General features: G+C 55.1%; 9 protein-coding genes and 1 long non-coding RNA gene across 33 annotated transcripts; 5 read left to right on the top strand and 5 right to left on the bottom strand.

Annotated features, from left to right (window-relative positions):
* Nucleotides 1–1,419: 1,419 nt before the first annotated feature.
* On the bottom strand, nucleotides 1,420–11,082 carry CALY (calcyon neuron specific vesicular protein). 3 transcript variants are annotated; one of them, XM_032490588.1, is made up of 6 exons: nucleotides 10,974–11,082; nucleotides 5,262–5,416; nucleotides 4,135–4,248; nucleotides 3,416–3,529; nucleotides 1,908–2,279; nucleotides 1,420–1,568 (listed from the first exon to the last, which is right to left on the bottom strand). In XM_032490588.1, exons 2-5 carry the CDS (start codon nucleotides 5,394–5,396, stop codon nucleotides 1,935–1,937), a joined length of 708 nt encoding a protein of 235 aa, XP_032346479.1. In that variant the 5' UTR covers nucleotides 5,397–5,416; nucleotides 10,974–11,082; the 3' UTR covers nucleotides 1,420–1,568; nucleotides 1,908–1,934. The 3 variants fall into 3 exon arrangements, with proteins under 3 accessions (XP_032346479.1, XP_032346480.1, XP_032346478.1); XM_032490589.1 differs by lacking the exon at nucleotides 10,974–11,082 and adding an exon at nucleotides 10,610–10,953; XM_032490587.1 differs by lacking the exon at nucleotides 10,974–11,082 and adding an exon at nucleotides 7,413–8,752.
* A 3,834-nt stretch (nucleotides 11,083–14,916) lies between these two features.
* FUOM (fucose mutarotase) lies at nucleotides 14,917–33,631 on the bottom strand. Of its 13 annotated transcripts, none has more exons than XM_032490581.1 (8): nucleotides 33,512–33,631; nucleotides 32,902–33,034; nucleotides 32,121–32,189; nucleotides 30,581–30,651; nucleotides 30,281–30,379; nucleotides 28,971–29,048; nucleotides 28,130–28,259; nucleotides 14,917–14,948 (listed from the first exon to the last, which is right to left on the bottom strand). In XM_032490581.1, exons 2-8 carry the CDS (start codon nucleotides 32,984–32,986, stop codon nucleotides 14,932–14,934), a joined length of 549 nt encoding a protein of 182 aa, XP_032346472.1. In that variant the 5' UTR covers nucleotides 32,987–33,034; nucleotides 33,512–33,631; the 3' UTR covers nucleotides 14,917–14,931. The 13 variants fall into 13 exon arrangements, 12 of the variants coding, with proteins under 12 accessions (XP_032346472.1, XP_032346471.1, XP_032346470.1 ...); XM_032490580.1 differs by lacking the exon at nucleotides 14,917–14,948 and adding an exon at nucleotides 16,308–16,360; XM_032490579.1 differs by lacking the exon at nucleotides 14,917–14,948 and adding an exon at nucleotides 19,603–19,668.
* On the top strand, nucleotides 19,417–25,242 carry PRAP1 (proline rich acidic protein 1). 2 transcript variants are annotated; one of them, XM_032490586.1, is made up of 5 exons: nucleotides 19,417–19,567; nucleotides 23,367–23,433; nucleotides 24,216–24,265; nucleotides 24,832–24,935; nucleotides 25,026–25,242. In XM_032490586.1, the coding sequence occupies exons 1-5, from the start codon at nucleotides 19,452–19,454 to the stop codon at nucleotides 25,193–25,195; spliced, it is 507 nt and encodes a 168-aa protein (XP_032346477.1). In that variant the 5' UTR covers nucleotides 19,417–19,451; the 3' UTR covers nucleotides 25,196–25,242. The 2 variants fall into 2 exon arrangements, with proteins under 2 accessions (XP_032346477.1, XP_014409784.1); XM_014554298.2 differs by lacking the exon at nucleotides 19,417–19,567 and adding an exon at nucleotides 20,856–21,027.
* On the top strand, nucleotides 32,365–34,486 carry LOC116666885. Of its 4 annotated transcripts, none has more exons than XR_004323693.1 (2): nucleotides 32,365–32,489; nucleotides 33,539–34,486. It is a non-coding gene; the product is annotated as an uncharacterized LOC116666885 (long non-coding RNA). The 4 variants fall into 4 exon arrangements; XR_004323690.1 differs by lacking the exon at nucleotides 32,365–32,489 and adding an exon at nucleotides 33,086–33,331; XR_004323692.1 differs by lacking the exon at nucleotides 32,365–32,489 and adding an exon at nucleotides 33,086–33,363.
* A 4,748-nt stretch (nucleotides 34,487–39,234) lies between these two features.
* Nucleotides 39,235–45,893, bottom strand: ECHS1 (enoyl-CoA hydratase, short chain 1). The gene is made up of 8 exons (XM_032490572.1): nucleotides 45,732–45,893; nucleotides 44,353–44,550; nucleotides 43,788–43,915; nucleotides 42,918–43,017; nucleotides 41,565–41,669; nucleotides 40,994–41,113; nucleotides 40,374–40,441; nucleotides 39,235–39,395 (listed from the first exon to the last, which is right to left on the bottom strand). Exons 1-8 carry the CDS (start codon nucleotides 45,817–45,819, stop codon nucleotides 39,330–39,332), a joined length of 873 nt encoding a protein of 290 aa, XP_032346463.1. The 5' UTR covers nucleotides 45,820–45,893; the 3' UTR covers nucleotides 39,235–39,329.
* A 5,958-nt stretch (nucleotides 45,894–51,851) lies between these two features.
* PAOX (polyamine oxidase) lies at nucleotides 51,852–62,497 on the top strand. Of its 5 annotated transcripts, none has more exons than XM_006178828.3 (7): nucleotides 51,852–51,870; nucleotides 54,909–55,395; nucleotides 56,126–56,325; nucleotides 57,674–57,926; nucleotides 59,724–59,836; nucleotides 60,313–60,470; nucleotides 62,210–62,497. In XM_006178828.3, the coding sequence occupies exons 2-7, from the start codon at nucleotides 55,115–55,117 to the stop codon at nucleotides 62,351–62,353; spliced, it is 1,149 nt and encodes a 382-aa protein (XP_006178890.1). In that variant the 5' UTR covers nucleotides 51,852–51,870; nucleotides 54,909–55,114; the 3' UTR covers nucleotides 62,354–62,497. The 5 variants fall into 5 exon arrangements, 3 of the variants coding, with proteins under 3 accessions (XP_006178890.1, XP_032346462.1, XP_032346461.1); XM_032490570.1 differs by lacking the exon at nucleotides 51,852–51,870 and adding an exon at nucleotides 53,638–54,350; XM_032490571.1 differs by lacking the exons at nucleotides 51,852–51,870; nucleotides 60,313–60,470 and adding an exon at nucleotides 53,630–54,350 and having other exon boundaries at nucleotides 62,210–62,439.
* A 1,171-nt stretch (nucleotides 62,498–63,668) lies between these two features.
* MTG1 (mitochondrial ribosome associated GTPase 1) lies at nucleotides 63,669–76,650 on the top strand. 2 transcript variants are annotated; one of them, XM_032490567.1, is made up of 11 exons: nucleotides 63,669–63,889; nucleotides 65,602–65,666; nucleotides 68,091–68,195; nucleotides 69,983–70,063; nucleotides 70,496–70,552; nucleotides 70,835–70,925; nucleotides 72,081–72,142; nucleotides 72,434–72,530; nucleotides 72,661–72,742; nucleotides 75,979–76,091; nucleotides 76,181–76,650. In XM_032490567.1, exons 1-11 carry the CDS (start codon nucleotides 63,778–63,780, stop codon nucleotides 76,288–76,290), a joined length of 975 nt encoding a protein of 324 aa, XP_032346458.1. In that variant the 5' UTR covers nucleotides 63,669–63,777; the 3' UTR covers nucleotides 76,291–76,650. The 2 variants fall into 2 exon arrangements, with proteins under 2 accessions (XP_032346458.1, XP_032346459.1); XM_032490568.1 differs by lacking the exon at nucleotides 70,496–70,552.
* Nucleotides 76,651–76,791: 141 nt separating this feature from the next.
* Nucleotides 76,792–81,183, bottom strand: SPRN (shadow of prion protein). The gene is made up of 3 exons (XM_032490569.1): nucleotides 80,681–81,183; nucleotides 77,297–79,845; nucleotides 76,792–77,112 (listed from the first exon to the last, which is right to left on the bottom strand). Exon 2 carries the CDS (start codon nucleotides 79,827–79,829, stop codon nucleotides 79,383–79,385), a length of 447 nt encoding a protein of 148 aa, XP_032346460.1. The 5' UTR covers nucleotides 79,830–79,845; nucleotides 80,681–81,183; the 3' UTR covers nucleotides 76,792–77,112; nucleotides 77,297–79,382.
* LOC116667345 (olfactory receptor 287-like) lies at nucleotides 76,868–109,753 on the top strand. Its single transcript, XM_032492046.1, is given in 7 exon segments — nucleotides 76,868–76,969; nucleotides 77,458–77,522; nucleotides 106,596–107,040; nucleotides 107,042–107,266; nucleotides 107,269–107,346; nucleotides 107,348–107,581; nucleotides 109,457–109,753. Coding segments are annotated over 7 exon segments (1,446 nt in total).
* A 17,224-nt stretch (nucleotides 109,754–126,977) lies between these two features.
* LOC102514201 (olfactory receptor 226) lies at nucleotides 126,978–128,580 on the bottom strand. Its single transcript, XM_032492045.1, is given in 2 exon segments — nucleotides 126,978–127,791; nucleotides 127,793–128,580. Coding segments are annotated over 2 exon segments (957 nt in total). The 5' UTR covers nucleotides 127,936–128,580.
* Nucleotides 128,581–129,989: the final 1,409 nt, after the last annotated feature.

Here is a 129,989-nt window from a genome sequence, read left to right as displayed (position 1 = left end):
TTTGGACAAAAATCTTCCCTGGATGCTATTACTAGGTGAGGGGTGTTTATGTAAATATTATTACTCACCAGTCTCAAAGCATCTTCCACAAAATGTGTATTAATTTAGAAAGGGAAAAATGGTGGTTTTATAGGGAAAAACCTTGTCAGAAGCCACCTTAGGCACATTATGGAGTTAACCTCACCTCCCTCCACCTTGCCTCCAGTGTGGGTCTCACTCATCTTCTGGACACCACCCGCTGTTCCAAGGCTGCCCAGACCCCCCACATTGCCAGGCTGGAGGCCTAGCAGTCAGATTCCCACCCTTCTTCTGAGCACCTTGGGAATCACCCAGCCCCAGTGCTCAGCTGCAGGGCAGATTGCTGACGCTGGCTCTAGACAGGTCACCTGACACCGCAGAGATGCTCCAGGCTCTCATTCAAGGCAGGCACTCTGCACTGGGGCTGAGGGGAGCTCCTCAGGAACTCCCACCCATGTAAGGCTGCAGTCTCCAGCTGTTTCCTCCAGCTGCCTGGGCTTCCCAGGCCCTGTCATTCCTGTCTGCCAAGCCCAGCTCTTAGTCCCCAGGCCTGAGCTCACCTCCAACCAGTGGGGTATCTGGGCCTGGGGGTCAGTCATCAGAGGAGGACAAGTGCTTCAGGGGAGGGGCACAGTCTGATCCACCCAGGTTGGGGCAGAGCTGGGACCTTTCAGAGTTGTGGTAGGGGGAGGTAGGGCAGGCTGTGCTTCCCAAAGTGAGCTGCCAGGGTGAATGAGAAGACTCTTGGTGGCTCAGGGCACCCATGGGCCCTCAGACCTCCCGCCCCACCTCTAGCTTCCAGAAAACAGAAGATTGAGTGTTCTATGGGGCCCTCTGGGGCCCCAAGGGCCAGCTTACACCCCTCCCCCGGATGCCCTACGTGCCCTCAGATGAGCATCTGCTTGATGCTTTATCCAGTCACTCATCTCGTGGGCAGTGCAGCTTGTGGGCAGGAACCGTATGTGGGTGCTGCCCAGAGCCCAGGGATTCAGACGCTCCCACCAGATGGGGGAGTGGCTTAGGGACCAGGCCCAGCACCTGTAGACTGTGATGGACATGGCTGGGCTTGGGGCTAGGTGGCGGTCAGTTGGGAGGCTTCCCTGGGTGGAAGCGAGCTTATTCCGTTGTAGCCAGCCGAGCGATGGACCAAACCAGGGCCTGTCCACTTGGGGCTTTGGCCCCCAGGCCGGCTTGCATAATGGCCCTTGCCTCCTCCCCTGTACGCATGAGCTGCGTGAGCCTCGTGTCCAGCTCACTGCCCTCCGTGGCTATCACCGCTCCCCGAGGTCCCTCAGGGGTCCCTGTAGGCAGTGGGGGACAAGATGCGGGTGCTCGCCCAGATTGGGGTTGAGGGGCAGGAAAAAGGCCGGAGGAACCGAGGATGCTCAGGAAACACGAGAGCCAGGTGGATGTGAATCTTTACTTAGAGAAAAGCGACAGAGCTAGAAGCTCACGGGGCGGGGGCGTCAGCGAGGGGTCCTGGGAGCAGGGCCACGACCACAGCGGGGAGAGCCTCTGGCGAGGGCCGGCGCAGGTAGCGGCGTAGGGTGCTGCGAAGACAGAGGGGAAGAGGGGTGAGAGCGGGCGAGGCGAGGCCGGCACACGGCCCCCTACCGCGCGCCTGCAGGGGAAGAACGGCGAGACTGAACTCCGCCCGCCCGCCTCCGGTTCACCTGACACCGCCCCCTCCGGTCCCGCGGGTCCCCACCCGCCCAAGCCCCTCCCAGGAGCTCAGACGCGGTCACAGGGGTCGCGTGGGCTGACAGCACCCCTGGGTAAGCCTCGGGCAGATGGGGTAGGCGCTCCCGGGGTGGGGGGGATAGGGAAGATGCTCGAAAGAGTGGCTGGGGTCGACATCCACGCCCCCGGGGCCCCCGGGGCACACCTACCCGGACGGGCTGCGGGCGCAGGGGCTGTCACTGGGGAGCTGGGGGCAGCGCGCTCCCCGCCACCTGCGCCGCCTCTTTCTCTCCCTGCGCGGAGGGCTTCTCCGAGGGCTTCAGGGAGGGCTTGGCGGAGGGCTTCGCAGAGGGCTTGGCGGAGGGCTTCCCGGAGGGCTCCGAAGCGGCGGCCGCCGCGCCCGCCCGGTTGGGTGCCTTGGGCGTCTCCTTGAAGGCGCGGTAGCCCCCAACCCACGGAGTCTCCGTGCCGTGCTTGCGGCCCATTGGGTAGGCCCCGATGGCCGCCAGGATGCTGCGGTGACGCTCGGGGTCCAGCTCAGTGTAGTACATCTCCAGAGTCAGCGGGGTGCAGATCTTGTGCTGCGGGAGTGAGCCGGTCAGGGGCGGGGGCGGGGCGCAGGGAAGAGGGGCCGAGAGGAGCGGGGGAGAGGGGAACTGGGGAGGGAGGCGCGCGGGGGGGGGGGATGGGGGAGGCGGCCGCGCCCATGGGCCCGGGTGTGCAAAGCGGGGTGTTGTCCTCAGTGACATCGGACACTACGCAGGAGCCATGTGCGAGGGCCACACGCGGGAGAGCGGTCACCTCCGGGCCTTCCTGTCCCTTCTGCTTTTGAGCAGTTCAGTAGTACTGTAGACAGTGCCCTTAAATCCATTTGTTTCTGCCATAATTTCAAGCCACCAGAGGTCAGCCTCCAATTCAGAACTCAAAGCCCCAGGAAGAGCCAGCCCTTGTCAGACACGGGTGGTCGTGGCCTCTTCCAGAGTGAAGGGGAGGGGGCTCGGCGAATGCAGGCAGCCCGCCCCCAGCCCGCGGACTTCCGAGGGATCCTAGTGAGTGCGCGCGGTTAACAGCCCGAAGGGACCCTGGGAAATACAGCCGAGGGCCTACGGGCCTCTGGGCACGTGTGGTCAAGCGCTTCCACCTCGGAAACCACGGGAAAGGCGGGGGTTTATCTACTGGGAACTTAGAAGCTTAAAAAAATTACACTGAAAGTGATTTTTTAAAAGTCATCATAAGCAAAGTCGAGAAAAAAAAAAAGAATGGGGAAATACCTGTCACACATATAGAAAATTATATCCTGCGGCCTAGAAGCCCGCTGCGTGCCAGGCAGGGAGGAAAAGGCCGGCCCCGCGGGGAGAACCGTGCGGCCTGCAGCGGGGCCCGCACCTTCACCCCCGCGGCACCTCCTTCCTTAGGCTCCACTTTTTAAATCACAGGAAGACAAAACCTCCAGCTAAAACACCTTTTCTTTTCATTTTTCTAAAGATAGGACTCGAATATACCTGGGAGGTCACAGTCCCACAGACGGGAAACGCCTGTCCCCCCCACCCCGAGGAGGGGTTGGCGGTGCGGGGGAGGGGAACGGAGGCACCTGTCACCCAGGCTTCCTCAGGACACCTGCTCGAGACCCTCCCTGGCACTCTGCCTGGAGGCCATCAGAGAGCAGGGAGGCCCGACTGCCCCTTCCCAGTCCCAGCGCCCAGGCTGCCGTCCTTACCCGAAGCAGGAAGCCGTCGGGGCAGCTGAACTGGTCGTACCAGACAGCCTTGTACATGATCACGACGCAGGCCAGGAGCGCCAGGGTAAAGGCCAGCATCCTCCCCGTGGACACCTGGTGGGTGTGGAGGTGTGGAGGGGAGAGCCCAGGTAGGGGGATGTGAGGCTGCAGCAGGGCCCTGCAAGGACCACACAGCCCCGTGCTCGCTGGCCTCTCGGAAGTGATGGAGAAAGGGGGAAAGGGCAGATTAACTACTGAAAAATGAAGATTTCAGAAATAGTACACTAAAAATGATAAAAAGCCGTCATTAGTAAGGTTAAGAGCTGGAAAAGGAAGGGGAAAAACGTTTGCCTGACACCTAACAGAAAAAGTGCCTATTGTGTGTAGGAAACCCAGGAGTCACCAAGGAAGAGACAATGACCCACCTGGGAGAGGGTACAGGGCACGAGCCAGCACCACCCAGACAGCAATCCTCCGAGGGCAGCTGCTGCTTTCACCCCACTTTACAGCGACAGGGAGGCTGGGGCTTAGCCTGGCGCTGCCCAGCCCTGCACCCCACCCCTGAATGGGGTGATTCCCTGTGACACTCTCCCCCTGAGAGCAGGGCCCTGACCAAGGGCCCAGCTGACCCAGCCCAGAGCCTGGGTGCCCAGGACCTGTAGGTGCCTCTCCACTGCCCTGCCCTAACTCCCCACAGAACTGACAGGAGGGTTGGGTACCCTGCGCCCATGGCCCGAGTGGCTGCCGCTCAGTTTCTGGGCCTCCAGATCAGAGAACTTCTTCGACTGGTCCGGAGAGGACAGCTGGTATTCCGTCTGTGTCTTAATGACCACCTGTGGAAAGAGATGACCCCAGAGGCCCTGAACTGGGAGGGCTGGGAGAGAAGGGGACAAGGGGTCTGCTGCCCACAGTGGTGTGGGTGCTGGCCATCTGCCAGGACTGGTGAGTGGCAGGGTTCCAGGGGCTACTGGCTGAGGCCAAGGGAAGGTGGACACTGGAAGTCTGCTGGAGCCATGGCAGCCCACGTCCTGGCCAGACCATGCAAACAGCCCCTCAGTCTGCTGGCTGCCTTTGACTCTGAGGGTGCTAGCTCTCCCTGCCAGGAGCTTCCCCTTCAGTGGCTCTGTAGCTTGGGTTTCTTAGAAAGCCCACCCCGATCTCTCCTCTGACTCCCAGAGTCTGAGGCCCCACCACAAAGGCCACAGGCAGGTGCAGTCCTGTGCCTCATGTCTCCCACTGAGGGGCAAGGACTGAGCCTTCCCACAGTGTCCTTTGAGAACTAGGTCCAGAACCATAGCAGGCTCAGCTGAAGCCCACACAGATTGCTAGAGAACTGCCCTTAGCCACAGGAGCAATGCCTGGAAAGTATTCCCATGGTCCCCAGTCATAGCTGACCGATGGGGCCTCCAGCTGGGACAACTCTTGGTACCATTCACTCTACAGGCTCAAGTGGGATCAGGCTGGGCTGTGTCAGAGCTGAGCTCTGCTTCTTACAGATTTCGTCTGAGAGCTCCCCCTCCACCAATCACTTGCCCAAGGACCCCATCTCAGTCCCCAACCCACCACAGAGCGCACCCAGCAGAGGAAGGGTGGAGAGTTTTGCTTGCTGAGCCCCTGCTGGACAGCAGACAGGCTGGGCGCTGTCTGTGTGATAGTGTGTGAACTCTCACTGTCACCCTGAGGCTGGTTTACCCCAGTTTACAGGTGAAAAGGGTGGTTCTGGGTGGCAGGAGAGCTGACCGGTCACATGGATGGCCAGCCTCTCCTGCACCTTGCAAGAGGCCACACCTAAACCAACCTCTCCTGTACCCCTTTGTTTCCGCCTCGTCCTTTCTTGCTCACCTACCTGGTCAGCAAAGGATGGCTGCAGCTGGCTGACATCCAGGGGGCTGATCAGGGGGACGCTGTCCATGATAGCCCCATCCTGGTCCCCAGGGTCTTTGCCTGACTTCCCCGAGAAGCTGCAGCTCAGCTTCACCATGGTGGATGGTAGTCCTTGTCCTGTCCAGAGGTAGACACAGAGTCACTGCCCACTGGCCACCTAGCAGATGTTCACACCAGCTGGCTCTGGAGTGAGAGGACCCCAGGTTGACCCTGATGCTCCTCGCACCAGAGCCAGGATGGGCTGTGGGCAGCAGGCCAATCTCCCTAGGACAGACCAGGCGAGACCAGCCACGGGGTTCTAGTCCCTTCCTGCCCACTGGGCTCCCTCGAGTCCCCACAGCCCTGCAGGGGATGGCGCCTCTAGAGGACATTCCAAGGGCAGCTATTCCAACCAAGAGAAAACAATCCCAGAGAGAAGGCTGGAGAATCAGGAGGCCAAACTTAACAAATAAAAATACAGGACACCAGGTGAAGTCTGAACTACAGACAAGCAAGGGGTGCTTTTGCTTTTTGTAATATATCCATGTAATATGCAATACAGGACATACTTATACTAAAAAGTTATTGTCTATCTGAAATTCAAACTTAATTGAGTGTCCTGTGTTTTATCTGGCAACCCTGCGGGAGATGGGGAAGTAACAAAGGGCTATAGGAAGAGAATGCTGGTGGGTAAATCCAAGCACTACCTGCACAGAGCATGGTGGTAAAGGTGGACCTGGGGCTGGGCCATCAGGGACCTGGAATGACCTGACAAGAGCAGAAGTGGGGGCAGGGTGGATGCTGGAGGGGCCTTCGTGGCCTGGAAGAGGTCAAAGCCTCCCCCAACACTGGAGAGGTCAAGATGGTCTCACTTTTGGGCTGACCACTAAGAGTCACAGCAAATGACTTCTAACTGAAAAAGTAAAAACATAAAACATAGTCAAAAGAAGAAAAGGTCCTTTGTCCACTAAGAAAACTGAATTTGTCATTAAAACTTTCTGACAACTCCAGGCCATAAAGCATCACCCCTAAATTCTACCAATCACTTAAGGAGGAAATAATGCAAATTCCACACATAACTCATCCAGAAGAAAGTCTTGGAAAAGCCAAAGGAAGGATTCGTCTGCCAGGCGTCCAGCTTGTTACACAGCAGTGGAGTCTAAGCTGTGTGGGGTTGGTGCATGGTGTGCCCATGTGACACACTCTACACTCACGGACCACGGGTTTATGATGAAGATGTCGCTGCAAAGCAGAGGGGTGGCCACCTTTCTATAAATAGATGTCCACATGGCAAACAATGGACCCAATCTCCACCTCACACCTCACACAAAAACTGCTCCAGCTGGATAAACCAAGATGGAAAAGCATCTTGAAGATAATACAGGAGAATACTTTCCTGGTCTCAGGGAAGGAAAGAGTTCTTCAGTAAGACAAATAAGCACTAACCACAAAAAGAAACATCGGTAAAAGAACTACATTAAAGTTAAGAACTTCTGCCCATCAAAACATAGCCTTCAAAGAATGGAAATAGAAACCAAGACTGGGAGAAGATACTTGCAACCTGCAAATGAGAAAGGGCTTGTTGTGGGTTCAACAAAAGATGTGCCCAAGTCCTAACCCTGGGAACCCCTCCCTGAATGTGATCTTATTTGGAAACAGCATCTTTGCAGATCTAACTGAATTAAGATGAGATCATACTGGATTAGGGTGGACCCTGATCCAATGACTGGTGTCCTTGTAAGAAGGGGGAAATTTGGACACAGACGCACACAGGAGGAGACCATGTGACCCTGAAGGCGGCTATTGAAGGGATGCAGCCGCAAGCCAAGGGACTCCTGGGGCCATCAGGAGCGGGAAGAGACAGGAAGGAGCCTCCCCTACCGCCTCGGAGGGAGCATGGACCTTTCAACATCTGGATTTCTCACTTCTTGCCTCCAGAGATGTGGAAGAATAAGTGCCTGTTGTTTTGAGCCACCAGTTGTGCTAATTTGTTACAGCCGCTCAAGGAAGCCAATCCAAAGCGGCTATCTAAAATACATAGAATGCCTCGAGTTGGTAAAGAAAGACAGCTAACCCAAGAGAAAAACAGACAAAAGCAGGCCTCAAATGGCCATGAATTCTGAAGAGTGCTTACCTTCTTCTCCTTGAGGAGACACATTCGAGCCAGGTGGGGACCTGCCCACCAGAACCCCTGAGGGTGCGGGAGCAGACACTGTGCACGGTGGGGGTCGATGTGTTTTATCTAGGATGTTGAACCTGTGACTGGCCTCACTCTTGGGTGGACACCGGCAGGAAGGCGGGTGTGCCGCAGGTGGACAGCCGCACCCTCCCACAGAACTGCGCACCAGCATGCATCTCCAGGGTAGAACGAGTACATAAAGAAGGCATTCCTGGGACTGAGTTCCTTAGAGCAGTGGAAGTGAAGAGACTACTGGATACATGCAAGAACAGCTCTGAGTCACAGAAACAGAGCTGCCAAAAGAAGCCAGCAAAAGGAAGTTTCAAGAATAAGCAAACACAGCCTGCTTTAAGAGCTGGGGGGGGGGGGCGGTCTGGGCAATGCGCCTGTGTATGCAGAGTCCCGGTGGTGCCCTCGGGGGAGAGGAGCGGCTTTGGGGCAGGGTTTCCAGTCTTCACCTGATAGTAGATGCCTGGGGTTCACTTATGACAAATGATTAGGCTGCATGTTTGCTTTATGTCCTCTTCTGAGTTAGTTATATTCACAACAAAAAAAGTAACAAGCAAAGGAAACCAACAAAAGGACAGTGGGCAGGTAGCAGAGGCACAGCCGCACCACACCCCTTCCCCCCAGGACTGGACCCCGAAGTTCAGCTGAACAGACAGCTGTGCCCTGCCTGTCCCCTTCTTCGTGAGGACCCTCTGAGGTGAAGGGTAGAACCCAAGGGCAGCGTCTTCTGCCTTGGCCTCCAAATGCGGTCCTTCCCTCACCACTGCCTGCACCCACCCTGCATAGACTGCTCTGCCTCTGAGCCCCCAGACTTCTGTCCTGGGTGACCTCTCCTGGTAACAGCCCCACCAGCACCGGTGCCCACCGGTCCCACAGGCGATCGCTCTCTCACACCCCAGTGGCCAGGCGCTGCGGTGGGTCCCAGTGCGGGCAGGCCAGGTAGGAACGCTGAGGGAGAGCCCCTGCCCAGCGTGGAGACAGATGCACAGGATGGAGTGTGGGAGGCACTGGGGGATCCCCTTGGGTCTGCCACTGTGGGACAGGCGGGAAGCAGCCGGCCTGGGCTGAGAAAGGGGTCGCCGGCATCGTGGACTCCCTGGTGGCCCGCGGAGGAAGGTGCTCTTAGGGTCTTGAGCTGGGGCCCTTCCCTGGATGTGCACGCCTCTCTCGTGGCCCTTAGAGACCAGCGAAGCGGCCCCACTCCCACCCGCCAAGCTGGTGGGCTCTTCCTGAGGTAGGTCCGAGCCTGGCCTGGGCTCAGCCTGTGGATGACGCGGTCACCTGGGCACCTGCCCCAGGCGGGCGGGCGATCAGTCAGTCATTATCCACGCGGACAGCGCTTATATGACGTCCACGCTCCATGAGGCAGAGATGGATTTGGAGCCATCAGCACATTAAAAAAAAAAAAAAAAAAAAAAAAGGTCCGGCAATCCAGTGCAAGGAAAAGAAACAGAGACCAAAAGCGCCGAGAGGGGGCCACGGAGAGGGTATGATGGTGACAGGGGGCTGCGGGGGAGGGCGGTTCGAGGTGGGGACAGCAAGTGCCCGGGCCTTGGGGCGGGAATGGTGCCGCGCAGGGAGAGAGGGGACCTTTACGCAGCGGACGCCCCCGAGGCTAGCAAACCAAGCCTGCAGTTTACAGGAGCGTAGACCCGTCAATCCAGGTTGGTGGCCACTCCCTCTGGAAGGCCGAAGGAGGAAGTCTCCCCCTCCTCCCGACGGAGGCCCCTCCGCATATGGAGCTCCGCCTCTGGGTTCCGTCTGACCCAAACGTAAGCTCCAGCTCTTCTGACTCTGCGTGACGTTCATGTTACATCATCCCGGGTTTCCATGGCAACAGAGACAGGCAGGCAATGACACGTCTTCTTGAAGAAAAGAAGCCCTTTGGGGCCCAGTCAGAATGACGGGGAGAGGCTGGGCTGCATGTGGGAAGCGCCCCCCAACATTCCCTTCCTTAGCTGAGTCATGAGGACCCCCTGGGAAGGCTGGCTGGGCCCATTCACACGACAGACACAGAGCTCCGTGGAATTGGAAGGGTCTTCTCTACTCCTCCCACCGGCCCTCTCCACCCACCCTGCGCTGTAATTATGCCTTCTGCAGCGGCTCAGCTGCTCTCCACCAGCTGTGGGCTCCTGGGCTGGAGGGAGGTGCACGTCTCCTCTAAGAGGATTGGGACGGGCGCACCGGATGAGCAGTGAGGCTGTGCTGATGGACAGAATGGATGGATGGATGGGAGGGTACGGACCCTTAGATGAAAGCCCGCAGGAAGCTCGGCTGCAGGTCACGTCACAGACTCGCTTTCACACACGCGCGCGCGCGCGCACACACACACACACACACTACCCTGGATGCTGCGTCACTCATAGGTGCGCGTCAGTGCGCACCGGCACGGGCATGTGCAGGGCCGGGCACGAGCCTCCTGTGCGCTTTGGGCAGGCATGTGACTGCGGAGCGCAGGGGGCCTGCAGGCTTTGCTGAAGCCCCCGCAGAGTCCCTGTTCCCGAGCCCTGTCTCCTAGCCCAGCCTCAGCCCCCACCTAGGTGCCCTCCCACCCTTTGCCCTGCTGGCAGGTAGTGGGTTTGGCTGCTGGTTCAAGGGCAGGTGGACCACTGGCGCCAGCCCAGCCCTGAGCGGCCCAAGCGAGGGGGAAGGTGGTGGGAGGTGCAGGTCTGCACCGGTTTCAGCTCCCACCTACCAGCCACCTGTGGCCTTGGATCTAGAGCCTGGGGCAGGTAGTTCTGGAGAAATGCCCTCTTCCTGCCTCTGGGCCACCTCCCGCCTGCCGCGCAACCTCCCTAACCCTCCCCCACCCCGCCCGCCCGCCACCCCCCACTCCCGCTGCCGGCAGCGCTTTTCCCTGCTCTGATCCATCCGATGCCCCCTTCTGTTTTCCCCACCCCACTCAGGCAGAACTGAACCGGTCCTGGAACTGGCACCCCCTCCCCACCTCGGGGACGTCCAGCTCCCACTGGCTCTCTCAGACCTGCAGAGGTGGAGCTGGCTCACGGGAGAGGGGCTGCAGTCACCATGGGTGGGGGGGCGCTGCTTTCCATCAGTCAGTCCTACTCCGACCCGAGCTGTGCGCTCTACTGAGGACCGGGAGCCGGGCAGCACCTTTGGTCTGTGCAAAGCTGGACACTCACCGCCCTTCTTGGACGTCCAGGCAGAGACTCGCCCCGCGGAGGCCCCGATCCTCCGGGAGGCCTGAGGGCAGCACCCCGCGTGGGTCAGCAGAGACCCCCAAGGGAGGACCCCAGCTCCGCCGGCCACCAATGGGTCAGTCGCAGGGCCCTCCCACCCCCGCTCTCCTACCGCTGCACACGCACCTGCATACACGCATCCTGCACATCTGCGCACTCGCACCTCTCACATCTGTGCACACACACCGGCATAGCTGCAGCCCCCGCACACGCACCATGCACACTCGCGCAACGCATTTGCACACCTCTGCACACACTTGGCCCCCCTCGACCCCGCTCCACAAGGAAAAATGTGGAAATGGCTCACAGGTGGCTCCAATGGGCAGCTGCGGCAGGATGCGGTCGCAGGACAAGGATGCGGAGGAAGGATGCGGTTCCAGACGCTTCGCAGCTGGGGCGGGGCGGGGGAGGGGCCGAGCCCCAGACCGAGGCTGCCGTTGCCGTGGAGACGCAGGCTGGGGGAGCGGAGCCTTGCGTCTGCCGCCGCCGCACCCCTCCCACGCGCGCCCCGTCCGGGGGGCCCCACCGTCTGTCACTCGCTTAGACACACGCGCCACATCCACATACGGCTCACACCTCACAGAAACACACGCATCTCACACACACCATTCACACTTACAGCACCGAGCTCCAGCGGGGCAGACCCCCGGCCGGCTGAGCCCCCGCTGCTCCTCCTGCGGGGGTATCTGGGCGCAGACTCTCCCTCTGGCCCCTTGGAGCAGCTTGGTTCAGGCACAGCTGGGTTGGGTTACCCACCCACCCACCCAGAGGGGCTCCTCCTCACGTGTCAGGGCCTAAAGCTCCTGGGCTGTCTGCCTTCCGAGGGCAAGCCTGACACTCTTGGTGGCCGCTGTGGCCCAGGGCCCGCCCAGCCTGGCCGGGAGAAGGCTCACAGTCGCCTTGGCTGAGTGAGCGGCCAAGTGGGGGCTCGGCCCCGCGGGGTCAGGGCTCCCCACCCGGGCTCACAGCCGTGGAGGAGAAGCGGGGCGGCTGTGTCGGGCCTTTTTGCTGTTGAACAGCGTGCCGTGGTGTGGACGCCCCGTTTTAGCTCCTCAGCTGAGGGCTCTGGGCTGTTCCCAGTTTTGTTTGCTGTCGGTGAATGTTCTCGCCTTCGTACCGGGGCTTGCTTTTCTCTCTGCAGGTACCTAGGAGTGGGGTGGTAGTTTACATTTAGCTTTTTAAGTTAAACTTTTTTTCCAAAGTGTTAGTACCATTTCTCACTCCCTCCAGCCACTTCGGGGGCACCGGCTTCTCCCATGTCCTCACCAGCACGTGTCACTGTCTGTCTTTTTTATTACAGCCATCTGTATTTGTTCGCAGGGCTGCCAGGACGAAGTGCTTCGGACCAGGGGGTGTAAACAACAGGGATTTACTTCCGCCCAAGTCTGGAGGCTGGGAGCCTGTCTTGGGAGCCGGCAGGTTGGCTTCCTCTGAGGCCTCCCTCCTGGGCTTGTACACACCATCTTCTTCCTGGTCTCAGTGGTCTTTCCTCTGTGTGTCTGTGTCCTGATTGCCTCTTCTTATAAGGACACTAGTCAGAATGGATCAGGGCCCACCCATATGACCTCATTTTAACTTAATTATCTCTTTAAAGACCACATCTCCAAACACAGTCACATTCTGAGCTACTGGGCGTTAGGGCTTCAACACGTGAATCTGGGGAGGAAACAGTTCTGCTCCCAACACTGACCCAGTGTCCCCTAGTAGGCCAGGTGATATCTCACTGTGGTTTGCATCTGTTCCCCTGATAACTAACTAACTAATGTCAACGAAAATTAACCAATGGTTGGTCTACAGGAGAAACAGAGAATTTTATTCCAGCCAACCTGAAGATTATAACTCAGAAAACTCTGAGGACTGTTCCATTTGTTAGAAGTTGAAGGCACAGTTATATATATTTTCACGCAAAGGGTCACTCATCAAGCCAACACTGACATTTTATATAAAGTTCACCAAAGACACACAGTCCAGATGTACACGTCTGAAAGGAACTGCAGGTCACCATGGCCCTTACAGAATTAGGAAAAGAATGAAGAGGGGAACATTGATCTTTGTGGGAACATTGAGACAGACAATCTTGCTTTAGAGGAGGTCTGGGTGACGCACACAGCATGTCAGGGAGGGCTGAATACAGACAGGGAGTGTGTTATGCTTAAATTTTCTTGTCCTGTCTTAAAACCGTAAATTTTACTCCACCAATAACTAAATGTCTCTTCATGGATTTATTAGTCACTTGTATGTCTTTGGTGAAATGTTTGTTCATATGTTCCAAACATTTTTCAGTTGGGTTGTTTGTCTTATGACTGAGCTGTAAAACCTGTATATTCTGGATACAAACCCTCTATCAGACATACAATTTGCAAATAGTCTCTCCCAATCTGTGACTTATCTTTTCACTTTCTTGATAGTATCTTTTGAAATGCAAAAGTTTCTAATTAAAAAAAAAAGTTGGGGGAGAGTTAACTAGGTATATTTATCTATTTACTTTTAGAGGCAGTACTGGGGATTGAACCCAGGACCTTGTACATGCTAAACATTTACTCTATCCCTTGAGCTATACCTTCTCCCAGAAGTTTTAGTTTTGATGAAGTCCAGTGAATCGATTTTCTTTTTTATGTGTCATGCTTTTGGTGTTGTGTTTAAGAACTATTTACCTAAACCAAGGATTTGAAAATTTTCTCGTTTTTTCTTCCAGAGGGTTTATAATTTTAACTTCTATATTTAAGCCTGTGGTGCATTTTGAGATAATTTTTCTGTGTGTGGTCTAAGTTTTTTTTTTCTTTTCACATATGAATATCCAATTGTCTCAGCATCTTTTGTTAAAATCACTGCCCTTGTCTTGTCATCTTTGTCAAAAGCCAGTTGTCCATACATGGGTGGCCTTATTTCTGGACCCTTAATTCCATTTCCCTGATCTGTGTCTCAGTCTTTATGTCTACAGCATGTCTTTTATCACTGCGGCTTTGTAGTAAGTTTTGAAATGGTGTAGTGTATGGGTTCCAATTTTGTCCTTTTGGAAATTGTATTGGCCTTTCTGTGTCATTTGCATTTTCATATATATGTCAGGATCAACTTGTCCATTTTTACAAAGAGTTCTGCTAGGAATTTGATAGGCATTGCATCAAACTGATAGATCAGTTTTGGGAGAATCACCATCTTAGCAAAGACTTGAGTCTTCTAATCCATGAAGAAGGAAATTCTCTCCCTTTACTTAGATCTGTGATTTTTTTCAGCACTATTCTTGTGCTTCTTTTGTTGAATTTATTCCAAAGTATTTCATTATTCTAGGTAAGCAAACCAAGACTATGAAAGGTCCTTTTGTATATAAATATCAAATCATTCATCTGTTGTTTACATCCCAGAAGATATGGGTTACAGATGAGAAGATAGTTATTTTATCTGATGAATAATGTATTGCTAGGTATAACCCTGTTAAGATGTGTAAAATTAGATGGACCTGGAGTTGGTCATACTGAGAGAGGTAATTCAGGCCGAGAAAGGCAAACACTACGTGATGTCACATATATGTGGAATCTAATAAATGACACAAGTGAACTTGTTTACAAAACAGAGATTCACAGACATAGAAAACAAACTTATGGTTACCAAAGGGAAAAGGGGGAGGAGGGATAAATTAGGAGTTTGGGATTGGCAGACACAAACTGCTACACATAAAATAGATAAACAACAAGGTCCTACTGTATAGCACAGGGAACTATATTCAATATCTTATAATAACCTATTTTTACAGCAAAATGTGTTACAGCTCAGTGTTACAGCAACCTGGACCCTGGTGAGAGACCAAGCAGCACTCAGAGGGTTGGAGAACTCAGGTTTATTATGCCGGTAGGCCTAGAGGTGTTAACACTCCAAGCTCTGGACCCCGTTTGTAGGTTTACACAGGCTTTTATAGGCTACCAGTCAAGACTTTGCAACATTTTGCAACATCATATGCAGAGTAGGTGTTAGAAATGAACCAATCAGGAGTGACAGAAATGGACCAATCAGAAGTGATAGAAATGGACCAATCAGGAGTAAGCTAGGTTCGTGCCATATGTAGAGTAGGTGTTACAAATGGGCCAATCAGGAGTGAGCTTTGGGAACCAATAGAATCTTAAGGGTAAGTTCTGCTTTTTTAGAAGCAAGCTGTTTTACAGAAGCACAAAAGCGAGATAATGCCGCTGGGTCAGGGAACCGGAGCTGGTGGGAAACTAGTGGCCCTGCCTGGGGGTCCTGCCGGTCTTCTCATGGGGCTTCCCACCTCACTATAATAGAAAAGAATCTGAAAAAGAATATATATACATATATATGTATAACTGAATCACTGTGCTGTGTACTGGAAACTAATACAACATTGTAAATCAACTATACTTCAATAGGAAAAAAAAGGTTCATAAAATTAAACAGATAGCAAGCAGGGAATGGAAATTTTATCCTGATGAGATATTTGATGGGGCTAGTAGATCAATAAATGTCCTGTAATAATTTTGATTAATGGGTGGGATTTTTCAGTGTTGGTCATTAGTGTTCCTATAGTGGAAATATGATGATGATTTTTCAAGTAATTAACCCTGCTTACATTCCAAGTAAGAATAAGAATGACATAGTTTGTATTTATTTAAAGTTTTGTAGGTTTTTCTGGAAAACTTTCACCTGCTATGGTGGCCTTGGGTTGATTGTGAGTGTGGAACTGGTTGTGGTATTGTAATACATTTTGGTGGATCGTTTTTGGGCTTAATGGTTTTTAAAATTTATTTGGGGGAATGTTGGTGGTTTCTGATTCTACAACAGCTGTGGCTACTGAGCAGTATCCTGAGGTTTGAGTTCCTAACAAAACTGTCTTGTGTATGTTTCCTTTTGGGTTAATAATGGAGCATGCCGTGATCCTTTCTGTTTTAAAGGATGAGGAAGTAGAGATTGCGTTTAAGTTTAGTGGGACAGGAACTGAGTGATTCATGACACTGGTGGTTTTTAGTGAGGAAGCTGCAGGCATTGCTGCGTTGTGCAGCTCTGGTCCTTGACTGGTGACTGTCATTGGTTGGCCACTACTAATTAGTGTTCTGGTTATTCTGGAGGTTACTCGTGGAAGTTAAATAGGATTACAGTTAAGTGTCACAACGTAGGAGAGGAAATACGACATAATTAAGCCTTTTGAGTCTGACACTAGTGCAGGGATTTTTATTTGGAAGAGAGAGATGCTTTGGTCGAACATTTTCTAGTCAAATTATATCCTGCAGGGATGTTGCTGGTAAATTTAGATGTGACAGATAGTGTGTGGTGGTTGGAGAGTATCGAGAAGGTTAGAGGATTTGAGTAGGTTTGAAGAAGAATCAGATGTTAGATGTTGTGTTGTAAGGCTGATTCTGAGTGCCAGAATAGAACCTGAAGTAGTCACGGCAAAGACTATTTGTTTCAAGTAGCAAGGCTGTCATTTGTGGGGTAGTTGTTGGAGCGATGTTGCTGGAGGTGCAGAATGTGGAGGGGACCCTGCCAGTTCACAGCTGGTTACTAGGATTGACTGGGGTGGGTTATTTAGCATTAGCGTGGAGACGCGTGGCTGTCCCCGAAGTGCGGTGGGCTGCTGTTGCGGACGTGGCAATGACAGCGACCAACAGGCCTCCGGTGCTGGCAGACGATGGGTTAGTGGTTCCCACTATTAGGTCTTTGGAGTAAAGCCTGTACGAGATGGTATTCCTGCGAATGCAAGCCCTCCGATGATAAGGGACGTTGTGGTAAAAGGCACTGCTTTACACAGAACTCCTATTTTTTGAGTATCTTGTTCACTGTATGCCGAATAACAGACTCGGAGCGTATCAATGGCACGGCTTTGAAGCATGCATGTGTGCAGGTGTGGAGATGCTCCAGGTGGGGTTGGTTAATCCCCGGAGTTAGTACTAGGAGGCCCAGCTGATTTGAGGTGGAAAAGGCAACAATATTTTGGATATCATTTTGGGTGAGAGCACAGATTGCTGTGACAGCCCCTAGGCACAGTGCTATTGTTTGGGTGGTTTTACTGTTTTCTATTAGTGCATAAAAACGGACAAGTAAGAAGACTCCTGTTACAAGAGTGGAGTGGGGCTGGGGCTGGGGCTGCAATGGGGCGCTGCACTGGAGTAGGGGTCGTGGGTGGAGCCAAAATCAGGCTAGAAGTCCAGTGAGGGTTAAATTAGAGTGATTTAAGGTTAAGGATGAAAATTTGTTGTAAATCCTATGCGTTTAAGTAGAGCAAGAGCCATGCTGTTAAGCTAATGATCCAATGTCGCCAACGCAGTTTGTGAGATTGCTTGGAGGGCAGTGGGGTTTGTTTCTGTTTGACTGTGTCATCGTCCAGTTAATGAAAAAGACATGATTCCAACTCCCTCTCATCTGATAAAAAGTTGGAGAAGGTTGTTGGCAGCAACTAAAACTAGTATGGTGATAATAAATGTGAGTAGGTGCTTGGAAATTGATTATTTGGGTCTGGGTGTCTGTATGATATTGAGAATTCTATAATTGACCATGTAACAAAAAGTGCTACTTCTATGAATATCATTGAGAAATGGTCTAATTTAAAGCCAATTGATACACCAAAGGAAACCATAAGCAAAATGAAAGACACTCTGGGAGAAAATATTTGCAAACGATGCAACTGACAAAGGCTTAACTTCCAGAATATATAAATAACTCCTACAACTCAATAACAACAAAAAAAAAACCCAATCAAAAAAATGGGCAGAAGACCTAAACAGATATTTCCCCAGTGAAGACATACAGATGGCCAATAAGCACATGAAAAAATGCTCAGTGTCACTAATTATCAGAGAAATGCAAATCAAAACTACAATGAGGTATCGCCTCACATGAGCCAGAATGGTCATTGTTAAAAAATCCACAAATGATAAGTGTCGGAAAAGGTGTGGAAAAAAGTAAACCCTCCTACACTGTTTGTGAGAATGTAGTTTGGTGCTGCCACTATGGAAAACAGTATGGATATTCCTTAAAAAACTAAAAATAGAGTTACCATATGATCCAGCAATCCTAATCTCGGGCATGTATCCAGAGAAAATTCTAATTCAGAAAGATACATGCAGCCTAATGTTCATAGAAGCTCTATTTATAATAACCAAGACATGGAAGCAACCTAAATGCCCATTGAAAGATAATTGGATAAAGAAGATATATTACACACACACACACACACACACACACACACACACACACACACACACACACACAGTGGAATACTACTCAGCCATAAAAAAGAATGAAATAATGCCATTTGTAGCAACATGGATGGACCTAGAGATTATCATACCAAGTGAAGTAAGTCTGACAGAGAAATATCATATGATATTACTTATAAGTGGAATCTAAAAAAAATAATACAAATGAACTTATTTACAAAACAGAAACAAACTCACAGACATAGGAAATGAATTTAGGGTTACCAAAGGGGAAAAGTGTTGGGGGCTGGGGGAGGGATACATTAGGAGTTTGGGATTAGCAGATACAGACTACTATATATAAAATAGATAAGCAACAAGGTCCTACTGTACAGCACAGGGAACTATATTCAATATCTTATAGTAACCTATAATGAAAAAGAATATGAAAAATAATATATATGTGTATAAGTTAATCACTATGCTGTAAACCAGAAACGCAACATTGTAAATCAACTAAACTTCAATAAAAAAAGAGAAATTAAAAAAAATAAAGCCAATTAATAGTTTAGGGTTTGAATAATAATTCAATGTCAGTTGGAAATTATTATTTTCTGGTTTGAGGAAATAAATATTGTTGTGGGAATTAAGCTGGTAACAAAGGCATATGAGATCATGGTTTTACATAAAATGGACATAGGTTTCTTTTGAGATGTTGGAGGTGGTTATTATAGTTGGCAAAGTTAGTATAAATAGCGTGATTTGTGTAGAAGAGGCAAGTTAATGTATTACTTTTATTTGGCGTTGCACCAGTGTTTTGGTTCCTAAGACCAAGGAATTACTTCCAGCCTTTAAAAGTTTGAAAAAGCCATATTGTTAAATCTGGAGGCGTGAATTAGGCATTTGCATACTTTTGTGGGAAATAACAAAGTTTGAGCTTCTGTTGTGAGATTCACAATCTAATGTTTTTGTTAAACTATATCTACCACATATAGGCCCCCAAATAACTTTGGGATTGAGTGATGGGAGTAGACAGGGTAATGAGGGGAGAGTTATGAGGGTTTCTCTCATGTAAATGGTGGTTTAATATTGTTTATATGATGTGTATGTTTCCCTCACCGTGTTACTGAGACAGGAGCGAAGGGGGCAGGGCAAGGCCACTGAAGGAATGACACAGCAGTTAGCACCAAGACGGCGGAAGACTCAACCCCCAGTAGACCTTGAGGCCCAAGACGGCAGGATACTTAACTTCCAGTGGACCTTGAGCTTCATGATACACGTTGTAGTGCATTAGTCTGATAAATGACACTCCCACGGGCGCCAGGACACCTGAGGCTGACCACAGAAGGTCAAAAGCGGGAGGTGCCCCAGCTCCTGGGAATACCCTTGCCCCTTCACCTTCCAAGGCAGCCCGAACTCTGTCTACAGAGGGTATTACCTTTAATTTAACCAGCTCCCCCCACTCCCGTGTACATCTCCCTCAATAAATCTACCTTTATTCATCTGTGGCTTGCTCCTGAACTCTTTCCAAGGACTCTCACTTGAGGGCGGTGCATCCCAGGGACTCAACCGAGACCTGCCTGCACCCTCCTCCTTTCTCTTGTATCATCTTGACGAATGACTGGAGAGAGTGTAAGGCGGTGATGACTGTATTGACCACTATTTGGATGACACTGGTGTTGGGTCACGAGGAAGATGGCAGTGCCTTAACCCAGCCAGGGCTCTTGTGCCGGCGGAGCAGAAAGCAAACTGACAGCAGGTGTGTGCAGCAAAGTGAGGGTTTATCCCAGGGCACTGAGCAAGGGCGGGAGAGACAGTCTCAGACCCACTCCTCCTCGGTCTGTGACTTAGGGGATTTTGCTAAAGGGGAAGAGCGGAGAACTGGGATTAGTCACAGCTTTGTGACACATCTGTAACATTTCCGTGACATTTCTTAATCTAGTTTCAGGAGTCCGCCAGGTGGTCTGTGGCTCTGGGGTCTGTTGGCTCACCCTGCCCTGGGGGGAGAGCCTGGGTTTTAATGATGATGTCTACACCAGCAATTCTAGTGCCTTAACTGTGTTATCAACAGCCGTGTTCTTAGTCATCTGACTCTGGGTGACTAGTGTTCAGTCAGCACAGGATTGAGGTCAGAGGGGACAAGAAAGGGAATAAAGTTTTGGGTGCAGAGGTTAAAGTCAGTAAGGCAACTCAGTTCTAGGGGGACTCAGCTTCATTAGTACGAATGATTCCCATTATGCAGATTGCTGGGGGCAGGGCTAGGTTTGTAAGAATTGCTGGTGTCACCACGTTGCTGTTTGTGGAAGAGATGTTGGTAGCCTGCGGGCTAGAGTTACGGTTTGTCCGTGAGCACGTTCGTCTTTTGAATTTTCTAAGCAAAACAATACAGATGATGCGAGGACCACGAGCAATTATTAGGGCGGTAGCCTGTCCACTGCTTCAAGGTGCCTGGATGAGAACAGGTCCGATGACAAGGCCTCGTGGCTAACGGAGGAGCGTGTAATGAGTGACTTTGAGTCTGTTCAGTGCAAGCAGGGTGAGCTGTTATGATTACTCCTCACAAGGATGATTTGAGTGCTGGACGTGCTACGTGGCGTGTTGGGGGTTTAGGACTACGTGCCGTGCTGTGCCCCGAAGCCGCCCAGCCCATCGGGAGTGGTGTGGCTGGTCTCTCTGTGCCTCCCACGTCCTGGGTTTCACCGTTGGGGGCGGGTTTTCACTAGAAAAGCTATTATGCATGCTAACCATATGGAAATGTTGGATCAAGAGTCAGACATTGCTTGCGTTCAGTACTAGATTATCAGAACTTTCAGTGAACCGGCATAGTTTGGAGGAGTCCTGGTGCAGAGCTCCACCCCACGGGCAGGGCGGGCTGGCAGGTCTTCCTGGAGCAGTCAGCCCCCTGGGGGCCCGATGCCCCCAGGGGACAAAGCCCAGGGCCTGCAGCATCAGGACACCTGTGGGCGGGGTGGAGGCGGTGCAGATTCCAGGGTGGCAGGTAGGTAGGTGGGGTCGGGCTGGGTGGACCTGGGAGATACAGGTTCCACTGCCTGGACTTCTGTCCAGACACGCCCACATGGGGGCCATAAAACCTCCAGAAGCTGGGTGGGGAGGAGCGAGGCCTGGCATCTGGATCCCTGGGTCACTGGCTACCCGGGTCTGAGCTACAGGTCCCCCAGAGCACCCTCTACGCTGAGAACAGGACCCTGAAATGAAGAGGTAATGCCCAGCACCTGTGAGCCCATGTCCCCACCCAGACCCTGCACCTCTGTTGCTCAGTCACTTGGTTCAGGGACCAGCCCCTGGGCACCTGTGTCCCCAGCCCGGCCTGGATCCAGGGGCAGGGGTGAGGGCTCTCTGTCTGCAAACCAGTGTTTGGCTGTGGCTGCCCAGAGCGCCAGCTCCTCCCGGGTGTTTGGGGCTTTGGGGCAGACCTCCCCTCCCGAGTCTCCCAGAGTAACTGTTGCCCATCTGTCTGCGTCTGGGCTCCAGCTCCAAAGGCAGCCCCTGTGGCCCCTCTGAGAGAGTACACTTGCCCCTTGGGGGTCCCTTGACCCAGTGGAGAATCACCCACTGGAGCAGGAGGTGCGGAGCACAAGGCTGGAAGGAGGCAGGTCTGACTGGGGGGTAGTCAAGACCAAGGGGCTGGAGGCTGGCAGGGGCTGGGGGAGGGGCAGGCAGAGCCCAAAGGGACGTCACCCTGGGAGCTGGAGGCTCAGGGAGCATGGGGGCTCCTGCTGGACCCTGAAGTCAGAGGCCGTCCTCCCTCAGGGGTCTCCCCTCTCCTCCCCTACCCTCTTGTAGGGTGTCCCTCCCCTGGGCCGGAGCTCTCTCTGGCCCTCCTGTCCTGGGGATTCTCCTAGGGACTCCATCTTGTTCAAGAGGCCATGCGGCCTTTATAGAGAGGTGGGCAGTCTTGGTGTTCAGAGCTGTCTGCCTGGAGAGGGGCCTTCAGGGGGCCCACAGCCAGGCTGCCCCGTGCTCACCACTGCCACCCCTGCTCCCCGGTCCAGCAGCCTTCTGTCCTGCAAAGTGGCTTCCTGATGTGGCTGAGCAGTGTGGAGCTGGGTGTGAAGTCCAGACACGTAGGCCCAGGCCCCCATTTCAATCCTCACCAAGTAGCAGAACCGGCCTCTGTCCGGGGGTCGGTACCCAGGGGAGGCAGGGCAGTTGAACTAGACCAGGCCAGTGCCCTGCAGTCCAGGGCATGCTCCCACCCTTTGGCCCCTCAGTGTGCATGGGAACCCTCACCCCAATGTGCTGAGTCACCCGGAGAAGGAGCGAAGGTCTTTGTGGGGCTGGAATCTGGGGCCAGCGGGACGTCATGTAGGAAGCCTTGGCTGGCCATCCCTGCTGACCCTGCGTTCCCCGGCCCTCCCCAGCCCTGGCCCAGCCCACTGCACACGCGGACTGCTGAAGATACCCAGGGCATATGAAGCGTTCTGAGTTTATTTAAGCAAAAATCTACTCGAAAATCTACTCGAATCTGGTAGCATCCATCCAGCAGGAGCTTTCATTACAAAGTGAGACTTACAGGCAGAGGGAGCAGGAACAAGGAGGGGATGTGAAGCAGAGCCTCTGGGTGACTGCAAGGTCACTTCCCTCAGGGGGTGGCGGGGTCTCTGGCCACCCACCTCACCAGTGTTGACCCAGCGATTCCGGACTGACTGGTTTAAGAGTCTGCTACTGGGAGAGCCCAGACTGTAATTCAGTCTCAGTTGGGTGATATGGGGCTTAGCATAAGTAACTCCACCTGGGGCCTGTTGTGTTGGTTTTTAACGACTTGAAAGTCACACATGCTCATGGACACACATGCACCAGGCACGTGCCCCACAGTGTCTCCTGTCCGTCCTCTGCTCTCCCGACACTGCCGTCTTGGGTAAGGCCTCCTCACTGCTGAGTCCCCAACACCTTCCGCCCTGTGCACATCTCTGGACATCTACCTTCGGCCGCTGCTCCTCAGACCCCTGCTCAGGCTGGGTCCTTGACCTCCTCTCCCTGTGGGCGCTCCCGGCCTCCCCCATGTCCAGGCAGAGACTTCGCCTTTCCCGCCTCCTGGGCTTCCTGCCCAGGTACTGGACCTGCTGTCTGTCCACGGCTCTGGGACCTGCCTCTGAGGAGCCACAGGGCAAGACTGCAGGGGTGCTGAGGGCTTAGAGCGCCCTAACAGCTGAGCCCTGAGCCCGAGCCCCACCAGCGCCTGAACGTGGGGCGCTGGGGGCCGCACTGACCCAGGCCAGGCCCTGGAGCTGGAGGTGGGGCTCAAATCATCAGGTCCAAGCGGGTGGCCCATGCCTGCAGGGTGGGGTCTGCCCCTAGTGAGGGATGCAGGGCAGCTGGCAGGAGAGTGGCCTCTGGTCCTGGGGGTTGGGGGCTGGGAGTAGGTGGGGGTCTGTCAAGGTCCCACCTCTCAATGCCTGAGTGTCCTGGTCTGTGACAAGGGGGACAGTAAACTACCCGTGGACCTGGCCAGGACCTGGCCCCAGGCGTCCTGTCTGGAGATGGAAGGGCTGGAGCAGCCCCTCGCCCACCTCTCACTCTCCTCTCTGGTCCTCCAGACTCCTCCTGGTCATTGGCCTGGTGGCTGTGTTGCCGTGGGAGGCAGGCTCAGTCTTGATACCCCAGGTAAGTGTGGGTTCCTCCCCAGCCTCCCCTCTGCTCCCCCATTAGCCAGCAGGCAGGTGGAGAAGGGCACCTGGCCGGCCCTGGACCTGAAGACTGCAGGCCCTGTGTACTGGGTGGTACTGTGGGCACTGGGGGGACACAGGATGACTCAGAGCAGCCCCTCTTCGGGGTCTGATGGACAAGCCTCCATGACCCTAGGTGACCAGGTGGGGGAGGGGGCCTCCATGTCCCCAGGTGACCAGGTTGGGGGGGGGCCTCCATGACCCCAGGTGACCAGGTCGGGGAGGGGGCCTGCTGACACTTGCCTGTGCTGTGAAGCCCAGGGCACCTCCATAGGCAAGGACTGCTCAGCTGTGCTGGGTGTCAATAACTGTCTGGGGCCAGGACTGTGCTGGGGCTGTCACCTCCTCGCCCTGGCTCAAGGCCACTCAGCCCTGCTCACCTGGGAGCGACCAGTTGAAGAGGGAGACACAGGAGGACCCATAGTTGCTGGGAAGCACTCACTCCACTGGGTCCCTTGTTTCATTTGCTTTCTTGTCCCTGCTGGCCCCTCCTCCTCAGGCCACCAGTCAGGCACAGGTGGTGCGGGTGTGACCCGTCTGCTTTCCTCAAGTCTTCCCAGAAACCACAGGGCCCCCAGCCAGTCCCCAGAGGGCCCAGGAGGGGCAGGCAGGGGTGGAATGGAGTCGGCAAGTGTGATCCAGGGGGCTTTGGAGCTGTTCTCTGACCTTAGACGCTTTGAGGACTGTGCTGAGCCTACATCTGTGGCCTCTCTCTCTCAGGTCCTTCTCAAGACCAAAGGCAAAGTCGGCATGGAGCAGGACACAAAGGAGTGAGTGCCCCCAGCAGCCCCTCCTGAACTCCTCTGCTGCACCCTCTTTGGGGCCTCCCTGAGCTGGGGGCCTTGGTGGATGGAGGAGAGGTCCTGTCCAGCAGATTTGGGGAGGGGTGATGCGAGAGTCTCTGGGTCTGTCAACAACCAAGCAGATCACAGAGCCTGGGGACTCCAGGCTGCAGTCCCTGCCAGGGCTCCCGCTCAAGGCCAAGGCAGAGACAGAGAAGCCTCTGAACTGTGCCCTATTCCTGCACCCATGTGAGGACAGCCTGACCAGGCCTGGGGCCTGCTGACATCCGGACAGGACAGAACCTCGGACAAGCCCCAGGGGTCTTCATGGCCCAGAGCAACCCCGTCCCCATGGATCCCCCCAGGCAACACAGCCTTGGTCTTGGGCCAGGATGTCTTCCCATGCCCCTCACCCTCGGGGATTTCCTGGGCTCTGCACATGAGGGGTATGGTGGGGGCACCTGGCCCGAGGGTCTGGGTTGGGAGTGGCAGCGTGCTGGCCCTGGGGCCTCCTGCTGTGCACGTGGACCTGACCCAGGGGCTTTTGTTCACAGGGCCTGGGGTGTCCGAGCAATGGAGCCTCTGGAGAAGGACAACCAGCTCATGGGGCTGCTTGTGGCACCAAAAGTCGCAGCCGCCCCCTGGGAGGGGGAGCAAGGTCAGGGCAGGGGAGCCCTCCAGGGGTCGACTTGGATGATGAGGCCTTGAGAGGGAAGCTGAGGCCACACCTCTATCTGTCTGTTCGTAGGTGCCAAGGACATCCTGGGCCCTGAACCCGACCGTGACAGCCTGTATCACAGCTGGCTGGAGGAGCCCCAGGAGGAGGCGGGGGTCAGGGCTCTGGTGCTGCCATCTCACCAGGTGCTCGAAGGGCCAGAGGAGGACCGAGACCACATCTACCATCCCAGGGAGTCCTAACCCCTTCCTAGCTGGAAAAAATAAAACTTGCAAAGAGGTGGAGGCCACATGTGTCTTCAAGATCAGTGATTGTGAGCCCCGGCCTGTTGTCTGGGAGAAGGGGGGCCATGGGTTTGCCCCCCAGTTCGAGAGCCCCCAGGAGCACAAGGCTGAGCCCTGCTGCCCACGCCCAGAGCCCATGCTCTTGGGAGGGGGCTGGGGTGTGGCAAAGGCCAGTGGTCAGGGTGGAATTACCCTGGGCTCCATCAGACAGGTCCTGAGAATGGAAAGGTCTTGGGAGGAGGGAGCCCAGTCTGACTCCTCAGATGGACAGGTGGACAGGTGCTCAGGTGCACCGGTGAATGAGAGTGGACTTGGGTCCAGACTTTCTGTCCTCATTTTCTGGGCAGTTGCTGGCACTGGCTGAGGTGCCCAGCTCTGGCCTGGCCTGGCTCAGCAGGTCTGAAGTCACAGCTGCAGGTATGGGGTCACTGGAATTACTCCACACATAGTGTTTGTGCCGGGGTGCATGCAATTCAGATGGGGTTTCTGGGTAGCATTCGGCCCCTGCATCGAGAGGGAAGCATTTGGTGCCTGAGCCCTCCCCATGGCCCAGACAGAGTCGGCTCTGTGGCCAAGACAGAATGCCACACCTCACTGCTCCGGAGACTGTGGGTCTGTCCAGATGACCCCATGTGCCCTGGAGCTCCTGTTGCCCAGCAAGTCCCAAGCCCCCTAGAACTCAAACATGCCTCCCAGCACCCACAACGCAGAAGCTCTGCCAGCCCCGTGCTACCCATGAGGAGCCTGAGACCCTGCCCCGACACAGGCAGAGCAGGTCCCAGCCTTGCCGCCATGCGCCTCACCACCATGCACCTTGCCTGCTAAGTCGGGGGCCCCTGCTCCCACCCAGACCCGAGGAGCAGTGTCTGCGAGTCCCCAGAGTTGCACCCAGGTCTCAGGCTGCCCTGAACTCAGCATGCGTGAGGCTCATGGCTTCTCCAGGTCACTCCTCTGTCTGGTTAGGGGGCCACCCCTGAGTGATTTGGGTACAGGTATTCGGGGACCAGATCCCAGTGAGCTCGGACCCAAGGTCGTTGGTGGCCACGGCCCTGGGGAGCCCATGGTGGTGTTTGTGGCCAAGTCTCCTTCCAGCCCTCCCCCGAGGACACTTCCTCCACCCAGGGCACAGCTGGAGAGGCAGAGTGAGCTGGGGACCTGGACGTGAGCTTCAGTGCATGCAAGCCTCAGGAGCAGGAGACATTGGCAGAGGCGACAGACCACGGGTCTGTCACCAACGATAGGTGTGGCTCCTTCTAGCCTTTCTTGGAATCAGGAGTGGAGGAGAGGGGAGGGGAGGCCCCCTGGCTGGCTAGTCCCCCGCAAGCCCCTTCCCCTAGCTCTCCCAGGCGCACTCCCACCCCTCACCCCACCTACAGAGGCAAACAGACCCATTGAGCTTGCAGTCACCTCTCTCTGTCCCGGTGTCATTAGGCAGCACTGCTTATGCAGAGTGATTGCTGGTGGGTGGGAAGTCAGTCCTCCCGCCTGGGAGCCACAGCCTTGGCTCCCCGAGGCAGCAGCCCTGGCGGGAACTTGGACGCTGCACCTGCAGAGCGGTGGCCAGAGACACTGGCTCTGGGGGCCGTGGGCTCTTAGTGAGGCGGTACCCACTGACCCTCACCCCAAACACCTGAGCTGGCTGCGACCCACTGCACCCCGTGGGACGTCCTTCCTGAGTAGATGGCCAGCAAGGGTGCTCTATGCTCTTCTCCCAAGTCTGAGCATTTGGTTGAGCCCAAGATGCTTCTTGTGGCCCCGGCGCTCCCTGACAAGAGCTTGGACTGAGTGAAAAAGACTGCGACACGATTTATAATCAGAAATATGCATCTGGTCTTCGTCCTTGATCCTGGCACGAAGCTCCCAAAACCCTGATGAGCATGATAAAGGTGTCCTTTGCTGTAGGAATGAAGGGACCCTGGGACGGTCCCTAAGAATGGGGGCCAACTGCCAGGGAACCTCCCAGGACCAGAGGGTTGGAACTGCAGCCCCACCCCCAGACCTCGGGAAGGGGAGAGGACCACTCACCAATGGCCAAAGATTTCACCAACCACGCCTCTGTAATGAAACCTCTATAAAAATCCAAAGGTCTGAGCTTGGAGCGCTTCTGGGCTGGTGAACCGAGGAGATTCGGGGAGAGTGGCACCTGGAGAGGTGGGGGACCCGTCCCCACATCTCTTCCACCTGGCTGTCCCGGAGTCACATCCAAAGATAGCAGTGATCTCGTGAGTGAATGTTCCTCTGAGTTCTGTGAGCAGCTGTAGGAAATCAGTCCAGCCCAGGGAGGGGTCGTGGGAGCCCCCGATCTACAGCCAGTTGGTCAGAAGCCCAGGTGACAACTTGGACTTGGGACTGGCATCTGGAGGAGGGGCGGTGCTGGGGGCAGTCTTGCGAGACTGAGCCGTGAACCTGAGGGATCTGACGCATCCTCAGGCAGGTGGTGTCAGAACCTGGCTGAGCTGCAGGACACCCAGCAGGGCTGCCTGGTGATGGGGTGGGAGCCCCCATGACATTGATCCTGGTAACCAAAATCATTAAAGGCCCTGGTGCCAAAATGGGCAAGAGATTGAACATTCATGTCAGCAAAGAAAGTAGCTAGAAGGCACGTCCACCCATGAGGAAATGCTCAACGGCCTTGATCAACAGGGAAACAAATGAAAACTGGAGGCGACACCACCACAGTCCTGTCAGAGCAGCTCTCAGGAGCCCAGCACACGGGACGAGGAGCTGGGACGGCAGGCCTGGGGCTGGCGCGTAAACTAGCTCAGCTGCTTTGGAAACGGTTTGGGAGCTTCTCAGGAAGTTACACACACATCTGCCCTCCGACCCAGCCTGGACCCTGAGGTGTGAGCCCAGAGAAACAGACTTGTGCACGCACGTTCACAGGAAGTTTACCTGCAGTCAAAAAGAACTGGAAACAACCCCGCACCACGCACCAGTGCGCGGCTGCAACACGGTGGAGTCCTGCCCAGCAGCAGAAGCGTCCTCGACGCACACAACACGCACAGCATCCCACCGAGGCACCCTGAGGGAGAAGCCAGACAAAAGGGTGCGCTGCAGTCCATTCGGGAAGTTCTGCAAAGTGCAGGCTGATGTGCCGTGAGGAGGCAGACCAGTGGGCGCGGGGCAGGAGGCGGCCTGCTGATGGAGGTGCTGGTTCTCCCCACCCCGTGAGACTCAGTTCAAGAACCTGCAGCCTCTCAGGCCTCCTTTAGGAAGGCCCTTTGCCTGAGCCCCGGGCATCCTCCTGTCCTTTACCCACCCCCCCCACCCCCGTCCACAGAACTGCTCAGGCTTGTGCGTATTCAGTAGGCGCTCAACCACTAGAGCGAGGGAACACAGGCCTGGGCGCCCCAGGTAGCTCAAGCCTGTGCTTCAGCTCCAGGGTTCCCAGACCAGCCCCGTCACCTGCCCTCCTCCTCTGGGGATGCAGGAACAGCCCATGTCCCCTCTTCAAGGGCCACCTTAGTGTCTGCAGCCCTGGGGGCTGATGCAGAAGTCCCTGCCCCCTCAGGGTGGCCTAGGCAGCTGAAGTACCCATCTCCAGGCCCCCTGCAGTGTGCTGCATCACCACTGCCCCCATCCAGGCCTCCAGTCCCCCAGTCCCCTTCCCAGGTCCTCTGTGGGGTCTCCCCACATGAGGGTATCTACATGTGTGAGCTCTGGTCCCAAACCCAGGGACTTGCCAAGTCAGGTGGCCCAAACCTATAGGGAGGAGGGAGGCAATACTTCCCACCTGAGGGCTCATCGTGGGCAGGGAAGGGTCTGCTCTCTGGGGACCCAATAGCCTCCACTGTGCTCGGCGCCAGACAGGCTGTTGTGAGTAAGGACAGAGTTGTTTAAATCTCTGGATTGAACGTTGGCCAGTCACTACAATTTCCATCAGTTTCACAAATTGGGATCATTTGAGCACCGGACCCAGAGCCCCTGACCGGACAGGGCAAGGCCGTTCATCTTGCTGCTGGACGTGCCTGCCAGTGGCACTGTTGGGCTCAGGGGTCCAGATTCCTCTCTGGGCAGGGGCGTCTTCAACAGGCCTGGAACAGGGCGTCGGGGGCTAGCACCCCCTTCTTGAGGATGAGGTTTCCGTAAAGGGCCGTCTCCCTGCGTAAGGAGCTGAGCTGAGCGCTAGCTGGGACAGAGAGAGCTGGGTGCCCATACCCCTGCTCTACCAGCCACCCCACCCACTCTTATCACCCACTGGGCAGGGCCAGGCACACCCCTTGGGATGTCCCAATCCCTGTGGGACATCTTGTCTCAGCCAGGGCAGGGGCTGAGACGAGGGTGGGGGGGAGCTCTTGAGTGGGAAGGGGTCGGGCCCCATGCTTGACCCAGATCCAGCTGGACCCAGTAGAACCCAGTGGACTCAGTAGGATCCAACCAGAACTCACCCAGTTGCCACAATAGCAAAAGCCTTTTTGGCTCGCTCATAGAACTCAAACCTCTCTATCTTCGCCAGGGGGCTCTGGAAGGCAAAGGGTGGCATGGTTGAGGGACCCAGGCCCCATTGGACAAGGGGGCTTCTGACCTGCAAGGACTAGGTGGGCAGGAACACAGTGGGCTGTGGTGGGTGAGGCGTTTGCCATGTTTGGTGGCTGCCTGCCTGGGGCCCTTAATCATCTGAGGAGCTCTGGGTTGTGGGGGAGGGCTGCTGTCCAGGACGGGAGCCCCAGGTCCTCTCTCAGGAATATCCTGCTCAAGACCTGCCAGTGGGTGGTCCCTGGACGACAAGCCCAGCCCCGTGCAGGGCTGGGGGTGACCTGCAGCACTGGGCGAGGCCTCTGACCACATATGGGGACCAGGGGTTACTCCACTTCCCCCTGTCCCCACTGGGACAGGCTGGGGTGGGTGAGGGCCCCCAGGCAGAGACAGGTAGGTCAGGATCCTGGAAGGGAGGAAGGAGGCTGGGGGCAGGGGCGGCCGTCCCCAGGGCAGGAGCTTGCACAACCATGGTGTGGGGGTTGGGGCACCTGTCTTTCACTTCTCCTGGGCTCCAAGGAGTCACAGAGTCCCCGACCCCTTTCCCAATGGGGGCCTCAGACTCACCGCACAGCCGGCCCCTAAGAGGATGGACTGATAGCTCCTCCACACGGGGGTCTGCAGGCCCCTCTCCCTGTCGCTGGGCACCAGCTCCATGACCACAGCCTGAAGATGGAGGGGGTCAGCTTTGCAGCCCACCCACCCCTGCTCTGGGTGCCTCCAGGACCCCCTTGTTGGGTGACAGTTCAGGGCTCTGCTGATCAGGGCCTTCAGGGACACATGTCCTCCCCACCATCCAAGGCAAGTGGGCCCCCTGAGCTCTGGCAAAGGGTAAACTGAGACCCAGGGCCGCAATGCAGGCCTCACCGGTTTCTCCACGTAGGTGTCCAGTGGTAGCAGTTTCAGCATGGCTTCCAGGAGCTGAGGGATGCCCAGGCCTGAAGGCAGAGTGTTGGCCTCAGACTCCGGCCCTCTCCCTCGGGCCACCAACAGTGCCACCTGCCCACCTGCCTGTCTACTCCTTCCACACTGGATCTCACTAACTCGGACAGCAAGGATAAACTTGCGCCCAGGACAGATGAGGAGCTCAGGCATCTGCGGCCTGACCGGTGACACTTATCGAGGTCATGTTGGTGTCATTGTCCCGGCCCTGCCCACCCCACTCCACTCTGTGCCACACAGGTTGTTGTTGGTGATCCCAAACACCCATCTGCCAGGAGAGGCACCTGGGCCTCCTCCTTGACCCTAGAAGGCCTTGGAGATGACCTCCCTGTGATGAGGACAGTGGGGCCTGGAAAGAGGCCCCTTTGCCCAAGGCTGCCTCCAAACCTGTCCCACTTGGCTCCAAGGTCCCCCGCTCTCCCGAAAGTTGGTTTCTGATTGCTAAACTAATGCATGCTTCTTGTATAAAATTGGGAAACACAGATCTGATCAAAAGAAAGAATTGGCTGTAATCTTAACCCCATAAAGGAAATCTTGCTGCCATCTGCTGCTTTTCCCCTGCGTATCTACAAGGTGAGACTTTCCTGTCTATTCGATGTGAATCCTAACCACTTGTTTTGCGGGGTGTGTGTCACCTCCGGGGGCTGCACCATGATTTACTGAGACACCCCTTCTCTTTCAGCATCCTGGCCTTTCCACTGGCCCACCTTGTCCCACCCTCATAGGCAGGACAGCACTCGGGTCTCCTGGCCCAGGGTGTAAACTCAGGCACAGCTGGCTCAGCTCCCTGAGCAGGGGTGGAAGCCAAGGCCCGTGGGTCAGGACCGCTCTGTCTGGGGGGTTGGGTTTACCCCACACTTTACATCTCTGTGCCTTTAGTGGCCTGAACCTTGCAGGGAGAGTTGTGTTCCTGACTCACAGCTTTGCTGGGGGTTGAGGGGAGCATCCAAGTCTTGCCTGAGCCCAGTCCCAGCCCATACCCTCTACCACCCACAGTACCACTAACTGCTCCTACCATCACCTCCCAGACCTGGCTCCAGGCCCCTCCCAGCCTCACCTCCCACTAGCTCCTGGGAGGTCAGAGGGTCTTAGAGATGGAGTGTGTGGACACCTGGAGCCTTCAGGACCAGGTCACCAGTGTGGGGGTTTCCATAGCAAAGGCTGAACATCTGACCAGGGGTGAGGTGGCAGGGGGACCACTGCTCAGCCAGCCAACAAGGTGCAGGCCTCAGTTTCCTCATTTGTAAGAAGTTACTAAGTTGTGTGCAAAATGGAGCAGGAGGCCCCAAGGCTCACTTTTGGGGACTGGAGGCTGCAGGGACGGTCTTGAGGGTCCTGGCACTGGGATTTCCTGGGTCACTAATGGGTGCTTGAGTAATTGGTGGGGGTGGGAGCAGAGCTGCAGTTCCTGGGGAGCCCAGAGCCCACCCTCCCCAACCCATCTCAGAAGAAGGGAGCAGCTCACCATCGGCACGGATCTCCTCTGGGCCACACCTGCAGATGGAGGAGGTGGGGAAGTTCACGTCTGCAAGAACTGAACAGCCAGAGGGATTAGACATCCCAGATGGGTCCGTGCAGCCCACCCTCCCACCGCGTGGGCAGGCGCACACCAACAGTCAGCGGCCAGACCCGTTAGGCCACGCCGGTTGCGCCTCCCATCCCGTTAGAGTGGAGGCGGAAGGAGAGGCAGCACCAGGTGCAGGAGGAACTGCAGGTGTAGGAGGAACTGCAGGTGTTACCAGAATGCTGCCTGGAGTCTCGCTCAGCGTCCGGCCAGCAGCCCCCGCCCAAGGCCCACAATCCCAGGAAAAGAGAAACCACTGCAAACGTCAGGGTACAGCCCAGGCGCAGGCGGTTGTGGCCCCTCGGGGCCGCGTCGGGAAGGGGTTGGAGTATGAGCCGCACAGAGGGCCTGGGGTCAGAGCGTGGACTTGGCCGCTGGGGCCCCGGACCCTCGGGCTGGGGGAGGAACTGGACTAGCCCTGACACAATCCCTCCCAGGCCGAGGGCCATCGTCCTCGTGATCGCCCAGCCCTCAGTTTCCTAAAGAAAGAGGGGACGGCCAAACCAGTGGCCTCACCCAGGACCCGGCTCTTCCTGGACGCCAGGAGTCCGTCGCCTCCTGGCCGGGACATCACGTGGGCCAGGACCCGTGCGGGGCCGGGGGAGGCGAGGGAACCGGGAGCCTCGCCCGACTTTTGCCCGATGCAGCGGTCTCCCCGAGGCCCTGCCTCTGCCGCGCTCACCGATCTCGTCTCCGTGCCCCATCCGCGCCAGGGCGTAGAGCAGCTCGGGGGACAGCAGCGCGGGGACGCCCTTCAGCACCACCATGGTCCCGGGGCCTGCGGGGGCCGGGCCGCGGGCGGGGCGGGGCGGGGCCTGGAGGGAGAGGGGCGGGGCTGGACGGACGGGCGGGGCCTGGAGGGAGGGAGGGCCGCAGGAGAGGGGCGGGGCCCGGGTGAGAAGGCGGGGCCGGAGGGAGGGGGGCCAGAATGGAGGGCGGGCTTGTAGAGGGGCGGGGGCTGGATGGAGGGAGGGAGGGCCGCGGAAGCCCCGCGAGCCGCGCGGGGAGGGTCCATCGCGGCGCCCCGAGAACGTGGGGTCACGCGGGCCTAGCCAGGGCGGGGTCGACACCCGCCCGGCTTCGCAGGTGGCATTCCTCGCATCCCTCGCCAGGTCCGAGAGCCGGACGCCAGCGTGTGTTTGTGGTCCGAGGCCCCCCAGCTTCCTCCCTGAGTGAGAGTGTTCTCCCCCGCGCCCCCATTCCGCCCCCAGGCCTCGCCCCCCACCCTCTCCCTCAGGGTCCCTGGTGCCGCGAGGTGGGGAGGAGTGGCTGGCCCCACAGGGCGGACTTACTCCTTCCACCAACACTGTTCCCTCCAGAAGGACCCCTGAGGGCCGGCGGCTGTGCTGAGAGCGCCCCAACCGTGTCTTCCAGGCGGCAGCCTGCTGAGACCCCTCAGATACCTGGCCAGTGCGCAGCACCCCCGCCCAGGACAGCAGTGCTCTGACGTCGCCTCCCGCCTTCACCTTGGGCCCCTGGAGGTTTGGAATCTGGGATGCCCGGCTCTGGGTTAATCCCCCTTCAGAGCTGGGACCGCCTACCACACTGTGCTTCTCTGTCCAGGCTGCTGCCAGTCTCCCACGCGCTCCTCACTGGGAGAAGTCGCCCACCACCCCAAGGGGGAGGCCACAGCCTCTCAGCCTCCGGAGCTGAATCGTGATAGTGATTCTTGGGTCTGATCATGGTTGGGGTGGATAGCAGATTGTTTTCCGTAACACTACTGGCGGCACTACTGACTTTCCCTTTCTGGCAAGCACCAGTGAGTGGACCTTCCGGGGTGGACCTTTGTAGCTGCCTCCGAAAGACTATGCGGGACACGGTGCTGCCTGGCTTCTGAGGTTCTGAGGGTGGCTCCTCCTGATTCTTGTTTCAGAACACTTGCCCTGGTGTTAAAATCAAACACAACCAGAAAAAATTCCCTGAGCAGACAAAACCAGCCATATAAGCAAAGCTTAATTTAGCTTATTTTGCAGCACAAGAAGGTCAACTTGACCTGAAACAGTTCTTGCTTATGCCTCTGAAAATCGTAAGCAAAACTTACATAGTTCCCTAAAACTGATGTGAAGTGACCACTAACCAATTCCCTTTCATTTAAGAAAATTCCGATATTATAACCAATCATAATAAAGGACACATAGTCACTGTGCTCACACTGTGTAAGCTGCTTCATAACATCCTCTGAGCCTCATTCCCTGTTTTGGTTTGAGTGGTGTGGGTTGGCAAACTGTCTTTCTGGTGTGTGCACATAAACTTATACTAATTTCTAATGTGTTGGTCTTACTTCTGTTTTTTTTTTTTGAACTTTTGACACCAGGCACCCAGACACAGCACTGACGGGAAACTCAGGGGATGTGGAGACCCCCCGTGGGCATTCAGCCTAGGGCCCCAGCTGCCACAGCATCAGCCACCAGACCAGTGAGCAATGAGTCAGGGGTTCCAGCTGAGGCACCAGACATCATGGAGCAGAGACAAACTGACCCACAGTGGCCTGTCTGGATTCCTGATCCATACAGACTGTGAGAAAGGATAATGATGATCACAGCCACTAAGTTCAGGGATGATTTTTTGCACAGCAATAGCTGACTAATGCAGGTAGCTCCTGTGCCCTGCCAAGATGCCACCAAAAGCCCTGATGACACTGCCCTTGGCCTTCAACCCTGTGTCTGCTCTCTGCCTGTCCCACTGTCTACACTCAGGCTGGAAGGAAGACCTCAGTGCAGCTGCCCATTCCTGCACTGGCCTGGTCATACCCCTACTTAAGAACCCAGCACCAAACCTCACTGCCCAGCCCGCAGACAGGCTTTTGCTCAGTCCAGCTGGCTCTTAGCCCTCCATGCCCTGGCCCCTCAGGCCTCACCTTACAGGGCTGCCCTGCTCGTCTGCCCAGCCAACTGAATACTCACTGCTGCCTACCTGGCAGGAAACAGCCCAACCCAGAGCCCTGCCAGGCCAGCACATGCCTGGCTCTCTCCCCTGGGAGCCTTCCTCTTCCACCTTGTTTCCAGATGGACAGTCAGCCCTTCAGGGACATGGCTGGAGGCCTGGCAGCTCCTGGGTTTCTGTACGTGAAAGAGACCACAGCAGAAAACCAGCCAACAGACACCCCACATCCATGGCTTGGCCCTGGGAAGCTTAGCTGCTGGAGGAGGCTGCCCAGGGAGATGGTCAGCAGGGCCTGCACTTGGGCCGCCCAGAGCGGCCAGCTCTGCCCAGAATGAGGGTCGTGTGTGAGCAGTTCTACTCCAAAATCCGAGGGGACAGACTTATAGTTAACATTCCCTGAAGCTTATCTTTTTGGTAGGAATATAGGAGGGAAAAGCCAATTTTATATAGACAGATGAGAAGGAAAGTTTTCAGCTTCAAAAACGAATCAAAACCCCAAAACAACATGGGGCCAGAGGTCAGTTAACTCAAGAGGGAGCGGAAGCCTGTGCAGTCTGGCTGGGGTGTAGCCCCCATGCTGCCACTCACCGCAAAGTGCACTGTCACACGTGTGCAGTCCTGGCCTCCCCAAGCCCTGGGCCCAGCCTGCAGCCTGAAGAGGAGCTCTTCCCCAGGCTGGGCCAGGGGTGGGACTCCTGCCCCTGCCTTGCTCTGGAATCCACGTGACCCTGTGGGGGTCCTAGCCCAGACTGAGACCTGCTGTCTTGGCCAGGAGCGTTCTTTTCCGATAGATAACAAAACCAGTGCTGAGACTAGAACAGCACAGGCTTTATTCAATGGCCAGTGAAGGGAGGAGCAGGGATCTAGTCTGCCAATCAACTTCTCCACCCAATGCGGGTGGAAAGACCAAATCTAAAGGAGAGTGGAGGTGAAAGGGAGGGAATCTGGAAGAGAGGGAGGTACACTCTTGACTTATCCAGGAATAGGGGTGTGGCTTGGACCCGGAACTGATGCAACTCTCCTTTCCAGTCCTTGTATGGGCTTTTCAGGTTGTTGTCAGTGGCAACTGTCAAATGTCCTGGCGCTGGTGGGTGTGCCGTTCAGCAGTTAATGAATTACAATGAGCGTATAATGAGGCTCAAGGTCGACTGGAAGGCAGATCCTCTGCCATCTTGGGCCTAGTTCGTTCTAACAGGTTGTTTTTTTCACTTCGCAGCTGCCTCCCGAGACTTAGATCAGAGCAGTTGGTTTCCATTCAACGGAGGGGCAGGGGTATGATGCTGGGGCAACAGCCTTGGTAACAGTCACAGATCTTCAAGATACACACAGAGGCTTTATGTGTGGGCTCCATGTTGAGCCAGTTTCTTGGCTTCTGCTGAACTGCCAGGACAGGGCACGCAGGTGAGTCTTGGACAGACTTCACAACTGGCCCTACAGACTTGGGTCCCCTTGCTCAAAATCGACTGTGAAGGCCCCTGCCCAGTGTGTGTGGAAAATTAAACCAGTGCTTGAATTTTCTCAGCTGTAAGGTCTCCTCCCGTGGATCCCCGTGCTTGCTTACCCTAGACTCAAGGGCAGATGGTGTGTCATCACCTCGTGCATCCTGGTCTGCATCTATCGCCACGAAGAATGCCCGGCCTGGCCTTCCGGGCTCCTGGCCCCCGGGAGAGCCTGATCCTCGCAGCCACTTGTCCCTGCTTCTGTAATAAGGCGTCAAACAGCCCTATTTGAAAAGACCATCACCATCATCTCAAGGGCGACTTCATCAGAACTCAGTGTCTGGGGAGGGTCCTGTCACATAACAGCACCACTGCCTCTTTCTCCAACTGACAGCATACGCAGGAGGGCAGAACAGCCTTCTGAGGGGAGACTGCAGAGCGCCCCCACCCAACCCGTACAAACAACCGGAACAAGGGCAGGTGGTCGTGGTGCTCAGGCAGCCAAAGCCTCACGGGCCACTTCAGCTCTTCCTCACATGCAGGTGGGTTTCTCCTTGGCCTTCAGCTCAGGTCCTGGGGTGGGGAGGGTACACGCTCCCAGCCCCAGCCCAGCCCAGCGCCATGACTACAATCCACACCTGCAGAAATGACCTCTGCTGGGCTTGTCGTCATGCTACCTGCCCAAACCTGGCTGTAGGACAAGGCGGAGGAAACACCTGTACCAGGTGCTCTCAGGTCTTTGCTGGACGGTGGGCTCCCTGGAGGAGGAGGGCTCCGAAGCCTGGGTCCTGACAGGCCAGGTGTACATCTTACCGTGGAGCCCTTCTTAGGCAGAGCTCTGCCCTGGGTTTTGAGTGGAACCCACTGTGCTTCCGACAGGTGGGACTCTCTGCAGAGCAAGACTGATGGGGTGGGGGTGGGGGACACGTGGCAGTCAGAGGGCCTCACCCCTCACCTGGCCCGTCTGTTAATCTGTAGCTGCTTTGTGTGCGCACCAGCACCGAGGGCCAGCAGAGGCCTCATGCCGCCTGGCGCCCACTTGTACAGACGTAGTTGTGCGGGCCTCAGCTTGGAGGGTCTGAGGACATTGATGCTGGGGCCTCTGACCCAGAGCAGCCACTGCCACCTTCACCTGCCCTCCTAGGCAGTAGGACACGGGCCTTAGTCCCACGCTCCAGACCTGTATGACTCTCCCACTGGACATTTGCTGTAGAATCTGGTGTAAAATGGAAAGTTAAGTGTTCTGAGCTGGGCTGTGACTTGAGAATTAAACAGATGTCCAGTGGGGGCAGAGCTGGTTTCCTGTAACTCTGGTCACTTGGTCACCCAGTGTCCTGTGAGGCCTTCCTGGGGTCTGAAGCCACCAAAGGAAACTTGGTGCATAAATTATACTCTCCCACAGCAAATGGCATGAAGGACCACACTGTGCCAGAGACTGTGGGTTCCAGGGCCTCCCCTAGTTCTGAGCCAGGTCTGGGAACGTGCACTTTAAACAAACACCCCTGGGATTCTGATGCAAGCAGTCCTAAGGTCAATCTTGGAGACTCAGCCCGCCCAGCACAGAGGAGACCAGAGAAGAGGCCCTGCTGACCAGCTGCCGGGGGCGGGCAGGCACCACAGCCCTGTTCCCACAGGTGCACCCACGGCCTCATCCTCAAGGACGTGCTCACACTGAGGTGCAAGGATTCACGTGGAGAACGTTCACCGCACTGTCGTACACGGTGGTTCTGAGTTAAGGAAATGGACACAGTCTAAACATCCAACACCATGCAAACAAGCAAATTACATGTACTTATTATAAAATATTTCAGGGCCATTGAAAGAAACACTAGCAGGAACGGTTTCAGCAATGAAAAGAAATGAAACTATTCTTGCTATAACCTGGATGGACTTTGGAAGTATTACACTAAATGCAGCGACAGAACGTAGAAAGCGGGTCACCAGGCCCGGGGGAGGGGAGCCGGGAGTTAGTGTCCAAAGGGTAGAGTTTGGGACGACGCAACAGTCTGGAGATGGATGAAGAACACTTAATGCTGCTCAAATGTACATTTAAAACGGTTAAAATGGCAAATTTTTTTTTATATTTTACCACAATAAGAAAGAATGCTAGTCTAACAAGAGACGAGGGTGCATTTGTATGACAGAAGCAGAGAGATGATGGGTGCGCTCTGCAGAAGTGTGTACACGGAATACCATTTCTGTACAAAGAAAAACCAAGTGTTTTTCTTCTTCTTTTCTTTCTTTAATGCAGGTGCTGGGGATTGAACCCAGGACCTCGTGCCTATTAAGCACACGTTCTACCTCTGAGCTATATCCTCCCCACCCTCGAATTCATACCTGAGTATGGGTGTGGGCACAGAAAAATCTTTCGAGAACTATGAACCTATGAGCAGTGGTTGTGCTTAGAGTGGGGTGGGGTGCTTTTTTTCTGCCTGAATGTTGTTACTTATAATAACAAAGAGGCTTTAAAAAAGTGATAGAACACTCAACCTAGAGATAATTGAAAAAAAGCGTATCCTTTTGTCAAGAGCGCGACTCTTCAATGGCCCCAGCGAGGCCTTCCCTGAGTGGCCACATCCACTGGGCGACCGAGCGGGGGCCTTTGCAACCACCAGGCGAAGGCCACCTCCATCCGGCGGAGCGTGAGCCCGCACAGCCCCGCACAGCCAGAGAGAAGCTGTGTGTCACTGACGCTGCGTTTAAAAGAGAAGGATTTATTTGCTTCTGAAACTGACAGGCTGTATTTTTCCTCTCGAAACAGAGGTTTGGAAGCACAGGCAGCCAGTTCTCACTGGTCTTTGAAGTTGGCCTTTCTCTTCTCCACAAAAGCAGTCATCCCTTCCTTCTGGTCCTCCTGGTGGGAAAAGGAAAAAGGCAGAGGTGGACATTCACTTCCTACTGGGTCGACGTTCCAGGCTCTGCCTGCAGGTTCCTCCCTGCTCTAGCCGTCCACACTCGCAGGGTGGCGAAGTGGGGGGAGGATTCTGCGTCGGGACCACCTGGAACACTGGGAATGATCTGGATTTCCTGACCAAGTAGGGCCAGCCTGGGAATGGGTATTTTATATTAAGACACTCCCACCCTTGCCCTGCCTTGGTGACGGTCACTCAGGAACCACTCACTAACCTACGTGTGACATAAACTCTTACCTACAGAGAACCTCAGATGCAAGTACTTGGGTCATTCACCAAATTATCACCTGGATCTAGTCATGATTTGTGTAAGGGAGTGTCCTGGGGGTCCAGAAGCAGGACAGGAGAATCTGAACCCTACGTCTGCCTCCTTTCTGCCGTGTGCACATGTGCACACAGACACATGTGCGCGCACACACGTGCTTGCACACACACACCTGCACTTCCTCAAGAGCCAAACCCATCCTAATCTTTTATAAACACCTAGATAAGACTTTCTGATAAGAAATGAATTTTAATGATTATTAAAAGAACATTTTAAGTTACTACCAGATATCCTAGAAAATAATGCTCTAAAGCTTCAGATTATAGTATAATACATTTAAGCCCCATCGCAAGTAATTGGAACAATCTAGGAAAATGACGGGTAAATGGACTGCATTTTAAGTTCAAGGGCGCCATTCCTGAGATCTTTTGTAACAGGAAATAACCCTGTAAAGTTTCTGTACTTCTTAACTTCCACACACTGGACTTATTTACAAAGATCAGTGCTCACTGATAGAACACATCTGATCCAGCTACGGGGAAGCTAACGGTTCTGACCAAAGAGAAACAGTATTTAGAGATAAAATCTACAAGGAAACTCGAGGAACTTCTCTGTGGGACCACCTGTGCTTCTCCACTTGAATGAGTTTACTCACAGTAGCAAAAGTTGAATAGAAGAGTTTCTTCTCCAACTTAATTCCCTCTGTTAATGTCATTTCAAAAGCTGAAAAGGAAAACCCTTAAGTTAGGAGCTGGGATGGTAGATGTGAGAATGTAGAACTTTTTGTGGTGATAGGAAACATCCCCCGGGGACCAATGTGGACTCTGATTTCACTGTGATTTAAACACAGCCTCCCTTCTCAAATGCGCCGCCCCAGCCAGAGGCCCCATGAAGCAGAAATGGGCAGGCCGAGCTGCTGGCTGAGAGGAGTCTCTCCAACCCAAGTCCCCGAGTTTCTCAGGAGCCGGACTTGGCTTCCTCGGGGGCTGCCAGCCCTTTCTGTGCTTCCCCTGCCTGCCAGCACCCTCCCAGCCGTCTGTCCCCCAAGGTTGGTCCTGCTACCAAGGGGAGCTCAGACCATTTCAACAGGATTTGGGAACAAGCAACTAGAAACTAGAACTCCACAGAAAGCCGCCACTGGAATACTGAGACTCCTAACAGTTTTTGTTCAGAACAGGTTGAGGTGTGTAACTCAGACCCCGACACATTAAGCTGCACGACTCCTCCCGCGCAGTCCTGGTGGCCTCCACCCTCTCCTCCTGGTGGAACACCTACCTGCGTTCACTGACTCTTTGGCCATTGCTGTCACAATTTTAGAGTTGCTGGCAATTTTTTCTGCACACTGGATGGCTTCTTCGACCAGTGTCTCAACAGGAAAAATTTTGCTCACAAGACCTGAAACACAAAAAGGTAAGCATGTGGAAACAGCTGGTTCTATCTCTCTAAGTCACGGTGCAGGCCCCCGGATACTGACAAGGCTGCAGAGACACAGGAGAGTCACACCGTCCCGAGGTGGGGCCAGCGCCCTTGGCTGCTGTGGTCACCAGCTCACTGTCACAGGTCACTGAGGAGTGCGGAGACAGCATGCCTGCAGGGGGCCTCGGAGACCCCCCATTGCTCATGTTGGCTTTGGGAAGTGGGATGGCTTCATTTTCATTCGTCAACCAGTATGTGTGTCTCAGTTCCTCCTTTGTACACAGTATCACAGTACCTCAGAGGCAGTGTGTCTCCTGGGCACCCAGGACACGTGAAAGCTCTGTGCTGACCGCCCATGGGAGCCTGGACCTGGCCCCCCCCCCCCCCCAGCAACCCGAGGGCAGTTCACCAGGGCAGCCCTGGCCTGTACCTGCTTGCTTGGCATCCTGAGCTGAGATCCAGTCACCAGTGAGGACCATCTCCATGGCCAGTGACTTTCCGACGGCACGGGTCAGCCTCTGGGTGCCCCCTGCACCTGTAGGGACAGAGGGCTGCTAGTCACAGCTAGCTCTGCGGCCAGCCCAAGCCAAGATGCCACAGACATGTTGTCCTCAAGTTCCGAGGGGCTAAAATGGGCTCCGTTGTGGGTGGGAGGGTGGGCAGTACCAAGGCGTCCAGCAGGTGGGGCAGCTAGAGGCAGCGAGAAACTTCAGGGGAAGCTCCTTTCCATACTTAGGCACCCACATCAGTGCAGAGTCAGACTTTGGACAGATGCATGGAACTCGCAGCTCAGGGCCCCTGACCCAATCCAAACCAGGGGACAGCTGGGGCCTCTGATCACAGCCTGCTCCGCTCGAGGTCCAGACAAGGTTGGGGCTCCTGCCTCTTGGGCCCTCTGAACACGCTCCCCTCCCAGACCCTGGGTACCCAACCAGCATGGACCTTTGCCTCCACAGGCCCCGCTCACCCTCCCACTCACCCAGGTCCTCCAGGTGGGAAGAGAGTGGTCTTCCCGGTCCCCCACCCCACGGTGAACCTGGAGAAAGCCAAGCGGACCAGAGGAGGAAACATCACAGGCCAGCAGACTCGGGCACCGCCCCCATGCGGTGAAGCCCTCGAGCACAGGGACGGGAAGAGCCTGGCGGTCAGGGAGGTCATACAGGGCTTCCCTCAGCCTCTCCTGCCCCCACAGCCACTCCCTGCCCCCACAGCCACTCCCTGCCCAGCCTGGCCAGCTCGGGAGATGACCTTGGCTCCAGGCTCTACACAGGGCAGGGACCCATGGGGACTGGAGACTGGCGCCCTCATCAGGTAGACCAAGGGACAGAGGCATCACTGTTGTCCCCTGCTCCTGTCAGCCTCCCCATGGGGGATCGAGTCCCTGCTCTGAACTTGGGTGAAGCTGTGGCACTTGCCCTGGCCACAGTTACCATGTCCTCCTCTCCGAGCTGCCGATCTGCAAGCCTCCGCTGTGGACGTGGCTCATGAGCAACAATCGGTGTGGCGACAGGCCACTGGGCGGCCAGCCTTTCCTGATGGCATCTGATGGGGCTCTGGCTGGCACAGCTCCGAGGCTCCCAGGCCACACTGAGCTGCGGTGCCCACCCAGGCCCGGTGTGCCGGCTGGCAGAGGGAGCAGCGTGAGGACAGACAGCCATCTCCTGTCCCACGTGACAGCCCCACGTGCTTGTCTGTCATTGGAGCAGCCCGTGTGCCCCTGAGACACGGCAGATTCTGGACATTTCCTTGAAGAGTTTATGCTGGAGTTATCATCACTCCTTACCTGGGATGGTTCCAATTAGGATTTCTGGCTGCCCAAACTGGGCTTTCTCTCCAGCATAAATGATGTCACACATCATAGCAAGTTCACAGCCACCTCCAAGCTGCAAAACAACATGAGGCACCACCAGGGGAACCCGGCCAAAAGTCACTCTACTTGCTTACTTACAATTTCTACTAAAACGAGACAGTAAAGGTTAGTGCAGAGGTACAAAGTCAGTTAACTGTTCCCGTAAACCACCTACACGTGGTCAGTTCTGGCGAACTTTCTGTAAGGGGCCAGACAGTAACTACTATTGGCTTTGTGGGTCCTACAGTGTCTGTGGTGGCCAGTCCTCTCTGCTGTGGGGAAACCGATGGGCCTCTGTGTTACAAGAACCTTGCCCACTGACCCCAAGGGAGCTGCATTAAGTAACCGTTAGGTGAAACGTCCGCCTCCCTTCTCTGCAGGCCACACGAGGCCCCAGCACCTCTAAGCAGGCCATGTGCCTCGGAGACCCCGATGCAACAAAGAGGGGCCGCAGAGCTTCCAATGGTAGGGAGAGAGGTTAGCTGACAGGGCAGCACAGGTTGGAAAGTCATCAAAACTAGGCAAAAAGCCAACACATGTATCCTTAACCTTGCAAGGGGGAGTAACAGGGCCACACCATGGACCAGGGGCTGGACTAGCAAAGAAACCCGAGCGCCAACAGCCGACACCCGCAAGGCAGATGCTGAAACACCTCCTCCCTCTACTCTTCAGCATCACTCAGCAGGAAAGGCCTGCGAGCCTGGGAACAAGACTTGGGCCCCCTCAAGATAAACATCGGTTCTGCACACAGTACAATTCTGCCAGGCATTCCGGGTGCAGGAGGAGCCGTGGGCTGACACTCACGGCGTAGCCATTGACAGCGGCTATGATGGGCTTCTTGACCCGGGTGAGTCGGTCCCAGTGGCTCAAGAACGCGCCAGAGTAACAGTCCTGGAATGTGTGGTTCTGCATTTCCTTGATGTCAGCTCCAGCTGGTGTGGAAACGAGGCCCCAGTTACCAGAGCAGAGACCCCACGACCGCTGCAGCCCCTCCATCAGAAGGTAGACACTGAGTGTCCCCATGGGTAGGTGCTGGGGGCAGTGGGGAATGGCCACGTGGACACATAGCTGGGCAGTGGGACAGAGCTGACGGGGGTGACGCAGAGGCACGTGGACAGGAAACAGACCAGAGGGGGACCTGGAGAAGGTTGGGCTCTCTCACTAGTTGCTCGCACACACAAGATCTGACTGCCTTGGAACAGACTGAACATTCAGCATCAGAGTGGCCCCTCCAAGCAGTTTGGGGTTCGTTTCCACCTTACATTTAAGTAAACCCCCAAGTTGCATGACCTCTTTTACACATTCAGAGGAGTAGGCCTACCTACCATGCCACGTGCCCTGGGCACACCTGGGCGACCTGCCACCTCACCTGCAAACGCCTTCTCCCCGCCCGTGAGGACAATGGCCCCCACAGCGGAGTCCTCCTCGAAGTCCTGCAGCGCCTGGTTGAGCTCCACCATCAGGCCATTGCAGAGCGCGTTGAGCACTTTGGGGCGGTTCAGCTGGATCAGCCCCACGTTGCTATTCTTCCCCTTCTTTGCTGTGACGATGTACTCGAAGCCTGCACCTGGGGAGAGGGGAAAAAGGATTTCCATCTCTGGAGGCATCACACAGTGGGCAGAGTGACCCCGACAGGACCCCGGAGGGCCCCTGCCCAGTCCTGGGTGGCTGCAGTGTGCAGCATGGGTGGCTGTGGATGTTTCCTTAAGTTAAAAAAAAAAAACAGCAATGAGCAGCAGCCTTCTCCTCCTGAACGTCCTATAGGTGCTGCCCAGAACGTGCACTACAGACGGTCTGTGACACTGCAGAAACAAGCGATGAGGACATTCCTGCTTTCGGGTGCCAACTAGGTGAAAGGGATTCAGTAGCAAACAACAGTGTTCCAGCCCTGCTGGGTGCACAGCCTGGTGGAAGACGTGCACAGCCAAAGGGCAATGGTCACAGCCTGGAGGGGCAGCGGGCTCAGATCTGGGGGCAAGCAGTGACCTGGAGAGGAAGGAGGTTAACCTGAGAAGACCAGATGTGTCTGCACATTGAGGTGGTTCCTTTCTTGAAGGGGGAAATTGGGATTACAGTACCTATCCCGTGGGCTTCTTGTGGGGAGGGTACCTGAAACCGGACATGTAAAGTGTTTACCCGCAGCAGCATGCCTGCCACATACAAGAGCAGGAAGTGACTGCTGCCGACCAGGAGGCAGCAGGGGTGGTCCAAGAAAACTTAGGTAAAACAAACTCATCTTGGTAGTTGGGTACGGGGACACTCAGGTGAAGGAAGAGGCCGCAGGGATTCCTCCCCAACCCAGGGAAGTGGCCTAGAGTTCCTGGGAGACACTGGGGTGGGGGTGCTCAGGAGAGTGGAAGAGGGGCGCCTGGTTGGCTGGGGAAGGCAGAATCTGAAGGTCCACCCGGTGGGCGTGGGTGCGCAGGCCTGGACGGAAGGCACTGCAGGACAGAACCTGTTTGACCCCTTCCAGTTCCAGTAGTGCTAACTTCACGTTCTTCTAAAGTTAGAGAAATTTCACAACCAACCACCAAACGCATAAATGGCCAGAGGTCTCAGCACTCAGTCCCGAGTCCCCGGAGTTGAGATGCCAGCGACGCTAGGGCTCAGCGAGCTCAGGGAGCAGGTGCTGGGAGTGGGGGCCAAACTGGACAGGGTCCCGTGCAGGGACGGGGCCGGGTCCCGGGTGAGGCCCGGGGGCCGCAGGTGCGGCGCGGAGCCGGGCCCGCCCCCCAGCCCCGCACTCACCCGAGGAGAAGGAGCGCGGCGCAGGGCACCCAGGCCAGGGGCGCAGCGGGGCGCGCACGCGGGGCAGCAAGGTGCGCAGGGCGGCCATGATACTCCCGGGACAACTGGCCAGTCGGCCCTCCTACCCCGCGGAGCCGGCCACCGGCCGCGCCAGTCAGCGCCCTCCACGCCCACGGGCCGGCATCGCGAGACCATGCTGGTATCGCGAGACCAGCCGGCCGGTGGAAGGGGCGGGGCGACGGGCATGCGCTTTGGGAACGAAGGTCAGGTGCGGGCTCAGAGGTCAGGGGACAAGGGTCAGGGGCGGGCGGGGGGGAGGGGACTAGAGCCAGGAAGTGGGAGGGGTGGGCGGGAGGAGGGTCTGCCGGGCAGGTTCTGCGCCGGGTTGGCGGGCCCCAGACCCCGGAAGTAGCCCTGAAGACCTGAGAGCAGCCCCACTGGGACGGGCCCCGGGTGGCGTCGAAACCCGCCTGAGCCAGGCGGTCCGACCGCCCGGAGACCCTCGGCGCCCGCTCGGGGTCGGCCCGGACGCTAGCGTGAGCGGGAGGGCCGCGGGGAGCCCGCCTGCGCGCAGGCCGGGGTCCAGGCCGGGGCGGACTCTGCGGAGCTGCCCACCCGGCCTGCGTCGCCCGCGTTCTCCTCTCGGCCCGGCCGGTTCGTTTGCCGCGCCCTTCCCGCCACTTCCCGGCGTGTCTGTGTGCGGGGCAGGCGTTCTCCCCGCTCCCGGTGAGACCTCGAGCCACACCTGCTCCGGCTCTGAGCCGGATGCAGGGCTGTGGGCCGCACAGAGCCTAGGCTCTGGAGCTTGCTCGGGCTGGCGGACTTCCCAGTGGCCTGGAATCCGCTCTCAGGTGCACGTTCAGGTGTAACCCCGCGCAGGAACGCAAACTCTGACAGTGGGTGCTGCGGCAGCGTGAGGGTTTATTGCAGGGCACCGAGCAAGTGACCCGAAGACCGACCCACTCAAATAACCCTACTTGGTCTCTGAGTTAGGGGATTTTTTTTTTTTTTTTTTTTTTTTTTAGGGGAAGAACAAAGAGGCTGGGATTAATTGTCATTCTGTGATATTTCTTAATCCAGTTTCAAGAGTCAAGGTGTCTCTGGTTTACATTCTCAGGCAAGGTGGTCTGTGGCTCCGGCGTCTGTTAGCTCATCTTATCCTGGAGAAGCAGCCAGCCCATGTACTTGTATGGACGACAGCAGTTTTAGTCGCCTGACTCTGCTTGATGTGTTCAGTCAGCACAGGGCTGAGGTCAGAGGGGACGAGAAAGGAAATTAAGTTTTGGTTGGAGAGGTTAATTATAAACTTCGTTTTAGATGGACTCAGTTTCAGTAGCAACAAGGAATCAGAGATAATACTGCTTTGCAGTGTGAGAAGGAGTTGGGGTAGAAGTAAGTGCTTAGGCAAGGAAAAGACGAGTAATTAGCAAAAATCCTTCCTTTCAGAGGCACCACGTAACTGGTTTTCTCATTGCTGAGCACTGCCTGTCAGGAGTGGCACACACCCACTCCCTTGTGTCTCTCCCTCTCCCGCTTGTTGGCCCTGAAGTGCTCTGAAGTGTGTGCGGTGTAATCACAGCAGCCGCACGAGGTGGCGGAGGCATGCTTTGCAACATTGGACAATTTGTATCACCGCGAAGTTTATGTGTTGATAGGGTTAGACGTACCAGGCATGAAGTATGATGCTGATCCTTTACATCGGTAACTGGCTAGCTACTGAATACTAGATTATGAATAGTTTTATTTTTTATAAAATAATATGTAATGAAACTTTAACAGTGAAGTTACCTATTTAAGTTACTTTGATTTATAAATTGTAAATGTTTAAACATACATTATTAGCCTCCATTTGTATTCTTGCCCAAGTTCTGCAAATTTAAAGGTGGAGATAAAAGATCACCTACAAATGAAAAGCAAAATGGTTATTTTCAAGGAAATAATAAAATCCAGACCATCATTGAAAACTCAGCAGAACTTTATTTCAAGACTGAGGATAGAATAAAGACATTTTCATGCAAACAGTAACAGACTACCAAAGACTTTTACCAAAGGAGACTGTGTCATTGTGGGCCGCAGGACTGACAGGCACCCCAAGGAAAATGGCCCCAACACAGAAGGTTTCTCTAACACCCCGGGGGCTGGTGTTGGGGCCAGGTGGCTTCTTTCCTCCATGAAGTAATTTAAGTAATTTAAGCACAAGTGACCAAAAAAATTTTACATTGTGTGTGTGTGTGTGTGTGTGTGTGTGTATGGGACTTCACCAAAATTAAAAACTTTAGTGTTTCAGAGGATACTATGAAGAAAGTGAAATGAGAGAAGAAAGTTTTGCAGGTCATATATCTGCTAAGGGTCTCGTGTCTAGAATATATAAAGAATGCTTTCAACTTGCTAATCTACGGAATAAAACAGCCAGTTATTTTACCAGCAAAATAGGTCAATTTGGGAACAGCAAATAACTGCAATTTGGGTAAGCAGGCTACAGCAAAAGCCATAGGCAATCCTTCAAACAAAGCAATTTTACAGAGAAAAAGGAGGAAGTTGGGAGGGGTGGTTTTGAAGGAAAGTCAGTTGGGGGAACATGAGAGTTCGGTGTGATGACAGGTTCTTGTTGGCTGAGTAGCTGGGGTAGTCACTACTGTAAGAGATGCCATGAGCATCTTTCCTGTCAGGACCTGTAGTGGAGGATGCTTCCGGTTGGGGTCTGTAGTGGACGTTCTTCCTTGAATTGACAGTCAAGTGGTTCCTGCATGAGAGCACTCCCTTCTGGCCTCCTCACTCCATTTTAGATGACGTTTTCCTTTATTAATGTTCACAAACTCAGTCATAAAAAGACAAGCCAGTTAAAAAGTGAGCAGAGGATTGAACAGACATTTCTCCAGTAAAGATCTACACATGGCTGACAAGCCCACAAAAAGATGCTCAACATTGTTAGTCACTAGGGAAACGCAAAACCACAATAAGACACTACATCCACTACAACGGCTACAGTTAGACAATGGTAAATCCTGTAAGGACCTGGAGAAACTGGAACCCTTATACACTGCTGGTGGGAATATAAAATGATGCAGTCACTTTGGAAAACAGTCTGGTGGTTCCTCAAAAGCTTAAACTTAGAGTTAGCATACAACTCAGCAATTCCACCCCTAGGTATATGCCCAAGAGAAGCAAAAACGTGTTTACACAAAAACTCGTACATGGTTGTTCATAGCAGCATGCTCATAATAGTCAAAAAGTGAGAGAACACCTAAATGCTTATCAACTCATGCGTGGATAAACAAAATGTGATTTATCCATACAATGGGTACATTAGCATTTATTAGCTTATACAATGGAACATTATTTGTCAATAAAGAGAAGTGATGTAGACTGATACGAGCTGCAGCAGGTATGGACCTTGAAAGCATGCCGAGTGGAAGGAAGAAGCCAGACCAAAGACCCCATGTTCTGTGACTCCAGTTATATGGAATGTCCAGAAAAGGCAAGTCCACAGAGGCAGGAGGTAGGTTAGTGGTTGCCAGGGGCTGCAGGAGTGGGCACTGGGTATCGTTACAGGGTTGGGGGTTTCTTTTCTGGGTGATGAAAATGTTCTAAGCGGGATGTAGTGGTGGTGGAACAACTCTAAATGCGCTGTCAGCCAGTGACACTGGCTGCACTGTAACTGGGTGAAGTACATGGCACGTGAGTACTAATCAACAAAGCTGTGTATGGAAAGGAGCAGCCCGGTTTAGTTAAGGCATGTGTGATGTCACTGGGCAGTTGCAGCCTCTACTGCCATAGGTGGCCCGTGGGCATCAGGAGAAGCCCATGGCTTTGTACCAGTCAGATTGAAATGGGGTGTGTCCTCTGTGTGCTAGAGCTGCTGCTGGTGGCCTGAGACCCAGCAGAACAGTCCAGTGCCCACCCATGGCCACATGAGCACGTGGGGCAGTGCTGGCAGACCAAGCACTGGTTGTAGCTGCTGCTTGACTCAAGCCGTGGTGCTGCATTCGGGGACAAACAGCATGACTGCCCTGCCTCCCTGCCCCCAACTCCTGGGGTCTAAGGTGCTCCCTCCCCCTGGCCATGAAGGCAGTGTGTCACATTCCCGTGACTTTGCCTTTTCTCCAGTCACCCCCAGTCTGCGCCCAGGCCCTCCCCCCAGGTGGTCTCAGGTGTGAGCGGGACCAGGGCGTTTTTACCCCTTGGTCTGCGTGGGCCACCTGGAGGAACCCAGCCAAGTGGTCCCTGCCTTCCTGTGGCAGAATCCTGCCGGTCACCGAGAGGCTCCAGGGGCTGAACCAGAAGTATGTGAGTCCCCTAGACCCGTCCTGGGAGCTCCTGCCAGGGCCAGTCAGGGCCAAATCTCAGACCTTCTAAGGAGACCTCCTTTACCGTCCTGATCTCTCCCAGGAGAAGACCGCTGACAGAGAGGAGGTGGCGGGCCAGAAGGAGGGGAGAAAGGCAGAGTGGACATCTTCCCTGAACCTTGGGGGAGCCGTGTGCCCGGAGAGGAACCTCTGAGGAGGGAGCTCCCTGAGCCAGGCCTTTGCTTCAGGCGGCAGACTGGAGATAAAGTGCCCCCTATGAACAGGGACACTAGGGCCAGGGCAGCTGCACCCCAGGCGGGCAGCTTTACTCGACTTGCCAGGAGGCCAGCCTTTTCCTCACAAGTTGCAGACGTCAGGTGGAGTGACAGGCCGGGGTCTGGCGGCAGCTTGATGTGGAGCGGAGCATGGGTGGGGCGGTAGCTGGGAGGTGGCACCGTCACCCTGGCTGCCTCTGGGCCCCTGTGGTCACCGCCGCCACCTAAGGCGCAACTTCCCGGATCCCTCGAGCCCCCACCCCGGTCCCGCATGCGCCACGCCCTGAAAGGTCCCACGCCTCTCCCACCATGCTTCACCTTTCAGCCTTCCCCGCGGGACCATGACCAGCGTGAAGCGAGCCACCAGGCAGTGTCCCACCCCGTCTGGGGAGTGGTCGGAGAGGTGGTTCTTGGAGATCGGGGGAGGCCGGGGGGTGCTCAGTGAGTTGGGGGGGGTGCTATCTTTTCGAGTTAGAGTTTTCTCCCCACATATGCCCAGGAGTGGATTGCAGGATTATATGGTAAGTCTATTTTCAGTTTTTTAAGGAGCCTCCTAACTGGTTTCCATGTGGCTGCACCAGTTTACATTCCTACCAACAGCATAGGAAGGTTCTTTTTCTCCACACCATCTCCAATATTTATTATTTTTTTAATTTAAATTTTTTGATTTACAATGTTGCATTAGTTTCTGGTGTACAGCATAGTGATTCAGATATGTACATCTGAAGAATATATATATATATTCTTTTTCCTTGCAGGTTACTATAAGCCATTGAATATAGTTCCTTGTGCTCTGCAGTAGGACCTTGTTGTCTATCTGTTCTGTACACAGTAGTTTGTAACAGCCAATCCCAAACTCCCAGTTTATCCCTCCCTCCCCCACAACCATTGTTTGTTTTCTGTGTCTATGAGCCTCTTTCTGTTTTGTAAATAAGTTTGTGTCATTTTTTTAGATTCCACATACGTGATATCGTATGGTATTTGTCTTTGACTGACTGACTTACCACACTTAGTATGATAATCTCTAGGTCCATCCATATTGCTGCAAATGACATTATTTCATTCCTTTTTATGGCTGAGTAGTAGTCCATTGTGTATAAATATACCACATCATCTTTTCCAATCATCTGTCCAACATTTATTATTTGTAGACTTTTTAATGATGGCCATTCTGGCCAGTGTGAAGTGATACCTCTTAGTTTTGACCAAACTTGTTCTTTTAAAAAATTTTATTATTTTTTACTTTCAAAATTGTTCTTTTAAAGGGCATGTTTCCTTGCATGCACATTTCATTGCAGGAGACTATCACATGTGTGTGTGTCTATTTTCTGCCTCCTCCCACTGAGCTCCATGCAGGCTGGGATTTTGTCCCTGTTACTCAGGGATGAGTCCTCAGCACCTTGATTATTTGAATAGGTACTCTATTCTTAGGCTTAAGAAGCAGGTGAATTCCTAAACCTCTTTCCACATTCCAGGCAGTGGCACTGGGTGACTGTCTGGTCCCCATCCTGGCAGCAGCCTAGAAGTCTGTTCTCTGTACAGAGGGATTCCAGGAGGGACCAGCAGGCACAGTTGAAGGTGGGTCTGCTGCCCCCAGAATGCCAACCCTCCCCACTCCTGTCCACTCTTTGACTTCAAAGATACTGGCAGCCTGGCCTATGTGCTCCAGGCAGGAGACCGGAAGACTCTGTCCAGGGAGCTTGACCAATTCAAAGGGAAGTACCTAGAGATACTGAGGGGGGTTCTCTGACAGCCTGCTGCCAGAGCACCCCAGAGTCAAGCTCAAATGTGATGGGCCCCACTCACAAACAGCCCTCTGGTCCACCATTCCTCATCACGAGGAGACAAACATAACCTGACATCTCAGAGAGCTTCTTTCTGGAAGATGGAGCCAAAAGAAACAGGAAAAAGAGAACCCAGAGTACAGTGACCGAGCAGGTGTCTGTCACTCATGTCCTTAGACAAGTGAGGATGTGCTCCCAGGAACATGAAGGAAGGAGAGAACCCTTCTCTCCTCTGAAAAGAAACATTTGTCCAAGAAGAAAGAGTTCCTGGTAATTAACACTATGACAGCAGAAACAAAAGCTCAATGGAAGAAATCCCGCAGGCAGCAGAGCAGAAATTCAAGGGCCAGGCTCGAAGTCTGACATCCTAAAATAAGGACTTTGGAAAGAGGTAACAAAAAACTGTCAGGGATTTTGCTCAGGGCGGAGTCACCAGCAGAAACGACTGACTAGTGAAAAAAATCAACGACATCATTTGCGGGGACAGAAGGATGGGAGTTTCCAGACTGAGGGCCCTTTGCATGCCCATCACAGTAAATAAAAATCAAGGCACCGTGTTGTGAAATTTCAGAAGATCTGAAAAACTGCCAGGGAGGAAAACGCCTCTGCTGCTTGTGAAGAATTAGAAACTAGAACGGCTGTGGGTTCTTCACAGAGCTCCCAGGAGGGAGGAGAAAGGAAGCAAATGCCTTCAGAGTCTGGAGGAAGGCGTTTCTGACCTGGAACTCTATGCCCAAGCAAACTACAAATCGAGTAGGAGGGCATGGTGACGACACCTGCAGCTTTGCAGTGTCTTCAGTGAAAACAGCCTTCTGAGGGGGGAGGTAGGGCTCAGCGCGCAGGAGGTCCTGGGTTCTATCCCCAGTCCCTCCCTTAAAAAACAATAAGTAGATAAATGAATGGACCTAATTATCTGCCCCACCCCCACCCCGCCAAGGGAAAACTAAAATCTCCCAGACACCTCCTGGCTTCCCCAGGAGAGTGAATCAAACAAGAAGAATATACAGCTGGGGGCAACACAGGGAGAGAAGGGGTCCTGTCCGAGAGGAAGATCCCAACAGAAAGACCACTTGCTCAGATTGGAGCTCACCCTTCTCCCTGCCCACCCTACGCCGCAGGGAACAGGCGGCCACAGGAAGTCCACGGAGGCAGCAGGCGGTGGCTCAGAGCTGCAGCCCCCAGGTGTGGCAGAGAAGGAACGATGTGCCACGGGGAGGTCTGGTAACCCTTTTAACAGAAGGCAGGAACCTTCTAATCCCAGCAAAGCCGTAGGAGGACCTGTCGGAACTAGAGGAATTCTCCGGAAATTCTGCACGCTTGTATGTGCCTCCCTCTCCTGGGGCCAGAGTGGGTCAGGGAGACACGTTTCTCCATTTACCCTTTATCTTGTCCTTTATGCGTCCTGTGTGTTTGAGACATGTGACTGCATACATTTACACACATACATACACATACGCAGAGAGCAGTGGCGTCCCCGGTAGGCTATGTCCCCGCCCGTCTCTGACGCCTCCGTACCCACCGGACCCCCTCTGGGACTTCCGTCCACGAGCTCCGCCGGTCCGGAGGTGAAGGCGTTCGGCCGCCCATCTCAGGCAGGAGGGAAGGCGCCTCCTCCGCCTTCTGGTCACCCTTTCCACGTCTCCTTTGGAAGGAGACACGACCCGCCAGGCCAGCCGGCCGGCCCGATTCTGTGTGGGGACGCTCGCCCACACCGCCCGGCAGCAGGGGACACACACCGACCCCTCCACGCTCGCCCTCGTCCTCCCGGGAGGCCGTCTGCCACAACCCCAGGCCGTGGGCCAAACCTCCAGGCGCAGCCCCACGCCCAGCTTAGAGGGGCGCGCGGAGCGGAGCGGGGCTGACGCGGGGGCGCGTGGCCCCGCGCCCCGGCCCCACCTCCCGCCCGGCTCCGCGCGCCTCGAGCCCCGCCACGCTCCCCGCTCCTCCTCCGGCCCCGCCCCGCGACCCCCAAACGCCTCCAGTCTCCTCCCCTCTCCCCGCCCCGCTTCGCTGGCCCGCCTCTGGTCTCCTCCCCGCTCCCTCAGCGCGGAGCCGCGGGGACGCGCGGGGACTGGTACTGGGACAGCGCGATGGAGTCGAGAAGTCGCAAGGCGGAGGCCCCGGGCAGTGGGCCGCGGGTGCTGGTGGTAGGCGGCGGCATCGCGGGGCTGGGCGCGGCGCAGAGGCTCTCTCGCCACCCGGCCTTCTCGCACCTGCGGGTTCTGGAGGCCACAGCCCGCGCCGGTGGCCGCATCCGTTCGGAGAGCAGCTTCGGTAACAGCCTCTCCCGGAACTCCTTCCTAGAAATCCTTCCCGGAACCCCTTCCCGGAACCCAGTTGGTGCCGCCGGAGCTCTGTCATCTGCTGGCTCTGCCTGCGTACAGGGTTAAGGGACCCGGAACCCTTTTCTGGTCCCTTGAGTGAATCCCCGCCGCGCCCCACTTACTTAGCCAAGGTTCGCTGGTCCCCGAAACTTAGCTGCCCACTGTGAGCAGGGCCGGCTCCTGCCGGGGAAGGAAACCCATGGCCCTACACAGTTGCCCGCGGTTCTGCCGCCGCAGGTAGCTCCCCCTCCAGCCTCGGGGTTTCCCATAAATGTGTCTCTGCCCCAGGCCTACCTCTGTGTCCTCCCTTGGCAGCGCGGGCCAGTCTCCCCGCCGCCCCCCCCCCCGCCCCCCGCCTGACAGGCCTTGCCAGGAGTCTGTGGTCCTCAGGGACTGCGTGGACCTCTGGCTGATTTTCAGAGCATATTTGGAAGGGTCGAGCTAGATGCGGTCCCAGAGGAGGGCTTCTGGGAAGGAACCTCAAGGTGGCATCTTCTGCCCCTCCCAGGTGGTGTGGTGGAGGTTGGCGCTCACTGGATCCATGGCCCTTCCCAGGGCAACCCCGTCTTCCAGCTGGCTGCTGAGTTTGGGCTGCTGGGCAAGAAGGAGCTGTCAGAGGAGAACCAGCTGATCGAGACCGGAGGTCACGTGGGCCTGCCCTCTGTGACCTACACCAGCTCGGGGGGAAGTGTGAGCCCTGAGCTGGTGGCGGAGATGGCCGGTCTGTTCTATGGTCTCATAGACCAGACCAGGGATTTCCTGCACGCGACCGAGAACCCGGTGCCCAGCGTTGGGGAGTTCCTCAAAAAGAGGATCCATCAGCGCATGGCCTGCTGGACAGAGGACGAGAAGACCAAGAAGCTCAAGCTGGCCATCCTGAACAGCCTCTTCAACCTGGAGTGCTGCGTGAGCGGTACGCACAGCATGGACCTTGTGGCCCTCGCGCCTTTCGGGGAGTACACTGTGCTGCCAGGGCTGGACTGCACCTTTGCTGGGTATGTGTGTACCCCACCCACCCAGACAGCCCTCCGTGCTCCAGGACCCCCCATTCCTCCAGGGTCCCTCCACGTACCTCGGGTCAAGCTTTGGAAGGCAGGGGATGGGTGGGAGGGACAGGGGGCTGTTTGTCTTCCCTGTTTTACAGAGATTGGTCATTTATTTCCTGAGTTTTGCTCATTTATGAAAAAGAAAAAATATTTTTAAGAAGAAGTGATTAAAAGAAGGAACTGTATCTCATAATGCTTTCTTCCTCCCATGGTCAGGCGGCCCTTTGCATGGAAGCACCGTGTGAAGGGCTTCAGCCTCAGAGAGGGGCAGGCAGGTGCTCCTCTGTGGTGGGTGGCCGTTTCCCACCAGGCACTCACAAGACCCTCCAGGACTGTCCTGCTGGGCTCTCCCCGGTGTCACCTCTGGCACTGTGGCCCTGAGGCCCCAGTGACTGAGCAGATGCCCAGAGCAGAGCTAGAGCCCTGGGCCGTGTGAGGCCGGAGCCTGTTCTCCATGAGTGCCTGGGGAGCTCTGCGCCCCTTTGCTCACTGAATCCTCGCATTAGAGCTGGAGGCATGAGGCCCCTGCCTCCTTGCCGTCCTCCCTGGCTGGGCCAGGCCCCCAGGTCGGGACCAGAGCAGCTCAGCTCCCCTATCTGCTGTGAACTTGGAGGGCTTGTTCCAGAGAGTCACCTCCAGGAGCTGGTCCTCTAAACCGCGCCAACCCCTCTGTCTCCAGGGGCTACCAGGGGCTCACGAGCCGCATGATGGCCTCCTTGCCCGAGGATGTGATGGTTTTTAACAAGCCTGTGAAGACTGTTCACTGGAATGGGTCCTTCCAGGAAGCCTCTGCTCCTGGGGAGACGTTTCCAGTGCTGGTGGAGTGTGAGGATGGAGACTGCTTCCCGGCACATCATGTTGTTGTCACCGTGCCCTTAGGTAAAGCGCACTTTTCTGTCTGGTTTCCTCCAGTTCCCCATCCCAGTGCCCTGGCCTCTGGTTTTCTCCAGCCTCACTGGCCCTGGGGTGTTTGTGGGCTACTAAGCTCACATTTTCATTCTGAGTTTCAGATAGAGTTACTCTCTTGTGCTTTGCAGCAATCATGTGCTTTGGAATTAAGTGTTTCACAGTAAGAGAAAATGCAGGGCAGCAGGTGTCTTGATCCTTTTGGGGTAATTATGGGAGAGTTGGGATGGCCTTGGGAGGTTCACCGAACTGCTTCCTTAGACATGGAGCAGGTGTGAAAGCCAGGTCTCAGGTTTAGGTCCCGGTAGTAACCGAGGAAGGAGTCCCACGTATAATCCTATTTAATTCTAGATCTGATGCTTTAGACGGAAGCCTTGGAGTAGCAGCTGGCAGTGTGATGAAAGATGGAGGTGGCTGAAGGCAAGCCGTGCCTGCTTATCTCTTACTCCTCGGGCAGCAGCCTGGGGCACGCCTGTCCCATCCCCTGTCTGACAGATGCCAGCAGAGCAAAGTCACTTAACTGCCCAAGTTCACCAAGTGAGCAGGTGCCAGAGCTGATGTAAGAGGAAGAGTGAGAGTCTCCGCCCGCCCCCCCCACCTTCCCAACCCCGCCGACCCCGGCGCGCTGCCCACCTGCCACATCTGTTCTTTACAGCCACACTGTGTTTTCTTGTATATAGGTGTCATTACTCCATGTTGGTGGAAATTTACGTTGTTTTCGCTTGTTCTGTTGCACACAGTGTTGTACCTGTACGTTTAAAAACACTCGTGGGCACATACTTGTAGGATCAGTTCTAGCAGCGGGAGCTGCTGGTTTAAGATCTGCACAGAGAGGGCCCGTTTCCTGCCGGGTTGTTTTCGTCCTTTTTTTAGGGACCTGCGAGAGGGTTGTTTTGTCCTTTTTTTAGGGACCTGCGAGATTGGCTGGTGCTTCCCGTGTTTCACCCCCTTGTGGTTTGCCTTTGGGCTAAATGCAGATTCATTCTTATGCAGCTTCTGGATAAAGTCATGTCTATTTCGCTGCCCCTCTCAGCCAGTCCTGGAGGGCTCAGGAGTGAGAACTGTCCCTGCAGAGCAGTTTGCGGCTGGTGTGTGAACTGTCGCCACCTGGCCAGATGTTCACAGGGCCTATCGCATCCCTCCACTTCGGTGCTGGCTGCCTGAGGCCAGAGTCCGGACGGATGATGAACGGCCAGCCTGCGTGGCTCCTGAGAGACTCCTTCCCGGCCTCTCCTGACCGGGTCAGGGAGCGTGCCCACGACGGTTGATTCCAGTGTCAGAGGCTCATATAGTGTAAGCCCCGTCCAATTATGAATTCCAGGTTTTCTGAAGGAGCATCTGGACAGCTTCTTTGAGCCTCCGCTGCCCAGTGAGAAGGCAGAAGCCACCAGGAAAATAGGCTTTGGGACCAACAATAAAATCTTTCTGGAGTTTGAGGAACCCTTCTGGCAGCCGGACTGCCAGTACATCCAGCTGGTGTGGGAGGACACGTCGCCCCTGGAGGATGCCACCCTCAAGCTGCAGGACGCCTGGTTCAAGAAACTTATTGGCTTTTTGGTCCTGCCTGCCTTCAAGTACGTACACATCCCAAGCTTCTGTGAGGTGCCCTGGGTGTGAGCTCTGACTGTGGGTCCAGCAGTGTCGACCCTCTGTGAGGTGTTTCTGGAGGGCTTGACAGGGTGGGGGTCCCAAGGGCATCCTAAGGCATGGGACAGACACCTGGGCCCACCCCCTGTGGGAGTCAGTGTTAACTCAGGATGTAAGACCGTGGGTAATTTAGGGAGGGAGGGACTGGCTCTTCCGGCAACATCATCGCACAGCGTGTTGTGCTCAGCTGGTGGATGTGACTCCAGGTTTCCACGCAGAGACTTGGAGGGGTTGGGGGCCACATTCTCGGCCTGGAGGCATGGGGAGATGGATACATTTCCACGGCCCGCCAGCCTGGCTCACCCCCATGACCATGAGAGCAGGGTGTGTGGGCTCCTGCAGCCTGGGAGGGGGACGGGTGTCTCCTCTGCATTGAAGATGCAGCTGACATCCAGGGGGTTGAGGACGGTTGGGCAGTGAGCAGCGACTGGCTTGGCCAACTGCTCCAGGCTCAGGATGTCGACGACAATGGTCCCGGGGACCTTGGGCGCCTTCGTGGGACACGCCATGGCCCTGGGCAGTGACTCTCACACTGTGGTCTCAGGATCCGCCTTTTCTACTCTTAAAAATTATTCAGGATCTTAAAGAGCTTTTGTTCATGTGGGTTATATCTGTGCATTTATCACATTAGCAATTAATCTGAGAAATTTAAAAATGTTTATTCTTCAAATGACAGTAAAGCTATTCCACATTAACATAAATAACACTTTTGAACAAAAAACAACTGCATTTCTAAAACAGACTTTAGTGAGAAGAGTGGCAATGTTTTGTCTCTTTTGCAAGCGTCTTTAGTGTCTGGATAATAGGAGGTAACTGGAGCCCATGGCTGCCCTGCATTGGTTCCGCAGTCTGGGTGGAGTGTGTGAAGCACGCTGTAGACCTGTGCTTGGGAAGAGGAGTAACCTTTACTTGGTTTTCAGATAACTGCGGGTGTTCTTTGGTGCTGCGCCAGGACTCAGGAGGTTGAAGGCAGTTCTGTAGAGGTCGGCTGCAGTGTGGAGCCTGAAACCATTTGGTGGATTTTGCATCTTACTCTGCCTCTGTTTGTCTGTCTCGCCCTTTGAATGGTCTTTAACCCACCCACGTTTCGGTCATTCGGAAAGGAAGGATTCATGTAGTCTTCCAAGTGTTGAAACATTTCACCGTACAATGTGAATAATTAAATTTATTACCATCACCCCTGGTCCCAGAAAAGTCTGCGTTGGGCCGGCTGAACTGTTGGTGGCAGAGGCAAGCTTCTAAAATTCTAATTTTTGCTCGAGAGCCTCAGTTTTGTCATCAGCAATAAATACTTGCTGTTGTTTTCCTTGTAAGAGACACACTCTGCTCATTTTTGAGAAAGTGTCTGCCAGATACCCAGGCCCCAAACCCCCATTTGTGAAAGATGCAGTGGTCCACTGGCGGCTCACGTGTGCCCGGTCCCCCCCATCCTGCCACGTGGGGTGTTAGAAAGACTTGCTCTCAAGGCTCAGGACTTGATGCGGCTGCTTCGCGGTATGCCCTGCCCTGCCACGAGCGGGGCGCTCCCCTGCGCGTGGGTCTGCTAGCGGGCTTGTGCTGAGGCCCCGGCTCTGCTGAGGGCGGCTGTTCCCACCACGACTCCTGAGCACCGGGCGGATGTCGGATGGAAACGGCAGACCTGGGAGTCTGACCAAGCAGGCCCTGGGAGGGTACTCCGGGAGTGGTGCCACACTTGGGAGCCCAGCGCTGTTCTCTCCATGCAGGTCTGCCCACGTGCTCTGCGGCTTCATCGCTGGGCTGGAGTCCGAGTTCATGGAGACACTGTCGGATGAGGACGTGCTCTTGTCTCTGACCCAGCTGCTTCGCCGGGTGACAGGTAGGGGCCTGGGGGCCGCGGCACCACCTCCGCCCTGGCGGCTGCTCTCTGATGGGACCCAGACTCCCAAGGGTGAGGGGGTCTCTCCTGGGACAATCCTCCTGTGCTAGTGGGCCACCAGAAGTCCTGGTCTCTGAGGACCAAAGTGACTTTACAACCCCTTCCCACTTCTCTGTTCTAAAATCTGCCCCCAGGATGGGTGCGGTGTCCTTGACGAGAGCTTTACAGATGAGGTGCTGCGGCTCCGGAAAGGCAGTGGTGCCACCCCATTGCCCGGTGGGGAATCCAGCCTCCGCGCAGGCGGTGGCGGCCAGCAGAGTTGGGGGACCGGGGAGCCTCTTACTTACACTCTCTGTGCCCTGGTTTTTTTCCCCGGGCAGTTTCTCTGATTTTGAACCGCTCAGTCTTTAAAGTGAGAGACTCACTGCAGACGTCCAGGCGGATGTTGGGTTAACGCGTGCGCCTCTCTGGTCCAGGGAACCCGCAGCTCCCCGCACCCAGGAGTGTGCTGAGGTCGCGCTGGCACAGTGCCCCGTACACCAGGGGCTCCTACAGCTATGTGGCCGTGGGCAGCTCCGGGGACGACATTGACCTGCTAGCTCAGCCCCTCCCTGCGGACGGCAAGGAGGCCCAGGTACGATGTGGGTGCCCAAGTGAGGGCACTGGGGTCCCCACTGCAGGGTCCAGAGCCCAGGACAGTCCTGTGAAGGCTGGGAGATGCTGAGGGGAGTGGAGACCTGGGACTCTGAGATTCAGAGTCCATTTCTTTTGGAAACTAAGAGTAATTCTTAAATGTGTTATTTTTATCAGAATTATACATGCTCATAGCTTAAAGCATCAGAGGACTGTCCGGTGCTGGCTAACAAAATAAGAAAAGGACCTAATGTAGCATGCTGGTGGGGGGCATACCATGGACCCTCCCAGACTGTTCTTCTGGCTGATTCTGATCTCTGAATCTACCGGATCTCCAAATAACATGCTATCTACCACTTTCTACAAAACATGTAATTGTGGGAAACTTTCCATGTTACAAAGGTGGGCAGAGCCTTTGAGCTCCTGTCTCCGGTTTCGTGTCTGTCTGTTCACGGCATCTTGTGGCGCCGCCTGTTGTCAGGCTCGTCCCACAGGTGCTGTAGCTTTGTCTGCAGATATTTCCGTGGGCATCTCCAAAAGATCGAGGACACACTCTTAAAATACATCACCATAACCGTGTTGTCATATGTAAACATTCACGGTTGCCCCACACCACCCAGCAGTCGTGCTTGGTGTCCAAGTCTTGTTTGGTGGTGTCGCTCTTGAACTTTCGGTTTGAGGCATGACTGATTGAATTCTGACTAAGTCACATCAGTTTTAGTGTCCCTGCACTCCTCTCCCCGCCCTCCCAGGTGTGGTGCAGTAGTTCTGGTGGGACCTCCTCACTTCCAATGTCTTGTTTGCTGCGGGCACTGTCCACACCTGGGCTGTGAGGGGCCACAGTCTCTTTTCCAGGGGTGGAAACAACCACTTTCCTTTGCTGACAGATTCTGTAGGTGGGCAACGTGGGACAGGCTTGTTTCTGTCCTGTGATGTCTGGCATCTCAGCTGCGAGAATGACCCGCTGGGGGTGACCATGGGCCGGGGCAGGGGTCCTCTGAGGCTGCTTCTCTCACATGTCTTCCCTGGCTGGAGGACTTGAAGGACTCAAGTGCCTGCCCTTGGCCTCTCTGTGTGGCTTGGGCTCCCTCCCAGCGTGGCGGCCCAGGGCTCCAGCACCAGCATTCCGCGGAGTGGGCACTGCTGCTCCTGTGACTGAGTGAAGAGGTCTTGCCTCACTAACTGGACAAAGCGGCCACAAGCCTGCCCAGATTCAAGGTAGAGGAGTGTCCAAGACTTCACAGCCGCGCAAAAGCCCCACGTTGGGTGCAAAGTGCTCTTTTGGCAGCCACATCCCTCGGGGCTTTGAAGATGTTCCCCACGTTGCTGCTGGGAGGTCCGAAGCCCTTGTGATTCACCTGGTTTTCAAATATCCAAGGAAGCAGGAAGAGCAGGAGCCCCACACTTGCTGGCAGTCATTCCGCTTCTCCTGGAATTCTCTTGAATTATCACAGCTTTTTTTCTTCCTTTTCACTTTTTCTGGATTTTGCTCTGTGTTTTGGGTGATGCTCTCCACGCTGCGTTCTGTGCTTACATTTAATTCTGGGTGTGCTGCACTGTTGTTGCTCTTTTCAGTGTAGCAGCCATGGTGCTGGCCCTGGTGTCCTGGTCACATCAGGCGCGGGATTAGGGGAAGAACAAAGCCCCACACCTGCCCCACACCTGCCGTTGGCCGCAGGGGAGAGGCGTGGGGCCTGTGGCCAACCCAGGCACACACCCTGACCTCACCCTTCTTTGCAGCCCCAGGTGCTGTTTGCGGGAGAAGCCACACACCGGACGTTTTACTCCACCACACACGGGGCTCTGCTGTCCGGCTGGAGAGAGGCTGACCGGCTCATTGCTCTGCAGGACCCACATGCCCAGCAGCCCGGACCCAGGCTGTGAGCCCTCCGCTCACTCTGAGCCCAGCTCTGCCACTCCGGAGCTGGGGGTCCTTTCCTCTGATGGACGACGTTCAGTCTGGCTCAAGACTGAAGATGTTAGTGTCACTGGGGGTCAGCTGTCTAATTTCTCAAGTCTCTGGGGTCCCGCCAGGGCTGGGCTCGAGCCGAGCGTGAGGTCTTCCTGGAGAGAGAGACATGAGATGCTGCTGCTGCTGTGGTCGCTGGAACATAAAGTGTGTTAAAGCATCCTGTGTCCGGAGTCGTCCTCATGGCTGCGGCGTTCATCACTCTGCCTTTGTCTTGCCCTGGGCCCTGGTCACTGCAGGGCCCTGTGCCCCCAGTAGGTGGCTCACCTCCCCCCAACACCCCCTCACCCTGGGTGTGTGAGGCCACGTATCCCCGAGTTCTCACTGCTGGTGGCAGTGTAGCTGCTGGCCCTCCCCAGTGTTCCATCAGCAGACACGTGGTCAGGCACCAGCTGCCCCTGGGTTGGGTGAGGGCCAATGAGTGGGAGACAGGAGGGCAGAGCGGCAGGACACCCTGTTCTGACCTGGGGCCCCAGGTTTCCTGGAGAAAGTGAACAATGAGGCCTGAAGAGGAGTGGGGCACCCTGGGCAGTATTGGAGGGAGTGTGGGAGTGTGTCCAGGTACCCTGGGTGCTGTCCTCAGCTGCCCCAATCCTGCCTACTGCATCGGCAGTGTCCCGGGGAGCAGGCTACAGGGCCCCTGCTGCAGAGCTGAAGAGGGGACAGAGGCCTCAAGGTGAGGCCGGCAACGGCCAGTCTCACGGCTGCCAGGCCGAGCTTGGGTGTCTTTGCAGGACTGTCCTGGGGGAGGCGGTGCAGCTGGAGGCTGGCACTTTGGATTTAAAGTTGAAATCTGACTACATTTATGTGGGCTATTGGAACACGAAGAGAATTTCAGGTTCATCGTAGTAATAGGTTTAATTTAGCAGAACAGCAGTCAGCATTTGCAAAGAGTTTGTCATATTAAAACCCAGAGTACTTGACAAAGAAAAGCAGGGTATTACATTGTAAATTCAATTTAAAATATTTGAAAAGTTTAACCAAGTTTATAAAAAGGGACCAGATATTGACATCGGACTGCTAAAATTTGTTACTTATGCTCGGGATACGCTTACGAAAGAATTAGGAATTTTAAAGTTTAATGTTACTGGACTCAAGACCCTGAGAACGCCGGGACTGTGCGGGTCCGCCCCAGGCTCGTAGCCCCGCCCCTGGCTCGTAGCCCCGGCCCGGCCCCGCCCCCGCCCGGGCAGCGTTGTGCGCAAGCGCGAGCCGCGCCGGAAGCTTGGAGCGCCGGAACCGTTGTGCCGGGTCGCGGGCCTGACGGAGAGGTCCGTCGAGGGAGCGGTCCGTCGAGCGAGAGGCCCGCGGGGCCACTCGGCGCGCAGGACGCTGCTCCATGAAGCTGTTCCCACGCGTGCTGTGCGACGCCGCGCGCGCCGCGTGGCGGGAGGGCTTCGCCCTGGGCGGTCGCGACGTGGCGCGCTGGTTCCCGGGCCACATGGCCAAGGGTGAGGTCCGGCGGGTCGCGGCGGGGCCTGCACTGTTTACCCGGCCGCGAGCGGGGCGGGCGGCGGCGGGCGTCTCGGGCTGGCCTGGTGCCTGATCCCCGGCAAGGCCCTTCTGCCGCTTGGTTCCCCGAAGCCTTCTTCTGAAAAGATACACTTTCCGAACGGTATTTTGAGGACTAAGTGAAGTGGGGGTAGGAAAGCACTTTGCAAGTTGTATTCAGCTGTTTAATCATCTCAGCATCTTTGAAACTATAGATCGAGTCATTGTTGTCTTCTGTCTAAAACTCTCCGGGAGTTTGCGTGTTTGTCAAAATTTGGCCCGAAGAAGACACCTGGGACAGAGTCAGCCCTTCTTAGTGTTAGGGGTTGCCTCGCTCCTGCTCCTGCTCCCTCTAGTGCCTCTGGTTCACCGCGTGCCTGCTCTGCCGGGCTCTGTGCAAAGTGCCCTGCATGCTGGGGTTCAGGAGGGACAGGGCACCCGCGGGTGGTGGCACTTGAGGGGGGGAGAGGGGGTGATGTAAGATGTTTGGGGATGTGCGCAGATGCCAGGGCTTGGCTGGGGAGGGGAACACTGCAGGAAAAGGAGCTCTGTTACTTTTGTTGCTTGTGTTGTCTCTGGTTAGGGGTGAGTTCAGTGCTGTGTGAGTGTGTGAGCCGTCCAGGGTGAGTGGCTGAGGTCGGTACCCATGATGCAGGAAAACGGATGTGGGGCGTGAGGAGGGCCGAGTCCCAGGTCTCGGTTGAGCCCCTGGGACGTGCCCCGCCAAGTGTGGGTCCTTAGCTTTGCACAGGAAAGAATTCAAGTGCGAGCCACTGTTGAGTAAAGGTAGATTTATTTAGAGAGATACACACTGCATAGAGTGTAAGGCAAGAGAAAGGCCAGGAAAGAGGTGTGGGAATTGGGTGCCCAGGTTAGAGTAAAAGTAGGTACGCACTCCACAGACAGAGAGCAGGCCATTTCCAAAGGGGAGAGAGCAGGCAAGGGGCCACTAGGCGAGGTGGTATCTCTTTTTATGGTCTCAGTAGCTTCACATGCCTACAGGCGGGATCAGTCCAACTGCCCTGGGGCAGGGGCTGGGATTCCCGGGGACTGGGCCACCACCCATTCTTTGGCCTTTCACGGTTGGTTAGCCTTGGGGCTGTCATGGCGCCTGCGGGCATGTTATTTGATCATGCTGTTACAATGGGCATATAATGAAGCTAAAAGTCCACTAGAAGTTAAACCTCTTAATCCTCAAGGCCAACTAGGAGGTGAATCTTTCACCGTTTTGGTTGCTGTCACTCCTTGAGTGGCTGTGCCCTGCCCCCTTCCCTCCTGTCTCACCTACAGCACCATCTCCACACAGTATTGAGGGCTCAGTGAGTATGCCAGTTGGTGTTACTCTGTTTTATAGATCAAGACGCATGGAGGTTAAGTACCCCAGCTAGAGTCACGCGCTTGTAGGTGTGGCGGAGACTGACAGGATCTGGCCTGACCCTGTGAGTGTGGCTGCCCCTCTGGCAGGGACCTGAGCAGCTCCTCTGAGCCACCTGTGTTGAATTTGAAAGAGGCTCTCTGTGAACAGTTACCAGCTGTTACTGAGAGCACTTCACTCAGATGTATTCTTTGTAGCTTGTTTGTGATGGTGTGTCATTCTTGACATTTCACCTTAAATTCTTCCTCTTAAAAGGCCATGGGCCCTTCCCTGAGGTGTCCTTCTTCTGTTTTCCAGGGCTGAAGAGGATGCAGAGCAGCCTAAAGCTGGTGGACTGCATCATCGAGGTCCACGATGCCCGTATATCCTTTGGGGGTTGCCATGTTTGGTCTCTACCTGTTTCCAGGTGTAGGGCCCCTCCAGCTCTGGGAGTTTCCTGAGTGAGGACACGGTAAAGGTGTCTTTTGTCATGCTAACAGGTGATTTTGGTAAGGCCCGGTTGAGGTAGGTGGAGGGTTAGGGTCAGGGTCAGGGTCAGGGTAGGTGGAGTTCCAGGTGGGAACCAGCCTTGATACTGGAGGTTAGAACTTTCAGTCCCACCCTGTGGCCTCAGGGAAGGCAGCGGGGCTGGAGGTTGAGCTCAGTCATCAAAGGCCAGTGACTCAGTTTCACCTCTGTGGTGAAGCCACCACAAGAACCCTAAAGGATGGGTCTGGAGAGCTTCCTGGTTGTTGAGTGGGTGGAGATGTCAGGGGAGCACCTGGAGAGGGTGGGGGAGCTCTGGGTCCCTCCCCACACCTCACCCTGTACCTCTCTTCCATCTGGCTATTCCTGAGTTATTCCCTATTAGAATGAACCTGTAATCTAGTAAGTAAAGTGTTTCTCTTAATTCTTTGAGCCACTCTGGCAAACTGATTAAACCCAGGGAGAGGTTGTGGGAACCCTGATCTACAGCCTGTTGGTCGGAAGTGACAGGCGACAGCCTGGACCTGCAGTTGGTGTCTGAAGTGGGGGGAGGGGCGTGAGGCAGTCCTGAGCCCTTACTGTGGGAGCTGACGCCATCTCCAGGTGGGTGGTGTCAGAACTGAGTTGCATAGCAGGACACCCAGCTAGTGTCGGAGAACTGTTTGGCGGTGTGGGAACCCCCCAACCCCACTGGAAGTCAGTGCACAGTTGTAGTGGGGCAGGGGAGACCCTTCCGAATCAGGCAGTGCTCAGGACAGTTCCCTGTCCCTCCTCTGGTCCTTGCTCTGGTCCAGGTAGCCACCACAGTGGTTAGCAGTGTCACCTGTCATAGTTGTTGGCATCGGAAGCATTGGTTCTCAGTTCTTGTCATACTTTAGAATTCCCCCAGGAGGCTTTTGAAGATACTGGTACCTGGGCCCCTTTCCAGGCCAAAGAATCAGAATCTCAGTGTGGGGCCCAGAAGCTCCCCCTCGATACACAGGTAGCACCGTGGGTCTCAGACTCTGCCTGGCATACCCACGCCTTCCAGGCCAGTCCAGCAGTAGGATTCTCCAGGTCAGAGATGAACCTTGAATGAAAATGTTCCTGGCAGCCAGGCTTTTGTACTGTGCTTGAGGCGTGAGTTGGCGAGATGTAACGATGTTGTTCAGTAATGAGTGCACTTTTTGGACCCTGTTTTTGTTGTATTTATTTAAGCTACATTTAGGTTCCCCTTTTATGACAAAGGTGTTGGTTTGAGAGTTGCTACACCTCTAAGGTGGAGGATGAGGAACCATTCTCGCCATTTCAAGGGCTTGTTAGAATTTCTGTGGTAAAGTGTTGAGTTTCTCTACTTCAGGCCAAATAGATCAATCCATACAGTATCTCGTGCCAGCCAAAGGGTTTACTGGCACTTTTATGTCTGAGTATTGAAAACCATGGAACCTGTGGTTGCTATTCTGGGTACTGTGACGAGAGGCTACCTCTCCTCCTTTTGGTCTCTAGACGTTCTGATTTCTTATCTAGGACGGCCTGTGAGCCAGTCCGGAGGCTTTTGGGGTCTGAATCAGCACAGGCTTGGTTAACCTCTCAGGGAAGAGTGCTGTTTATGGAAGGTCCCTTTGCTGTGCGGGTGGGAACACAGCCACTTAACTGGGCACGTAGACCCCAGGCCTGCTGGAGGGAGGGTATCACAGCTGGACTCCCAGGAGATGAACACTAGGTCGGGGCTGAGTGCTCCCAAAATAAAGATGAAGATGCCCCTTCTGCCTGTGTTAGTGTCACAGGAGGTGGGACCTTACAGTGAGCCTCAGGGTCCCTGGCTGGGGGAAGGAGGCCTGGCAGTCAGGAGGCGGGCTCACCGAAGGTCTCCGTGGGGACTCCCCAGGGTGGCAGTGGTGGTTTGAGATGTACTAGTTAGGACTTTATGGGAGGCACTATTTTTGAGCGATCGCATCATCGTGAACTTAGGTACCTGGCAGCTAAACAACGATCAAGTTATGAAAACTTCCACTGAGCTTTGTTTTTGTTTCTTCTGCCGTCATGCTCTTTGAGAAGCCACATGAGAGCCACTGCTCGCCTTCCGCCACGTGTCTGCAGAAAGCGGTGTGGGGCCTGCGGTGCACCGTGGCCCTGGAGAGAGTCAGGACAGGGTTGGGCTCAGCACTGAGCTGGGCTGGTTGGAGCCAGCCTGCTCCCAGGCTCCCAGGCAGGGCTTCCTCTGCTGTCACTTCCTGCTGAGGATTTCCTTTTGTCGGTGCATCCGTCTGCGTAACAAGACAAGGCAAAATAAATTAACTGTCTGGTAAAACTTTGAAGGAATTTTGCCTTAATTTCACCACATCCCGCTTTCCGGCCGCAACCCTCTGTTTCAGGAAACCCTCGGGCTCAAGCCTCACTTGCTCGTCCTCAACAAGATGGACTTGGCGGATCTGAAGGAGCAGCAGGTAATGCCTCCCGCAGGGCTGTCAGTGGGAAGGTCACTGAACCAGTGTGGTGCTGGCTGGCCCAGGTGCTGGCTTTAGCAAGGGGCATCCCGATTGACTTGTGGTCTGAACGATCAAGATGTGCACCTCCGACAGGAGATGGTCAGGAGGTGTGGCCCCACTAGGCCCGGAGCCCCTGGACCGAGGCTGCGGTGGCACTGACTCCCACGTTTTGTTTCGCTTGCCTCGTGAGGCTAGTGGCTGCCGCCCTGGGCAGCACCGGCCTGGAGGCCTCCTGGCATGGCTGCACTGGCCCCTGTCCGTCCTCACAGGCTAGTTCCACAGCCTCCCAGACCCTGGTCTGACCTGCGGGCTGCCTTTTGCACACTGAGTGGTCTGGAAGCTGGAAGGCAGGAGCCCAGAGTGGCTCGGGGATTCATGCCAGCCAGGCCGGATGGGGACACAGTGACCTGATGGGGGTGTTTCCCATTGCCCCTGAATCAGAGGAACGTGCAGATTCAGGAATCATTATTTGTCAAGTGTTCATCTCTGCTTTTCTTGCTGTTGTCAGATTCTTCGTAAAGAGTAGGTGCTGAATCTTGAATTCAAGCCGGTTTCCCCCCTCAAGGTGTTAGTGGTGCGGAGTTTTTCCTTTGCAGCAGCAATAATGGGTTTCTGGTTTCTCAGTTGCTGTGGTACATTGAGACACTTAAACCCCAGCCACAGGCCTATACAAGAAGGTTTCCAGGGAAACCAAGTGCTGAAGCTGGAGTTCTCCGCTCATCGAGAGCCCCTGGCGGTCCCATCCTGCCCCAGCGTGCGGGCCGTCTGCTGGGTGATCCCTCCTGCCGAGCAGACGCGGCTCCCCGTGCCGAGGCCAGCCCACTTGGATCTCACCGCCGGGCAGTTGTCCTTGCCCACCACAGACTCTCCGTTTCTTTCATCAGTTGAGACTTGAGTCTTAATCATCCATCAATTGTTTCTGCTCCGAAATGCTAATCTTTGTGGAGTGGTGGGCACATTAGGCGACCTGACCTGGGGACACAGGGGTCTCACTTGGGGGCAGCTGGAGTGCTTGCCCCTCCTCCTCAGGTGCTGGGGCTGAGGGCTCTGGAGGAGGGGAGCTCCTGCGTCTGCCTCTGCGCAGCACGTGGGGACGCCCCACTTGAAGTGTGGCTTCATGTGCGTCTCTGGTGGCCTGTACCGCGATCTGCATCGTAATGAGTAAGATAAATAACTAAAACTAGTGGAATTAATGAATGACTTTCTTGTTCCTTTAAGTGAATCAGAAGCTGGTCAAACAACACAACACTGGTTTTAAAGATAGAAGTCATAGGCTGAGTTGCTTATCACTGAGACCAGTGAGTTCCTGTGAACCTAATTTACTTCTGGGCTTTTGAAGAATTACATGTACTTTGCAATCTGATTGGGCTCAAACTGTACTTTAAGGGGCGCTCCCTAGCAGGACTAAGGGGGTCGCTCGACGGGGGCTGGACCGTACGACGTCAGAGCTGGGAGTGACTTCAGATGACCTGGTTTAGCCTTCTTCCCTGTGTCCTCACGCGGAGCCAGCTGCTCAGGGCCACCCTGTGGCCAGGCTGCCCTCCTTTGAGGCCTTCGGCTCTGCGGTCTGTGCTGTCCAGGGTGCTCCGTCGTCCCCTCGCCGCCTGGAGCTTGGAGGTCGGGCCAGTCCTTCGCTGGACCCTGGGCCTCAGTGGCTCTGAGCTGGCGAGCAGACCTTGGATCTTAGGCATCACACTGCCCGTCTCTTCGTTCAGTGTTTCAAATGAAAATGTCTTGTCTTTCAGAAAATTATACACCACTTAGAAGGAGAAGGTCTAAACAATGTCATTTTCACCAACTGTGTGAAGGATGAAAACGTCAAGCAGGTAACTTCTGTTTTGTGCTCTGATGCTTCTGCTTCAATAAGAAACACTGAGTTACCTTGTGCTTCGTAAGAAGAGTTCTGGAGGCGATCCGTGGATTGCTTGGGTTGCTGGGCACACCTGTCTCCCGGTGCCGGGAGCGGCTGGGGGAGCAGAGTCAGGCCGTGGGGCGACGCTGGGTCATGAATCGGAAGGGCTGCTGGAGAGTGCGCACCTTGTTCCCCAGTTGTGCCTGAGAAGTCCACTGGCCAGCGTGCGTCTTTGTTAGCTGGTGGTGGGGACTGTCCTGCTTGTCCTGGTGGGGGAACAGGAAGGGGCACAGGGCCCCCCAGTGCAGCCTGAGTCCGGTGCGGGATGCTGGGGTGGCCACTGCAGGAGCGGAGGAGAGGCCAGGGCTCTGCAGGAAGGGGCCCGAGTGTAGCTTGTTTCTCGCAGATCATCCCGACGGTCATGGAGCTGATTGGGAGCAGCTACCGCTATCATCGAGGAGAGGTGGGTGGGAGGGCCTGGCGCTGGCCACGGGGAGTCCCTGCTGAGGGGCCCCAGGCTCAGCTGCTGAGCAGTGGGGGACCACCCCTAGCCCGTGAACCCCTCTGTCCTCCGGTTCTCAGCGGGCAGGGTGATGCGGCCCCATCGAGGTGGGCAGGGCCTGCAGTGACCTTCCTTCCTGTTAAGCTGGCCGGGGCTTGCAAGTCCCTGGTCCCTCTGTGTGGGCCGGGTGGGGGTCCAGGTGGGGTCTGGGTGGGCCCCTGACCCCTGCCCTTGTGCCTGCAGAACCTGGAGTACTGCATCATGGTGATCGGGGTCCCCAATGTGGGCAAGTCCTCCCTCATCAACTCCCTCCGGAGACAGCACCTCAGGAAAGGTACTTCCTAGGGCACATGATGCTTCATGGTCTGTAGGTCCAGCTGGTCAGGGGTCCCTGCACCAGGAGGACCCAACTGACAGCCTGGTGTGCGGTCAGCTGCTGAGATGGTCATTCCCTGACATGTTTTATACTTAAATTAGTTTTCTCTCATTAAAATTAAACATCTCATTAGGATGTTTAATCCATGCGGTGACTCTTCCAGATGTTGGCGATCCTGTCCTCATTTAAGTCTCTGACCCACGGTGCTCAGGGCGTGACAGACACGTGGGGTGGGATGGGGAGGCTGTCCAGGCCGTCTCCGTGTTTCAGGCCTGTCCTTGGCTCCCAGCCTCCTTCTCCCCAGTGTTAAACCTTCACACTGAGTCTGCCACGGCTTTATTTCCTGCTTGAGAAGGTCCTTTGTGAACAGACCTGAAGGCTGAGCCATCATCTCAGAGGCGGGAGACCTGTTGTCACAGGCTTTCATTTTCTTGTTTATTTTTCTTTACTTGTGGCTTAAAGAGCATCACTGGCCTTACATGCATTTAGTGCTGTGCAAGCACCACACTGCCTGTTTCCAGCGTTTTCCGTCATTTCAGACTGGAACTCTAGACTTAAGCAGTAGCTGTCCCCAGGCCCCGGGAACCTCTGGTCCAGTCTGTTGTGTGGCCCTGACAAATCCGGGACCTCGCAGCTGGGGTCACACAGACTTGAGCTCCTGCATCAGGTGTAACTCTTCAGGGCCCCTCCACGTTCGTCAGTCAGTTTCCTTCTTAAGGCTGAATGGCATTCCGCCGTGTGGATGGACCACGTTTGTTTATCCCTCCACGTGCTGATGGACACACACACCCTTTACTCCCGCGCTGGTCCAGCAGAGGTGGGGAGTCTGCCTGGGACGCACCCCGGCTGCTGGGGCGGTGCTGGGGGCAGAGGTGTGGGCCAGTCCCGTGGGGAGGAGGGTGATGCTGTCGGGCGGCTCAGGTCTGGCCGTCACGGTCGTCCCTCAGCAGGTCTGGGGGCCTCCGGGGCCCCGGGAGGCGGTTCTGTCCTGGCGCGAGGAGTCGCTGTGGTGGGCTCGCTGGGCCCTCCTAGGTTTCCATGGTTTCGTTGCTCATTCTGTCACTCACCTGCCTGCGTGATTAACAGACACTGACATCCCCTCTCATCTTGCAGGAAAAGCCACCAGGGTGGGCGGTGAGCCTGGGGTCACCAGAGCTGTGATGTCCAGAATTCAGGTGGGGCCCCCACCGCCCTGTCCGCCGAGCGCTGTGCCGTCCTCACACCACACTGGGGGAGGGCATGCGGGGCCCCGTCCTGCCGAGGAGGGAGCGGCCCCGTTGGCGTCTCCCTGGGGGGGGGGGCAGCCATGGGCTCCTGCTTTTACTTCCTCACCTCCCCTGGGCATGGGGCCCTGCGGGGGGCCCGCTGTGGTGCCGTGGCCACGCTGGGCGGGCAGGTCGGGGCCTCGAGCCTGGGGACTGCAGGAGGCCTCCTGAGCTCTGGCCCGCCGCCTTCCCTGCCCACAGGTGTGTGAGCAGCCGCTCATGTTCCTGCTGGACACCCCAGGGGTGCTGGCTCCTCAGATCCAGAGTGTGGAGACGGGCCTGAAGCTGGCCCTGTGCGGTGAGCCGGCCCCGGGTGGGCGGGCAGGCCAGCCTGGCGGGGCTGCTGCCCAGGCTCTGGGGCGGCGGTGCTGGTGTCTCGGCAGCGTGCAGTCCTGGCTCACAGCTGTCGCACCGCCCCTTGTTCCCAGGAAGCGTGCTGGACCACCTGGTGGGGGAGGAGACCCTGGCCGACTATCTTCTCTACACCCTCAACAGGCACCAGCTCCTGGGGTGAGTGTGGGGAGGCGGGGCTGCCCCTCTCGTCTCCTGTCTCATCCGGAACGTGATTCAGAAGCAGCAGCGTTGTTAAGCGCAGACAGACATGGCCTGCAGCAGTTTGACAGGATCTGACGTACGGGTCCACCTGTGAAACTGGGACACAGTCCAGAAAACCCCCAGTTTCTTGAGCTGCTCTGTAACTGCCCCTTGCCCCTCCTGCCCACACCTGCTCCCCATCACCTCGGGGGTCTCACGAATGGAGCCACACGGCGCGCCCCCCAGCTCGGTCATTTCGGGCTTCTGCTGTGTTCTGACATCGGTCCCTGCTGAGGGCACTTCCCTGTGCGGATGGCATTCTGTTTGTTCTCACCTCCGGGACGGGGTGAGCACTGGTGTCCCGTGGTGCCCCACACCTGTCCTTTGTCACCTGGAGGACGTCAATCCCAGGCTGTAGGTTTTCCCCAGGGAAGCAGCTCTTGGTCGCCCTGACTTCCTCTGCTCGCCCCGTCTTGCCTCGCTGACGGCCTTCGGTCTGAGCGCTGCCTTGGCTCTGCTTGGCTGCCTTTCTTCCTGTTCACGCTGTTGGGGGGGGAGGGGGTCTCCTGCCTCCTCCGGGGGTCTGTGTCTCTTCCCCGTGGTCCCGGCTCTGTCGTGGGGGTGGGGACTCCAGGAGGTGGTTCTGTCCTGATGATGAGAGGCCTTCGTCCCTGGCGTGACCTCTGTGTCCTTCAGGGCCCTCTGCCCCGCGGTCTCCCTCGTGTGCTCCCCATCACCTTGCTTTGAGCACACGTGTGTCCTCACATTTAAGTGTGCTTACCCGCCGCGTGCAGCTGGGCTCTGCTTTTCACCCAGTCAGACCCATTCTGCTTTCCTTTAGGTGTTTAGACCACTCCCCCCGGCGTGGTCACTGGTGTCTCCTCGCCTTTATCCCAGGCTTCTCTTTTTTTCTTCTCTCTTTCTTTGGTCTTTTTCAGATTCATTTTAGATACTTTTTATGACCCTTGTGTCAGTTTGTTCCTGTAACTTTGGGGGAGGCTGTTGCAGGGTTTCCAGAACATCTGTAGGTGATGTTACCATGCCATGTGGTGTGGGGCCTTCCCTCCGCCTCGTCCGCACCGTGGCCGGCCTTGGCGTCTCTTTGGCTGCTGTGGGGCAGACACACTGCGCGTTTTGTGGCTCAGGGACATAAAGTGCAGAATTCGGCCTGGGCGTTACTGTGTTCACGGCTCCTTGTCCGCTTGCGGACCGCCTTCCTGTCAGGGTTTCCTTCGACGTTGACGTGGTGCAGGCCTGCGCTCGTCGCAGGTGTGTCTGTTCCACCTCCATCTCTGAAGGGTGTCTGCCGCGCTTGTGAAGCCGCAGGTCCACGTCCTCAGGCCCGCGGGGGCGGGGCGCCCGCCCCTCCGTGCTGCTCTGAGAAGTCTGCCGCTCTGGGACACGCGCCCCTCTGGCTGCTTTCTGACTTCTCTGTCTGCAGCCTGGGTCCATGGCGCTGGGCTGCGCTGCGGTTGCTGCACGCCCTGTGCTGGCAGTGCCTGAGTTCCTGCACCTGCGGCCGAGTAGCTGTATCAGCTTGGGGAGACTTTCAGCCACACCCTTCCCCCTGCAGGACCGGGTCCCCCGTGCCGCTTGCTTGCCTTCCCTTCTGCAGAGTCTGGTCTGCTTACTCCCTGCAGCATGTTTCATAGTGTTTTCCTCTGGCCCTTTGATTTGGGCCATTTTTACAGATAATCTTCTGCACTTCTTCTCAACTTTGTCGCCACGGGGAGTGCAGTCCTAGTAACTGCTGTCCTGTCTCTGAGCTCCTGCGTCTGGGGCGGTTTCTGCTGGCTTTCTCCTCGAGGAGGGTCTGTTTCCCTGCTGTGTGGGCCTGGTGGTTTTTGATGGGAGGCAGGCGTAAGAACCTGACTGTTTGGGGTGATGGGTGTCTTTATTTTCCTGTGAAAATCCTCAGGCTTTGTTCTGGGACAGTTATTTGGAAATAGTCTGATCCTTTTGGGTCCTTTAAGATTTATCAGGTGGGCCTGGAACATTCCACTGACTGAAGCAGGGCCCTGGGGCTCACGGGGTTTCCGTCGGCTCCTGGCTCTGAGGAGGCTGGCTGTGCCCCTGTGTCCTCCTGGGCGGTGTTTCCTGACCTCTGGCCTCAGGAAACCTCTGCTGAATGTTGGGGGCAGCTCTCTGCACACGTCCCATCCCGCCCCACCCTCTCTGATTCTCCGGGAACCTTCAGGCCACCTTGGTCCCAGCGCCATCCTCTCCACCCGTGGTCTTGGGCGCGGCGGGGCCTCCTCTTTCCCTGACTTATGTTCTTGGTGGCCTGACGTCCGGTACCTTGGAAACCATTGTTTTGTGTATTTTGGATTGTTTCTTCCCTTTTTTGTTATTTCTGATGGGGGGGGGTAGACCCAACCCTTGTCACTTTGTTTCGCATGGAAGTGGTTTCCAGTGTCGTATCTTGCTTGGTGTTTGAGGCAGTCGTGTGGACCCCGCAGTCCTGCAGTGTTTCTGTAGAGCATGGCAGCCCGGCTCCGGCAGGTTCAGGTCTCCGGCATGTGTGGGCGGGAGGGAGTCCTCAGGGCCTGCTGGTCCGGGGACAGAGGGGCTGCGGGGCTGCTGCTCTGGGGAAGGTGGATTTTGGACCTGCCTTCCTCAGGATTGGCATCCCTGAGTCGGGGCTCCAGTGCTCACGTGGGGTCCAGGCCCGTGTTGTCAGCCGGGTGTGTGGCCAGAGGTACTCCCAGGCAGCCAGCCTCCCCCATCGTGCAGCTGCAGGTCAGACCCCATTGCCCGTCTGCCCACCGGACGTGCAGATGGAGAGGCAGGTGGACCTGCTGGCCGGGGTCTCCCGGCTCAGAGGCACAGGGAGGTGCGTGTCTGTGGACAACACTGGTCTCCTTCAGCTTCTCAGCCTGAGACGTGCCATCCGGCCCTGTGCTGGCTTGTCCACCAGGCCCATACCACAGGCCGCCAGGCTGAGCGGGCATGTGCAGGACAACCTGGGCTGGTCCGCTGGCCGCAGAAAATGCTGGTCAGACAGACCCGCCCTGCTGCCCGGGGGCACCGATGCAGCCCCAGTAGCAAACTGAGTGTGTTACCGGCACGGGGGAGCTGGCCTCAGGGCCACTGAGGGTCGTGCAGGAAGACCCTGTCAGCGACGCGCCCGCAGTGGTGACCCAGGCTTACGAGGGGTCACTGTGGGCAGCCCTGGCTCCACGCTGGTCTCTGTGACCGAGGTCTGTGTGCAGGTACGTGCAGCACTACAGCCTGGGCGGGGCCTGTGACGACATCGCCAGCGTGCTGAAGCGGGTGGCCGTGCGGCTGCGGAAGACGCAGAGGGTCAAAGTGCTGACCGGCACGGGTGAGACGGGGCGCCGCCCTGGGTTGGGCTTGGAGGGCCCGGGCTCTGAGGGAAGGCGGCCTCCCTCACCCACCCTCCTGCCTTCCCAGGTGACGTGACCGTCATCCAGCCCGACTACTCCGCCGCCGCCCGAGACTTCCTGCGGGCTTTCCGCAGTGGGGTGCTTGGCCGCGTCATGCTGGACCGGGATGTCCTGTAGGGCCCCCTCGGCAGAGCCCTGAGCTGGTCCAGCAGGAAGGCCTCTGATGCCCGGGAGTCCCCTGTTCACAAGCCCCTCGCTGGCCACTGTACACCCAGGTCTCTGCTCCAGGAAGGAGGCCCTTCTCCACTGCTGTCCCAGCCCAGCCATTCTGGGTGACAGGGAACTGAGCCTGGGACGTGGACGTCAGGGCAGTGGACCTCCCTGAGCAGTCCTCGTGTGCCTGGCCTGGTGAGGAAACTCACTCGTGTTCAATATCTGTTAAACATCCTCTTGAGGAGAAGCTGGTGTTTTCTCAAAAAGGGGTTGAACCTATAATCTGTAATTTAAAAATTTTAAATTAAAAGGCTTGTCTCTGTGGTTGGCTCCTTCATTGTGGGCCCATGTGTTATGGCCCCTCACCAGAGAAAAACAGGACATGAGCCAGTTAACTGGTTAATACCTGAGGGCTCGTTGCAGGTTCCCAATGTGATGTCCTGGATCCTGCAGTAAGGAGCAGTCTCGTCGCCAGCGGAGTCTTTATTTTACTGCTAAAACGTGCAGACACGTAGACACACACGCACGCACGCACGCACGCATGGACAAGAGGTCCCAAGCGGCTGTGGCAGAAGCCAAGCACCACCTGTCCCCTCGGTGCCCCGGGGGCTGCTCTCCTTGCAGCCTAGCTGTGCACAAGCTGGTGTGGTCAGCGGAGACCCCAGGCTTCCACCGCCTCTGGGCACCTTCTAGCTAACGGGGGCAGCAGAGTCATTCCCAGAGGCAGCTCCCAGCGTTGAGATCCCACCTGAAGGGATCCAGGAACGTTTCCTACCAGCCTGCATCCTGGAAGAGGGCAGAGAAAGGGCCGGGGTGGGGCTGGGTATGTCGCGGGTCAGCAGCTCCGGCTCTTCTGTGCCCGGTGGTGGCGTGACCTCCCTGGAGCTTCTGCCAGGGCACGTCCCCTTCCCGCAGGCACCCCTTTAGGTGCAGCCGTGCTGTGTGGCTGCCCCACACCCAGCACACTTACCAGTTCTTGAGACGACCCCCAAGCACCGCCTGCCTCCGGCCGGAACCCTGACTGGTGGGGTGGGAAGTATTCAGATTCGTGGCTGTGCCAGATCCAAGTGCTGTTGGAGTCTGGTCAGTGTGGAAAGCTTGACATGAGGGTGATGTTTCTGTCCCGTCCAGGGCCTGCTGACAGCTCGCACTGCAGAGTGGCATGAGGGTCTGGACCAGCCACAGTCCGTGTCCAGGTGGGTGTCTGAGGCTGAGCACGGCCAGGCTGGGCCCGTCAGGAAGAACTGAGTTGCCCAAGGTGCCACCCTGATGGGTCCCCATTTGAGACTTTGAAATGGTCATGCTGCCTCCAAGGCCCCAGCCAGGGCTTGGCCACCACCTGCTGGTCTTTGGGAGCGTCAAGCTCGATCTGGGAGGATGGGGGTCATCTGAGCACCGCAGGCAAGAATGCTGGCAGTGTGGACACAGGAGGCTGCAGGGAGCTGCTTCCTGCAGCTTAGCGCCTGGGTCTTCGGAGAAGAATGCTCGGTCCAGGTCCCACAACAGCTTGGTGACCCTCCCCCTAACCAGAGATGTGTGCCAGCTGGGGGAGAGCAGAGGTGGCAGGGCTGCAGGGAGATGCTGGTCTCAGTGCTGGTGTCTGTCAGCTGAGTCCAAAGGCCCCCAGTCCGAGGGGTGGAGGCAGATTCTGGGAGGCAACCCAGCAGTGGGTGAGACTCTTGCCAGCACCAGAGACCAGGCCCAGGAGCCGAGCCCCAGAGCCGTCCTGCTGACGGGCAAGAGGATGTTGGAGCGGGAGGGCATGTGAAAGAGCCAGGGGCCACGCTGAGCTCGTGGCCAGTGGACCAGGCTGGCAGCTTGAGGGGAAGGCACCAAGAGGCAAAGGGCTGGACAGGCCTTACACACAGGTGTTGGGTGCCAGAGGTGCACCCGTGTCACGACCTGCCCAATGTTTCTTCAGAGGCTGCTCTGGGCTGTGTCCTGACGGTCACAGGGTGTGGAGGGAGCGCAGCTTCCCCTGGGCCTTCGGCTGGAAGGCGCCTCACATCTGGTGGTACTTGCTGGGTGCTGGGCCCTGGAGAGGCCCGCCTCCCTCCAGGGAGTGGGTCTGACTGCAGCCTCGGCTCCTCCATCTCACTCGCTCTCGGCTTCCCAGGGGGCTGCGGGCTGGGGCCCTGCTGCCCGCCTCAGTTGCTGCGCCTGGGAGGGAACAGCGGCTGCCCATCCCTGAGCACTGGCCGCGCTCATTGCAGAGTGTGAACCTGGAGCTCAGAGGGAACACAAAACTCTTGGCGTTTAAACAGAATGTTTTTTTCCCCAAACTATGTCCAAGGAGAGTTAAGTGACTTGTTTCAAGTCAGAGCAAAGTGGTTCTAAGTGAGCCCTGGCAGTGTGTCTCAGAGCATCTGCCCAGGGGAGAGCACGGTCCCCGGGCCATTCCCGTGAGCGAGTGTGTCCTGGGAGCCATCCAGAGAACTGCATGGTCATGCCTGGGCTTGGAAATCCACAGATCCCTCTCTAGACAGGCAACCAGCATGCTGCAGACTGTGAGGGAAACCTCTCCCCCAGGTCCCCAAGACCTTGGTCCACGGAGACTGCTTCTGGAAGGAGGCCACGATGTCCTAGGGCTGTGGCAGGAAGAGCCACTTTCTGTGTCCAGGGTGGGATCAGAGGACCTGGGGTGGCCTGAACAGCCTGGCCTTGGCACTTCTCTTTGGCCGGTTCCGCAGAGTGGTGGGCAGCTGGCCGGGATGGTATAGGAACCGAAAGACACCCGCCTTTCTGGCTGGGGAGGACCTCCAAGTGGTAGGCAGGGCATCCCAAGGCTGATGGGCCAAGGCTCCCCTTGGTGGGTGGGGAGGCTGGGGAGGCGCTTGGGCAGGAGAGGGAACAGGAGGCGGCCTCCGGGTCCCAGTAGGAGAGGCTGCAGCTCCTGGCTGGACTGGCCTGAACCGCCCACGCAGCTCCCCTGGACTCAGAGGCCGTGGGCAGTGGAGGGAAGGGGCGCTTGGCACTGGGTGGCCTCTGGGGTGGGCCGCGGCGCCTTTGGGGAGGGCGCAGGCTGGGAGCAGATCTGGCCCCGAGCCCAGGCGTGTCTAGGTCCTCAGCAGCCCCAGGGCGCCCAGGGCACCGCCCAGCAGCAGGCAGAGGCGTGCGCCGCGCGTGGGCCCCGCGTCCGAAGTCCACCACGCCCGGTAACTGTAGACAACCCGGCTCGTTCCGTTGCCGCCGGGTGCCCCGTCCTCGTCGTCCTCCAGGCCCCGCTCCCAGGGCCCCGCCGCCCTCCAGCTGGAACCCGCGGCCAGGCCTGCCGCCGCCCCGGCCGCCGCGCCCGCCGCCGCCCCCGCAGCCACGCGCAGGGAGGAGCCGCCGTAGCGGGGCGCCGGCCTCACGCGCACCCTCGGGGCCCCGCGCGCGCCCCCGCGCAGCCCTCCCCGGGCGCTGCCGCGAGCCCCGCCACGGCCACCCTTGGCCGCGCCGCTGTCGCAGAGGAAGGCAGCGGCCAGCAGCAGAGCCCAGCACGCGGCCGCCGTCCAGTTCATCTTCGTGGGGTAAAACCTGTCGGAAGACGGAGGAAGGGACCTCAGCTTCTGTGAGGACCAGGGAGCTCAGGGTCTGGGGACAAGGGGCTCAAGGCTGGGGGCCGGGGGCTGGGCATCTTGGAGGACCACCCGCTCAGGGCTGGAGGGGGCTGGCAGGAGGGGGTGTTAATGCTGGAGGGTTAGGGGCTCAGGCCTGGGGTGGGGGCGGGATCTCGTTCGGTAACTGGGAAGGGGTGCGTGGGGGTGAGAGGGTTCAGCACTTGGGGGTTATTCTGTGCCTGGAGGGTGGTCAGCAGCCTGCGGTGGGGTGAGGGCTCCGTCCTGGGGAGGGGCCTGCATATTCTAGGCTGCTCTGGAAGGACTGTTCAGGCCTCCAGGACCCAGCAGGACCAGAGGCCACGCTGGGGTGGGGCTGTCTCTCAGGGATGGAGGGCCCCCGGGACCCAGATAGGGGTCTGGGGAAGGGACCAACGGTGAGCTTCAGCCCGGCTCTCCCGGGGCCCCTTCGGGCCTGGCTGGTCCAGAATCTGGCGGGGCCAGAGCCAGGGATTCGGGCCTCGCGGCTGTTCACACTGTGCGGACCCCTCTCCCTCAGCTCGGGCCCCAGGTTAGGTCCTCTTCTGTCCCCTCCCTGCCTCGCGCTCCACCCCTCCTCCGATCGCCTGTCTCACAGTTGGGGCGGGGGACCCGGACCGGATGGCTGGAAGGGCAGGCTCCCGGCGCAGCCATCTGGGCAGCGGCTCGAGCCTCCTCCCCGGCCCCGCCGGTCCCCTCGCGGCGCCTCCGACCTGGGCCCCGCGGTGCCAGCCCTAGCCTCCCAGTCCGTGCCCGGAATCTGCTGCCCGCCTTACCCGCCACGGGCCTCGGTCGGAACCGCGGGCCGGGTGGCCGCTGCAGGGACTGCGGTGGAGCGGGAGGGAGGGGGCTGTAGCGGACTGCTCCGCCGAGCCGCGGAGCCTGGATTTTGCGTGAGGCCTCCGCCCTAGGATTGGGGGCGGGCAGACTCGGAGGCTCATCCCCTGGGAGACGTGAAGGGAGGAGATAAAGGCGGGCTTCTCCGAGGTGCAGCCCCTCTCGCTGCCCAGCGCCCCCATCCTGCTGCACCGGAGCTGCTTCTCACTCCCCTCTCCCACCCCTCCCCCTCCCCCGATACCACGCAGTCTGCCTCACTCCATCTACAGCACGCAGTGCGCACCCAACCTGGCTGTGCACCGTGACCCCCCTCATCCGTCCTCCCCCCAACCTTCCCACACTCCACCCCATCATGCCCACCTCACCCTCTCCCATTCCTCATCTTCACCCCTTCCCAGGTGGGTGTGTCCCAGACACAAGGGCCGCAGAATGCCCTGTCAGACCCTGAGCTCCTGATGGTGGTGCCCAGAAAGGGGAGAGCGGCTCTCCAGGGCTGCAGGCTGTCCAAGCCCAGAGCAGCAGGCCCCCTTCCAGGTTTGGGAAAGGGGAGGGGCCCCTCCTCCTGCCCTGAAGTGCCCACTGTTCAGGTTGCTCCAGGGGGTCCCTCAGTATGGCCCCTCCACTGCAAGGTGACCTGTTACTCGACTGCTCAAGCCAGCGGGCTTTCCCTGTCCCTGCTGGACTGCACTCTGGGATCACGTCTGAAATGGTGCTGTCTTGCTTTCCAAGGTTTGTTTGTCCTTTGGAACCTCTTCCCTTCCCATCCGTGGACACTAAGCCTTCATCTCAGCTATTCCACCTGGAGACACCAGGCCCTCTTGATGGGGTCAGAAGTGGGCACAGGGACCTCCTGAGTTGCAGAGAGTGGTTTACATGATACCGTCTCTCTCAGCTTCCTTCAGAGCCTCATGGTCCTCAAAGGCTTTGCGTTGCCACCCTGCACGCTCTGCTGGGCATTCTCAGTCCCTGTGGGTTTCACGTGACACCTGGGCCAGCGGCATCTCCCAGCCAGTCCCCTCAGCTGTACCCCAGGGCCAGCTGGCACCTCCCCGGGAGTTCTCAGCTCAGGGCACTTGGCCTTGAGAGCAGGGACTGCTTGGTGATGTGTTTTCCCAGAACCTAGCTGGCCACATGGGAATGCCCAGAAGATATTTGATAGTTACGGGAATAAATATGTTTCTGTCTTTAAACTTTCTGGATAAATTAGAAACATTTTGAGAATAAAACCCAAGCTTATTATTTTTATTATAACTCCTGTTAGTTAAGGATTAATGAGAAAGCTCCTATACCTCAGCTTTTCAAGGTGAGGCTGGACCACAGTGTTTTTCAAATTTCTGGCAAGTAAGGGCTGGAAAAAGCTGGCGTTTGAAGATGAGACGGGCCTGCTGTCTCTAGGTCCACTCAGCTCCCCTCCTTCCCTGAGGCCTGAGGGAAACCACAGAAAGAAATTGTTTGGCCTTCAGGAGATTTTTAACCAGTTTCTTGGCTACAAGGTGGGAGGAGGGTGTGGGCTCTTCAGGTCCAGGAGGAAGCCCTCTTGGAATAGAGGGGCAGTGAGAGCCGCCCCTCCTCAGGGCCCCACTGCTGTGGCAGAGGATGGCCGGCAGAAGTTGGGGCAGACCTGGGGCTTCCTCCAAGGTTTTCAGTCTCTGGTTAAGCCCCTCCCTGGTCCCACACTCAGAACAGCCCCCAGCGAGTTGCTCACCCGGAGGAAACAAGGGAGTTTCTCTCAGGAGACCAGGATGCCCCAGGACGCCGGGCGCAGCGGGGGCTGCAGTGGACAGTACTCTTTTACCTCTCGGCATCCTTTCCCCTGTTCTGCTCAAAGAATCCACGGTGTGTCCCCTGGGGAGCCAGCCCTCTCCTATTTTCCACCCATGGCTTCTGGCTGTGACTGCCCCTCCCTGGGCCCTGTGAGGGGTGTGATGTGCTGCAGTCTGAGCTGCTCACAGAGGCTTCTCTCCGCCCCAGACTCCGGGCGGAGGAGCTTGAGACTGGCCAGAGCAGGCAGACAGGACTGAGAGAGGAAGGGAGGTGCACCCTGTGACCAGGGGTCAGGCAGCGCCAGAGCTGACAACAAGGACCTTATCTGGACGAGGTCTTTCCGTCACCTGTACTTAGAAGGCCTCCCCATGATGACTGATCCCTGCCCCCTCATTCTGAAGGGCCCTGCAAACACAGGGAACTCCCAGGCGGCCCTCCTCCCGCCCTTCGTTTTAAAGTATGAACAACAACCAGCATTTATCAGACGTTCAGAGTAAGAAAGTCTGCAATGCAGCAGAATGTAACCAATGTAAAGAAACAAAGAAAAAAAGGCTCAAGAAGTTTGAGGAATTAGAGGAAAACCTGAAAAACAAACATTAAAGAATAATTCAGTTCATAGACTCAAAGACTGGAGGAGATATTGCAGTTGCCTAAGAGCAGGATGCAGCAGTAAAGGAACAGCTAGAGACCAGGAAGGAACTCCTGAAAAGACAAGCTTGCAAGAAACAGAACAACCAACGGGAGAACTGAATCACAAAGTTAAGGGAGGTTTTCTGGGTGAGCAGCAAAATGACGGCAAGCGTGAGAGGGCCCAGTGTGGGGCCCTGAGGTCTGACTGATGGTTGACCGAGGAGAGAGGGCAGGGGAGACTCGGCGGCACCATGTCCAGAGGCAGGGGTACGGCGTGAGCGACCTTTTTATGAGACCCTGAGCCTTTCCTCTTAAGACATATAAGGGAAGTACAGGAAAGAAATTCAGGGCATTTTATGTCGAATATCAGTGTGGAAATTCTACGTAAGACACGAGGCCACTGCACCCAGCGCTGCATCTGGACGCCGTCACGGCCAGCTCGGGTCCAGGTGGTCTCACGTCATCACACAGGTCAGCTTGCATCACTCATCAGTGCACCGTGGGGGGGGGGGATGCGTGTGGTCTGAAAAAAAAAACAGACAGAGAATTTCATTTCTTAATTTTCAAATGTTATTTTTATTGAAATATATTTGACACACAACATTTTGTAGATTTAAGGTGTCCAGCGTGCTGATTTGAGACATTTACATGCTGCAATATGATTGCCATTGTCAGAGCATTTGACTTCCATCTACATTCATTTGTGCAGAAAAAAATGCCAAGAAAAGTAGTCGTAGAAATGAATTTTTCAACTTGATGAAGGCTCTATTTCAAAAAAACCCCTCAGCAGATATCATACCCAATAGAGAGCCCTTAAATGTGTTCCCTTAGACAATAAGAACAAGAAAAGCTTCCCACTCTCACCACTTCCATTTGTGACGGTAGAGTAGGGTCTGAGCCCGGGGGTGGGGGTGGGGGCACTGCAGAAGCCGCAGACTCTGCAGGTTGGCGGCCCCGACGCTGCTCTCCACCGCCTGCAGCTGGAGAGGCCCTGAGGGTGCCTGGGGGCTCTGCCCCACAAAGAGGGGCTAGGCAGGGCCTGCCTGCTCTCCCCTCCCTTCCTCTGGCCTGGACTGTGGACTTGGTGCTGGGGTTTGTGGCTGCCATCTGGAGCCTGCAGGGTGCTGGACACGCAGGCTCAGTGGGCAGGTGGGAGGTGGGGGGAGCGTCCTGGGTCCTGGAATCCGCCGGTCCTGCACCCACCATGGTCTGACCTCTTCTCCCCGTTGGTTTAAGTGAGTGCTACCTGGATATTCTGGGACTGCAGCCACATGAGTGTCTTGGAATTGATAAAATAGAATTTCTCTACCAGAAGAAGAAATAGCTACAAAATAGAAAATAAAATGCCACTCATAGCAGCTACTAATTCTGTAAATAACCTCCCACAATGCAAAAGCTCTCTATGGCAAAAGTAAAAAAAAAAATCATTAAAGAAGATGAAAGAAAACCTGGATAAATGGGGGAGGAACAAAGACAGCACAGCTTGATACGGTGAGTGGCCCTTCTCCACAGCGAACCCCCAAACTCAATGAAATTCCAGTAAGACTCTCAGGAAACTGCTGGTAGCTGAACTGAGTCCCGACCATTTGTACGTTGAAATCCTAACCCAGGCACCTCAGAGTGTGACTGTATTGGGGGCAGGGTCTTTACTGAGGTGATTAAAATGGGGTCATAACGGTGGTCCTGACCCAACGTGACTGGTGTCCTTGTAAGCAGAAGAGATCAGGATGCAGACGAGCACGCAGGGACGACCACATGAGAGCACAGGGGAAGGCGGTCCATCAGGAGCCAAGGAGAGAGGACTCCGAGGAACCCCACCCTCGTGACAGCTCGTCTCCGACTCCTGGCCTCCAGAGCTAGGGGAAGATGGCTTTCTGGTGTGAAAGTGGCCCCGCCTGCGGTGTTTTGCTGCGGCGTCCCAGGCAAGCTAATACAGAGCCCAGGGGTCCCTGAAGTCCACGTGGAGAAGTAAAGGCCGAACAGAAGGAGCTCCAAGAAAGACGACCGGAGAAGACGGCCCAGCCATACCAGACACTAAGATGCCGCGGCGTCCACGGAGGTAGCCCCGTCCTGGCGGGCCAGATGCAGCCCTGTGCGAGAGAAGGGCTCGCTGACAGACCTCGCGGGAACTTGTATGTGTGCACAGAAGTAAAAGCAGACCAAGAATTTGCTAGAGAACGGGAAACTATGAGAAGAACCAGATGGAAAGTCTAGAACTAAAACAGAGTAGATGGATAGGAAGATTTAGCAACCTGGAAGGTCTGAAGAAGACGGACCGTGCCGAGCAGGCTGCTGGGAGGTGGAGGGGACCCCACAGAAGGTCCACACACGCACCTTGGGAACAGAAGGAGAGGAAAGAAAGAATGAGGCAGACCTGGTGTCTAAGGAAATAATCTCTGATGATTTTTAAAAATCGATGAGAGAACTTGTAGAAGCATGAGAGACTGCAAGCACGGTGACCCAAAGAAGAGCATAACCCGGACACCAAGCTTCGAGCAGTAGGGGAACCAGTTAGGTAACCGCAGTGATGGTAAGACCCACAGGTGACCTCTCAGCAGCAGCAGGGAGCAGCCGGCGAAGCGGAGCTGCAGGTGCAGAGCCCGGCTCCAGTGCAGGGGCGGTCAGATGCTGAGAAGCAACAGATTAACGGCCAGGGCAGATCAAAGTAAATGTCATTCGTACAGGACTAGAAGAAAGCTGATGTAGCTGTGTCAGCGACAGATACAGTGGCCTAAACCTTGAAGATTAAGCAGAAAGTAGTACTGGAGACGCTTCTTAGCAATAAAAGGTTTAATTTACAAGATGATAGAACAATTCTAAATGTCATGCACCTAAAGACATAACCTCAAAATACAGAAAGGAAGATAGTGCGAAAGAGACTCACAGCACAGAATCATTTATGTGGGTTAAAGCACACCCGCCAGGAACACAACGCATCTGCTGACAAAACACGAATCCTCCTCCCAGGAGGCACACTGAGCACTAGGGCGCTGGTGCGGGGGGAGGGAGAGGGCTTGGGGTGTGTGGGCAACGGTGAGGTCGGGACAGTCAGGAAGAAGGGCCGTGCTGGATTAACCCGGCTTCTGCCCCCAAGTGCCAGGGGAGAAGTGGGGCGGGCAGGTCAGGGAGGGGGTGCCACCTGCTCACTGAGCCCATCAGGCTTTGGATGAAAGGACATTCTTGTTTCTGAGGGAAGTGGCAAGTGCCACTGGTGCCGCCTGGACCTGCCGGGAACCCTGAGTCCACCGGCCGGCTGAGGGTGGCTGCAGGGTCCACTCCGAGAAGCTGGGATCTCAGGCAAAGGAGGCCATCCAAGTGGGCGCAGGGGTGGGGCACATGGGGCCCAGGAGGGCCAGGCAGAGGGGCTGGCCGCCACAGAGACTGACCAGGTCCTAGGTGGGCAGGGGAGTGAGGTGGAGCGGGACCTTCCCTGGAGCTGGAGATCAAGCGCCTCGCTGCTCAGGAGCTGTCCCCTGCTCCGGTGCTGAAGCTCCCTGGAGAGGCGGCAAGAACCTTTGGAGCTTCAGCCGCTGCCACTGTGCTCCCGTCCCAGGGTGAGGGGAGGAGAGGAGCTGGCCATGCGCGCGGGTGGGAGGGGGTCATGGCCTGCCTGGTGTGGGCTGGTGTTCGTGAGCAGATGGCAGAGGAGGGATTTGAAATTCTCCTGCTGCTGGTGCTCAGGAGGGGCCAGGGGGTCCGGTGGAGTTTGGCCAGGGCCTCCCTGATGTCACGGTTCCGCAGGCAGTAGATGATGGGGTTGAGCAGTGGGGTCACAACCGAATAGACCACGGACACCAGCTTGTTGAGGTCAAAGGAGCTGACGGCGCGAGGCCGGGCATACATGAAGATGGTGGTGGTGTAGAAGATGGCCACGACCACCAGGTGAGAAGCACAGGTGGAGAAGGCCTTCTGGCGGCCGGCGCTTCCTGGGATCCTCAGCACTGTGGCCAGGATGCGGGCGTAGGAGACCATGGTCACCAGCAGGGAGGTTGCAAGCACAGCCAGGGCTGCTATGAAGTCCAGCACTTCGATGGTGGTGGTGTCTGAGCAGGAGAGCTGCAGCAGGGGTGAGATGTCACAGAAGAAGTGGTTGAGGACATTGGGGCCACAGAACCTGAGGCGGGAGATGAGAGCCGTGGACATGAAGGAGGCCAGGAAGCCACCCAGCCAGGCGCTAAGGGCCAGGCTCAGGCAGAGCCTCCAGTCCATGATGGCCACATAGTGCAGCGGGCAACAGATGGCCAGGTACCGGTCACAGGCCATGGTAGCCAAGAGGAAGCACTCAGAGGAGCCCAGGGAGAGGAAGAGGAACAGCTGGGTGAGGCACCCCGAGAAGGAGATGGTCCTCGCCCAAGCCAGGAGGCCGGCCAGCAGCTTGGGGACGGTGACTGAGGTGTACAGGGTCTCCAGCACCGACAGGTTGGCCAGGAAGAAGTACATGGGTGTGTGCAATTGGTGGCTGGCTCTGACAGTCACCACAATGACCAGGTTCTCCAGGACAGTCACCACATAGATGGTGAGGAATGACCCGAACAGCAGGGCCTGCAGATGGCACAGCTCTGGGAAGCTCAGCAAGATGAACTCTGTCACCAAGGTCTCGGAGGAGTTGCTCAGAGCCGCCCCTGGCAGGGAGGTCACTTCTGAGCACCCTGGACAGCAGAGAGATGCAAGTGTGATGTGTGCTGGGCCAGGCCCTCTGCTTCACTGAGCAGGGGGCTGGGTCATGAGAGCTCAGTGGGGGCCCTGTCACCCCTTCTCAAAGCTGCTGCAGCACCGACATGCCCCCCACCTCTGAGTCCAGCACACGTGGTACCCAGAGCTCACACCTGGCCAGTATGTGCAGATACGCCTCTTCCTTGCACACTCAGGTGGAAGCTCTCGGGTGCATATTCTTCTGTGCCCCAACACACAGGTACATGGCCAGGTGTGGGAGTGTGCACGCTCACACACACACACACACACACACACACACATCAGATGCACAAACACCCAGTCACATAGGTGGTGTGTGCACACAGCAGGAGAGAAGACCCAATCTGCCTGGTGTGCCTTCTTACCCTGTGTGTCTGGGCACGTCCCTGTCCTCATCCATGCCGGCTCCAGGCGCTGCTCTTCCATGCTGCTCTCCGGCCAGGGCTCCCCAGGGGTTTGCGGGGCTAGGGTGGGAGGGTTCCTCCCCGTCTTTGTCGTACCACGTGGACCCTGCCTTGAGCTGGCCTGATCTCTTTATCCTGTGTTTTCTGAGCAGCAAAGTGGCCTTTGAGGGGTGGATGGAAGCAGTCACTCAGAGCCTCTCAGGGGTGGTGGTTTGGGACTTTGGTGCCAGAACACCCAGGAGTTGGGTGTCTGAAGGATGGGCAAGTGGCAGGGAGGCGGCAGGCTGGGGCAGAGCCAAGCAGGGTTCACCGCTGGTGGGCAAGGAGCTTTTGGGGCCTCCTGCCCGCCTCCTCAGCCCCTCTCCCACTCTGTGTGGTTGGTTGGAGTCTATTCAGCAGGACCGGGGGTGCTGGAGGCAGAGAGAGATTCCTGTGGGCAAGTGTAATTCTTGGGCGACCCTCGGCCAGTTCTTCCTACAGTTTACCCTCCCTGCACAGCAGCTGAACGGGTGGCTGCTCCTGGCTCACCTCGAAGAGTCTGGAAGACTCCCCCACCGGCAGTGACCCAAGCTGAGCCCCACGGGGAGGGGCTGCGGGAGAGCTCAGAGCCGGTGGTGGGTGCAGACCTGGATGCAGAGGAGACTGAGGACTGTGCCCCAATCCCTGGCAATGTGAGAGCCGATGGCAATGTGGCAGAAGAGCCTGGTCCTGTGAAGGGTCTGCAGAACCTGGGTCCGTGGGCCAGCTTGGACCCAGGGAATCAGGGCTCCAGGAGCCCATGCCCCGCTGTCGGTGCCATGCAGCTTGATGGTTGGGGGCACCAGGAAGGTGCTGTCCACGTAGTCTACCCCAGGCCCTTGCCTCCGGACCAAGGTCACCGCCAGCCTCCCTACCCCTTCCCCTTGCAGAAGTGCACCTCCGTGTCTCTGCAGGTCTGGAGTGAAGGTCTGGGGGAAGCACAGCCTCTCACTGGGTCCCGCTGCCTTGGGACCCAGGTGGCTTTTATGGGGCTCATTAATGGCCTTGCCCCCCCTCCCCCGTCTTCTGGAGGATTCTTAATTGCAAATCCTCACCCCTGTGAGACTCAGAGCAATTTGTGGAGGCGTCTGCAGGGTCCATGGAGGGAATGTGTCACTGGCTGGGCTCCTCTCTGGGGCCTTCCCACCTTCCTCTCGGGACACGTAGAGCTTTGCCGATTACCTTGCTCCCGGCCTCAGGGCCCTTCCCCTGAGGCCCAAGGGGAGTGGACGCTGCCCAGTATCTTTCAGAACATCGACTTCATTTTATTTCTTTTCCACGCATAGCACTTATTTATTCATCTAGTTATAAAATAATGTAGCAAACTCTTGTAAACCTACTCTCAACTCAAGATCTAGACCGTGGCTAATTAATGACCCCAGCTCCCCCCATCTCAGAGGGACCACTCACTGGGATTCCTTTGCTGTTCAGAGCATCTTCATGATAAGTAATGCATTGCTGAGTTTTGCTTGTGTTCAGATGTTATTAACAAAGGGTATCATGCTATATGCTGTCTTCTGGGTCTTGCATTTTTTGTTACTAAGATTCTTAATCATCTTGATAACTGTACTGAATTCATTCTGACACCTGCATCTGCATCACAATTCATGGATTTGTTTTTTGGGCACAGCTCCCGATCGCCTGTGTACCAGTGTTTCTCTTGGAGCTGCACGGAGGAACAGGAGTGCTGGGGGTGAACTTGACATGCAGCTTTACAAGAAAACGCCACATTCTTTCCCCAAAGTGGCTGCACTGTTTACACTCCTATCCTTGAATTACATTCTCTCCAGCAGATGGAGTGGTGCAGTCCCGAACCTCGGCCAGTTTAGTTTGTGAAAATAGCGTCTCACTGCGCCGGTGAATTGCCTCTGCCTACTTCGCTTGGAGAGGTTAGTGTCGACGTGTGCTTCTGCTCCTGCGAGACCTTCTGTGTGTGTGCTTTGCCCATTTCTCTCCATGGTGTCGTTCGCTCCTTACTGGTTTGCAGGACTTCCCTATGCATCCTTTTCTAAATTTCTTTATTGAGGTGTAATTTACACAGTGAAGCTGCACAGACCTTAAGCATTAAGTCTGAATGCTCACAAGCTCAGAACTCATCAAGACACAAACTTCCTTCATCCCAGAATGCCCCGCACACCCCTCTGCAGTCAACCACTAACCCCCACTTTGAGGCAACCCCTGTTCCGATTCTTTCTTTGTAGATTAAGTTTGCTTTTCCCTAGGACGTAACAGAAGTAGAACTGCATAACATCCCCTCTTGTGTCTCCAGCTTCTGTCAGCGTGGTTCGAGGCATGTCCGGGCTGTGTGTGCCTCTTCCATTGTGTAGATGGACCGTGGTTATCTGGAAGGTGCTGTTAGATTCCCGAATACTGGGAGACTTTCTGGAGATGTTTCTCTGTTATTGATCTATGTTAATTTCACTGTAATCAAAGAACATACTTTGCATAGTTTTGAGTCTTTTGAAATTTGAGATTTGTTTTATGGCCAGGAACCTGGGTCTATATTGGTGAAGGATCTGTGTTCACCTCAGTGCTGCTGGGCGGGGTGCTCTGTAGACATCAGCCAGGCCAGGCTGCTTGACCGCAGTTTTCAGTCTCCTATGTCCTTGCTGATCGTTCTGCTATTTACTGAAAGGGGGATGTTGAAGTCTATGGCGATAGTTGTGTCGTGGTCTTTTTGTCTTTCAGATTCTATTGGCTTCTGCTTCATGCACTTTTAGGCTGTTACTAGGTGCCTAAGGTTCAGGACTGTTTTGTCCTTCTAAGGAATCGGCCCCTTTGTGATGACGTTACTCCCCTTACCTCCGGCAATATTTGTTTCTCTGAAATCTACTTGGTCCGATGTTAATTAGTTCCAGCTTTCTCTGATTAGTGTTAGCACGGTGCATTTTTCACCATTCTTTTACTGTGAGCCTCTTTGTGTCTTTCTGTTTAGATTATGTTTCTTGTAGGCAGCACACAGCTGGGTCTTGCCTCTGTGTCCAGCCTGACAGCCCCTGCCCTTTGCCTGGGGTCTCTGTTTGCGTTCAGTGTGATTGTTGATGTGGTTGGGTTTCAGTCTGCACATCGCTGCTGCTCATTACTTGTCCTCTCCGGTTTTGTTTCCTGTGTTATCTTTTTCTGCCCTCTTTGTGGTTATTTTTTTGGTCACCTTTGCTCTCTTGTTACCTTTAACTCTTTGTTTCGCTACCTTAGTAGTTGTTTCAGGGTTAGCATTCATCTTTAACCTGTCAGTCTACCTCCAAGCGGTGTTTTCCACCTCATGTGGAAGAGCTGAACCAGCGTGTACTTTTCTCCCTCTCCTCCTGGCCTTCGTTTCATTGTTGTCCGGTGCTTTATTGTCACACGTTATAAACCCCACGACATGTTGTTGTTATGTCTGTTTATACAGACAGTCATCTTTCAAAGAGAATTAAATAGTAAGGAAAACATAGCGTATTTATCCACGAAATCGCCATTCACTGTGCTTTTCATTTGTGTGGATCTGTAGTTCCCTCGGGCATTTTTTTCTTTCTTCTTGAAAGATTTCCTTTAATATTTTGTGTAGTGCTAGCCTGCTAGTGAAATATACTCTCAGCTCTTGTTTGTATAAAAACACCTATATTTTACTTTGGTTTTTGAGAGATATTTTCCGTGTATGGGAGTCTGGGTTGACAGGGCTTCTTTTCTCTCAGTACCTGAACGATGTTGTGCCGCTGTTTCCTCACTTGCGTTGTTTCTGGTACGGCATGTGCTGTCGTACTTATCTTTGCTCCTCTTTATATGATGTTCTTCTGGCTGCTGTAAGAATTTTCTCTGTCATTGGTTCTGCACATTTGGCTGCGAGGTGCCTGGTGTCGTTTCTGTTTTTTGCACTGAGATTCATTGAGCAACGAGGACTTGTGGGATTATAGTTTCTATCAAAGCTGGGAAAACTCTGGCCACTGTTCCTTCAAGTATCTTTTGTCTCTCCCTTTCTTTGGGGATTCAGTTACATGTGTGTTAATCTGCTTGAAGTTTTCCCACAGCTCACTGATACTCTGTTAACAAAAGTTATTCTCTTTTCTTTTTGTTTCGTAGTTTGATAACTTCTATTGCTATGTCTTTGATTTTTTGGTCTTTTCTTCTGCAGTCTCTCCTCAGCTGCTAATCCCATGTGGTGTATTTCCCATCGCAGGCCTTGTAGTTGTTGCCGCTGGAAGTTTGGCATAGGTCTTTTAGAATATCTTCCATTAAAAAGCTGAAGCTCTAAACTGTTCTTAGAAGCAATGAACAGTACACATACGTAAATTAAAAACCGTGCAGTGTATTGTATATGTGTGTTTGCATGTAAGGCATTGTACATGTGCAGTCAAATTGTGTCAGTTTTACCTAAAAAAGAGAGAGATTACAACAACAGTGTCATCAAAGATTTTAATATTGTCCGAGGTGCCACATCAGAATTGATAGAAATTTCATGGTCATAACTTATTTGTCATAGAATGATGTTTGCCAGGTTATTAGAAAAATAGCCTTAATAACTAAAGAAATGCAAAGGGAAAAAGCCCCCTGAGTCCCTGCTTCCCTGTCTGAACGTATGGAGCACAGCTGGAGCCCATCTCAATGTCCTTGTCCAGTTCTAATTTTCTCTATGCTGCTCCTTTGCAGAGAACTTTTTCCTCCATCCCGAGTGCTTGGCAGTCCGTTTTCTGTCCCTATAATTCTGACTTTTCCAGGCTGTTACGTAAATTGTATCAGATGAGTGTGTGGCTTTTGAATGTGGCTCCCTTTACTCAGCATGACACGTCTGAGAGTCACCCATGCGGTGTGTGTCCTTCACTCACTCGTTTACTGGGTTGGTTGTATTGTTTACTACTAAAGTTTGGGAATTTTTGATTCTGAATATAAATATTGTATCAGACACTTGGTCTGTAAGTGTTTTTCAAACCGTGTCCTGTATTTCCATTCTATCGATAGTGTCTCTTGAAGATCAGACGCTGGTAATTTGATGAAGTCCAGCTCATCATTACTTTCTTTCATGGATGTGCTTGTGTTACTTCTAAGAAATCTTTGCCGAACTCAGGGTCTCAAAGATTGTCTTCTTATGCTTTCTTCCAGAGGTTTTACAGTTTCAGGTTGTATGTTCAAGTCTGTGATCTACCTCGAGTTAATTTTTGGACAGGGTGTGACTGTAGACTGAAGTTCGCGCTTTGCACTGTGGACATCTGGTTTTTAGCACTGCTTGTTGAAACTGAATTGCCGTTTCACCTTTGTTGTCATCAGTCGCATGTGGTCTCTTTCTGGGTTCTCTGTTTCCTCCGTTTGTCTCCGTGTTTGTCCTTTTCCTGGTACCATGCTGTCTTGATTATGGCAGGTCTATACGCCTGAGACCAGCTGGTGTGAGTTCTCTGACTCAGCTCTTGGTTTTCAAGGTAGTTTTGGCTCCTTCAGTTCCTTTGCCTCGGCTTGTTGATTTCTATGAAAAAATTCTGCTAGGAATTGTTATTGGAACTGCGTTGTGTACAGATCAGTGCAGGGAGAATGAACATCTTTACAACATGGAATCATGCAATCCAAGAACATGGTCTCTCTCTCCATTTTTTTTGTTCATCTTTGATTCCTTTCATTAGTATTTTGTATTTTTTATCATGTTCTGCAAATATCTTTTCCCAGTTTATAGCTTCTCTTTTTCAGTTTATTTAAGATGTCTTTTGAAGAACAGAAGTTTTTAAGTGTTCAAAATTATTTTAGAACAGTTTTAGATTTACAGAAAAGTTGCAAAGATAGTACAGACAGTTCCCATACACCCAAAGCCAGTTTCCCCTAATGCTAATGTCTTACATTAATTAGTGTGGTACCTTTGTTATCATTCGTGAACCAATACTGACACGTTATTATCAACCAAAGGCCAAACTTTATCTGGATTTCCCTAGTTTTGACCCAGTGTCCTTTTTCTGTCCTAGGACCCTGTTGAGAATATTTGGTGATCATGTTTCCTTGGGCTCCTCTTGGCTGTGACAGTTCCCCATACTTTCCTTTTTCTCATGGCCTTGACAGTTTTGAGGAGTTCAGGTAAAGTGTTTTATAGATTGTCCTCAAATTGGAATTTTTCTCATGTTTTTCTCACGATTAGACTGGGATTTTGTGTCTTTGGGAGGAAGACCACAAAGGCAAAGGGCCACTTTCATCACATTGTATCAAAATACACACCTGTTAATGAGTGCTGGTGTTGGCCATGATTGCCAGCCTGAGGCCGTGTGTCAGTCTGTCCTCGGCCCGGTGGCCCGGTGCCTTTCATGCTGTCCCCTGGAAGGAAGCCGTCACATCAGCCTGTATTTAAGGAGTGGGAAGCCACACCCCTTCCCCTGCGGAGGGGGTTTGCACCTAAGTTCCTTGTGGTTCTTCTGCGCGGAGGACGTGCCTGCTCGCCCCACTGCTTTCTTTATCCAGCCACTTGCTTATATCAGGACAGACTTATGGGTATTTATTTCATGCTTTGGGTTATAGTCCAATATTATTCTAATTGTTTTGTTGCTTAAACCATCCCAGCCTTGACCCCCGGGAGCTCAGTTCATTCCTGGGCCCCTTTGACGTGCCCCATCGTTTAGGCCTTTTCTTTCTGCACACTTGACTAACTTTCTGGATCTTGGAGATGCTCTGGGTTCTTGTCCCACCCCTAGAATCAGCCATTCCCCCAAGGAGCCTTGGTGCCTTTTATTAGACAATGATATTGGAAACCAGCCCCTGGCACTAGATATGCCTGTTGCTGCCGGGGTGTTGTTACTTCTAGGCCCCTCAGCTGACAGAGGAGGGGGGTATATGTGTGTGTGCTAACCTGTGTGCACACACATCTATAAACATTTCTGTGCGTGACCGTCTGTATCTCTGCTAAGCCGAACATGAGATCTTACTGAGGTCTCCACCTCGAACCCCTCGCTGCACAGGACCAGCCTAGCCTCCTCCCCTTGCTTATCTGTAGTGTCCACTCCCACAGTGAGGACTCTGGCTCCCACCACCCACCATCCGCTGACTTAATTGTCCAGTCCCAGTGTACCTGCGGGGTGGCGTCAGAATCGTTAACCAGTACGCGGCAAGGAGGAGCTTTATCACTAGAGCGCAGTGCTGCGTGCTTAGTCCTACAGACGCCGCTCATTCTCAGGGTTACTTAGACCAGCACCTCAACACCCCACCCGCTTCAGTGAGGTTGTTTCGTGCATGCCTTATGCAACTGAATTGTCTGCCACCTTCTGCATTCCGTCCCAGAGTCCCCAGATCTCCTAAGTGATTAAAAAAAATTGCATCCATTAAAGTTCACTTTTTGTATGGTAAAGTTCTGTGGCTTTTAACAGAATCATGTATGCACTAGTACACTCTCATACAGAATAGTTTCACTGCCCTGAATATCCTCTGAGCATCACCTGTTAAACCCTTCCTCCTCCCCGCTGACTCCCTGGCAAACACTGAGCTTTTTACTGTCTCCATAGCTTTGCCTTTTCCAGGATGTTATAAAATTGGAATCATACAGTATGTAGCCTTTTCAGACCTGTGTCTTTCAGTTAGCAACGTGCGTTGTAGGTTCATCCAAGTCTTTGCTTAGCTTGATGGTTCATTTCTTTTTGGTGCTAAATAACATTCCACTGTATGTACGTATGGACCACAGTTTATTCGTTCACCTGTTGAAAGACGTCTTGGTTGCTCCTGGTTTTGGGTGATTATGGATAAAGCTGCTGTATGTTTTTTGGGTGGGCTTAAGTGTTCAGATCAGTTGGGCAGATGCCTAGGAGTGTGGCAAGACCACGTTTATCTGTTAAGAAGCTGCCAGTCTTCCAAAGTGGCCTTGTCATTTGCGTTCCTGCCAGCCATGGACAAGCGGTCCCGCTGCTCCACAGCCTCGCCACCTGCTGTGTGTGGTCAGGCTCGTGGATTCTAGCTGTGCTTATAGGTGCGCAGTGGTATCTCCTTGTTTTAACTTGCAATTTTCTGCTAACAAATTTTGTCGAACATCTTATCTAGGCTTATTTTCCATCTGTCTGTCTTGTCTGGTGAGGCACTGAAGGACCTAATTCTAACATAGTCAAAATTTTCAATATTTTTTTTTATGATTCACACTCTTGTAAAGAAAATTCTTGGCTACTCTGAGGTCAGAATAGTATTCATCTGTATATTCATGGGAATGACTTAAGTCATTCCTTCTTTTTTGACATGCTCTTCTTTTCCCTTTTTCTTTGAAGCGAAATTCATGTAACATAAAATGAACCACTCACGGTGCACAGTTCAGTGGTGTTCAGTATATTCACAATGTGCAGTTGTCACCTCCACCCAGTTTTGGCACATCTTCTTCACGTCCATCCTTCTTTCCTCCCTCCCTGGCACCCACAACCACCAATCTGCTTTCTGTCTGTGGATTTACCTACCTTAGACATTTTGGGTGAATGAACTCATACACCGTGGGGCACTTTGTGTCTGGTTTCTTTCATTTAGTTAATGTCTTCAGGGTGCTCCGTGTTGTAGCAGGTGTCAGGACCTTATTGCTTTTTATGCCCGAATTGTATTCCATTGTAAGTCCACACCACGTTTTCTTTCCCCGTTCATCTCTCAGGGTTGTTTCTAGTTTTTGGCTGTTGTGATTCATGCTGCTACAAACATCTGTGTACAAGTGTTTGCCTGAGCAGCAGTTTTCAGTTCTCTTGGATTTCTATCTAGGAGTGGAACTGCTGGGTCATGTGATAATTTTACATTTAATTTTTTGAGGGAAAGCTAGACTGTTTTCCACACAGGCTGCACCGTTTTACATTCCCGCCAGCAATGTGCAAGGATTCCAGTTTCTCCATATTCTCACCAACACTTGTTATTATCTGTTTTTTGAAAAATATATAGCTGCCTAGTGGGTGCAAAGTGGTGCCTCGCTGTGGTTTTGGTTTGCATCTGCTTGATGATTGGTGACACTGAGCAGCTTTCACGGGCCTTCACGGGCAGGTGGACATCTTCTTTGGTGAAATGTCTATTCAAGTCCCTTGCCCATTTTAAAATTGAACTGTCCGTCTTTTAGTTGTTGAGTTGTAAGTGTTCCTTATGTATTCTGAATATTAGACCCTCATTAGATGTATGATTTGCAAATATTTTATCTCATGAGTTTTCTTTTCAATTTCTTGATAGCGTTCTTTGCTGCACAAAAGATTTTGATTTTTATGATTTTTAATTCATCTAGTTTTTCTTTTGTTGCTCTTGCTTCTGTTTTTTTTTTTTTTTATTTAAATGTAGGAACCCTTTGCCAAATCCAGAAAGATTTACTCATATGTTTTCTTTTAAGAGTTTTTCAATTTTATCTTTTATATTCTCACTGCTGATGCATTTTGAGTTAGTTTTTGTGAACAGTGGAAGGTGGGGATCCAGCTCCATTCCTCTGCAGGTGGACAGCACCATTTGTTGAAGACACTGTTCTTTCTCAATTGAATGGTCTTGAACCCTTGCCAAAAGTCAACTGGCCTAGATCTATGGGTTTATTTCTTGACTATCAATTCCATTCCGTTGATGTATATGTCTATCCTTACGTGAGTACTGAGGACTATGGCTTTGAAATCAGAAAGTGTGAGTCATTTAACTTTGTTCTTTTCCAAGATTGCTTTGGCTATTTGGGGCCCATTGCTATTCCATATTAATTTGAGAGTCAGCGTTTCCGATTTTGCATAAAAGGTCGTTAGAATTTTGATAGGGATTGCGCTGGGTCTGTAGGTCATTTTATGTGGCGTTGCCATGTCACCAGCGTTAAGTCATCTCATCCATGAACATGGCATGTCTTTCCATTTGTTTTAGGTCCTCATTAATTTTTTTTCATGATGTTTTGTAGTCTTCAGTGCACAAGACTTTCCTCTCCTTGGTTAAGTTTATTTCTAGATATTTCATTTTCTGCATGCTACTGTACATGGAATTGTTTTCTTAACTTCCGTTTTGAATTGTTCACTGCTAGTATATTACAAAACACTGTTGGTTCTGTGTGTTGGTTTTATTCCCTGAAACTTTACTAGGGTTTCTTCTATTAACCCTGGTACGTCTGGGGGCACAGACTCTTTGGGATTTTCTAATAAAGGGTCATGCCGTCTGGGCCGGGAGATAATTTTACTTGCTCCTTTATGAACCCATTTCCTTGCCTAGTTACTCTGGCTCGTGAAGACCGGCATTCCTGTCTTGTTCCCGCTCCTAACTGTCTTCACCATTAGCTGTGGTGTCAACTGTGGGTTTTTCATAAACGCCCTTTGTCATGTTGAAGAAGTTCTTTCCTATACCTAGTTTTCGGAGTCTTTTTATCATGAAAAGATGTTGAACTTTGTCAAATGGTTCTCCTGCGTCAGTTGAGCTGACTCTGTCCCCACCTTCCCTTCTATTACTGTGGTGTAAATACTGATCTTTGTGCCTTGAGTCCCCCCTGCACTCCTGGGATGAATCCCACTGGTCATGGTGCATAACTGCTTAATATGCCACTAGATGAAGGTTTCTGGTATTTTGTCGAGGATTTTCTGTCTGCGTTTGCAGGTGTTGGTGTGTGGCTTCCGTGTGGCGTTTGTCTGACGTTCCTCTCAGACCGTGCTGGCCTCACGGAGCACGTCAGGGAGCGTTTCTCCTCTGTTGGGGGGATGTTTCCAGAAGGGACTGGTGTAGACGGTTCTCTTTAGTCGTTTGGTGGGGCTCAGCAGTCCTGGGCCTGGGCGTTCTCTGCTGGGACGTTTTTGCTAACTGACTCTATCCCTCACTTGTTAGAGGTCCCTTCAGACTTTCTGTTTCTTCCTGAGTCAGTGTTGGTGCTCGTGTGTCTAGGAGTTTGTCCCTCTCATCTGGGCCGTCTAATCTGTTGGTGCAGCCTTGTTCATAGCACGCCCTTGTCTTCCTGCTGATTTGTGTGAGGGCAGTGGCGATGTCCCCGCTTCATTCCTGATTGACTTGGTGGCGTCTCTCTTCTCTCCACAGTCAGTGTAGCTGATGGTTTATGTTTTGTTGATCTTCTCAAAGAAACAACTTTTGCTTGTTGATTCCGCTCCACTTGTCTGCTCCAGTTTTACTATTTTCTCCTTTTTGCTGGCTTTGAGTTAAATTTGCTCTTCTTTTTCTAGTTCCTTAAGGTGTTTTTGTTTTATGGTTTGAGATTTTTCTTATTTAAAAACTTCGGTGTTTACACCCGTGTCGTCCCCTGCAGTCACGCTGCGTCTTTCTCACGTGGCTTCACAAGGAGACCCGCACAGAGCACCACGCTTGCAGGCGGACAGTTTGGGGGCAGCACAAACACCCACCGGTGGGTCCGAGTGGAGGGGCGCTGGCCCGCGTGCGGGGTTCTGGTGGGGGCCAGGCAGTGCGCTCCTGGCGCCACGGGACGAGACCCGCACGTCCTCGGAGCGTGTGAGCACCTTCGTGTTAAAGCGAAACACAGCCCGGGAAGTGCCGGGAAGCCTTCCCTCCAGGCGTTCTGAGGGGTGACGTCCTGGTAAGGGCAGCAGGACTTTCCAGCTTTGTATCTGTATGGCTAAAATTCCCTAAAAAGACTGTATATTTATGTATCATTTTGGAAAACAGTCATGAAGTAATATGGGATCATGAAATACCAATTATTGACACAGAACTTTTCTTGCATGACTGCTTAAAAATAAAGATTATTTTCACCACCACTGCCTGTCATAATTAAAACATGGCTCTATTTTGTCTCCAGCTGTTCCTAAAATTCATTCAGATAAGAAGTGTATTTCTAAGCTGTTGACTTTTCTGACAACGCTCAGATAATGCAGGTCCAGCTGTCACAGAACACAGGCTGTCCTGGGAATCTGGATGTCTGGACGGACACTCACCAGCCTGGGCCCCTGCTGTGACCAGTGGGTGTGGGGCAGGCGGCTTCCTGCCCGTGTTCCACCTGTGAGCACCAGAAAAACCCACCTCCTCCCAGAAAATGTCCGGATCCCAGTCCCCAGAGCCTGTGAAAGTGCTTCAGAAGGTGGAGCAGAGGCGAGGGCTGTGGGTGGGACTGGGTCTGCTGGAGCAGGGAGACCACTAGACCATCCCAGTAGGTCCAGGGCCATCACAGGCCCTCAAAGGTGGAAGAGGAGGCAGGAGGTCAGTCAGAGGAGACGTGACTACAGCGTGTCACTGAGACACTGGCTTTGGAAAAGGAGGAAGGGGCCACGAGCCAAAGAAAGCCGCGGCCTCTAGGGACAGAAGAGGAAGGAAATGGGTCCTCCCCTCCCCACCCCCCAGCCTCCAGGAGGGAGCCAGCCCCACCCCCTCCCATGTCAGCGGAAGAGGCCTGTTCGGAGCCCCTAAGCTGCAGAACTGTAAGACAACACATTTGTGTTGCTCTAGGCCACTGAGTTGGCGGTGACTTTATCCAGCAGCCAAAGGAAGCTCACCCACGGTCAGATTTCCTCCTCTCCAACTCAGGAGCTGTTATGGGGTGATGGTGGGGGTTGGAGGCCTGTGGGGCAGGGAAGCTGGGAAGCCAGCTTTGTGCTCACTGTTGGGGCCTGGCAGTGGGACACCCACACTCTGTGGCCCTTCCCTGGCTCCTCTGCGGACCGCAGCCTGCACGCCCAGGGTGTGCTGAGGTGCGTCCTTTCACAGCCCTGCGGTCTTCGCGGTGATTCTGGAACCCCAGTGGCAGCGTCTGGCCCAGAGGAGCTGCCACCTCCCTTCCCTGGTGATTCCGGGCCAGTAAATCCTGGGGTGCCCCCCCCACTCGAAGGCCACTCCCGACCCTCACTGTGCCCCCAGCTTCAGGGTTCCCACCAGGGCTGCTCTTGTATAGGCGGACCCTCCACCCTGCCCCCAAAGGGGTGTCTGCACAAACCCCCCGCTCTGGGTTCTTTTTACTCTCCTCCAGCCAGGTGGGAGCCCAGACTGCAGGCCTGGTTCTCAGATACCTCTGTGTACCTGCACGGCCTCTGGGGCCTTGTGTGGTGTCTGATTCCTGTCACAGCAGTGTCCCAGCTGGGGTGGAGTCGGGGCAAGTCCCATTTTAACACTGTGGGAATATTTTCATTCTGCTTTAAAACACCCACTGCTGCAAGAACGTGCACCTCCATTATTACAGGAATGAAAACCCCTGTGTTTGGGCCCCAGGCGTCCTCCCACTCATGGCCACACTCTGGGGCAGGGCTAGCTGGGAGACACCAGCATCCCCATCACGGAGAAGGAAGGGTGTCCTGCTCAGGCCCATGCTGGTCGGGGCCCCGGGGGCTGGCAGGCCTGTGGAGGCCTTGGGGGCACCCGCTCAGCATCTGGGTCTGCTTTTCTGGGGACCTCCACCCCCAGGCTTTGTCACCTCCTGAGTGGTCTTGTCAGTGGGAAATTATGGGTCTGCAAATGCCCTGCTTTATCATAAGGAGATTTTCAGACAAAGTTTTTGGTCAAGGAATGTTTGCAAAGGCATTAGTTACAACAGGAGGAATGGGAGGTCCAATTGTTGGATGTGGAGAAGTTGAGGAAGTAACTGAGGTGAGCCTACAAAATCCTAGGCAGAGCCTGGGGCCGAGCCTGGTGCTCGGAGCTAAGTAAGAGGGTGGGTCTTACGTCAGACGCTCCCATCACACAAAGAGGAGGGGCACATTAGGAGGCGATGGAGATGTTCATGGTGAACGCTTCATGCATGTGTAGTTATCTTCAGGCTCAAGTTGCATACATTAAACATGTGTGGCTTTTTTGTTTGCCAACTATACCTCTATTAAAAGAGAAAACAGGAAACAGGAACTCAGCAGCGTGACGTGAGCCCTAAAAGTGGATGCAAAACGTAACCCCTAGGATCAGCACACGTGACACAGGCCACCTTCATTATCGGTGCTTTAAAAAGCCTTTCTCTGCACCTCCCCAATCCCCAGAGTGCTGCTGTGTTTAGGCAAGTAAGGGTTATTGAAGCAAACAGAGCAGCCCTCGTTCTCCCCAGACAAGCGGAGCCCCGCGTGGGCGCTGACTGAGGGGCTGTGCTCCTGCCTCGGGGGACCTTCCGCCAACTTCCCATGCGCTCCCGATTAGGGGCAGCCAGACGCCTGTGTGGCGGTGGCCCCGTGGTGGTGCTGGAGTCCCCAGGGTAGCGTGACACTTGAGACCAGGGTCAGCGGTCAGTGTACACCTGTCTGCCAAGGCGCCCCTCGTCCCTGGGACCCTATCAGGACCCACCCTGGCTGATGGTCACCTGCAAAGTGCTGATGGGGGAACAGGCTCAGGGTGGGGCGCACCCCCAGCACCTCCCAGGACTCCAGGCCTGGGCACCCCATGACTAACAGCCCATAGCCCGGCCCAGGCCGTGCATCCAACTCCCTGCACCCTGGTGTGCCCTACATGTGTGCCCCGGAGCCCTGAGGGTGGGCTCTCCCACCCAGCCTACAGTAGCTCCTCTTTTGAGTCATAGCCTCCTCCTATCCACACTGAGCTGGGGGGCCCCACCTGAGGGAGCAGCCTGGCCAGGGGGGATCAGGCAGGAAATAGCCCCCAGCCTAGGGGTCCTGGAGCAGCAGTTCCTCGAGGGCTTGGGTGGGACGGGGAGGGGGGTGGTCTATCAACCTGTGGGATAGACCTTGCCCTGTTTACAGAGGGGATGCTAAGAGCACCCAGTATCCAGTGTGCAGCAAGGCCACACCCAGGGGTGCCTGGGGCTGCCGTCCCGCAGGTGCTCTTGTGGTGGGCCCTGGCGCAGGGCCCTGGGAAACACGCCAGTTGGGGGCTGGCCCTGCATCGGCTGCAGTCGGGTTGGGGTGAGAAGTGGTTGCCAGGTGCAGCACGAGGACAAGGGCCCCTCAGGAAGCCAGGCGTCACCAGGGGACGCCTCCTCTTGGGGCCCCTCCCAGGGCCAGGCTCTGCCAGCTGCATAATTGGCTAGAGGGTCCTGGCAGGCCTGAGCCCCAGGGAGGCCGGACGGAGGGCAGAAGAAGCGAGCGTCAGAGGGCTGCCTGCTGGGCATGGGGCTCACCCTGCTGCTTGCCCGGTGGTGGGTGGGCAGGTCAGGGTCGTCCAGGGCGGGGAGTCGTCCTCACTGCCCTGAAGTGGGGCACTGGCTGTCTGGGCTGTGAGCCGGGGCCCCTGTGGCCTTACGTCTCTGGGCTCCTGGCCAGCACATGAGCTGACAGCCAGCGGGGCTCAGTGGAGACGCTGCCCCGGAGGAGGTAGGGTGGCAGGTGAGGCATGGCCACAATCTGAGCTGAGGATGGCGGCCTGGGGACAACAGCAGAGGCGTGCTGGCTTCCTGCCCACAGGCCGGGGCTGTTCCCCACCCAGCAGGGCCAGTGCTGATCTTGCTGAGGCCCAGAGCCAGGGCTGCATGGACAGAAGAGTTTGCAGAGTTAAGGCCCAGGCAGTAGGCTGAGGGACGGCACTGAGGTCCTGTGCTGGTGGTCGGTCAGGACCCCTTCTGGGCAGCCAAGGTCCACCTTCTGGCCAAGGCTATGGACTTGCCAGGGAAGCATGAAGGTTTTGGCTGCTCCCTGTGGGTCCAGAGCAGTCCATGTCCCCTGTTCCTCTTGCCATGTGTCCAGAGGAGGTGGACAGCAGAAAGGAAGTGACTCAGCCAACAGGGGACCTTCATAGGCCAGTCAGAGGGTCAGCTGGCCAGAACCAGCACTCCTACCCAGAGTGACCCTGTCTGGAGGGTCTTGGTGTCTTGTGCTCAGCCTCCTGGCCTCCAGGTTGTTTCAGGAGGATGTGACCTGCAGCCTCCTCAGACCCCTTGGGTGAGTGACCCCTGCATCACGCCGCGTCTCCACAAGCTGAGCTGCGGGTAGATTTCCTCATCCCTCTCCCGTGGTGGGCTCACAGTAGGACCCCTCCCCCCATAGTCCTGTCTTCTGAGCCTCAAGAGACCCTTGCAAGACGTGGAGGATTCTGTGTCCTCATTGCCTGTGCACGAGCCACACATGCACACGGGAGAGCAGGCCAGCTGTCCTCCCCTCCAGGGCACAGGAGGACCTGCCCACTAGCTGCACAGGGGAAATTCGGGCAGGAGGGCTCTCAGAGCCCCCAGGCAAGGCAGGCTTTGCAGAGGTGTCTTTCTCTCCGTCTCAGTGGTGATCTGCAAGAGCGAAAACGGCTTTCTAAAGGAGAGGCTTATCTGGAGTCAGGGCTGAGGAAAGTAGGGGAGTTCCCAAAGGTGAGGGCCCAACATCCAGGCAGCTCCTGCTCGTGGTCCTGTGCGGCCTGGGGGCCGCAGGGCCCAGGGCTGGGGAGCAGCGCTGAGGACCCAGGCCCCAGTGCAGCTTGGCAGGGGTCTGCGCCCAGCCAGGTGTTCAGAGGAGGGCAGGCAAAGACTCTCACCCTCAGGACAGAGCACCATGGCCAGAGGAGGGGCGCTGTCCTTCCGGGACAGGGCCCATGGTGGCCCCACTCCTGGGACCTGGGCAGGGGCACTAGCCTTGACTGCACTGCCGCAGACGCTCCTCTGGAGTTTTGCTTTGGTCTGAGCGCCAACTGCACAGCTCCTGGCCCGAGCAGGTGTCCTGTGGACGTGGCTGGAACATGCGTCACTTTCTCTGGCTCTGATTAAGGACAGCTGCACTGGCTGTACTGCGGTGCTGGGGACGGGATGCAGCCACGTGTGTCGGGGCCATAGCTGGTGCATTAAGAGCATGCAGACTGTGACCTGCTGATGCAGGAGGCACAAGCCACCCCAGGGGGCTGGCAGGTGGCTCCCTCCACGCCTGAGTTCTCGCTCTGGGGAAGTGAGAACCCCATGTCTTTCTGAGAAGGTGCAGGTTCTATACCACACCCAAAGGAAGTAGAGGCACAAGGTTTATTGCTTACAGATCCCACACTGGGGTGGGGAGGATGAGGCCAGGGAAGGGCAGTTCTCAGTCCAGGTCTCGAGCGAGCAGTAGGTGGACAGCAAGGGTAGGAAGCGCCCATCACTCATGAGGTGGCTGGGGCTGAGGCCAAGTTAGTACTTTGCGGCTGGACTCTGAGGGGTTAAAGACGTTCTGGAAAAGCAAAGCAGGAACTTGGGCTAAAAACCCTAGGCTCCTTCCTGATCCGTGTCCAGACTCTGGTGTGAGCAGGGTGGTCACACTGTGAAATGCCTGGGCATCAGTGGCTGTTTTCCATTCACATGAGGGACCCCAAATGCATCAGGAATGGGGGTGAGTGCTCCACAGTTACAGGGCTGATCCAGGTAGTGAGGGTGCACACACGTCTACACAGCAGGTGAGTGTGCATGCTGTGTCCACGGGCGTGTGGTGTGTGCACGTACGTGTGCGCGCACATGGGCGTGTGAGTGACCGTGTGCGGTGTGTGAAGGGCCACGCAGCACAAGGGGGCAGGCCGAAAACCGCATCTGTTGCAGTGGCTTCTGAGCAGTGACCCCTTTCCCCTAGAGGTCCAGCATCTGGACAGGTAGGGCGAAGCCTTTAGTGGTCCGGTCCCACCTGTCTCCCTGCGGCTGCTGGTTCTGGGCTCGTGTCCGCGGGGTCGAGGCGCCCCTCGGCCCGGGCCCCTCCCTCGGAATGTCGTCAGGGCGGCGCTGTGACCGGCCAGTGGGCGGCAGGGCGCTGAGCTTCCAGGTCCAGCCGCGGGTTCCGAGAAGGCGGGGAAGCGCCGCGGGTCTGTGCGCGTCTCCCCTTAACCCTCCTCCCTCCAGCCCTGACCCCGCATCCCGCGTCCTGCACGTCCCTGCCCCCTCGCTTCCCAGCCGCTTGCCGACCTCCCCTTGCCGACCCCAGCTTCCAGGCCAGGAGGGGGCGCTGGTGACACAGGTGTTTGCGAATTCACGTTTCGGGGCACCTGGCTTCCCAGCTGAGGAATAATCAGGTGACAGCCCGGGGCGAGAACTGGGTCCCCACGGGCTACCCTGAAGGTTGTGGTCCTGTTTCCGGGGGGCTTTTCTGGCACAGTGATAGGAATTCTTCCCTAGGAATCAATCTGTGTTGGACGAAAATGCTAAAAATCAGGCCATTCATAATTTCATTTGTGAAAACTTGACACTTACTGTCCTTTCTCAGGCATCTCGAGTCTAGAATAAAGATACACCCCACCCCCATGTGACCAGAACCTAGAGTAAGGACTCCAGGTGAAGCAGCCAGGAACCTGCGTCCCCGCAGTGCTCTGAGCCGGCTCGCTCAGGGCAGTTTAACGCCCCGGAGGCAGGCTCATGACCATGGCCCGCTGGCTCCCACAGGAGGCTAGGCCCAGCTGGGGTCCTGGGACTATAGGGCAAGCCTGAGTAGAGCCCAGAGAGAGCCGAGCAGGGCAGGCCCTCTTTTCCTGAGCCCCCAGGGAGGGTTTCCAGCGGGAGGTCCCTCTTACTGGTCTGTGTCCCTACAGTGCTCATGGTCTGGGGCCGCAGCCAGAACCTGTCCACCCAGGGGCAGTTCGTCCTGCTGGGCTTCCCGGGGCCACGGGGCCTACAGGTTGGGCTCTTCCTGCTGTTCCTGGTCAGGTACGCGCTCACGGTGGCTGGGAACCTGGCCATCATCACGCTGGTCAGGGCGCACCGGCACCTGCAGACGCCCATGTACTTCTTCCTCTGCAACCTCTCCTTCCTGGAGATCTGGTTCACCACGGCCTGCGTGCCCAAGACCCTGGCCACCTTCGCCTCGCAGAGCGGAGCCATCTCCTTCGCCGGCTGTGTGGCACAGATGTACTTCGTCTTCTCGCTGGGCTGCACCGAGTACTTCCTGCTGGCGGCCATGGCCTATGACCGCTACCTGGCCATCTGTCTGCCGCTGTGCTACGGCAGCATCATGACGCCCAGCCTCTCTGCCCACCTTGCCCTGGGCTCCTGGCTGTGCGGCTTCTCTGCCATCACAGTGCCAGCCGCCCTCATCACCCGCCTCTCCTTCTGTGGCTCCCGCATCATCAACCACTTCTTCTGCGACATCACGCCCTAGGATTGTGCTGTCCTGCAGCGACAGGCGGCCGGTGGAGCTGGCGTCCTTTGGCATCGCCTTCTGCGTCATCCTGGGCTCCTGCTTCATCACGCTGGTCTCCTACGCCTACATCATCGTCACCATCGTCGGGATCCCCTCGGCCCAGGGTCGGGGCAGGGCCTTCTCCACCTGCTCCTCCCACCTCACAGTGGTCCTCATCTGGTACGGCTCCACCTGTCTTCCTGCACTGTGAGGACCTCGGTGGAGAGCTCACTGGACCTGACCAAGGCCATCACCGTGCTCAACACCATCATCACCCCTGGTGCTGAACCCCTTCATCTACACCCTGAGGAATAAGGATGTCAAGGAGGCTCTGCGGAGGTGGGATGTGGGGGAAGTGGGCCCCTGGGGACCACTCTGCACAGCTGAAAATGGCACTCTGATGTCACCAAGTGCAGGAGGGACCATTGGGCAGTCCAAGGAGGCAGCCCCCATCCCAGCCTGGGAGTTTCTGTTCTTCTCACAGGCCTTGCCAAGTAGTGCTTCAGCCCCTGGGGTTTCAGACACAGATCCTGGAAGAGAAATGGGGACACACAGTCCCCCAGAAGCACCACGTGTACATACAGACACCCACCGCCCACAAGTACTAGAGGTGGGACCAGCCTGTGAGTCCCCGCCTTGGTCTGGGCCTTGGAGGGGCTGATGGCTGTCGTTAGTGAAAAATCGGCTGTCCTGTACCTCAGACTTCTTCCCAACGCCGATACCTGCAGCCTGCTGAGCTGTCCCTCCAGGCAGGCCAGAGGAGGTTATCCACAGAGGGGAGAACTCAGAGGAACAGGGTGTAAACCTCTAGGAAAGCCCAGCAGCCTGTGGGCTGTTTGGGATCAGTGTGTGGGTTTGGGAGCCTCAGAACACAGACACCAGGGCTCACACCCTCCTGGAGTCTGGGATCTACTGGCCTCAGAGGGAGGGGGCTGGGTGCGTTTTGTGAGTGGCTAAGTCCCGGGAGGCCCTCGGGGGTCCAGAGCCTCTGTGAGGGGCCAAAACTGGCCCAGCAGCCCACCCTGACTTATTCTTGGAGCAGCATGCATGGAGTTGGAAACCATCTCTGAAGCTGTGTGTGTGGGTTTAACCCTCTCCAGCATGACTTGGGCAAGTCACGAAACCACTCTGACCCTCTGTATCTTCATCTGTCCATGGGGACTGTGAAAGTGCAATCTCATGGAGCCCCTTGAACAATAAATGAGCTGATGTGTCTCAAGTGCTGCTGTGGTTACTGCCGTTTTCATACTTAGCAGAGGGAACAGCACAGGCCGTCCCTTGTCTCTCTCCTTTCACTTCACACACAGATTAGGCAGAACTGATGGGCGAGTGTCCTCCACCCTGTGTCCACCCCGATCGCCCAGCCACAGGGACCCTTGAAAGAACTCGACTCTCCTGCCCACTGATAGAAATTGAGGGTGACTGCCTGGACTCGGCAGGTGTGTGTGTACTGAGTTGCAGCCATGAGCTATCCGGGAGCTGTGGCCACAGTGTTCACCCAGGGCCGCAGGCCGTGCCCCCTTGTCACCTAGGGAAGGCATGTGCTAGTTAAGCCAGCCAGGCCTGGCAGGGAGCTGAGCCCAGTGCCACTGTGCACAGTGTCCAGGCCGGGCCTGCCTGGTGATGCTGGTGCGCTCAGAGGGGTCTGTGGGGTGTCTGGGGAGTGGGAGCCTGCCACAGCTGGAGCACAGCAGCCTAGGCCTTCCTGTGGGTTTGCTGCCCCCCAGTCTCGCCTCAGGCCCCACTTCTGGAGCTCAGGGAAGAACCCCCACTTAAAACTGCACCCGGGCCCCCACCACCTGGCCTGCGGTCCTCTTCACTGTGTTCATCATATGCGCTCTCCCCCAGACGGAAACGCCGGGCCAGGGGTGCTGATGGTTTATTCCCGCGGAGACCCAGGCCTACAATAAGTGGGCACCCACAGGTGTGAGGGACCCCAGCTGAGAAGCCATCTCCCACCGGTGTGAGGAAGACCGGATTCCCTGAGGTCCCAGTCCCCCGGGGCCAGAGCGGAAGGACACATTTATAGTTATCATGGCCAAGGACGCTTGTGTGGTCTTTGTGCTGTTGTGAAGTTATTTTCCCAATAATGATTTAAAGAATGTCCAAATTTAACGGGATCTGGCCTTTGATAAGCGGATGGGGTAAGTTACGAACTCGTCGAGTTAGCTGGTGCCCCTTCCCCTCGAGGTCCCCTCCCCTCCTCGCCCCTCCCTTCCCTGTCCCTTCCCTTGCCTCACCCTCAACCCCCTTCCCTGAGCCCGCATCCTCAGCCAATCCCAGAGGGTTCCCCGAGGGCTCCTCTGCTCAGGGGGGTGGGCTCCGGCCCTCCTCGTCCGTCCTCTCTTGGGCGGGGGTGGGCGCAACCGCCAGGCGCCCTTGTCTGCAGGGCCCTGAGCGTGGCCTCGGGGCGGAGGATCGTCGCCCACGGAGACCGGACCTGACCGGAGCTCCCCGCAAAGGCTCCTGGTTCCTGGGCCGAGGACCGGAGCGGGCGGCACACCCGGAGGTCCCTCCGGGCCGCGGGGGCTGCGGTCCTCGGCTCCCTCCCTCCCGGAGGGAAGGCGTCCCCGGGGAGGACCGCGGGTCCCGAGGCGCCTCTCCGGGTTCCGGCGGCCGCGCCTGGCTGTTTCCCGGCCCGGAGCGCGGCGGTGGCTCGGTGCCCCTTCTCGGGTCGGGGAACTAGGTGGTCCTTGAAAGCCGAGGGGGGCGCCTTCTCTGGCCGTGGTTCACTGTGAGCGCAGGCTGCCGAGACGGCGCTGGGCCCGGACGCGGCGGTGGGGGGGGGGCCTTTGCGGTCGCCCGGCCCGCGGGGTCTGGGACCCGGGAGGAGGGCTCCGGGCGCGCGGCTCCGTCAGACCGCTTCGGTCCGCAGGCCGTTTCCTCACGCGAGTGGGCGGTGGGCACAGTGCGCCCTGCCGCCCCGGGGCTCGTCCGGGCTGCAAAGCGCTTCCCGTTAGGTGATCTTCGTGCAGTTTGTGACTCAAGATTCGGGTGAAGACCAGGCCTCCTCGGTGACCGGGTGCTGCCCGTGGACCTTCCTTTGAAAAGTCTGGGCTCCGAATCAGGCGTTGCTGGAAGAGCAGGGGAAAGCCACGGGTTGGAGAGGCTTGTCTCTCGCTCAGTTTGTGAACGCTGCCCGTTGTTACCGGGTCAGGCTTCAGTCTCTTCTCAGCCAAGCCGCCCTCACCTGGGGGTTTGTCAACAGTGTGCCCTGGGCTTCGGCTGCAGCCCCGGAAAATCGCGGGCCCTTTGGGCCCGCTTTGGGTCCGCAGGTTTCCTGGGTCCGCAGCAAGTCGGTGAAGGTGGGTTGAACTTTGGGCATTGTCTGCCATTTTCGTCCTCTTTTTTAGGTGAAAGGAATTCTAACAGTGACTTAAATCAATAGACTTATTTTATTTTATTTTAAAAATTCTTCCTGGATCAGGGACATATTGGCAGAATGAAACTTTGCACATACTCAGACACATAAATACATACGTATTGGCTGCATGAAATTAAAAAAAAATTAAACTGAAGTATAGTTGATTTACAGCGTTGTGTTAGTTTCAGGTGTGTATCTACGTAACAGAATATGTGTTCTTTTTCAGATTCTTTCCATCGTAGGTTATTACAAGATACTGAATACAGTTCCCTGTGCTGTGTAGTAGGACCTTGCTGCTCGTCGATTTTATATCCAGTAGTTGGTATCTGCTAATCCCGAACTCCTAATTTATCCCTCCCCCCTTTCCCCTTTGGTAACCGTAGTTTGTATGCTATGTCTGTGAGTCTGTTTCTGGTTTGTAAATAAGTTCATTTTTTTTTTTCAGTTTCCACATATAGCTGATATCATGTGATACTTGTCTTTCTCCGCCTGATTTACTTCACTTAATATGATAATCCCCAGGTAGACTTTATTTTATTTTATTTTTTAACACCTTTATTGTGGTATGATTCCTATACAGTAAACTACACATATTTCAGATGTACAGTTTGATGAATTTTGGTAGATGTGTACACCAATGAAACCACCACCACAATCAAGACAGCTAACATTTCCATCACTCCCCCGAGGTGCAAATTTCAAATTCCCAATTTGTCCCTTCCCACCCACTTTCCCTGCTGGCAATCACAAGTTTGTTCTCTACGTTTGTGAATCAGTTTCTGCTTTGTAGATTAGTTCATTTTTTTTTAAGATTTCACATATAAGCAATATCATATGGCATTTTTCTTTATGTTTCTGGCTTCCTTCACTTAGAATGACAATCTCCAGGTCCATCCATGTTGCTGCAAATGGCATTATTTTAATTCTTTTTTATGGCCGAGTAGTATTCCATTGTATGTGTACACCACATCTTTATCCAGTCAGCTGTCAATGGACATTTAGTTTCTTTCCATGTCTTGGTTATTGTAAGTAGTGCTGCTATGAACATTGGGGTTCTTTTAAAATTATCTTTCCCACTGGATATGTGCCCAGGAGTGGGATTGCTGGATCATATGGTAAGTTTAGTTTTTAGGGAACCTCCATACTGCCCTCCACAGTGGCTGCTTCAATTTGCATCCCCACCAGCAGTGCTGTCAGGAGGGCTCCTTTTCCTCTACACCCTTGCCAGCATTTATCATTTGTGGACTTTTTATTTTTATTTTACTTTTTTTTGAAAAGATCTTCACTTTTTTTTAAACTTTTTTTATTGAGTTATAGTCATTTTACAACGTTGTGTCAAATTCCAGTGTAGAGCACAAGTTTTTCAGTTATACATGAACATACATATATTCATCGTCACATTTTTTTTTTTTTTGCTGTGAGCTACCACAAGATCTTGTATATATTTCCCTGTGCTATACAGTATAATCTTGTTTATCTATTCTACATATGCCTGTCAGTATCTACAAAGTTTGAAATCCCAGTCTGTCCCTTCCCTCCTCCAGCCCCCTTGGCAACCACAAGCTTGTATTCTATGTGAATGAGTCTGTTTCTGTTTTGTATTTCTTTTCTTTTTTTTTTTTAATTCTATATATGAGTGATCTCATATGGTATTTTTCTTTCTCTTTCTCTTTCTCTTACTTCACTTAGAATGACATTTTCCAGGAGCATCCATGTTGCTGCAAATGGCGTTATTTTGTTGGTTTTTATGGCTGAGTAGTATTCCATTGTATAAATATACCACCTCTTCTTTATCCAGTCATCCGTTGATGGACATTTAGGCTGTTTCCATGTCTTGGCTATTGTAAATAGTGCTGCTATGAACGTTGGGGTGCAGGTGTCATTTTGAAGTAGGGTTCCTTCTGGATATATGCCCAGGAGCGGGATTCCTGGGTCATATGGTAAGTCTATTCCTAGTCTTTTGAGGAATTTCTATACTGTTTTCCACAGTGGCTGCACCAAACTGCATTCCCACCAGCAGTGTTATCAGGAGGGTCCCCTTTCTCCACAGCCTCTCCAGCATTTGTCACTTGTGGACTTCTGAATGACGGCCACTCTGACTGGTGTGAGGGAAGACTGTGTCTCCTTATCTCTCTGTGCCCTTGGCATGCTGTTCCTACTCTTGGGAGCACCATTCCCTCTTCTGCAGACACTGCATCCTTTTTCAAACCTCGACTTTTGGGTTGCCTCTCCCACCCTGGGCTCCCGGGAGCCCCATGTCCATTCCTGGGTACCTACAAAGCCTCAGGGTCACTCATGCTCACCACCTGCCAACTGCCTTCCCAACAAATGGCCTATGGCTGCAGAACTCCACTGGCTTTGAGGCAGAACCTCTCCCAAGTGCGAGCTGGTGACTCAGGGCTGGAACTGGCCTCTGGCTTGTGGACCCAGCTGCGTCTGGACTTGGCTTCTTCTTGGACCATCTGGTCTGGACAGCCGTCTCTGAGCCTGTGATTAAGATGCCACACCCCTTAAGCTGTTTTAGATGACTCCTGACTCGGTCCCAAACCACCTATGGGGTGGAAGCAACACGCAATGCATCTTCCTGGCAAGAGGGTGCCATACTGTTTATCTGTCAGTATCGACTGGGGGGTATTTCAAGAGCCACACTTTGGACACATTAAGTCTGAGAGGCCAGAAGACATCTGAGCGATTTGAGGACAGATGGGAGGGAGCAGCTGGACACGGCTCTGGCCTTTAGGGGTACTTTAGAGGTATTTCAGTGAAGACCCCGGGACTGAGTGAGACCCCAAAGGAGGGGCTGAGGAGAGAAAAAAAATGATGGACAAGGAGCCCAGGGCCTCTGAACATGAGGGGCTCCAGCCCAGGAGACTGAGAGGAGGACCTCCGGGGAGGCGGTGAGCAGGTGACTCCGGTGCTGCTGATGGCGCCTTTGCCCCACACCCCAACTTGGCCATGGGGAGTCATTTTGGTGAGGTGATGGAGCTGGAGGCTTGTGAGAAGGTGAGTGGAGAGGGCACATGACCCCATCCAGGAGCCAGGACGTGGTGACAGCTGGGGGAGGAGGGGTTCTAACCTATGATGACATCCTCTCCTTTTTGGAAATGCCCAGGAATGAGGGCAAACTTGGCACTTTGGGAACCAGAGGAGGTGACTGCTGGAGTGCCCTCGCATCAGGTGAGAGTGGCCATTGGAGGAGACGCTCTGTGGGGCCTCCCGAGTCATGATGGGTGGGTGAAGGGTGGGACGGTTGAGACTTTCAGACCACTGCAGTAATCCCTTCAGGGCCTGGGGACACGTAGGCCCATGTCCCCTGGATCTATGGACACAGGATTCCTGTGCTCACACCCCAGAGGGATTTGGAGTGAGCAGCTTCAAGTCCACAGGCTGGAGCTCAGCTACAGCCGTCTCCCCAGGCAGGTGCTGGCCAGGCCCACCTGCTGAGACACCTGCTGGGGAGACACCTGCTGGATCAGGAGGCACCAGCCCTTTGTTGGCAGCAGGGCCCTGGGCTGCCTGGGTCTCTGCCTGAGATGGATTTCCACGCCTTGGTTCCCTAGCCTTCCTGCAGACGTAGTGACCCGAGTGACCCCGAGGCATTTCTAGGAGCAGGATGGCAGCAATGTCACCCTTGCTCCAGAGCTGACAGCTGGGGCAGCTCCTCCCCGTGAGGTTGTTCCCCAGCACAGCTCAGCAGCCTGTGCAGCTGCGCCTGGGTCACCTGCTTCTGAGTTGGCTCTTCCCTGACCTGCTCCACCCGAGGGACCATCTTTTACTCTGAGCCTTGTTTCTGAGAAAAAGTTTGTGCCCCTCAGGCAGCTGGGGAAACCTTCACAACCCTCTTGGTACCCAATCAGCTCAGAGTTCACCGAGAGTCCAGCCATCATGATGGGAGACTTTTTAGGCACTGGGAGGCCAATATGCTGCCTTCCCTGGGGCATCATTAGAAAGAAGCAAGGCGGGCTGGGCTGGGGGGCTGAGCAGCCCGTGGGGACAGCTGCCTTGCAGGCCTGGGGATCAGAGGGTGGGTGGTTCTGGCTCGTCAGGCAGTCAGGCACAGGGGAAGCTCTGGCGTGTCTCCACAAGGATGATGAGGACCGTCCCAATTAGTAAGGACATCAGACTCCCTCTGGGCTTCAGCTCGGAGGAGACAATTAATTTCGAATAAGCAATTACGTCTCGGGCAGGAGGTGCACCTCCTGAGAGCTGCGGTGTCTGCAGGGAGGCAGGATGGCAGGAGGGGCACTCTGATTAGAGACCTGGGCGAGGTTTCTTCCTCCTGGCATCTGCCCAGCAGAGGGAGGACTTCCCGTCCTCAGCAGCCACCTGGCTCCCTGGTCTCTCTGGATTTTCCTGCACAGAGTCTTCCTGCCCCACTGGCTTCTCACAGGGTCTGCAGGCCGCCCCAGGGCACCCTGAGGACCATGACAACAGTGTCTGCAAATCACGCCTGGTTGTCAGCGTTTCCTCCGCCTGTAACTGGAACACAGTCACGTCATTGGAGTGTATTAATCTTCCTGCGTTCTCTCACTGTCTGAGTTTCAAAGGGATTAAATGCTTTTTTGGGGGGAGGGAATGTGTGTAAACCCAAACACATTTCTAGTAGGCTATTTTTTATTTTATTTTAAAATTTTTTAAAGTTTAATTTACTTTTATTTTTTATTAATTTTTTAATTTTTTACTTCTTAAAAACTTTTGTTAGTAGGCCATCATTCTTATAAACGAATATGTGACGACACAGAACGTTGACAGTCTTCTGCCCTTTAATTAATTAATTAACATTGAGAGAGAACTGACACACAGAGTCTGTTAGTTTCGTGTGAACCACATAATGATGGTGTTTGTAGGTACTGCAGGACGGTCACCACCGTAAGTCTACTTAACATTCATCACCACATAGAGGTAAAAACGGTTTTTTTCACGTGATAAGAACTTTTAGCAACTTTTGAATATACAACACAGTATTATTAGCTATAGTCACCAGGCTGTGTGACCGTTACATCTGGTGTGTAAGCTTCTTATTAAATTATATAGAATACATATAGGTAAGTGCCCAAGTCTTAAGTGTATAATTTGATGAATTTTCATAAACCGCACACCTGGACCAAGATCCCAACGTGGCTGGAACCCCAGATCCCAATGCCTCTGTCCCCTGTGGTCCCCAAAGACGACCACTGTCTTGGCCACCTGACAGATCAGTTTTGCTTGTTTTTCATCTTTACGTAAGTGGAGTCACACAGAACGTGCTCTTTAGTGCCTGGCACTTCCCCGCAACATCGCGTTTGTGGGACTCCCCCAGGGCGCTGTGTGTGGCGGCTGCTCAGCAGTGCTCACGGCTGGCTGTCCTCCCGGCACGAACAGGCCGCAGCTTGCACACTCAGCTGCTGAGGGTTGTTTCTGTCTTTTGGCGCTCTGATAATTCTTATGATGCCTTTGGGAAGAACACACACACACGCATTCTGGTGTATGTCCATCTTTATGGATACGTCTTCCCCTGTGACTGCCACACTGTGCAGTACCTCCAGGAGTGTAGGCATGTGCTTGGTCCTCGCCGACACTCAGTGTCACCTGTCTTCATTTTAGCCATCCTGAAGGAGTGTGTCGCGTGGTGGCTTCAGTTTGCATCTCCTTGATGAATAAGGAAGTTGGGCATTTCTCCTTGCTTGTCTTCCACTGGGATATAAGTCAGATCTTCCTTGATCTTGGATTCAGGAGAGCAGAACAGGGCTTCTGTGCCATCCTGTTCATTCCCACTGGCCCAAATGATGGCACTCAGGTGGTCCTGCCCACGTGCAGCACTGCCTGGGTCTGAGTGTCACCTTGGAGATGGTGGGCCAGGCCATCACCTCTGTCCCCAGCCTGCTCCCTCAAGACCTCTCCATTTGAAATGCAGGTCATCAGCTAACAGGCTCCTCTCAAATCAGAAGATGTATCGGGTGGGGCCACAGAGCCGCCGTGAGCTCTCGAACCTTACGGTGAGTGTCTGTTCTGTGCCCACCACTGAGCGGTCACTTTTCAGCGAAACCACTTGAGGCAACACAACTTTTGCCAAAAGCTGGGATGGGGTCTTGCTCCTCCCCTCAGTGGCTCTGTGACCTTGTACTCTGTCCCCATCTGCACAGTGGGTGTGACTGCCACACCTATCCCGAACGAAGCAGTGCTCAGACCCCACTCTGCAGAAGAGGCTGGTGGTCACACGGTGCGCACACCCCAGGCCCAGGATCTGAGCCTCTGTGCACCCACTCCTCCGCCTGAATGAAAGGACTCAGCCGGGCAGGATGCGCAGTCCCTGTGGGGAGGGGCACCACCGTGGGTGTGGTTTCTGCGGGAAGGTCATGGACGGCCCGGCTGCTGAGCTCCTTGCGCTGTCTGCTCCTGGAGATGCTGTCCAATAGGACTTCTGTTCTAAAGACGAGTTGGCTACTCTGAACATAATTCTTTAGGAAAACATACTCCTTTTGGCACAGACATCCCCTTGCCTCTGATTAATACACCTACATTAAACTCGCTCTCATCACTAATCATTCCTGCCAATGTAGGCAAGATGCTTGTATGTGGCTGTGTGCTGTGGGCCTGTGCTCAGTAAGCCCTGACCCTGGGCTGCAGACTTGCCACGTGCGTGGGACCCAGCTGGGCCACGACTGGTGCTGACAGCCTCTCTGCCCCTCACAGGCAGTGGAGGAACCCTGCTCATCCCCAGCTGCTGTGACGTCCACTTAGCTACCGTCCCTACCACACGGAGGCCATCTGGTCCTACAGCAGTGCTGGGTACCGTCGGCCTCAAATCTCAGTGACTTACCTTGGAAAACAGCTTGGTGTAGCTTATGAAGTTAGATGTATTCTTACCATGTGACCCAGCCCTTCCACTTCTGGGGCTCCAGCCCAGAAAAATGGCATATGTGTCCACACAGATACATCGATGGGTGTGTTTATAGCAGCATTGTTCTGATAGACCCAAGCTGAACGTAACCCAGAGTCCATCGCCTGGGTAGACGGTTGTGGGATATGCATGTTACGGAAAAAGACAAGTGGCGCTACTTCGAAACAAAAAGCTTCTGCACAGAAAATGAAACAATAACAAAGTGAAAAGACAAACTCTGGTAGAGAAGAAAACTACTTACAAATGACACATCTGATAAGAGCTCAGCATCCAGAATACATGAGGGGTTCATGGGGCTCAGTAACCAAACCCCTAAACAACCCGACCGAAAATGGGCAAAGGACTTCGTGGACCCTTCTCCAAAGAAGACATCTGAATGGCTGTCAGGTGCACGAGAAGATGCTCAGCATTACTAACCACCGGGGAAATGCAAGCCAAACCACGACGAGGTACCACATCACGTCTGTTGGGCTGTCTGGTATTAAAAAAACAAAATAATGAGAACTGGTTGAGGCCATGGAGAAAAGGGGACCCTCGTGCTGGCTAGAATGTGAATTGGAAAGCGGTACGGAGTTTTTTCAAAAAATTAAAAAAGAACTACCATAGGACCCAGAAGTCTCCCTCCTGGGTATGTGTCCAAAAGCAACGAAGTCAGGATCCTGAAGAGGTATCTGTGCTCCCACGTTCACTGCAATAACAAAGACATGGAAGCAACCTAAGTGTCCTCCGACAGACGGCTGGGTGGAGAAGATGTGGTGGAAAGACAGACCCACGATGAAATGTATATGTATTTATTGAAGTATAGCTGGCCTACAATGTTACACTAGTTTCAGGTGTACAACATAGTGATTTGATATTTTGTAGATTATAGTCTATTTAATGTTGTTACAAAATATTGGCTCTATTCCCTGCCCTGTACATTACACCCTTGTATCTTACTTATTTTATACCTAGTAGTTTGTACCTCTGAATCACCTTCCCCCATCCCTCTCTCCACTGGTAACCACCAGTCTGTTGTCTGTATCTGTTCTGTTTTGTTATAATCATTTTGTGTTAATTTTTAGATTCCACTTACAAGTGAGAGCAACAGTATTTGTCTTTCTCTGTCTGACTGACTTCACTAAGCATAATATCCTCCAGGTCCATCCATGTTGCTGCAAATGGCAAAATTTCATTCCTTTTAATGGCTGAGTAGTATTCCATTGTGTATATAAATGCCACGTCTTCTTTATCCAGTCATCTGTTGATGGAAACTTACGCTTCTTCCACATCTTGGCTACTGTAAATAATGCTGCTATGAACATTGAGGTGGCTATTTTTTTTTTCAATTAGTGTTTTTATTTTCTTTGGATATATACCCAGCACTGGAATTGCTGGAGCATATGGTAGGGTTTTTTTTAGGTTTTTTTTTTTTTTTAGTTTTTTTGAGGACCCTCCATACTGTTTGAGAGAGGACGGGAACCACTAAACATGCAGAGGTGATGGGACGTCCCTCCTGTGACCATGTGAGGTTATGTGAGACACTGTCTGAACTTGACCTTGACGAAGCCAGATGCCATTTGCGAGAAGGTCTAAGGGAGGCCCTGGGGCAGGGACTGCAGTGGCTTCTAGGAGCTGAGAGCAGCCCAGAAGGAAACAGGACCTCAGTCCTACAGCCACAGGGAGATAAATTCTGCGAGGACCTAGGGGTCCGGCCCCATCTGACTGCAGCCTTGTGCAGCCCTGAGCAGAGGACTGAGCTCAGCTTTGTCCAGACCAGTGGCCCACAGAAACCATGACATAACAAATGCTGTGTTGTTTTGAGCCACTAAGTTTGTGGTGAAGAGTGAAGTGGCTGAGTAAGTGCGTTTTAACTTTTCACGAAACTGCCAACTTGTTTTCCAAAGCGGTGGTGCCATTTGCACTCCCACCAACGGTGTAGCAGTGTTCCAGTGCCTGCACATCTTTGCCAAGACACACGGTCAGTCTTTTCGCCTTTGGCCATTATGTTCGACGTGCGGTGGCATCTAACCGGGGTTTTTATTTGCATCATTTGCTAATGATGTCCAGCATCTTTTCTGTGCTGACTCGTCATTTATGTGTGTTCTTTGGTAAGGCATCTGTTCAATTGATTTGCCAATTGGAAAAATCCAGGTTGTTTATTTTATCATTGAGCTTTGGATACAGCAGTTGAGGTGAAGATAGGAGGCCTTTGTTAGACACACGGCTCAAAAACATTGTCTCTGCCAGTCTGTGGCTTGTATTTTCAATATTTCACCTGTGCCTCTTGAAGAACAGATTTTAATTTGGATGAATTTTTTTCTTTTATGAATTTTGGTTTCCCTTTCTTATCAAAGAAATTTTCTCCTAACCCAAGGTAAACAAGATTTTTTTCATGTTTTCTTCTAAAAGTTTCAGATGTAGGTCTATGATCTCTCCGGAGTCTGTTTCTATACGGTGTGAGGGATGGATCACAGCCCATTTTGGGGGATCTGGGTTTCCAATTTTCCAGCACTATTTATCATAAAGACTCTTCTTTCTCCACTAAATTGCCTTTGCACCTTTGCCAAGAACCAGTTGTCCTCACTGTGTGTGAGTGCGTTTCTGTGCTCTCCCTGCTCCGTCCCACGATCTGTTTGTCTGGATGCCAGTACTGCAACGTCTTGCCCACCAACTTTACAATAAGACCTGGCATCTGGTGGGGCGGCTTTCCAGCTTTGGTGCTCCTTTTCAAGGTTGCTTTGAATATTCTAGGGCTTTTGCTTTCCGGTATACGTTTGGAATCAGCATGGCAATGTCCAAGAGAAGCCTGCTTAGGTTCCGACGGAGATTGCGTTGGACCCTCTGGTCAGCTTGGGCGGATTGGCATCTTAACAACACTGAGTCTTCCACGCATTAAAGTGGTTTCTCCATTGCTGTACGTCTTTAATTTCCTCCACAGTATTTTGTAGTTTTCAATGTACATTTGTGCACATCTTTTGTAAGATTTACACTTAGCTCCTTGATATTTTTTGAAATATTTGAAAGATAGTTCAGTTCCCTATTGCTTGTTGCTTGTACATAGCAATACGGCTGATTCTGGATGTTGACCCTACACCAGCAGCCCTGTAACTGCGTTACTGTGGCTCCAGCATTTTCTCCTCTTCTGGTCACATCAGCCACAGATGAAGGCTTTTCTTTTCTTACCTGGATCCCATATTGGACTGGCCAGAACCTCAACGTGGTGTTGAGTGGAAGGAGTGAGAGCAGCGCCGTCTTGTTCGTGATGTGGGTGGAAGCAGTTGGCCTCCGCCGTCAAGCCTGGCGTCAGTGTTGTTTCCTACAGGTGCCTGTTGTCAGACTGAGGGCTTCTCTTGTGTTTGTCATTTGTGAGAGCTTTTCTCAGGGACGAATGTTTTCAGGAATGAATTTGTTACATTTTTCTGTACCTGTTGAGATGATCATATCGTTTGTCTTTTAAAATCTGTTGTTATGCTGTTGATATTTTAAAATATGTTGTATTTTAAAATCTGTAATCAATCACATTGATTGATTTTCAAATGTTAAGACCAGTCATGCTTGGTCATGATGTGTTATGCTTCGTGTACATTGCTGGCTCCTATGGGCTAAACTTTATTTAGAAAATCTGCATATATATTCATGAAAGATATGGTCTGTAGCTTTCTTTCTTTTTGGTTTTGAATCAAGGCAGTGGTGGCCTTGCACAGCGAGTGGGGAAACACCCCCTCCCCTCCAGTTTTCTGGAGGAGTTTGTGCGTTAGCTCCTCCCTAAGTGTTCTGTGGGGCTCGCCAGTGCAGCCGTCTCTCCTGAAGTGTGTGTGTGCGTGTGGGGAAGCTCCTGTTTGCACGGTTAGCAGATACAGGGCTATTAGGTGTCCATTTCTTTGAGTGAGCTTTGGCAGTTCATGTCTTCCAAGCAACTTGTTTATTTAATCTAAGCTGTTAAATTTGTTGGCATAAAGTTGTTTGGAGTATTTTGTAATTAGCCCTTTAAGCTCTATGGAATCTGTGGTGATGTCACTACCCTCAATCTTCATAATCGTAATTTGTGTCTTATCCAATCTTTTCCTGATCAGCTTGACCTCAGATACATTCATTTTATTGATACGCTTGGTGAAGCAGCTTTTGTTTCACTGATTTTCTCTTTTTCCTTGTGTTCTATTTCGCTGGTTTCTGCTCTGATCTTTCTTCTGCTTATTTTGTGCTTAATTTATTGTTCAGTTTCTAGTTTCTTAACATAGAAGCTGACGCCATTGATTTAAGGCTTTTCTTCTTTCCTAATGTAGGTGTTTGATGCTATAAATATTCCTCTCAGTGCTGCTCTAGTACAAGCCCACGATTTTTGATATGTTGTGTTTTTTACATTCATTTAAAACCAGTTTCTTATTTCGCACTTGATTTCTTATTCAACTAACAGGTTTTTAGAAGTGTATTGTTTCCAAGTATTTGGAGATTTTCCAAAGATCTCACTCTTTTATTGATTTCTGTTTTAACTCTATTGTGGTCAGAGACACAGAGAATTACTTTTAATTCTTTTAAATTTGAGAGTTATTTTATGGCCTAGAATTGGGGTCTGCCTTGGAAAGGAGTGCACTCCTCTGCGCTGTGTGGAGAGCCCTCCAGCTCTCGACCAGTCAGGTTGACGGTGCTGCTCAGTCTTCTGCGTCCTCCCCACTCCGACCTGCTTTGCCTCCTTGGGTCTTGGAAATACAGTGGTTTTCGGGTTTTTTCCTGATCTGACACCGGCTGTTCTCATGACCTTTCACTTCTTCGGGTGTCCCATTATTTTTGATTATGTGCTGAATAGCGTATTTGAAGCATTATCTGAAGGCACTAGGAGCTCAGACGTAGATGTTGTCTTCCTCTGGGGGTGGTTTGTTAGCTGTTACTTCCTCCAGACTCACGGTGGGGCTAGTCGTCTAGACCCCTGCGGCTCCAAGTTCAAAGTCTGCAATTTTGTGCTCTCAGTGCTCTGGGCCTCAGGAAGTCCGGTTCACCCTCATTCCTGGGGTGCAGCCCCTTCCTAGGCAGGGTGTGGGTTTCCAGGGTCACCGTGTCGGTGGGGTCTGTGGGGCCTCAGCTGGCCAGAAGGTTGACTGTTGGGCTCCCCACGTGGGGCACCGTGGTCCCCGTCCCTCGGCCTGTCAGGTCCTCACTGACCCTTGTCCCTTTGCTGCTTTGAAGATTGAAACACGGTTCACTCCCCTTATCCAGCTGTCCTCAGGGAAGCGTTAGTCTGCAGTGCTCAGTCCTCCACGCCTGGGTCTCAAGATTCCCTGTTTCCCCTGAAGCCTCTCGAGTTCTTGCTTAGATATCTGATCTCTGGGCCGGTTCCCCAATTTTTAAAAAAAGTACATTAACTTTTTAAAAAAATTTTGGGGGGTTAGGTTTACTTTCATTTATTTATTTAGAGTAAAGGTAGATTTATTTAGAGAAATGCATACTGTATAGAGTGTAGGCTGTTTCAAAAGGTGGGAGAAAGGCCACGAGGTGTCGGGGTTGGGTGCTCAGGTTAAAGTAAAAGTAGGTGCACACTCCGTAGACGGAGTGCGGGCCGTCTCCAGAGAGGTGGGAGCGAGAGAGGCGGCCTCATTTATTCATTTTTAGAGGAGACTGGGGATTGAACCTGGGACCTTCTGTGTGCTAAGCATGCACTCTGCCTCTTGAGCTAGCCCCTCGCCCCTCAATTCCCCAATCTTAAAATGTATTTGGTATCCATTTTCCATGTCACTCTTTGGCTTGATTTTCTGAATGATTTCTTCAGTTCACTTCCAACCCTTACTGAGTTTTTATTTCTGCCATCGTATTTCCAGTTTGCAAGAGCTTTTCCTCTCTTTCTCTGAATTTTCCTTTTTCTTTCTTTTTCCTTTTTTTTAGTGCTCTATTGTGTCAAGGATGCAGTGCATGTTTTCGCATGTCCTTAAGGATGTTCATGAAGTTCCTCCCCCTGCGAGCTCTGTTTCCTCCGACTTCCTCTCTTTCCCTTAGTTCCCTCTCTTGTCAGAAGTCTGGTGACCCTCAGCTCCCAGCCCACACTGCTGACTGTGCCCACGAAGGGTAGCTCAGCTGGAGCACCCAGCAGTCAGTGTCCTTGGTTCTGGGTGTTCGTGGGATTTCTCAGAGAAGCTCCATCCAAACTCCTATCTGGAGGGACCCAGGCTGCAGGGCTGGGGTCTTGCTGTCCAGCTCGGGACCTTCCCTTGATGTCCTCCAGCATCTGGGTGTGTCCTGGTCCCACACCACTGTCTCTGGAGCTCTGGGCGTCAGGCTGGGCTTTACCGCCTTCCCCAAAACCCCATTTCCAGCCCCACCTGCATCTCACTTTCACAGTGCCTTGGGCAGGTGGGTGCTCCCTGCCCAGCTCCACCTATGGCAGCGTCACTCAGCCCCCTGCTCCCCAAGGCCGCCCCGTTGACCTGGTTTCTGAAACGTTATTGCTGTCAGTCTCCTCGATCATTACCCTGGGGGTCCCTTTACCATCATTCTGGTGGAATTTGAGGTGGGGGTCCATTGTCCCCCACCCTCCATCTTTACTGAGAAGCTGTTCTTCTTGGAGGAAGGGGCCTGGAGGAGGGCCCAGGGGTGGTCGCGGGCCAAGGGCCCAGGTCCTGGGTGAGTACTAGCCCAGGAAACAGGGCCTCCTCACCGCTGACGAGGTGTCCTGCCTGGCGGGGTGGGCGCTGGCTGCTGGCTGCTGCTCGCGCACACAGGGGTGGGGCTGGGCACACGAGGCCTCTTCCTTCTCTAGTGAAGCAGCCCCAGGCTTCATGGCACGGACAGAAAGGAGTAGCCACGGGAAGTACGTGGTCCGAGAAAATGGGCAAACGGGGGCATCGCACGAGGCAGAAGGGCAGGCAGCGCTGGCTCAGCTGAGGGGGCCGACTGGATGCTAACTTCCTCCCCCAGCAGCTGCTGTGAGAAAAGGCTCCACCCTCCGCCTGTGGGGGGCCCCCTCTGCTTCTTCTGGCTCTCAGTGGACCTCTCCCTTCCTCATCCCGTGAGCATCACGCTGGTGGCCTCAGCAGGTGTGGCCCAGCCCTGTGGCAATTCAGTGGGGGGAGGGGATGGAACAAATGAACACTGTGGATGGACAGACACAGTGTGGACAGCCCTGGGAGCTGGGGCCATTTGTGGGGGTCTCTGTGCAAGTCCCTCTTGGAGACAAGCTGGTGGGAGGTGCTGGGGCATCAGGGCCTGACCCCCTCAGCATCCTGGGGAGGGGGCTGGGGCCCCACAGGAGCAGGCTGGGAGAGGGGGTGTGCAGCCTGGGGGGCTCAGGCTGGGAGGCTGGCGAGAGCTGGATCATAGGGTCTCCTGGGGAGGGGCCTGGGGCCCCACAGGAGCAGGCTGGGAGAGGTGGGGTGCAGCCTGGGAGACCCAGGCCGGGAGAGGTGAGGTGCAGCCTGGGGGGCCCAGGCCGGGAGAGGTGGGGTGCAGCCTGGGGGACCCAGGCCGGGAGAGGTGGGGTGCAGCCTGGGGGGCCCAGGCCGGGAGAGGTGGGGTGCAGCCTGGGGGACCCAGGCCGGGAGGCTGGTGAGAGCTGGATCACAGGGTCTCCTGGGGAGGGGGCTGGGGCCCCACAGGAGCAGGCTGGGAGAGGTGGGGTGCAGCCTGGGGGACCCAGGCTGGGAGGCTGGCGAGAGCTGGATCATAGGGTCCTGTTAAGGATTTGGGGATTTACCCTACGGCCAATAGGGATTTGATCAGGATGAGTGAGTGAGTGGTGGAGGGGCAGGAGACTAGGGTGGTCCCAGCAGGGAGCCCATGAGGCACAGGGCAGGACAGACAGACTCACAGCCCTGCAGGGCTGGTGCTATGGAAGTAGCAGAGGGGGATGCCAGGGGCTGGGCCGTGGGGCAGAGGGAGGCTCCGTCCCACCTGGAGGAGGAGGTCATCACTGGTGGGAGGAGGGTGACCAGCAGCTGGTGGGCTGTGTGGAGTGACAGCTTGTGAGACCCATGGCCGGCCATCGGTGGGCAGCTGTGTGTCTGGAGCCCAGGGGAGGGTCCTGCTGTGGTCTCCAGGAGCTGCTGGGATGGGAGTTTAGGAGGAGAATGGTCCCAGGCAGAGTCCAGGAACCTGGGCATGGCCTGGAGAGGAGGGGCTGACACAGAGGAGGCCTAGGAGGGAGGCCGTCCTTACAGCTCTGAAGGGTCCGGTAGGGAGACCCCCACCAGGGTCCTGGGGCTCGGAACTGTGAGGGCTTCATGGCCTCAAGAGCGAGGCCTCTTCCTTCCCTCAGTGGGGAGGCTGAGGCCATCCCGCCTGTTCCCTGCACCTCATTCCTGCCCCAAACCAGGGTCCTTGCTGCCCCTCTGTCTTCTCATCTCCGGTCTCTCTCTTTCAGCCTCTGCAGAAGGAGGACCAGGAGGTGCCCCCACCCCACCCCTGTGCACTTCCTCCACTATCCCCGACCCAGGACACTGCTCCTCAGTGCTGATGCTGATGTCCGACCATCTGCTGACAAGTCAGGGGAAACTCTTCAGTCCTCGTTCCACCTGGTTCTCCCAGCGGCTGTGCCCAGTGCTCCTGGGACCTGGGTCACCCACCTGCAGGTCCTCTGTGTCCTTCCCACCTTGTCTGAGGGCCACTCCCCTGGCCTCTTCCCTTCCGGCTATGCAGCCTTCCCCAGCCACGTCACCCACGCTCCTGACTTTGGTTACCCGCCATATACTGGTGACTCCGACGGTTTTGTTTCTGGCCCCTTCTCTCTGGGCCCCAGATCCAGGCACTGCACAACCTGTGGGACATTCCCAGACCTGAGCTCAGCCTGGTCTGGGCGTGGCCTCCCTCCTCTCTGCCTCCTGTCACTGCTGTTCTTCTGCAGGACCCTCCCCTCCTGCTGGGACGGTCTCACCCCAATCCCTCAGTGCCCCTGGGGGACAGGCCCTGTGACCCCGGCACCTTGCAGAGCTTTCTGTGTGTCAGGAAGTGACCAAGCTGCACCTGTTGCTCCCAGGTATGTAAACCAGGCGTGAGTTCCCTGACCCACCTGGTCTGTGCAGGGCCAAGCAGCACCCGGCAAGGGCTGGCACCCAACACTCACTTTATTAATTAAATGACAAATCAATGACCCAGTATTTCCACTCCGCTTTTTAAAATGATCACATTACAGAAGTTTGATTTGAAAGTATGCCCATTTTGAAAGAGGGGCGTGCGCATGATTTTTGACATAAAGGCGTCTCTCATGGGACATCTGTACCAATGTGGTGGCCGCCATGGCAGCTGAGAGGCTGGCTTCTCAGAGCCTGCAGCTGGAGCAGTGATGGGTGGTCAGCACCAGGTCTGCCCAGCAGGGGGCCTCTCAGGTTAGCTCTGCCCACAGTCCTGGCAGAAGGGGCAAAGCTGGGGCTCTGTTCCTGCTGGCCTTTCCCTGTGGATGGTGGAGAGACCCTCCCACCCAGAGAGACCCTTGGGCCGCCCAGCACCACTGCTGGTGCATCAGACAGTCCTGTCCCACGTGGACGGTGCTCCCTTCACTCCCACCTTGCCCCTAGGCCCCATCACAGGGTCCTCGCCCTCCGTGATGCCCTCACTGGGGGTCATGGGTCAGCCCAGGGCCTGTCAGCCGCTGACCAGGTGCGTGAATGCTGAGCGAGAGGGGCCCTGGGTGGGTTTGGGGGCATGTCCTGGGGGCGGCCCCAGGTGGTTCCAGGATGGGTCCTAGGGGCGGGGCGGGGGAGGGTCCTAGGACGAGGCGCCCAGGGTCTGGGCCGCCCCCTGCACCACCCTGTGCAGGGCCTCCTTGACCTCCCGGTTCCGCAGGCAGTAGATGATGGGGTTGAGCAGGGGCGTGAGCACGGTGTAGACCACGGACACCAGCTTGTTGAGGTCGAAGGAGTAGATGGCGCGAGGCCGGGCGTAGATGAAGAGGGAGGCCGAGTAGAAGATGACCACCACGGCCAGGTGCGAGGCGCAGGTAGAGAAAGCCTTGTGCCGGCCGGCGGCAGACGGGATGCGCAGCACTGCGCTGATGATGGCGGTGTAGGAGGAGACAGTGAGCAGCAGCGGCCCCAGCAGGATGAGCAGCGCCAGGAGGAAGTCCATGAGCTCCGCCACAGACATGTCGGAGCATGCCAGGTTCAGCAGTGGGGACACATCGCAGAAGAAGTGGTTCATGACGTTGGGGCCGCAGTAGCCCAGGCGCGAGATGAAGAAGACCTTTCCCACGGAGATGGCGAAGCCCGAGAGCCAAGAGCCAGTGGCCAGGAGGCTGCAGAGGCGGGGGCTCATGATGGCCGGGTAGCGCAGGGGGCTGCAGATGGCCACGTAGCGGTCGTAGGCCATGACGCCCAGGAGCGCGCACTCGGTGCAGGCCAGCGCTAGGAAGAAGTACAGCTGTGCCATGCAGCCCGCGAAGGAGATGCGGCGGAACTCGGGCGCCACCAGGCTGAGCAGCAACTTGGGCACCGTGACGGAGACGTACCACACCTCCAGGAAGGACAGGTTGCCGAGGAAGACGTACATGGGCTTGTGCAGTAGAGGGCTGACACGGATCACCTGCGATGATGAGCACGTTCTCCGTGACGGTCAGCAGGTAGACCGGCAGGAACAGCACCAGCAGGCCCACGTGGAGTCTCAGCGAGCCCGGGAAGCCCACCAGGATGAACTCGGTCACTTCCGAGTGGTTGCCACCTGCAGACATGCTGTGCGCTGCCCCACCTGGGGGCGGGGATGCGTGGGTTGGATGCCCGCCCCCCGCCGCGGTGTCAGCTGAGCTCCCGGCGCAGGAGGGGTCCTGGTCCCCGTCTGCATCCCCCAGTGCCGCCCAGGGCCTGGTCCCCGGCACCACGAGTTTCCCACTGGGCACTCCCACGGGTGGGAGCTGGGCAGACCTGGGCTTTGTCTGCTGCGGGCCCGCCCGCCAGGCCTGGCTGCAGGTGTTAGACTAAGCCGTTACATTGTAGGGAATATGAGCAGGGTCCCATGAGAATACCTCAGAGGCCAACCTGGGGACCTGCAAACAAGCTGCAGCAGGGTGGGCGGGAGAGGCCGTGGCCAAGGTCGCCCAGGTCAGGGGCAGTGGGCAGGTGAGCCTGGGCCAGTGGGAAGAGCCCTGCCTGGAGCCAGGCTCCTGTTGACTTCGCGGGTAAGCGGCAGGTCCCCACCATCCAGAGACTTGGTGTCCCCCTCTGTACTTGGCCCTGCAGAGTTTACCCAGGGTGCCTGGGGTAAACCCTGGCCACACAGCACTGCTGGCACTCAGCAGCACCCCCAAAGGATGGCGCCTGTTCCCAAGGAGAATTCAGGCTCCTGAGGACTCAGCGGGACCCAGGAACCCACAACTCCCCACTCTGGATCCCCTCACGGCCCTGGACTGTGTCCTCACCTGTGCCCCAGAAGCTGAGTCCCCTCCATGGCCTCAGGGTTCAGCCTTCAGCTGCCTGACCCCATGCCAGCTCCTGCACAGTCCTAGCTAAGCCTGGTCTTGCAGCCACAGCTCTGCAGGGAGCTCTGGGGGCATCTCCCTATGCAGATCTCAGCACCCCTCCCCCAGCTCCCCCCCTGCAGTGACAGTAAGGGGCTCGAGGGGGCAGGGCTGGTGGCAGCTTCCTCTCTGCTACAAGAAATTGTTTTCACAGACTTGAAAGGACCGGATCCTAAGGTCAGAAGTCAGCTCCCTTCTCCCCACCTCCCTGCGGCTCCTCGGTCTCTTCCCTCCTGCTGGCCCCCTGCACCCCTGCCCCACATAAACCTGTCTGTCCATCCCAGAAATGGGCCCTCCAGATGTCCCTGTGAGCCAGGCCTCCTGTTTCCGGTTCTCCAAAACCCATTTAAAAATCAGTGCACTCAGTTGTAGTGTGGCTGGGGTTTTAGCTTTTTATCTGCACTTTAAGTGCCTCAGAACGTGGCCCTGTGTGAGTCCACACACTTGACATTGAAGTAACACCCAGTCGGTGGCTAAAACAAGGTGGGTCATATATTGGAGAATGGATGTGGAGAACAGAAAGCCTAGACTCTTGCCTTTGCCCCTGTTCTCAGTGCTGCTCCAGGCAGGAGGAACTCCCAGCTTCTGCCCCACAAAGACTTCAGGAGGCAGCAGAGGCCAGAGCTCCGGGGTGTGGGTTCAAACCCCACCCTCCACCTGTGCCTTGGACAGATACCTGCTCTCTCTGAGCATCCAGTCTCTCGGCTGTCCCGTAGGGGTCATGAAGGGTGGGGGTGCACTCTGGAAACCCACATCTGCTACAGCACCCTGGGGTGCCCTGTGGCCGGTGGGGGTGGCAGTGACCTCATGTAGCTGGAGGGAGCCTGGTCAGACCTCTGCGGTGCAGTGTCGGCTCCCAGCATGGTGAGGGTCTGGGCAGAAGTTCTCCCCCCGGGCCCCTCTCTCTTCACTCCCCACTGTGGCTCCTGGTGACCTTGACAACTGGAGTTTGCTCAGATCTGCCACTGGCCAGCTGTGGGACTTGGAAAAGATGTCTGTGCTCACCCAGCCCCTGTTTCTCTGTCTGAAAGTTGGAGCAGAAGCGCCACTTATCTGATGGGGTGGGAGGTGGCGCTGCACAGGACTCTGAGTTCTTGTCACACAGACTCGGGGTGACAAACTGTGAGGTCCCAGTCCTGCACCATGACGCACTGTCAACACATACACTCCCCAAACCTGACCCACCATCCCCCAAGCTCAGATCCACCCACAGACGCCCGGCGTCCCCTCCACCCCAGGCCCACAGGCCCCCGAGCAGGCGTTCACGCAGA

The sequence above is a fragment of the Camelus ferus genome, chromosome 11 (genome assembly GCF_009834535.1).
Source record: "Camelus ferus isolate YT-003-E chromosome 11, BCGSAC_Cfer_1.0, whole genome shotgun sequence".
In the NCBI taxonomy this organism is placed as follows: Eukaryota; Metazoa; Chordata; class Mammalia; order Artiodactyla; family Camelidae; genus Camelus; species Camelus ferus.
Note: the sequence above shows the minus strand (reverse complement) of the source record. Positions and strands in the feature narration are given on the sequence as shown.

Coding starts and splice junctions, on each gene's coding strand:
- FUOM (XM_032490573.1), bottom strand. CDS start 32,986: ATGGTGGTGCTGAAGGGCGTCCCCGCGCTGCTGTCCCCCGAGCTGCTC. Junction 29,049..30,280: donor TCTTAGGGGCCGGCTGTGCG/GTGAGTCTGAGG, acceptor TACTCACAACAG/CCTGTCTGGCGCCGAGCACA. Junction 28,260..28,970: donor TGCCCACGATGAGCCCTCAG/GTGGGAAGTATT, acceptor CTTCTCCCTCAG/GGTGCCTCGGTGGGATGCTG.
- CALY (XM_032490587.1), bottom strand. CDS start 7,629: ATGCTGGTGCGCAGTTCTGTGGGAGGGTGCGGCTGTCCACCTGCGGCA. Junction 4,249..5,261: donor AGCCATCCTTTGCTGACCAG/GTAGGTGAGCAA, acceptor CTCTTTCCACAG/GTGGTCATTAAGACACAGAC. Junction 3,530..4,134: donor ACTCGGGCCATGGGCGCAGG/GTACCCAACCCT, acceptor CACACCCACCAG/GTGTCCACGGGGAGGATGCT.
- PRAP1 (XM_032490586.1), top strand. CDS start 19,452: ATGACTGTATTGACCACTATTTGGATGACACTGGTGTTGGGTCACGAG. Junction 24,266..24,831: donor ATGGAGCAGGACACAAAGGA/GTGAGTGCCCCC, acceptor TTTTGTTCACAG/GGCCTGGGGTGTCCGAGCAA. Junction 24,936..25,025: donor CCCCTGGGAGGGGGAGCAAG/GTCAGGGCAGGG, acceptor GTCTGTTCGTAG/GTGCCAAGGACATCCTGGGC.
- SPRN (XM_032490569.1), bottom strand. CDS start 79,829: ATGAACTGGACGGCGGCCGCGTGCTGGGCTCTGCTGCTGGCCGCTGCC.
- PAOX (XM_032490570.1), top strand. CDS start 54,167: ATGGAGTCGAGAAGTCGCAAGGCGGAGGCCCCGGGCAGTGGGCCGCGG. Junction 57,927..59,723: donor TTGGTCCTGCCTGCCTTCAA/GTACGTACACAT, acceptor CTCTCCATGCAG/GTCTGCCCACGTGCTCTGCG. Junction 60,471..62,209: donor CGGACGGCAAGGAGGCCCAG/GTACGATGTGGG, acceptor CCTTCTTTGCAG/CCCCAGGTGCTGTTTGCGGG.
- ECHS1 (XM_032490572.1), bottom strand. CDS start 45,819: ATGGCCGCCCTGCGCACCTTGCTGCCCCGCGTGCGCGCCCCGCTGCGC. Junction 43,018..43,787: donor CCGCTGTCAATGGCTACGCC/GTGAGTGTCAGC, acceptor GTTGTTTTGCAG/CTTGGAGGTGGCTGTGAACT. Junction 41,670..42,917: donor CCTAATTGGAACCATCCCAG/GTAAGGAGTGAT, acceptor CTGTCCCTACAG/GTGCAGGGGGCACCCAGAGG.
- MTG1 (XM_032490567.1), top strand. CDS start 63,778: ATGAAGCTGTTCCCACGCGTGCTGTGCGACGCCGCGCGCGCCGCGTGG. Junction 70,064..70,495: donor AGGATGAAAACGTCAAGCAG/GTAACTTCTGTT, acceptor TGTTTCTCGCAG/ATCATCCCGACGGTCATGGA. Junction 72,743..75,978: donor AACAGGCACCAGCTCCTGGG/GTGAGTGTGGGG, acceptor GTCTGTGTGCAG/GTACGTGCAGCACTACAGCC.